The sequence below is a fragment of the Cimex lectularius genome, unplaced genomic scaffold (genome assembly GCF_000648675.2).
Source record: "Cimex lectularius strain Harlan isolate CLEC.00 unplaced genomic scaffold, Clec_2.1 scaffold183, whole genome shotgun sequence".
Classification (NCBI taxonomy): Eukaryota; Metazoa; Arthropoda; class Insecta; order Hemiptera; family Cimicidae; genus Cimex; species Cimex lectularius.
This window is the reverse complement of record NW_019392802.1, coordinates 571,699-678,759: the sequence shown is the minus strand read 5'-3', so window position 1 is coordinate 678,759 and position 107,061 is coordinate 571,699. Positions and strand designations below refer to the sequence as shown.

At 36.6% G+C, this 107,061-nt stretch overlaps 7 protein-coding genes across 11 annotated transcripts; 3 read left to right on the top strand and 4 right to left on the bottom strand.

The window, feature by feature from the left end:
* Positions 1 to 7,977: 7,977 nt before the first annotated feature.
* Positions 7,978 to 9,355, top strand: LOC112127325 (proline-rich protein 2-like). Its single transcript, XM_024228080.1, has 2 exons — positions 7,978 to 8,106; positions 8,597 to 9,355. Exons 1-2 carry the CDS (start codon positions 8,104 to 8,106, stop codon positions 9,353 to 9,355), a joined length of 762 nt encoding a protein of 253 aa, XP_024083848.1. The 5' UTR covers positions 7,978 to 8,103.
* Positions 9,329 to 17,289, bottom strand: LOC106669063 (cytochrome P450 302a1, mitochondrial). Its single transcript, XM_014398321.2, has 8 exons — positions 17,074 to 17,289; positions 11,170 to 11,407; positions 10,930 to 11,111; positions 10,662 to 10,866; positions 10,436 to 10,601; positions 10,120 to 10,362; positions 9,848 to 10,054; positions 9,329 to 9,795 (listed from the first exon to the last, which is right to left on the bottom strand). The coding sequence occupies exons 1-8, from the start codon at positions 17,207 to 17,209 to the stop codon at positions 9,676 to 9,678; spliced, it is 1,497 nt and encodes a 498-aa protein (XP_014253807.1). The 5' UTR covers positions 17,210 to 17,289; the 3' UTR covers positions 9,329 to 9,675.
* Positions 17,290 to 17,362: 73 nt separating this feature from the next.
* LOC106669062 (protein MMS22-like) lies at positions 17,363 to 41,628 on the bottom strand. Its single transcript, XM_014398317.2, has 20 exons — positions 41,412 to 41,628; positions 36,738 to 36,975; positions 36,353 to 36,505; positions 36,137 to 36,287; positions 35,867 to 36,079; positions 35,696 to 35,809; positions 32,480 to 32,614; positions 32,191 to 32,420; positions 31,873 to 32,137; positions 31,551 to 31,815; positions 31,371 to 31,487; positions 30,747 to 30,948; positions 30,609 to 30,693; positions 30,376 to 30,555; positions 30,150 to 30,320; positions 28,872 to 29,019; positions 21,542 to 21,762; positions 21,284 to 21,483; positions 21,033 to 21,224; positions 17,363 to 17,935 (listed from the first exon to the last, which is right to left on the bottom strand). Exons 1-20 carry the CDS (start codon positions 41,482 to 41,484, stop codon positions 17,878 to 17,880), a joined length of 3,411 nt encoding a protein of 1,136 aa, XP_014253803.1. The 5' UTR covers positions 41,485 to 41,628; the 3' UTR covers positions 17,363 to 17,877.
* Positions 41,629 to 41,815: 187 nt separating this feature from the next.
* LOC106669072 (actin-related protein 2/3 complex subunit 3) lies at positions 41,816 to 46,067 on the top strand. 2 transcript variants are annotated; one of them, XM_014398332.2, is made up of 2 exons: positions 41,816 to 41,952; positions 45,517 to 46,067. In XM_014398332.2, the coding sequence occupies exon 2, from the start codon at positions 45,530 to 45,532 to the stop codon at positions 46,052 to 46,054; it is 525 nt and encodes a 174-aa protein (XP_014253818.1). In that variant the 5' UTR covers positions 41,816 to 41,952; positions 45,517 to 45,529; the 3' UTR covers positions 46,055 to 46,067. The 2 variants fall into 2 exon arrangements, with proteins under 2 accessions (XP_014253818.1, XP_024083858.1); XM_024228090.1 differs by lacking the exon at positions 41,816 to 41,952 and adding an exon at positions 45,422 to 45,440.
* A 240-nt stretch (positions 46,068 to 46,307) lies between these two features.
* On the bottom strand, positions 46,308 to 54,543 carry LOC106669073 (serine/threonine-protein phosphatase PGAM5, mitochondrial). 4 transcript variants are annotated; one of them, XM_024228088.1, is made up of 6 exons: positions 54,388 to 54,543; positions 54,145 to 54,308; positions 50,506 to 50,627; positions 50,226 to 50,440; positions 46,580 to 46,713; positions 46,308 to 46,507 (listed from the first exon to the last, which is right to left on the bottom strand). In XM_024228088.1, the coding sequence occupies exons 2-6, from the start codon at positions 54,300 to 54,302 to the stop codon at positions 46,357 to 46,359; spliced, it is 780 nt and encodes a 259-aa protein (XP_024083856.1). In that variant the 5' UTR covers positions 54,303 to 54,308; positions 54,388 to 54,543; the 3' UTR covers positions 46,308 to 46,356. The 4 variants fall into 4 exon arrangements, with proteins under 4 accessions (XP_024083856.1, XP_014253819.1, XP_024083855.1 ...); XM_014398333.2 differs by having other exon boundaries at positions 54,402 to 54,479; XM_024228087.1 differs by having other exon boundaries at positions 54,145 to 54,450.
* A 254-nt stretch (positions 54,544 to 54,797) lies between these two features.
* LOC106669084 (SWI/SNF-related matrix-associated actin-dependent regulator of chromatin subfamily E member 1-like) lies at positions 54,798 to 60,789 on the top strand. The gene is made up of 11 exons (XM_014398350.2): positions 54,798 to 55,058; positions 57,255 to 57,312; positions 57,381 to 57,427; positions 57,490 to 57,771; positions 57,859 to 57,943; positions 59,263 to 59,349; positions 59,733 to 59,905; positions 59,965 to 60,066; positions 60,121 to 60,360; positions 60,460 to 60,523; positions 60,585 to 60,789. Exons 2-11 carry the CDS (start codon positions 57,255 to 57,257, stop codon positions 60,632 to 60,634), a joined length of 1,188 nt encoding a protein of 395 aa, XP_014253836.1. The 5' UTR covers positions 54,798 to 55,058; the 3' UTR covers positions 60,635 to 60,789.
* Positions 60,790 to 75,789: 15,000 nt separating this feature from the next.
* Positions 75,790 to 76,570, bottom strand: LOC106669055. Its single transcript, XM_014398308.2, has 2 exons — positions 76,354 to 76,570; positions 75,790 to 76,293 (listed from the first exon to the last, which is right to left on the bottom strand). Exons 1-2 carry the CDS (start codon positions 76,540 to 76,542, stop codon positions 76,126 to 76,128), a joined length of 357 nt encoding a protein of 118 aa, XP_014253794.2. The 5' UTR covers positions 76,543 to 76,570; the 3' UTR covers positions 75,790 to 76,125.
* Positions 76,571 to 107,061: the final 30,491 nt, after the last annotated feature.

The following is a 107,061-nucleotide window of genomic DNA, read 5'->3' as shown; positions in this document are numbered from 1 at the left end:
TCTCTCTCTCTCTCTCCTCTCTCTCTCTCTCTCTCTCTCTCTCTCACTCACTCACTCACCAACTCAACTCACTCACTCCCTCTCACTCTATCTCTCTAATAACTCTCTTTCTTCCACCCTCCTGTTCTCTTTCTTACTATTTCTTGCTCCCTCTGTCTGTCTCCCATTCTCTCTCTCTCGCTCTCTCTCTCTCTCACACTCTCTCGTTTTCTCTCTCAATACCTTACTCTCTGACACACTCTATCTTTCTTTCTTTCTCTCACTCATTCTCACCCTCTCTCTCACTATCTTACTCTCCTGACTCTCTCTTTCTCTCTCTCTCTCTCTCTCTCTCAATCTCAATCTCTCAATTGGAGAGACCATACTAGTTTTTATACATAATGTTTTGAACTTATCTCCAATTTTGTAGAAATGAAAATAATTGCAACAGCCGTTCCTCAAATGTTTTGTGTAACTATCCACAAACTACGAAATTTCCCGAAACGCAGGCTTCTAAGGAAAACACGCCCTTTTTCTCTCCGGCCAAACAATAAATTGATAAGGAATCTGGAAATTTGTCAGCTTCTAAAATTATTCGGCAATTATTATCCCGATCCGGAGACGGGCGGGCTTGAAAAACCTCAGGTCCGTTTGAGCAAATATCTGACTCAACAGGGGAGGAAATTACAGTGCGGCATTTCCTAAAATAGACTGCGACGGGACAACACGCTGTATTAAAAGTAAATCTGGAAGTGAAAGCTGGCCGATACCGCCCCGGGAGACGTCAAAGGGTGATTGAGATTTTTTCACGCCGATATGGATTTTGACATCCAACCGAAGGTTCAAAACTACCAACTATTTCATAACGTTGGTGTCAATGGAAAAACACATAAAGCGCGTCAACAAGGTCATTGTACTTGTACTTATTGTCATTCAAAGCTGGATGAACAATTTAGATGTTTCATTTTAGTAACATTACTGCCATACTTTTTAACCTGTTTCATTATAACCACGATCTACTAAAATGCTAAGATGCTGTTAAAAAATTTCATTGGGCAATCAATCTCTTTTGCGAAAAAATAAAATAATTACCTCAGTCGTTTGTTAAACATCATCTTGATGTTTTCTCTTGTTAGGATTTCATCTTCAAGGTGTCATCATGCTGATAGCTGATTTGTATTAATTTATGTAGATTTTCAAGATTGGACGGAAATGCTTGACCAAAAACCTAATCATCTCATGGAAAACCACAATGTACCCACTTTACAACTCTTCAAGTTTATCAAATTAAAACAGAATTATCTTCATTCCACATATGGGAAAGCATTTTCGTACATTTTTACATCTAAATGAGAAAACTATACACATTGTGGCAATTAAAAAAAAAAATGTCTGTTCTGTATTATACTTTTTTTTTGGCCAGCAAACTGGGTGACATAAAAATGCAAACAATAATAGAAAATTCGACGGTGATGACTTTTCCCGACGGTCGTTTTTATGAAAGACAAAACATACCTGAGAGAACAATTTGATACCCTGTATAACAAGGGTGTCACTTACAATTAGTTTTACAATATTAATAAATTTGTAAGGAGAAAAAAAATTTTTTTTTATTCATAAACGCCGAAAGCATGTAGTGTGTATGTAATGAGTCACTTTCGGATTATGTTTCTTTATATCGAAATTTTCTGTTTTTACTACACAAATTATTTAGAAAACGACCAAATTATTTATAAAGGCCGAAAGCATGTAGTGTGTTTGCAATGAGTCATTTTTGGATTATGTTTATATCGAAATTTTCTGTTCTTACTACACAAATTGTATAGAAAATGACCAAATGATTTGTAAAGGCCAAAACATGTAGTGTGTATGCAATGAGTCATTTTTGGATTATGTTTCTTTATATAGAAATTTTCTGTTTTTACTACACAAATTATATAGAAAATGACCGAAAGCATGTAGTAATGTACGTAATGAGTCATTTTTGGATTTCTCCATTCTTTATATTGAAATTTTCTGTTTTTACTTCTCAAAGTATATAAAAAATGACCAAATATTGCAATCAGGTACGATGTTGATTAGTACCAGATAGAATTTAACAAGAAAAACTCCCTTTCTTAAACATCAAACAACAGTTAAGCAGAATTAAAAGTTCACTAGAGTGTACTCACTCCATAATTCACTGTATGACATAGTGATTTGCTATTTTTTATATATATTTTATTAACTTCCTGCCCATCTTTGACTAAAGGGTTATTTGAGAACGTAATGTGAAAAAAGGGCTTAATTATCTTTCTCATTTCATAGCGCAGAGGTGGCAAGGTTTTGGTATGTGATACACTATCGCCTATTTTGAATCGTCTTGCGCTTCTTGGTGTTGATAGGGCCAGCATAAATTGTTGCCGGTATGCAAGACCAATACAGCAAATGGTTATTTTTACTGCTCAGAAAAGTCTTTTGGTGGAATTTTGGATGAAACCTATATTGCACTTTTCTTGTAGGTACATTATTCAATATATGACAAACCTTATCGTGGGTGACTTCTCTTAGAAATCTAGACCTATTGACGAATTATTGTGTCTGGTACGAAGGTTAGAAAAGGTAACACCTTTCGTCACACGGATATCGATCTTTAACTTCAATGTATTATCTGGCGTTAGTTTCAACGCCTATCTAAAGTCAGTTTAAGAGAGTAGCAATTAGAATGATCAGGATATAACTTTTCTATGGTACACATACAAGACCAGTTTTGTACCTTTAGGGATGGGTCGGTCATTCATAGAGATGTTGAAGAGTGCTGGTGCATGAGCCTTGAGGTCATGAAAAGAATACAAAGAAGTCAGAGTTATTGGTACACCCCCAAGCTTTTCGGCCTTTTGGTTTAGTGTACTTTTCCTTTGTTCACTTTCTTTTTTATAGGTCATGGCAGAAATGCGGTTTACCAGTTCTTGGTACCATGTCTCTCTTCAGCGGTTGCTTCTTATTTGAAGATAGTAAGATTAAAAAAAATATATGCGGCTGTTATTTCCTCTTCATCGCATACCCTATAATCGGGGTCATCACCATATACTTATGTTGTGAAGGTGATTTCTCAGATGCCAATGATCGGTACGTAGCCCTATTATTCCTTTGGGTATTACCAAGCCTGTGTTCGCAAGTTTTGTTAAGAGTTCTTCAGAGGTTGTGACGGTTATATCTGGCACCTCAAGTGTTCGTCCATTTCTTTAAATTACAGTTTCTGTGCCTGTAGATTGACTTGCAGATCCTCCTCAGGCCAGAGGCTTCAGGTACCTTTGTATGAGCAAACATGATCGGTTAATTGCAACCAATCTATAAAAGAAATTCTGCCAGTTGAAAATGGCTAACATTTTCAGAAAGAGGAAAGTCCTGTCTGTCCATATCGTACACTTTGTAAATATAGAATAAGAGAATTCCTTAACTTTTGTTTAGTTTTAGGTTGGAGTTTATGATCGCATTTATGTTGGAAATTAATTAAAAACAGCAATAGGCAAAAGAACATACATAATTCATTTGGAAATTTTTATCATTCATTTACTCTTCATCCGTATAGTTTACTTTTGTGTGGAAAACAAAATTCTCCGGTATACCTACTACTGTAAAATGTTTATTATGGAATATAAATAGGCTTTTGTGAGGTTATCTTGTCAACATAATCCTGTGTTTCAATTAATTAAGGTTTTTAGTTCCCCTCCTTTTTTGACATTTGACACATGAAAATGGCAAAAAAGGAGGGAAAATTCAAAAGGTGGGGTTGAGATGGGAAGTTGGTGTCCGAGTGGATCGAGGTCACGATAGCTCAAGTGGTAGAGTAGCGCGAATCTAGCCGAAGATCGTGGGTTCGAATTCTGCTCGTGACACTGACTTTTTTATCTCAACTTAAAACCTTAATTAATTGAAAGATATTAATTGGTCAAGCGGACCACGAAAACTAGTGAATTTAATAATCCTGAGTTTTGCCCCATAAATAATTGAATTTTTAAGAAATAAGTCACTTGTGAAAACTTATTTATTTGGGATGAGTGTAATGGTTACGTGCATTCAAATTGTGCTGGTATTTCTGCTTCCGAACTAAAGTATATGACGATAAGCGAGTGCTGAATTTTTTGAGTCAAGACTGTAATGTCGGATTAAACGAATTACTTGTTCTAAAAAAAAATTTAGTAGAATTAAAAAATTATATATCGGCTTAAGGCCTGAATGAAATGAACTCTAGTAACAAAAGAAAAGTTTTAAATTTTATGTGTATTTTTTTTATGTGAAGTTTTGGTGGAAATGAAAAAGCCAGTGTCATGAGCGGGATTCGAACCCACGACCTCCGGCCTTGAAGCTTGACCTATCGTGACAGTGATTAGAGCAGCGGAGTATTAAGCCGAAGGTCGTGGGTTCGAATCCCGCTCGTGACACTGGCTTTTTCATTTCAACCAAAACCTCAAATAAAAAGAATAATTAATTGAAAGAAGTAATTTGGTCAATAGACCACTAAATATAATGGTTTTAAATATACTTAAAGTAATTGGAGAAAATGAATATAATATTGTGACTATTAGAGACTAGGTAAACCTTCTAATTAGACCTTTCAAAATTATTCTTGAGAACAAAATGATAATTTTTAAGGCTTTCAGAAATAAAAATATTGTGATGACCAACGTCAGGATTATGGGGTGGAGACTGGGGTAGAAGTAAACTTACACGGGCAGAGGAAAAATTCAACTTCTGTATTAAGAAATTAATAGCTACAGGAGTGGAGGGCTTACGGGAAACAGGCTCTCCAAACATTACATTCATTCCTATTATATACCCTGGTGGGAGTCTAGGAGGGAATTAGCAATGGTGGGAGTAAAGGGTGTTGGTAATGTCTTATCTTGTGAGTCGGTGCAAGGGGGAAAGCTTTTGAAATAAAATATTTATGAATAATTGGAATAAGGGATATTACAATATGTTAAAACAAGAGGCTTTTTTTCAGCGTGTAATAACTTAAAAAGATTTAACTGTAATGGAACAAGAATTGCTAAACCAACTCAGGAATAAACACAATGAAAAACTCATTAAGGGAAAAGGGACTTTACTATAAAGTACATTAGAGGACATCCTCAAATAGTACTAGTCTTAACTAAGTTACATGTTTTTACCAAAATGTTAATGCAATAAGATCTAAGTTCAGTATCAAAACACTTCTACTGAACCTTTATCACACTGACGCATATGATTCAAACCAACATCGTTCAAAATCGCCAAGGATTGTTTTTGGATTTGGTATTTTTATCTAATAGCGAACTGCCAATTAAACATGCTGTGACTGTTTTTAACACTAAAGGCCCCATTAGAACCCACCATCAGTATTTTGGATAAGACTGAATTAACTCATAAGTTTTGAACAAGACATTTAACTCAAAATCTGCACAAATTGACAAAAGAGTTACTCAGGGATCAATTCTTAGTCTCCTACTTTTTAATTGTTACGTCAAAGACTTCGATCCACTCGGACACTAACTTCCCATAACAAACAATTCACAACTACAAATTAATGATGAACTTAACACGAGTACAGTTTACACACTGGAAAAACTTCATATGAGAAATATGTGCGTATTTTTTTCTTCAAAAGTTCAGAAAAGATGGTAGACCTAACAAAACTGTCGAAATTGATTAATCCTTTCGAATAGACCCTGAACAATCGATTTTTGGGGGAGATATGACATGAAGATGAAAAAATGTTTAGGGATAGTTAGCGATATTGAATTTTAAAATAAATCAAGTTATTTTCATTTAAGCTGTGTGGTCGTATAAAAGAACCATGTTTTGGTGAAAGTTCAACGACTGCATCTTCTGTATTCACTAAACAAAAGTTCTGCTAACTTTGTTACGCGGGTGTTTTGACTTGTTCGTTATGTTTTCCTCTTTCTATCTTGTAATTGAGAGTATTGACAAACTGAATGATAAATAAATAAAAAAATTTTAATAGGTCCTACGAGGCCTTCTCTTCTGGTCATCAGATACCTGTATCGACTAATTTTGTGTCAAATTGCTGAAAATGACATAGTAACCAATGTAATCTGAAACAAAATTTTCAGTATTTTTCAAAGATCTTTAATCTCTATGCATAAATATTTAATTTCTACAGCTAATATGCAGTTAACTGCTTGAATTTATGTAATACCTGCAAACTCGGAAGTTATACCAAATGTCTTTTATTGTTTTGATCATTTATTTTAGTCTTTATCTAGAAAATAATATAATTTTTGCATGTTAGTGTACATATAATTATTTACAGACTATTTGAACTCAAAAACTTCATGTTATTTTTTTACAGGAAAGAACGCTGATACGACAAGCTCCTGGATGATCTGGACTGATTTCAACGCCAAAAATAACAGGTAACATGGTGGAAAAATGTTACAAATTTGAAAAACAACACATTTAAAACACGCCAGAGCTTTTACAAACTAATTAAACCAGGAGGGTGTTTGGACTCAATTAGGCTCAGAAATGTCTGTCATCAATGATAATATCGATGTACAAAAATAGAATGTTTTGCTAGCTCGTGCTACGCAATGGCTTTAACTGATTTTCCACGACGAACTTTTACAATTTCAAGTCCGCAATTTGTTTACACATGGGTCTGTACACAAATGCGTATTACAGACCAAGACAACAGTGAGCTTTCATTTGTCCGGACTATACAATGGGCGAGACATCGTCGAAACAGAAAACCCGGGTCAGAACTCAAAGGTAACAATCAAAACTTTCTAAAGAACTAAAATTGTAACAGGTTTAAAATTAGAACTGAAGATTTGATGAATGGTGGAGTGAGTGCGGTGTTCAACCCTTTTTAAAAAGATAGTTCCTACCTACTCAAAGTAAGTTGTTTTCCAATGATCCGGATTTCGAGCTTTCAGCTCATCATCAGGTTGAAGGAGTTCTACAACCTCGTCTATCGACATGAATTGCCAAAATTAAATAATTGATTTGTAGCAAATGGACCTTCCTAGAAGAAATGTACGAGGTGAAGCGGGCCATAGATGGTCTACTGCTAATATGTCAAACAAACCGACGCTTTAAACCTTACTCAATTAAATTAGTTTTTTACTCGAACTTTCACCCCGAAGTGCTGACCCCTAGGTTCTATACATCAGGGAGTTCACCAACTCCGTTATGTGGCAGAGTCGCTGGTCTCTCCCTTAAGCCAGATGCCCAGATGGACAGCTAGGATATTTCAGCCCCAAACCCATGCAAATTATAATCTAGCCTAATACTAATAAAATTAGGTCAGTCGCACAAACAAATACATTCAAGCATTGCACACATTCTGATTAATCAGTGTAGTATGGGATACTCCGCCATCGACCCTAAACAAATACACTGCTGTTCACTCACACTGATAAATACAAGCATTCAAACAAAGCACATACGCTATACCTACATACATTCAAAAAAATATCAAAAACGGAACAGGGGACCCAGAAACCCAGACTGCTGGGCTCGAGAATCATTCATAAATCCGGCGACATGCCTACACGCTCTCTGTACGGAGCCAAGGAGACGACACAACACACGACTCAATTATGTGTGACTTTTTTGTATTCATTTAATTTTTACCATATCTATCTTCTATTATCTTTGTTTTTTCTGAGAATAATTTATGTTGTAGTTGGGGTTTATTTTATGCCTTATATCATCTTCCTCATGTTTTTATAAATATTTTTCATGACAATTAGTGTATTACACTAACTTATTATTAAAATCAAAGCACATGGTTAATATTTTACTAAATATGCCAAAAGATCAGGTAGAAATCTTTACCAATTTCAATAAAAATCAATTTTAAAAGGTTAATTAGGCGTTCAAATTTAAATGCTATTGTTATCTATTAATAATACATATTATTAATATAATACTCGACTGCAATTCATATGAGCTCTTCCTTGAGGCCCTCAGGATATGGCTAGGCCAATTCTTGCGGGTGGCGGTTGTTTACTTCTTCGGTAGACAAATAATATACCCTGGAGGAAATTTCAAATTCCATCGGGGGATGTTCGCGTTATGGGGGGTATATAAGAGCTGGCACGTGTCCACTCTTCAGCAGTTTCACACACATCAACGAGAATGGTAAGATGAAAAAAAACTGTAGAACTTTTAGGAAATCAATTGCACTATAGTTTTCAGTGATTTTTGGAGTTTTTATTTAGCCTAATTACCCTTATCTGTTTATCCCAGTCAGCAGGCATTACGGTTGGGCAGCAAACGCTGAAAAAATCTTATACATAACACAATTTAGCTTGTGACAAATTACTAGAATAGAAAAAGCGGATCTTAAATTATTTTTTAATTTCACTATGATCGGAGATAGGCAAACAGAGGAGAACAGCACCGTATGCCGCTCGTCTGTTATGCAATTCAATCTATTAAACAATACTTTACCCTCGACTGATTTCATTCTAGTCCCACCCAACTAAATGAAAAACAGTTAATAGAAGTTAGACTCCAAGGGTACAAAACCAAGTGTTATATGTATTGTCTTATTTAGTGCGATATTGACCATCATCCTAATTATCGAAGGAATATGATTTTTTATTTGAAATTATTAATTTTTTTGCAGAGGTGGATCGTGATGTGGGCCTGTCTGGCCCTTTGTGGAATAAAAGCTGAGCCTCGTTTTTATAGACAGTCCAAACGTGAAGTTCCAATGTCGCAAGAGCCCGATGAAGGATATGTAGGGGAAGGAGGTCCGTACCCGCCGGCTTTAGGACCGTATCCTCCTCCAGTGGTACCCGAGGTACAAAATTCGCCACCACCGTCTGAGGATGATTTTGAGCCGCAGTCGGAACCAGATGCTGGGCCATACCCGCCAGCGGCTCCTCCTCCACCGCCACCACCGCCGCCAGCACCTGCTCCAGAATATGGGCCACCAGCTCCATATCCACCGGCTCCTCCACCACCTCCTCCACCACCGCCGCCACCAGCACCTGCTCCAGAATATGGACCACNCCGCCACCACCACCACCAGCCCCAGCTCCAGAGTATGGACTACCAGCACCACCACCACCACCGCCACCTCCCCCTCCTCCGCCACCACCACCACCACCAGCCCCAGCTCCAGAATATGGACTACCAGCACCTCCACCTCCTCCACCACCACCAGCCCCAGCTCCAGAATATGGACTACCAGCACCTCCACCACCTCCACCTCCCCCTCCTCCTCCACCACCAGCCCCAGCTCCAGAATATGGCCTCCCTCCAGTCAAATTTGAAACAGCACCTCCAAAACCTGCTACTGTATATGGATTTCCTGGAGGGTTATAAATTATTAATAAAGAATTTAGGCCAACTGTCTACTGTGCAAACTTTTATTACATAAAATCTGTACAAAGTTCTCATTTTGGTATTTTAATCTATATTTTATAAATAAAAGAATTTTTAATTTTTTAATTCACTCTTTTTTAACCTTGAATCCCAATTCATTTACATATCATTTTAATAAACGATTAATTACTTGTTTGTCAGTATTGATAAAAATGTAAACATTAAAAAATCCACACTGATTTAATGGAAGTATTAAAATAATTTTTGAAATTCAAGGTGAAAGAATTAATTTTTTAAAAATCTAAACATAGGTAATAATAATAAATATTTTCTATTATAAGATCATTTAAATCAATTGGGTCTCTTATTTCCTGGTTATGATTGTCCATTTTTCGTTGTAAATAATACTTGTACAGGGCTGTCAGGCTTGCAAATAAGTGGTGTCACAACTCCAAGCTTTGCACCCAGCCATTTTAAGTTATATTTATTACCAATCTAAAATTAGTAAATTATAGATTTATTTTTTAACAATTCAGTAAAGACATACCTTTAGTATAAATGTCAGTAAGTTCTGTTCTGCGAGTCTTCTAGCGATGCATGTCCTGGTTCCATGGCTGAACGGTAAAATGAGGAATGGTGACACAAATGTGTACTCCTCAGATCCTTTTACCCAACGTTCAGGAATAAAAGAATTTGCATTTTTAAAATGTTTTTCCTGCCGGCACGCAACCCAATTCTGTGTAAAAACTACTGTCTGTTAGAGAAAAGAAAAAAAAATTTATAAATGTATCAACATTTTAATTGTAACATATTGTTAACCTCTCTTGGAACCAAGAACCCTCCGAGAATTGTATCATTGTCAAGGATTCTACTGATACCAATTGCAATCGGATTGAGCCTCAGACTTTCCTTAAGGACAGCACGTGCATAGTTAGCCTCATTTAAAATTTCTGATGTGATTGGAGAATTATTACATAGCCTAGAAGCTTCTTCGTTTAACCTCCTTTGTGCTCTTTCGTTATTGGCTAGATGGTAAACAATAAAGCTGGATGTATATGAAGTCTGCAATGTTTAATAAAACAGAAATGAAATATTACAAATTAATGTTCTTCCTTATACCAAAAATAATAGTTACAGTGTCAACTCCGCCAAGAATTAAATCAACTACCATCCCGAAAACATCTTTAAAGTCAATAGCAGGGTTTTCAAAATATTGTTCAATTAAACATTTTTCCTCATTTACATCACATTTTTTATTCATAACACGATCATGAGTTTTCTTCAATTGAGGATAAATTGTCCTGTAATCTATTTCATGTAAATCTTTCTATAAAACAACTATAAATTATCTTTATAAATACTTTTCAATAAAATCAAAAGCCTCCTCCATTTGCTTGTAAGGTTTTGTTTTAACTATTTTCCAAAAAGTTTCAGTACTGTCTGTTGCAATAATGATATGGTTTACTAGTTCAGCTTTTGACATTAAACGAGAAGGAATTGAGTCTGGATGCAAATTTTTGTCCTCAAAAGCACCAAGTCGTTCCCCAAACAACAGCATCCACGTTACTATAATAAAATGTTATTATATTTAATAATATAATCACTTAAATAAAACAATGTAATGATTACATTCAATATTGAGACGAGATATTTCGCTGAGAAAATTGTTATTAGGTACTCCAGGCTTTACAAACTTATCGAAAAATTCATCAAAAATCTCTTCATTTTTGGGTATTAATGCTCTGACTGCTTTGATTTTGCTCAAGGATTTTTGGAAGTTGCTCCTTATCCTCCACCACTCACTGCCATTCCTAAAAAAATAAAACTTTGCGAAATAAAATAATCATAAAAGGTTATTATAAAACTCACACAGGGAGCAAGCCGCCCGTATTGTATAAGTGAGGCCTGGCTTCCCTATAGTGCTGCAAGGCAAGGTGACTTCGTCTCGATGGAAACTTTCCTTCATTTTTGTACACCATTTCAATGTCTTCGGGTTCGAAAACGTTAACGATGAAAATTCCTGAGCCGAACTCTTCACGTACAACACTACCGTATTGTTTGAGTTTCATAAATCCAACATCAGTCAACTTGTTAAAGTCATAATCCCCTGTTGGCACACCATAAATTAACATTATTTCTTGTCTGACCCAAATATTCAGGCCTCTTAGATAGTTGTTTGCCACAAGCTCAAAATTCTAAGTAATTTCTATGATCTCAACATTAATCAAACCTTCACCTTCTACCAGAGACTTTCATGGGATCAACAACTAAACAAATTCACAAAGAGCAAAGATTGCTATTGGCAGATGCAAACACCGATGTGGGAAAAGGTGGGGACTCAACCTAAAGGTGTTCCTATGGCTTTACACAGCGGTTGTTAGACCCATGATACCCTAGGGATCAGTGGTTTGGTGGACTAAGACATTAGAGCTAAGGGCAGTTCAGATCCAGTATTGTTCAGAGACTGGAGTGTCTGAGCAGCACTTGGGCAATGAGAACACTTTGCCAACATCTGCCCTGGAAGTCCTTCTGAGTCTACCGACACTACACATCTTTATCCAGGAAGAGGCCAGACAATTCAATGGCTATTGCAAGGACAGGCTCCAATAGCTTACTCACATAACAAGGAGCAACTCTAGGGGAGCTTCAGCTAGTCAGAACTTTGGGGATGCCTATTGCCTACTAATGCCATGTCCCCTAAATTGTTTTGAGAAATTTTTTTTATCAAAATACTTTGTAGAGCAGACTGGTAGAAAAGGATCCCAGTTAATGCTGACAGTATCTGGTTTACAAACCGAATATAGATCAGGAGCTGGCATGTATGGACATAAAGTAAGCACTATAATTCATATAAGCCTTGGACAATAGCCACTGTTTTTCAAGCGGACTCGGATAGCCAGGCGGCGCTGAAGGCAATTGTTGCATCAGCAGTAAAGTCTAGAATCGATTGGGCCTGCCCTGTCAGACATTGTAGAAAATAACAAAATTACCCTTGTCTGCGTGCCAGGGCAGAGGGACAACAGAAAGGCTGATAAATTGGCCAAGGAGTTCAATGACACCTATTGGCCCTGAACCCTTTTGTGGCTTACCAAACTGCAAAAACGTATATCCATTAGACAATGGATTACAAATAAATCCTCCATTCAATTGTAATGTAGTCTGGTACAAAGGCATACAGAGAAGTTTATCAAAGCACCATCTCAGAAACTAACAATAGAACTACTAAATCTAGGAAGTGCTAGGACTGGAATATTAGTTACATTGCTGACTGCACACTGCAGACTCCAGAAGCATATGTACAGACTCAGAGTGGCAAAAATAAGCCAGTGTGGATAAAAAAATGGAGATGCACAATAGACCAATACTGGTCATGGTGTAGCCTAGTACACACTGAGATTCTTTGAATCGATTCATGTTGCAGGGCAGAGTCAGGGCTGCGTAGATTCATTGTTGCGATGCAGTTCCGACTCTTTTATCGGAGAGTCCTTCAATGTCACCCTATTTATGGATAAGAATTACTAGTGCATGCCTTATCACAGCAGGGAAGACGCCCTTGGAACGGATAAGTTGAACAAATAGGTGAGGTGTTTATATTATACAATCAATTCTGCTCTTTATGAGCAAAGTAGTGCTGTTATTGTTAACCTGACTGATAAAATTTTCTTTACAGTTACATGCATGAAATAGAAATATTCAACTTGAATTCTAATAGTTTAAAGTAAAATGACAAGTCAAGGATTGCTCGTTAAAGCGATTGATGAACAATTCTGCATGTCTATATTGTTTTTGATGGAGTTAATCATGTTATTCTTTATTGAATTACTATATTCATATTAATATCAGTGCTGTTTCTTTCTGCAAATTCATATAATTTTGAGATAAGCAAATTGTTGAACTTAAAAGTTTGCCGTGTTTATTGAGAGTAGGCAGACCTCAAGCTCAAACTGCATGTATGATTAATTTTTATTTTGAATTGTAGAGAACAGATGAAAAATTGTAACTCCAGAGTGTTTAAAATACATTTATAATACTTAAAACTGTGACATGCATTTTGAATGCTTACTACAATGTTATATTTTTGCCAGATTAATCTATAATAGTTTATTTTATTTTATAATACTTTTTTATCTCAACTAAAAACATTAATTAATTGAAAGATATTAATTGGCCAAGCGGACTACGAAACTAGCGTTTTTTTAAATTTTGGTGTTTATTACCTGGCGTTGAAAATCAAATTATCTCAGGTTTCATTATTTTATGGAGTTTTTCTAGCCAAAACTACAGAAATAATGAGAAATGAGAAATTTAATTTTTCATGTTTTGGGAAGTAACACATCCTCTCATCAGAACAATTACACAAACATAATAAAAAGTACAATTTAATATCAAGATCAATATATTTTTTGAATTTCAATTAATTAAGGTTTTTAGTTGAGATAAAAAAAGTCAGTGTCAAGAGTGGGATTTGAACCCATGACCTTTGGCTAGATACGCCGCTATTCTACCACTTGAGCTATCTTGACTTCAATCCACTTGAAGAAAAATGGTGAAAAGAAGGGAAAATTGAAAAGGTGGGGTTGAGATGGGAGATTAGTGTCCGAGTGGATCGAAGCCACGACAGCTCAAGTGGTAGAGTAACGGCGTATCTAGCCGAAGGTCGTGGGTTTGAATCCCGCTCGTGACACTGACTTTTTTATCTCAACTAAAAACATTAATTAATTGAAAGATATTAATTGGCCAAGCGGACTACGAAACTAGCGAATATTTTTTGAATATTAATTTAACAATTTAATTTTTATAGGATTTTGTTTTAGAGGATATATCAAACTATTGTGATAAATGGAAAAGTGGAGATAAACCCTTCAAAGTGCAAAGCAAAAATCTTTACCTTGCGACCGACCAACCTTACAAATCGAATCCTGGAAGAAGGTGACTGAAGGGTATGCTCGTCTGGGTATAACTATATTCTATTGTAAACAGTAAATCCAAGATAAAGCCCAAACTTGCTTTGCTAATTTATTATCTTATTATTTTTTTTAATTATCTTCATCCAAAATAAAGCAACTGCGAATATTCAAAAATAAAATAGCACAAATGGCAATAAATTGTAATGGTGGTGAGGAACAACCAGATACGCAAAGAACAATTCCCGACAAGATGGCCATTCACAAGCGATTCGACAAGTGCTATTCCGGATTTAGTAAAGTCAAAGGTGCACTTCAAACTAGGAGGAAAAAAGTTATCTGATGAGAGAAATGTGTTTAATAACGGATGGTGTTAGGGTTGAGTTGTAGTTGTTGATTATGTGTTTAGGGTAGTGATTGTTATTGAGGATCTGTTTATCTTTATGTTCTTGTGGTGAAATGATTCATGGCTTAGGGTAATATTATTGTATGAAGAGGATGGTGAGATGTAAAGTTGAGGTAGCGATCTGTGTTTCTTGGTTTTTGATACCAATCTGTGATTAATGTGCCATCTGGTTGTTTTATTATGAGTGTATCTAAAAATAGTATTTTTTTGTTGTTTTCGATTTCATGTGTAAATTGTAGGCGTATTAAATATATCTAATGTAGTTTGAATTTAATCTGTGTGAGCTGTTGTCTGTATATCATCTATGTATTTAGTGAGGAAGGGTAATGTGAAAGGAAATTGTGGCATGTGTTTAATAGATGTGTCATAATTAAGTCTGCAAGTAACGAGCCTAGGTTGCTACCCATGGCTATGGCGAAATGGTTGTTTGTAAAATTGATTGTTGAAAATAATATCCTTTAGTACAGCAGTGTCAAATCATTGTTATGAATGTGTTCTTTGATAGACTTGTGTGTGGTGTTATGTTTAATGTTTTTTTTTTTTTTTTTTTTTTTTTTGCCTTATGATCTTTGCATATTAGCCACTGTTAATGTTCACTGTTATGTCTATTGGAAGGGACATGAGAGAGTAGTGTGAGGGGATGTGAATATTATTAATTTTTTACAATTAATTAAGGTTTTTAGTTGAGATGAAAAAAAGTTTTTTTCATGGCACGAGAGGGATTTGAACCCACGACCTTCGGCTAGATACGCCGCTGCTCTACCACCTGAGCTATCGTGACCTAGATCCACTCGGACATCAACTCTCCATCTCAACCCCACCTTATGAGTTTTCCCTCCTTTTGCCATTTTTCAATTATTAATTAATTGTAAAGTATTAATTGGTCAAGTGGACCACGAAATTAGTGAATTTAAGGAATTACTAATCTTGTTAATGAAATGAATCTTTTACGTTATATGTGTTATCTGTGATGTTGAGTATGTTTGTTAGGTATTTTGTCATGTTATACATAGGGGAATTTACAAATGAAATATGGGTCTTAGAGGGTGTTCAGGTTTATGTGTTTTTACAGATCCGTATAGTTTCGGGAGCATTGGTGAGTTGTTTTGAAGTGATTTGTAGATGTCTATGTTGATGTTTTCTTATATTTCGACCTCAACAGTTAAACTTATGATTTTTCCTTCTTGAAGGTGGGATAATAGGTCATCTCAAAAAAACCACAACCAGTTTTTATCCACATTTAACGCCTGTACACAGAACATGTTCTGTTAACTCACCTGAGGAAGGATTAAAATAAATCCGAAAAGTTGTGGATAAAAACTGGTTGAGGTTTTTTTGAGATGACCTATTATCCTACATTCAAGAAGGAAAAATCATAAGGTGTCTATAGCCGAAGGTCATGGGTTCGAATCCCGCTCTTGACACTGACTTTTTTTATCTTAACTAAAAACCTTAATTAATTGAAAAAGTTTCGATTTTTATTGAAATCATCTTCAGGGCTCAAAGTGTTTTCTGTGTAGATGTGTCATTCTCGTGTTTTTTTGTTTAAGCGTTTCTTGCAGAATTTCGTTCGTCTGTTTGATGAGAGAAGGGGTAGGGTCTGTTTTAATTGTGCTGTATGTGTTTGTGTCATTGATAAGTTTGTTAATTTTTTCCCTGTACTCTTTTTTGCTGATTGCTACTGTTTGTTTTGTTTTATCAGCACAAAGAATGAGTAGGTCAGGATTATTTTTGAGAAAATTTTTGGTTTTGGTGTGTGTTTGTTGAGATATGTTGTGTTGATTTGTAGTGAGGTGTTGAAAGTGATTTGTTATTATGTTAATGCATTTTGATTGTGCCTTTTTCTTCTTCTGATTTTGTGGACTTTTGGATTGCATACTCTATAAAAATTTTTTTTTGCATTGTATAAGTTCACTTTTTTTCACATCCTATATGTATTTGTTAAGTTTAAACAATGTTTGTAAATCCCAGGCCCTGAAGATGATCTCAATAAATGTCGAAACGTTGGCACGATAAAGAAAATGTTTTTCTGAAATCTACGTCACACCAGATTGCAGCTCACGATTTCAAATAATCAATTAAAATTACAATTTCTCTCCTAGTAAACACTATGATAAATACAAGTTGCCAATCTGATGTTTCAAATTGCTAAATGTTTAATATTTCTTACATGCACTAATATAAAACTCTTTGTTTGTAATTGGGTTAGAGAGTTTAATTTAAAAATAATAGTAATAATTGTTTTGTTATAAAAACAAAAAAATTACACATTTTTTAATACTGGTCAAATTTGTCTGATGAGAGGAACTGTTACTTTGTGAAAAGTGTAAAATTAAATTAAAAAAATACTGTAACAGATGTAAGTTATTGTTCTTTTTACTTTATTGGCTGGAAAAACTTCATAAAATAGTGAAGCCAGAAATAATTTTATTATGTAGAATCTAATGTAGTAATATTACTTACCTATATAAGGAAAATATTTCCATAATGTTCCTAACAAAGGCACCCTTTTAGGGCCTGGCATTTGATCAAACGGTTTAACTGCCGTAGAGGAAAAACGCCTCAAAATAGAAAACCGGATCATTCTAATGAATGACATCTTGTTTGTACAGTGGTCGAGATAACAATAGCCGGTCTTGCAAACCACTTCGATTATGTAAACTGATACAGCAGCTTAAAGAGCCGACCAATGGGATCTGGTAATTTCTCTCATAAATAAACATGAGCTCAAGGTTTGATCAAAACGAATAAATACATATCACAGCACTGTATTTAACCAAGTGATGCATTACAATAACAAATTATATTTACAATACATGGATTGAAAAAACATAACAGAAATTGGAAACAATTCAGAGACTGTAGAAAACAAATGGGTCACAGTAGGTTGACCTTGTACCCACATTCACTTTGGAGAAGAATGGAGATCAATACTGAGTATGAAATCTCAATCAAAATTGAAATAAAAAATAATTTAATATATTTGCAAAAAATGTATGTAAACTTTACAATTGGAAAATAAATTTGTGGCATTTCATAATTGTGATGTGACAATTTTTCAGGAACAAATGTACAATCTGAACAGTTTAATTGCAAGCCTTGCCAAAAACTCATTCCTTACAGTTAAGAAAATATATTCAATTTGTATGTATATAGATTTTAAGTTAAATTATTTACACAGAAACTTAAAAAAATTAAATCCTCAATTGTAAACTAATGCAACTCTCCATACTTCACTTTTTATCTGAGAATTTAAAACCACAGTTGTCAAGTTTCTTCGTTTTTAATCGCTCTTAAACGAGATTCAATCCTTTCAAACCCAAGTCTGAAAAAAGGTTAAAATTAAATTATCTAAAAGAAGTTAAGACAGAATTAAGTAAAAAAGAAAGACACACTGAAGATAGAAAATGCGTCTGACAGGCTAATCAAGCGAGAATGGGCTTAATTAAGTACTGTGAAAATTAATGCAAAATAAAACTTCTTCTTAAGTAAGCTTTTTTATCAAAAGACTGTATTTCAAAAGCAAAAACTAAATAGTTAATTTTCATTGTACAAGAAAGTGATCAACGATGTTGACATTGCCACGTACCTTGTTCATTTTCATAAAAAATTAATTTTAATGCTTGTTTTTTATGTGAAAATGTAAAAGATAAAATAAAATTTAAAAAAAGGCCCAAAACCCAAAGATGGATTGCATTGGATCATAAAGTCTGTAGCATTTTTTTTATGGTAAATTAAACGATTTAAGGAATATGTGAACTAATTTAAACCAAATATACAAACTTTTATGTTCCGCCGATTCAAACTGTTAATCCAACTATCTAAATAGTAGAACTAATCAATAGTTATAATTTGCCCAACAAAGATTTACTTTCCACTCCGAAAGTGACAGGCGTGTGTGTAATTTAGAGCTAGAATCATAATTAATTTGAATTATTACTGCTTGATCCTTATTGATTATAAAATTCCGTTTATAAATCCTAATTTTAACAAAAAGTAACCCACTACCAGCTCCTATATAACTGCATCTTGACCTGACATTTTTCTTATAAAAAAAGTAGAGAAATAGTCTAATTAATACAACCATCGAAAGAAGTATACAAACAATAAAATAAGTAAAATTTCTCGTGGATGATCGATTAAAGAGCAGGTTTCTCTGGTAAGATTAAACTACCACTAAATCCTTTTAATTTCAAGATTATATAACTAATAAGGTAAGCTTAAGTTACAAAAAACCTTATTTACTAAAATCTTAATTATAATTGAAATTTCATCCAATGAATTATAATCATAGACTCAATCTTTTAAATAAATTCAATTAATTAAGGTTTTTTAGTTGAGATAAAAAAGTTAGTGTCACAAGCGGGATTCGAACCCACGACCTTAGGCTTGTTACGTCGATACTTACCACTTGAGCTATCGTGACTTCGATCCACTCGGGCACTAACCTTCCATCTCAACCCCACCTTTTTTAATTTTCCCTCCTTTTTGCCATTTGAAATGATGGCTTTTAAATAAAATTATTACCAAAATAATTAACTAGGCCTTAACGAAGAACCGCAACTGCTGGCACAAAACTGGTCAGACCTAATTAATTAAATCTTATTTTTGTAAAAGTTTGATTATAAAAATTGCGATTAAATAATAGCCACTTTTTTTTTTTTTAGAGAAAGTTCAGAACAAGCTAAAGCAACGGTTTTCGAACTTTTTTTGTTTCTAGCCTGCTTAATATATCAAAATTATTCCGTAGCGCTCAAGTCAAAACAATAATCTATCTCAGTGTGAACTTGGGGAAATAGTAGTAGTAATTCATTTCCAATTCAGAAAAGCTAACTCTTAATCTTAAAAATCTAAATTTCTTATTTTGTCTGCAATTTTATTTAATAAATAACTCTTGACTTTCTTGTGAAATTGAAAAACTTGCCTTTTGAAAAGCGATTCCGCACTTAATAGCAAAAATATAAAAGTGAATACTTTTTTTTTTGACAATAATAGAAAATACACAATTGCAGCTGTCTCGCTAATATCCATATTGAGATTGGATGGCCATCAGTGTCTCAGTTTTCAGGGTTTTATAAAGGGGGGTTTAGTTTATAAGGTTTTTTTTATCAATATGAAAATAATATTTTTTATAGGAAATTTTCACAGCGTCCTTGTGGCACAGCTGTGGCTGGCGGAGCACAATTTGCCAATCACTGAGCTAAAGCATATATGTATAATTATTCTTTTTACATAAGGTTTTGGTTGAAATGAAAAAGTTAGTGCACGAGCAGGATTCAAACCCATGAAAGTTAAAATGAAGTATACTTCACTAAAGCTCTCGTGCGATTTAAATTGTTGTCAAGAATCAAATAAATTAAACGACATTTGAAAAATGGCAAAAAGGAGAGAAAATTCAAAAGGTGGTGTTGAAATGATTTGAAACTTCTTTCAAGTATGCGATTAGCTCACTCCACAGTTTTTCAACAAACATTATCATCTCATGTTCTGAAATAAATAAGTATATATTTGCTGAAAAATGTAGTTAAGTTTACAAATTACTTTTCAATTAATTACGGTTTGGTTGAGATAAAAAAGTCAGTGTCACAAGCGGGATTTGAACCCACGACCTTCGGCTAAATACGCCGTTGCTCTACCACTTGAGCTATCGTGTCTTCGATCCACTCGGACAAATAGATTACACGACATTTGAAAAATGGCAAAAAAGAGGAAAATTCAAGAGGTGGGGTTGAGATGGGAAGTTAGTGCCTGAGTGGATTGAAGTTACGATAGCTCAAGTGGTAGAGTAGCAGCATATCTAGCCAAAGGTCGTGGGCTCGAATCCCGCTCGTGACTTGACTTTTTTATTTCAACTAAAAACCTGATTTAATTGAAAGATATTAATTGGTTAATCGGACCATGAAAACTAGTGAATTGAATAAGTTAAAATGAAGTATATCTTCACTATAGCTCTCTGTGGCCATTTCATTTGTCGCTGAGAATCAAATACACATTTGAAAAATGGCAAAAAGGAGAGAAAATTCAAAACGTGGGTTGGGATGGGAAGTTAATGTCCGAGTGGATTGAAGTCACAATAGTCAAGTGGTAGAGCAGCGGCGTATTTAGCCAAAGGTCGTGGGTTCGAATCCCGCTTGTGACATTGACTTTTTTATCTCACCTAAAAACCTTATTTAATTGAAAGATATTAATTGGTCAATCGGACTATGAAAACTAGTGAATTGAATACTTCATTTGTTTAACAATTTAAATTTTATTGTGTGTTATTCCTTGATTCTGTAATAATTATCCATTATAATATTAATTTACATTTTGTTTTCAGAAATAAAACATTATATTTGAAAATGAACATGTGTGCCCTGGTTTGGGATCATTTCAGCCCAGACTTGCTCGGTTTGGCCTGCAGTGCTTAAATATTCTCTTACCTTAAAGTTTTATCATAGCCAACACCTCGTTTCTTTTCTACTTCTTTTATAATTTCAAGGAGATGAGGAAGGAAGCGGGACGTGAGATCAGGGGCTTCTGAGGAGAGGAAAACGACGAGTTCAAATAGTTGACGAGACGACCAGGCAAGGTGTTCATTCGCCAATGAAGTGAGAAGCCGGACGATGTCATCCCTGTGAAAATCCACCAATTATTCAAGGATATTGTGAAAATGTTTTGTTTCAATACATACATCAAAAAGTTTCCTTTTCTGATTGAACTGCTGTTTAAAAACAGCCTTAGGATATCCTTGGCGGCAGAGTGCACCTGGCTTTTATCATCACAGAACATAAATATATCACACATACGGTCGAAAGTCAAGCGTAGAACGTTTTTTACAATTTCAGGCGAGTTGGTAAATGCTGTGAACAATTCCTCTAAAAACTTCAATGCCTGGGGAAAAATAAAAATTATCAAACAAATCTTAACATGAGAAAAACTAGTCTCTTACATATAACGCCTGGTTGTGAGGATTTCGAGATTTTTTCCTTAGAAAATTACCACACACAGTTTCCAAAATAAAACACTGGGACCTTTCTTCAAAATCGCCGAACTGGGAGATAAGAGAGAAATCGGTGAAATTAAACATTTGGTGGATTTGCACACACCTGGGTATATAAATTGTTAGAAGCTCTTTGATCGTCCTCATAATATAATGATCCTGATCTGGAACTGAACATTTAAAAATATAATTAGCATTTATTATCTTAATTTTTTTTTCAGGATGAACAGAGATGCTCATCAACTCTGATGATCCAGATCTGCCTTTTATTGCTGGGTTTGTCTGTCAAGCGCAATCAATTAGAAATTTAAAGTGGATTTAAACTGCAATCTACAGGGTGTCCCATAGATAGTGCGAAAATTTTTAAAATATTTTTTTTAAATAATTGTTTATAATTTTTTTATTATATATAATAATTTTTTGTAGACCCTACAATTCCAACATATAGTCCCTATCTATGTATTTACCTATCTTCAATCTATGATGTTAACAATTGTTAGTTTTTCCATTGATGTTACATTACTTGAGAAAAACACAAATCTCATGGCTATTAAATTAGATTTATACTATTTTCATCTGAAGTAATTTTCAATTAAGGACCTTAATAAATGTTCAAATTTGAAAAATACTACAAAGTTTGGTTTTTAAGAAATAATGTATAAATAGGTATGCCCTAATATTTAATTAGTTATCTGTTTATTATTAATTTTATTTCTAATTTTTATGCAAAGACGGTTGAAAAGAAAAATTAGTGACACGAGCCGGAGTCGAACCCACGACCTTCGGCTCAATTCGCTGGTGCTGTCAATACTTTTAAATAATTAAGTTTGACCCTAGAAATTGTCAATCTTCACGAAAAGTTTATTATTTAATACACTTTCAAATGGTATAAGAACATCCATAACCCCTCCTTATTAAAGTAGACTAGTTGTGTATCAATTGTTGAAGGGGTTCAAAGACCAACCCCGCTTCCAAGTAGTGAACCCCGGGAAACGTTCGTCGCCGTTCTGACGGGGGGATTCATATTGATCCCCACGGCATGGTACGGTGCGAAAAGGCTAAAGGGGCTCTGGTGTCCTATCCCCAAGTGAGGTACTCACTTTCCTAACCACTCCTCACTAAATAGACTCCTATCACCAACCCCTCTCCCTCTATCCTATCAGTCCCCTAAGAAGAGTCTTGGGCTTGACAGAAAACAGCATCCGCCCCAATCAAAGGTGTCATGCGTTCCGTGCCGAGTGATTCACTGGCAGCCGGGGTTAATGTGGCTGTCTTGAACGGAGCCTCTCTGACACCGGGCGACATCAGAGAGTATTTAGCCTTACTCCATCATGCGGGGCTCTGATGGAGTGGACCTTATAGTTCCCTAGCTACTCGTGGGATTTCAATGAGCAAAGTAAACGAAAAACATAACCCAGAGCAGGATTCCACTGCTCCAAACCCAATTAGTAATCTGGGAACCAACCCCCAGATGGACACTCAGTCCTCAGAAGCAAAGGAGAGACCACCTCTCCCTTCCAAAAATAAATTTCAGTCGCTACGTGGGAAATTAAACACCACTCAAACGAAAGGTTCACTACCTTCAAGTAGCGACACTAGAAGATACAGACCTCCTCTTGGGAAACCAAAAGGTAAGAAAAAAGCCTCCGCCGAACTACCAAAGCTGGGAGAACCAGGCGGAAAAGACGACCCTCTCAGGAAAGGTCTTAGCGGAGCTATGACCAAATGGTACCTGAGGGCTATAAAATCGGGGAAAACACCCGAAGAAGCAAGGAAATTAGCCGACGAAAGGAAGGCTAAAATCCAACAAGAGAAACTGGAGACACAACCATCCAGTAAGAGGGCAAGAGAGCAATCTCTTACCCCCAAGGAACTGAGAAAGGACAAGAAAGCTAAGCCCTCCACTCCTCAGGCACTGTCTAAAGCCAGAGAGGCTGCTCCTAGCGTTAGTTACGCTGGAGCAGCAAAGATCATAAGAGTGGCTTTGCTACCAGAGGAATACCCTCTGGTAACTTTAACAACGGAAGAGTTGACCCATCTAGAGGAAACCCTCATAGAAGAAATTCTAAAAGGATGGGAAGCTAAAATACAGTTTGAAGGCATACACTTCAGGCCAGGAATGATGGTCCTAGACTGTCAAGATGGCAAAACTGTACAATGGCTACAGGAAATAGCTCCCAAACTGGAGCTAAACAAAGAAAAGAAACTAACAGTGAGGGTTGGGGAGGATGTTCCCAAACCTCACTCGATAGCAGTGTTCTTCCCTAGGACAAAACTAGGAGAAGAACAGAGAACCTTAGCGCTGGTGAAAGCGCAGAATGATGGAATCTGCGCTGAGGAATGGAAAGTCCACTCAGTGAAAGCGGAGGGGCCTGGGATTGTCATGATCCTGGGCATCGACGACATCTCAGCAAAAACGATAATGTCAAGAGGACATACCCTCAACTTTCGTTTCGGAAGGATCCCTGTTAGGGGCCTGAAAAAGGGAGGGGGGGAGGAGGATACAAAACGAGAGAAATCTCACACCTCCACCCCAATCACCCCCCCATCCATTCAAACGGAGCAGGCCCCTACAGCGTCGCCTCCACCCACGGAGATTACCTCCGAAAATACTGCTGAGATGGAGGTAGACCAGATCATCACAGAGACCGGGACTCCTCCTCCTCTACAGATGGAGCCAAGAGTGCTCACTGAGGAGGAGCTATTGGGAGAGGAGACACCTCCTCCTCCCCCAAAAGAATAACCAACATGGAAGAAATGAGAATGGCCCAGGTGAACATCCACCACGCTAAAGCTGCTTCGGCAGTAATAGCTAGGATGTTCACTGCACAACATCTATGGGCAGTTCTCATCCAGGAACCCTGGCAGTGGAAAGGACAAATCAAAGGTTTGTCCTGTAAAGACGGTAAGACTGTATGGGATTCCAGACAGGAAAATCCCCGTGCATGTATATTGATTAGGAAAAACACTAATTATCTCTGTCTTTCAGAATTCATGACTGGAGATTTAGTTCCCATCAAGGTAGAAATACCAATCGATGGGAAGAGACAAGAAACAGTAGTAGCATCGGCATACTTCCCAGGAGAAGAGGAACACCCTCCCCCTGACGAGCTACGGAGGCTAGCCAGCTACTGCAGCGAGAAGAATCTCCCCTTGCTGGTGGGATGTGATGCCAACGCACACCATCAAACTTGGGGAAGCACCAACAACAATAAAAGAGGTGAGGCACTCATAGAATTTTTGGTGAAGGAAAAATTAGATATACTTAATATAGGATCTACCCCTACCTTTGTCACCAAAGCGAGACAAGAAGTACTGGACGTAACCACTTGCAGCCAAGCCCTATACAAAGTTATAAAAAACTGGAGGGTTTCAGGTGAAGAGTCGATGTCGGATCATAGAATAATAAGGTTCGACATCGAATCAGATAGGATAGACCCTACACCGTTCAGAAACCCCCGGAACACAAACTGGGCAAGGTTCACTGAGATGGTAACACACAGCTTTAACCATACAACAGTGAAAAGAGTACCAAAAACCTGCAATGAATTAGAACTTGCAGTTAGAGAACTTACAGGAAATATAATTGATGCATATGAAACAAGCTGCCCTGTAAAGGTCCCAAAAAGTAGACAAGAACCACCTTGGTGGAATGCAGAACTGGGCATATTGAGAAAAGAAACCAGGAAAGCGTTTAACAAGGCCAGACTAGGAAGTAACTGGGGAGAATATAAAAGGTTACTCACTTCATATAACCATGCCATCCGCAAAGCGAAAAGAGAGAATTTTCGCAAATTCTGCGGAGAAATCTCCACAGTATCCACAGCAGCTAGATTGCACAAGATACTAGCAAAGGACAGATCAGATATAAACACTGCCCTAAGAAACACAGAAGGCAAATACACAGAAGATATGCAACAAAAAGCAATGCTCCTTCTAAGTACACATTTTCCAGGCAGTACCTACAACATCTCCTCAGAAAATGTGAGAATAGACAATCCCAAGAAAGAAAATTGGAAGAAAGCAGCTGAAATAATCACAGAGAAGAAAATCCTCTGGGCAATTAACAATTTCAGCCCGTACAAAGCGCCAGGAACGGATGGAATCTTTCCCATCCTGTTACAAAAAGGAATGGATATAATTACTCCAACACTGCTACGAATATACAGAAGCAGTTTAGCACTAGGTTATATACCACAGACATGGCGTAGGGCAAGGGTGGTGTTTATACCAAAAGTGGGGAAAAGAGACCCCACATCCCCCAAATCCTACAGACCAATCAGCTTAACATCCTTTTTATTAAAGACCCTTGAAAAGCTGATAGACAACCATATAAGAACGACAGCACTGGTAAACAAGCCTCTCCATTACTGTCAAAATGCATACAGAACAGGAAGATCAACAGAAACTGCACTGTACGAACTAACCAGTGATCTAAAAGAAACACTGGAAACAAAAGAAATAGCAATCTGCGCGTTCCTCGACATTGAGGGAGCTTTCGACAACGCATCTCATGCATCAATGGAAGCCTCCCTGAGGAAAAAACACGTAGACCAAACCACATCTAGATGGATTGGAGAACTTCTAAGAACTAGAATAGCTGAAACAAATATAGGAATAAACACTATAGAAGTTAGAACAACAAAAGGATGTCCTCAAGGAGGGATATTATCACCTCTCTTATGGAGCCTAATAGTTGATGAACTGCTCGAAACCCTGAACCGTTCAGGAATAAAATGTCAGGGATATGCAGATGACATAGTCCTGACAGCCAGGGGAAAATTCGAAGAAATCCTCTGTGATATAATCCAAGAGGGACTGAAAATCACAGAAGAATGGTGTAAAAGTGCAGGCTTGGGAATCAACCCAAACAAAACAACTATAGTCACTTTTACACGGAAAAGAAAGCTAGATCACATGAAAGTAATCAAACTAAACAACACTGTGATAGAAATCAAAAATGAAGTCAAATATCTGGGCATCACACTAGATAAAACACTAACGTTTAAGAAACATATCAGCTCTATCATTACAAAGGCGACACGAGCTCTGATGGTGTGCAGAAGAATGGCAGGAAGAAACTGGGGATGTAGACCAGAAACCCTGTTATGGATGTACACCATGATAGTAAGACCTTTACTTACATACGGAGCTATAGCATGGGCTGATAAAGCGGAACAAACAACCAAAAGGAAAGAACTCTCAAAAATACAGAGACTTGCATGCATCTGCATAACGGGAGCAATGAGAACATGTCCTACAATTAGCATGGAAAAGATATTGGGACTAATCCCCCTATACCACATGATAGAAAGGACAGCACAGAAAACTATAATTAACATCACTAGAGAGAAACCTCCAACAGGAATAAAACTGAAATGGAGAGACAGAAACAAACTGTGGAAAAACCATCCTTCACTCATGGCTCCAAGAGACGACATGAACAGGAGGTTTGAATTTAACCATAAATTCCGAATACATCTGGGCACCAAAAAGGAATGGGAAAAAGAGGGAAATAACTCCCTCAAAAATGGCACCATCCTTTGGTACACAGATGGATCTAAAACACAGGAAGGTACGGGGGCAGGAGTTTTCGGACCCGGAACCAAATACTCAGAACCCATGGGAAAGCACACCAGTATCTTCCAAGCAGAAATTCATGCAATTGAAAGATGTATCCAATTCAACCTAAATAAAGGATACAAAAACAAGAATATAGCTATCATGTCAGATAGCCAAGCAGCCATCAAAGCACTAAGCTCAAATACCATTAGTTCAAAGATGGTGCTGAACTGCAAAACCAAATTAAATACATTAGGCTCGCAGAATAAAGTCAGCCTCTGCTGGGTCCCAGGACACATGGGAGTAGAAGGTAATGAGGAAGCGGACACCCTGGCAAGAAAAGGGGCTGCCACACCGCTAATAGGACCTGAACCCTTCTGTGGAATAGGAACACACACTATCAACGAATACCTCAGACAGAAGGATAAAAAGAGAATGAGCGAACTTTGGAACTCACTTATTGGACACAGACAATCCAAGAATTTTCTAACCAACTTTGGCAAGAAAGAAATCACAGAATGTGTCAAAGGAAGCAGGAACAGACTGCGAATCCTAACAGGATTCCTGACAGGACACTGTAGATTAAATGGACATTTAAAGAAAATTGGAATAATCCAAGATGGCACATGTAGATTCTGCAAAGAAGCAGAAGAGACACCAACACACTTACTAACAAACTGCGGAGCTACACTAGCCCGCAGGAGGAAGTGTTTTGGGATGTACAATGTGACCATAAAAGAACTACAACCACTGAAACCGGGCCTATTAATCAAGTTTCTTGATGAAATAGGACTCACCGATGTGCTTTAAGCAGAGCACAGGGGATACAATAGCTCTTAAAGGGCGCAGTATACCATACCCTGAATTATTACATCTATCTATCTATCAATTGTTGAAAAACTTGAGATCAATGATCACGCCTCAGGTGTGGTGATAAATAGAACTGTTTGGTTTTCAAATGTTATAATATTAACCACAATAAATTATTAAAGGATTTGCAAGCATTAGACATTACAAATTCTTTTCAAAATAATGACTACAATGTCTGACATACAACTTTGTGGTATTTTTTCAACTTTTAGTATTTACACTGTTCCTAATTGACTATTATTTCAGATAAAAATAATATAAAGGAAATTTAATGCTGAATACAAAATTTTAGTAGTCCTGATGATAAATATTTGTGGTTTTTCAAGTAACGTAATATTTCTATACAATAACTAATAAAAATTGAAACTCTTCAGGGATTGAAGATATGTATAGGGACTATACATTGGAAGTTGTTGCAAATTTTTTTTTGTTCTATCTCTGGGACACCCTGTAGTTCACAGTAATATAAGTGAGTCTAACAGGAAAAACAAGAGAAGAAGAATAGACAAACCAGAATAATTGGACTCAAACCTAATAAAAATTAATTTTAAGAATAATACAACTAACTAATTAAGGTTTTTTAGTTGAGATAAAAAATCAATGGCACGAGCGGGATTCGAACACACGATCTTCGGCTAGATACGCCACTGCTATACCACTTGAGCTATCGCGGCCTCAATCCACTTGGACACTAACTTCTCATCTCAACCTCACTCAAAAGATCGTGGGTTCGAATCCCGCTCGTGCCATTGACTTTTTTATCTCAACTAAAAAACCTTAATTAGTTGTAATATATTAATTGGTCAAGCGGACCATGAAATTAGCGAATTTAAGAATAATAACTTACTCAGTTTGAAAAGGCCTAAAATAAATAGGTGTAATGATGTTTTCACACATTGTACTATGTTATGGGGTAATTTTGATTCTGGATTCCTCACGCTGACAGGTAAAAGGGTTAAATCCAATAACTGCTGGAGTGGTGTATTTGGTTTAGACTAAAAAAAAAAAAAAAGAACAATAATACATTCACTTTCAATGCAAAACATCAAAACTTTAATTAAACCAAAAGTAAAAATTAAAAACTCTTCCAATTAATTAAGGTTTTGAGTTGGATAAAAAGTCAGTGTCACGAGTGGGATTCAAACCCACGACCTTCGCTAGATACGCCGCTACTCTACCACCTGAGCTATCGTGATCCACTCGGACACTAACTTCCCATGTCAACCCCACCTTTTGAATTTTCCCTCCTTTTTGCCATTTTTCAAATGTCATGCAATCTATTGATTCTCGGCGACAAATGAAATAGAAAAACAATAAAATGACCACGGAGAGCTCAGTGAAGTATACTTCATTTTAATTCACTATTTTTATTCTCAGGGAAAAATGGCAATTTTTCAAAAACCTAAGATGAGAGGTTAGTGCCCGAGTGGATCGAGGATAGCTCAAGTGGTAGATTAGTGGCGTGTCAAGCCGAAGGTCTTGGGTTTGAATCCCGCTCGTGACACTGATTTTTTTTTATCTCAACTAAAAACCTTATTAATTGAATGATATTAATTGGTCAAACGGACCACGAAAAATTGTGAATTAACAACTCTCTTAAGTTCCACAAGCACTATGGAGGCTACAGATGTGGAATAACCAATATCAATGACTTTTTGACGATACTGGGCCAGAAAATATTACAAACATGTCCAAGAGTTCTTGTCATTGGGCTCCACAGAGAAGCATAGAAAATATTTCTTTCCTTAATGTACTTGACGTAATTTGTTTTAAATTCAGTTTTCTGCCTTTGTTGTGTGTGTATTTCAAAGTTCAATATCAGTTGATTTTTTATTATTTTTGGATATGGATTTTGGATTTTCACAAAATAATTTGGTAGGCAGCTTTGTGGTTATTGGCTTGTTGAGGCAATAAGGATTAACTTGTTGGTAACAGGATTGTTGGAAAAAAAAATGAGCATGATTATACAAATAATATATTATCCCTTAGAAGAAAAAAGAATTGCAAACAAATAGCAGACTTCAATATTTATATTTGACAACAAACAAATAGATAGTACTCATGCAACCCATATTTAATCAATTTTTTGAAAGTTAAATGTCAATACAAATATTAAAAAACTTACTTTAACGTAAAGAAGAGGAGATATCATTCTTATAATATTTCCCAATGATTGATAAACATTATTGACCTGATCATAATCTCTCGGTGATGAAATGACCGGTTTCAACCATCGATCAATTCCTTCAAAATAAATGCTTACTTTTTCCCTTAGCGACTGCCTTTCATAAATATCCTACAAGAAAAAATAATAAGGAAAATGTTATCGTTTTCAAACAAAACTCACTCACGTTTGAGGTGTATTTCTCTTGCAGGCAGGACAAAAATAGATAGAGCGGTTCAGCACAGTCCATCAAATGGTCAGGGTTCACGATAGATTTTATTTCAGCGATTTTTGAAATGTAGCAAGTCAGCTCGTGCATTTCTTTGTGGTTTGAATCTGGACACATAATACAACACCGGACCCAGGCCTAGAAAACATACTTACAATTGGGTACAAAATATATTAAAATTACGAGTATACCTTTACAATAGAGTTGTTGTAACTATGGAGAATGTTAACAACAGACGTTGATTCTATTAAGCAATTCAGAAATTTTCTGACAGCCCTGAAAATTAAATTTATAAATGTCAGGAATAGTTAATAAAACTTAAAATCTACCTTATATCATTAGTATCATTTGAGATGAATAAATCAAAAAGCTCTTTGAAACGATCGAGCTTTCCTGTGATCACTGATAAAGAAGCTAAAGAAGCCGCAAGGACAGAAACTTGTTGAGACGTGTTGAAATGATTTGAAACTCCTTTCAAGTACGCAATTAGCTCACTCCACAGTTTTTCAACAAACATTATCATCTCATGTTCTGAAATAAATAAGTATATATTTGCTGAAAAATGTAGTTAAGTTTACAAATTATTTTTCAATTAATTAAAGTTTAGTTGAGATAAAAAAATCAGTGTCACAAGCGGGATTTGAACCCACGACCTTCGGCTACCACTTGAGCTATCGGGACTTCGATCCACTCGGACAAATAAATTACACGACATTTGAAAAATGACAAAAAGGAGGGAAAATTCAAAAGGTCCCCACCTTTTGAGAAAGTTGGTGTCCGAGTGGATCAAAGTCACAATAGCTCAAGTGGTAGAGCAGCGGCGTATTAGCCGAAGATCGTGAGTTCGAATAACGCTCGTGCCATTGACTTTTTTATCTCAACTAAAAACCTTAATTATTTAAAAAGAATTTATTTGGTCAAGCGGACCACGCCTAATAAAATTTACAAATTACCTGGATTCCCATGGCACATGTTAATTTTGAGACGGTTTAATACGGTCAAAATTGTTTCAAGCAATCGTCCGGAATCTGACAATGATGATGAAAATAGATATCTTGAAAGCCACTCACCTTAAATATAAAATCCTCCAGTTAGAATTTTACCTTTGAGCAGAATAGCAGTGTAAAACTTACTAATGAATAAATGCTGGCCTAAATTTAATGAAGAATATGTTTTCAAGATAAATTCCATTTCTTCCACATACATTTTAATCATGTCATAACTTTCAAGCGGGGATAAAGAATTTACATAATCAACCAAAGGCTGGACGAGTTTTCCAATGTGTTCATTACTCTCAAGTTTTAATATAACAAAAGCAAATAAACCTTTAATAAGCTCATTCGAAACTAAACCTTTTGCATCTTTTATCACATTAAATAGTTCGATCATTTTACCATCCTAAAAACAGAACATTATAGCAAAATAATTTGAAATAAGTATAGTTAATAATTGTACCACTTGTGATACACCATTAGATGTATCAAGCATGAGAAACAGCAGGACCAAATGGTATTCTCCGGCCTGAGACAAGGAGCAAAGCTTCGGGTGAGAAAGTTTGGAAAAAATCCTTCCCTTTATGACATTCCAGTGTCTCGGTGAACCCTTCGACCTTTGCAAGTGGAGTCCGATAAGCCTGAGAAAGTGCTGAAAACTGTCCAAGACTGAACTACGATTCTCAACGTACGATTTCACCTGTTGGACCATCCCACTAGCCGTTTTGCTGAAAACTGAGACGTCAGATGAATGAATTACAAGGTCAATGATAAGACCGACCTCATCACAGCAGCAGTCATCGGCGAAGCACCGACCAAATAAAAATTGCTATTCAGCTTTTTGTAAAAATAATCCCACAAAGTGATTAAGGGCTCAACCTTTGGCTCCCAGGTTTTTATACAGATGAACTCAATGAACGTCAGACAAGTTCTCATTTCTGATTCATTTATTTCTTCCAAAACAATAGTTTTTACTAATGATTCCAAAACAGGATAGTTGCTAGCTAAAGCCTGTTTTAAATCAAGATTAGAATAAAATTAATAATAAATTATATAATAGCTATGCATACTCTATCTTCAACTTTGTAAAGTTTGGCGACATTGCTTAATAGCCAGAATGAAAAAATGGCTCTGGAAACTGGAGTGAAATTGTATTCATCTGAATTCAAACTGCCGACACATTCGTTGTAATATTCCCAAAAATTCTAAAATACAAAATATAAATAAAAATTAAATACAGAATGTCGTCTGTGACCAAATGTCAGTACTGTGATCCTGCATGTCAAATTAGACTAAAAAGTCCCTTTTGTTCAAGTCTGATTCTCAATTGAATGAATAATGAAACAACTGTATACTGGAGAATGGAAATTAGTTTTAAAAATAAACAGAACTAAAATTATTCTATAATAGAAATAAAATAAAATTGTTCTATTATACAAAAATAAAAAAGTCTCGATTCATTATAAATAGTCAAAAAGAGAGAGCTTTTTTTTTTAAATTTCAATTAATTAAGGTTTTTAGTTGAGATAAAAAAGTCAGTGACACGAGCAGGATTCGAACGCACGACCTTCGGCTAGATACGCCACTTCTCTACCACTTGAGCTATCGTGACTTCAATCGCCTCGGACACTAACTTCCCATCTCAACTCCACCTTTTGAATTTTCCCTCCTTTTTGCCATTTTTCAAATGTTGTAATCTATTTGATTCTCGGCGACAAATGAAATGGCCACGGAGAGCTTTAGTGAAAATATACATCATTTTAACTTATTAAATTCACTAATTTTTGTGGTCCACTTGACCAATTAATACCTTTCAATTAATTAAGGTTTTTAGTTGAGATAAAAAAGTCAGTGTCACGAGCGGGATTCGAACCCATGACCTTCGGCTAGATACGTCGCTACTTTACCAATTGAGCTATCATGACTTCGATCGAAGAGACTAAGCCAAAAGTTGAGAAAATTCAAAAGGTGAGGTTGAGATGGGAAGTTAGTGTCCGAGTGGATTGAAGTCACGATAGCTTAAGTCGTAGAGTAGCGGTGTATCTAGCCGAAGATCGTGGGCTCGAATCCTGCTCGTGACACTGACTTTTTTATCTCAACTAAAAACCTTAATTAATTGAAAGATATTAATTGGTCAAGTGGACCACAAAAACTAGTGAATACTTTTTTTTAATTACAATTAATTAAGATTTTTAGTTGAGATAAAAAAGTCAATGTCACGAGCGGGATTCGAACCCACGATCTTTGGCTAGATACGCCGCTGGTCTACCACTTGAGCTATCGTGACCTCGATCCACTCGGACATCAACTTCCCATCTCAACCCCACCTTTTGAATTTTCTCTCCTTTTTGCCATTTTTCAACTACAAACCTAAATTAATTGCAATATATTAATTGGTCAAGCGGACCATGGAATTAGTGAATTTAACTTTTTTTTAAATGTTTAATCATTGAAATAAAGAACTATTTCTACCCTGTAGTTCTAGACATACTCAAAATTTAAACAATAGGAGTTATTTAAAGAGGAAATTATGTTCTTTTGTGGATGGGTCAAAATTTAGCATTCAGAATTCTGCTAAAAATTAGGACGATTCAGTGTGGAGATTTTTTGTAGATATGGGAGGTGTGTGAAATTAGACTAAATTGATATAAGTTGTATAAAGAACAGGTCGAAACTGTTAACTCTTGTGGGGTGTAAATAAAGTAAAGACAATTCTAACCTTCATAAACACGATTTTCAAAAACGTAGGGAACTAAAATTCTCTGATATATTAATGATGGATGGACCAATATTGAGAACTTTATGCAGTTAAAAGTTAAGTGAGGGGAAAGGATATTGTGAAACAATTGAGAATGCAAGAACGACCATTTTTTAAAATTGTTCAGGGAAAAATTGGCATTGAGCTGAAATTCATTCCATAAATAGGGGCCATGATATTGTGAATCTAATAATCTCTGCAGTTTTCAGGACGATTTAGTGTAGACATTTTTTGTAGATGTAGGAGGTGTGTAAATTTAGGTCAACTGAAGTCCATATAGTTAGGAATGAAAGAAATGACTTTACCGTTAAAATAGTGTGCAGGGATTCAATTAAATTATAGCTTTGAATGCCCCAAGCCTCATTCAAAATAGTAAATAAATAGACCAAATTGAATCTATCACATAGTTAGCAGTGTGAAACTTCCATTTGAGATGGGCACTGGAAGAAAGTTTAGGTGTTAAATTCCCAAATATTTCAATGCAAGAAGGCTTAAAATTATGGTTCTTATATATATATTGAATTGAAATATTGAATTTTGCATTGAAATATTTGGGAATTTAACTATATATAAGTTACGCCTGCACGAAACCACTAATGCAGCAACAAACGATTCTTCCCATATACAAATTCCGAGAATAGATTATAAGCATAAAATGTAGATTGTATTGTATGACCCCTTTCTTTCGCAGATCCTCTCGGGACTCCGAACAGTACAGACACTTTAAATTAGAATCCTTGTGTAAAGTTGTAGTTTATATTGAATAAACCTTATTTTTAAAAAATTAGTTTCTTACATCGAAACCATAACTTATATATATCTTATACTTCTTAGGTTGATTGAATTATTCCAATTATTACATTAGGTCTCTAAGGCTTATTTTGGATCTTCATGGTCCAAGCACCTCAATTTTTAGAAGCATTTTGTTTTTTATTATGTTTAAATTTTATATAATAGTCATTTTGTGTACAATTTTCATTATTTGTTAACAGAACCATACTAACCATTTTTTAAATCAAAATATAAAATTTTTAGCTGATAAACTTTAATTTTACACTTGTGATAATTGACCTTTCAGAAATTAAGTAAATATGTTTATAGTTAATTAGTAGGGGCAACTCTTTAAACAAATCTTACTTAGTTAAAATAAAAACTGTGGAAACCATAAAAGTTTATGTTCTAACTGACTTTACATTTTGTTTCATAAAAGTTACAATAAAAAATTAACCTCATAGGATTTGTAATGCCCTTTCTGTTGATATAATCTAATGTATAGAAGGATTAAAGTTTTATGAGATACTGAGACTAAACTTGTAAAATGTAGAAGTAACACGGATAAAATTGAGAATCATTTGGATAATAGGAACTTTTTAGTAACCTGAAGTATCGGTGTCTTCTTGCAGGACACCCTGTCTATTAAAAAAAAAAAAAAAAAAAAAAAAAAAAAAAAAAAAAAAAAAAAAAAAAAAAAAAAAAAAAAAAAAAAAAAAAAAAAAAAAAAAAAGTTAGAGATTAGTGAAAACTTTACTTTTTCAATGTTGTTTGTGTAAAGGGTGTCAGCGACGAGTTGTAGCATGATCCACATTTCCTGAATACACGTGCAACTGAACGGCGATTTTCTACACAATTCTGAACATGATGTCTGCAATAATAAAAATTATCAACTGATTTATAATTATTTATTGACTAAAAAACTTACTTTTTCATATCTTTTCACAGACAGTTCTAAAAGTTCCCTTATTAAGTTTTTAATTTCAGTACTGACTTCGTTCGTAAGTTCAGGCTGTTCATAGAATTGTGAGTCTCTGTTCTCTATATTCCTCTTGGCATATTGGACTTTGAGAATCAAATTAAGGTACAACCACCTGAGGTCTAGGTGCATGTGCAACAGGTGATATGCTGGTTGGCTGCTCTATAAGAAAAAAAAAATGTTCAAAACCGTCATAAATTTTTTTTCCATCACCATTACTTTATTTCCAGAAGAATGACAGCCGTGCAAATAGACATACTCAGGCAGCTCTGTCAGCTTGCCAAGCTGGCGACGGAAGTTTATGAGCTTTTTACTCAGTTCGGGTAAAAAATCATTAAGAATCCAGTAATAATCAGGATGGCTGCAAACACTAATAAATCATGCCTAATTAACTTCTGTAAACATTTTGCTAAAGTGGAAAAATAAAGGTTATACCTGTCTACAAAATTTCTAATAAATATAAACAACTCTACGCAGTACTTTCTCGATAAAAAATAACTATTCTGGGAAGAATAACTCCAATTTATGTTCAGGCCGAGTGCATTTGCATTTAGTTTTGCAGCGCTATTAACCACCATTAACTCCTTGCTGAAATTCGAATTTGCAATAAATAAATAAAAATAAATAAAAAATACAAGAAAATTATTGTAACAACTTGAAATTTGTAGCTCCAATCATCCTGTTCTGCCCACCGAAGATAGCAAAATGCCAAATAATGTCTGACAGAAAAACCAGCAACCGGACAGAGCAGGATCATCGCTTCATCAAATTTAACAATTTAAAAATTGTCATAATTCCAAATGATTGTTTTGAAGTGTACCTCGCCATTTTGAAGAGGGCTCCTAACCGTTTGAGAAGTACAGAACCTTTGTCCCAAGTAAGGCCAAACAGATTTATGTCCTCGCACTCACCGCACACCTGGAGCTTTTCTGGAATTGAGCACGCCCAATTTTCACCTGATTTGAGAAACCCGTTCGGGTTGACTTCGCTGTATTTGACGTTCGGTTCGCCCGAGCAGTCAAAACAAGTGAAAAAGACTTTCTTGCTCTTTTTACATTCTGAAATCAAATATGTAAAAAAGAAACAGTTTAGAACAGACTAATGTAGTAAACTGGTTTGTAGAGAGAAAAAAGTGGTAATTTCTATGTGCCTGAAAGTCTGCCTTTTACAGACTTTAAATAGGCCTGAACAAACAGGTTGATACAAGATGTTAAATATTAATGATAAACATTTACTTGATAGTCTTGCTTATTCTGAAAATTGACCAAGACACTGTCTCCAAACTACTGGTAACATTCAATTAATTAAGGTTGCTTGATACGCTGCTTCTCTACCACTTGAGCTATCATGACTTCGATCCATTTTATCTGAACTAAAAACCTTAATTAATTGAAAGATTTAATTGGTCAAGCGGACCACGAAAACTAGTGAATTTAATAAGTTAAAATGAAGTATTCTTCACTAAAGCTCTCTGTGGCCATTTCACTTGTTGCTGAGAATCAAATAGATTACACATTTGAAAAATGGCAAAAAGGAGGGAAAATTCAAAAAGGTGGGGTTGAGATTAGAGGTTAGTGCCCGAGTGGATCGAAGTCATGATAGCTCAAGTGGTAGAGCAACGGCGTATCTAGCCGAAGGTCGTGGGTTCAAATCCGCTTGTGACACTGACTTTTTTTATCTCAACTAAAAACCTTAATTAATTGAAAGATATTAATTGGTCAAGCAGACCATGAAAACTAGTGAATTTAACTACTGGTAACAATTTAACTCGCATCCCAATTATTGAAAAAAGGGATTGTATTTCAGTTATACCAACTTGAAATAAATGGGCATGAATAAAAACAAAATTGAGGAAACAGTTTTTTATTTATTTAGCTTTTCCTACAATGACTTACTGTCTTCAGCCATATTAATAATTATTTTATTGGTTATTTATAGGAGTTAGAAATAACAACCAGATCATTTAATAAAATTGATCATAGCCTGATAAACATTGAAATTTTCTGTACACGTTAAAAATTTATAATTATCTGGCTTTGCGATTTTGCATTGGTCTATGGCAGTGCTTCCTAAACGTTTTAGTCAATGGACCCCTTTCTCAAAACAAAATCCAGGGTGAACCCTTTTCACTATATATTCAGTATATAGTAAATTAAAGTTTTATAAATTAGCCAATCCATTCCTAATTAGGTGATAAGAGGGGCATATCACTATGAAAATAAACATTTGTTTGAAATACTTAACATTATATACAAAAATCAAATTGGGCAGACGGAATCAATAGTTATGTAAAACTTGAGCCAATTTGAAAAGTAATACCTTGAACATGAATTAATTGGAATTCATGTTTAATATTTCATTGAACATTCTTACACAAGTAAGAAGATGGAAGTAGCACAACAGTATTTGAGAGAAAGCGCCCGTTTCCCAATTTTATAACAACGGATAAACCCCCACTTTTATTTACTGGGTTTCCTCCTTTTTTGCTTCTCTTTTTGCAGAGCAAGCACAAGAAGTGCTCGTGCTTCCTCAGGTTCTAACATGTACTGAACTCCCATTGGGAAGAGAGGTTGATTCCACAAGTTGCCTGGTGTGAAACCGAGTATTCACTGGTTGAGAGTCAACCGGGCAACTTAGCTGAACCACCAAACCGCCTCGTCTGAAAGAGGCCTTATTCTATATGTTTTTGTAAATATTAATTTTTCTCAAACTTCGCCAAAGAACCCCCTAGTCAGGGCTGGTGCACCGCCAAGGGGTCTGCGGACCACAGTTTGGGAAGCCCCGGGGGCTATGGTATGAAAAGGAGTCTTTCTTTCTCAAATTTTTTTCAGTACTGTATGATACGTTCCGCATTTTCAACTTGCTGATTACGGAACTCAAGTAGTCTTTCTGTCCAATCATGTGCACATATGCTTTACAACTACCATGGTTTGGACGCAGCCTGCCTATTGTGACAGTGCTATACCGTACATATGTTTTTCATATGAACCAAGGCCAGCACCGACCTTAGGGAAGATAGATTTATACCAATGTCCAGTGCGTTCTGCCTTGCTTCCATTTTTTTAAAAAATAGCATTGATGGCATTGTAATGGAATTTTTTTTAGGCTGCCTTGGCCTCATTGGCTTTGATCCACCAAACCTGGCCTAACTGCTATTTTCACAGACGGTTCCAAGTTGGATGGGAAGTTGGGTGGTGCATACTATGACAGTATATGCATGCTTGTATCACATTTCACATTGTTCCCCTATTTAGATTTCCTCCTTTACTTGCGAAACATATGCAGAATCTATCGATGTCAATCAGATGTTGATTTGCTCTGACTAACAGTTTGTTAATGAACATTACAGCTTCGATCTTACAGCACAGAATTAACAATTAAAATTATAAACAAATTAAACGATATCAGGGATAAAGGTAACAAATTATGAGCTCACAGGAACAAAGATCATAATTATTGCATTCGAGCCAAATTGCATAAAACCCATCAAAACAATTTATTGTCAATAAACATTCTGATCCAAGAATTTAAACAATAATGTCTAAGTTGAAGAAGAAGAAAAATAACTTTATTCTGGAACTGGTGTCCCCTAAGAATAATATACACGACATAAATAAAAAAAAGTCCCTTCTATGAAATTAAAAGTAAAATGAGATAGAAATCTTGGCACAATGTATACCAGTAAGGCAGACCAGAAGAGAAAATTACAAGAATATTCAACAAAAATATCAAATATTAACGTAAGGTCTCTGCTTAAAGGGAGAGGAGGTGATTATACAGGTGGGATTTAAAGGAGGAAAAGGAGGCAGCATGACGAATAGAAAGGGGAAGGGAGTTCCAGAGTTTAGGGGCTCGGGTCAGAAAGGAACTTTCGAAGGTATGGGTTGTATGTTGCGGAATGATAAGGTCGATTGGGGATGAGCGAGTGTTACGAGTGTGATGTGAGGAGTTGAATTGGAGGGATTGGGTGATGTAAGGAGTACTGGAAAAGAAAGCAACCTAGGAAATACTGTGCATGGAAGGAGAGGAAGAGCCAGGAAAGTGGGAATACAACATCGACACCCGGGATTCCCGTGGGGTGCCGAACACGAATCTTACGCAACAATTCATAATACGCTTCAATTGCGCGTTACCCCTACAAGAGATTACCGTATGCCACACAGCTATAATCGAAGAAGGGAAACATAAGGGAAGATACAAGGAGTTTGTGGGTGGAGAAAGGTAAGAGAAGCCAGGACCGACAAACCAGGCTGTGGGAGGCAATACAATGGTGGGAAATTTGGGAAATGTGAGGATGCCAAGAAAGGTTTGGGTCAAAGACTACTCCTAGGTTTTTAACCGACGAGCAAAAGGGAATGGGATGGTTATTTAGCATGAGATGCTGGGGAGGGAATTGAGGAGTTGCCTGGACCCGATAATTATGGCGGTGGATTTTGACGGATTGAGGACTAGGGAATTTTTAATGCCCCTTCGTTGATGGAGTTTAAGTCTTTTTGGATCTTAAGAATGGCCGAGTGAAGATCGGAAGGGTGGAACGATATATTTGGGAGTCATCGGCACACAGGTGATAGTTACAGGACTGGGTGGTCTCAGGCAGGTCGTTGATATAAATGGAAAAAAGGATAGGAGAAATGCTAGAGCCTTGGGGCACCCCAGATTTGAGTGGGAGGAAGGAGGAGGTAAGACCGTTGGGAAGGTAGACAGCTTGGTGGCTGGTAAGGTAGGAGTGGAACCAACGGATGGTGCTGGCAGAGAAAGAAAAAGATTCTAGTTTAGAGAGGAGAGAAGAGTGAGGGACAGAATCGAAGGCTTTGGAAAATCAAGAAGGACAAGAATAACTTATACAGGTGGGATTTAAGGGAGGAAAAGGAGGCAGCGTGACAAATAGAAAGGGGAAGGAGTTCCAGAGTTTAGGGGCTTGGATCAGAAAGGAACTTTTGAAGGTATGGGTGTATGTTGTGGAATGATAAGGTCGATTGGGGATGTGAGGAGAGAAGAGTGAGGGACAGAATTGAAGGCTTTGGAAAAATCAAGGACAAGTATCTTTCCGTTGCTACATTGCTAACTGGGTGGAATAGCTAGGAAGTTGAGTGTAATTTATTAAAAAACGTGTCCAAAAGGAGTGCAGCCTATGCCATGGTATACTGAAGACAACAGTTCAACTTTAATCCTAATTTGTTGTAACTTTTGTCAGTGAAATTAATTAGTAAAGATTGATGAAACAACTGAAGTAGTAAAAGTCATAAAAATATGACCAAACAATTCGCGACATTTAAACAGTTCATCCTCTAGGAACCAGTGGATATGCAGCAGTAGTCATACTTCAGAATTAAGATGATCTTCATACATAAAATCATAAGACTATTTTAGAAACAAAAGATCATATATTTGGAATCTGTTTAAAAACCAAACTCTGTTTTGTCACCAAGGCACATCAGTACAACATTCCAGTAGCATAAAAAAAACAATGACATAAATTGCGCATCAAAATTACCTTGTAATTCGGTCTCGGGCTTTGTGCCGCCGCATATCTTATGGACACCCTGGCGTTCGACCCCGGCCGACATCCTTGTATTCAGTATGCTGTCCTTAACGCCATGCCAGCATAAAGGATGGGGAGCAGCATACTCGACAATATAACCACAAATTGATTAACTATGATAAACAAATACAAAGTTTGGCGGTCATGCGTCCAAAATCCACAACCACGCAGATCGACCTGTACATACACAACTAGTAAAAAAATCATACACGCCTTCCACTTATTTTTAACAAACTTTAAAATATTTGTTTATAATTTTATTATTAAACGTTTAAAGGTTAAATTCATTTTTAAAAAATTCGATTTTTTTGTAAACCCCCTGGGTGTAACTCAATTGACTCACTCAGAAGAGTGGGCAACGTTAGTCATATCAAAGAAAGGGTGGAGGAACTCTGCAGGTTCTTTTATAATGTAACTGTTATTATTTTATGATTTGTTAATTAATTTATATCAACGTCAAAAAATTCTCAGAGACGGCGTGGTTATTTAAATTGTAAGTGTTTATGCTAATGTTTTTTTTTTAAACTTATTTTGTTAACCAAATTGACCGGGCGGCTTGAAAGTGTTTCACCTTTTAAGTACCAAATTCAAAAACGTTATGAAATTTATGTTTAATGTTACATTCAATTTGGCCCGGCCTTTCTGCACTCTTCAGACACGCATTTATTAAATAAAAAAAGGACAGGTTTTTCATGAAATTTGGTTGTTGATACTGGTCAAGAAAGGTTTTTTTTCCAACCCTGGCAGAAGGGAAACTCATTTTCCCTATTCATTATCCCTCAATAATTTCTAGATGAGATTTCAACATAGATTTATTTACAAAAAAAAAAAAAAATTGACGTTTTCGTCCTGGTCCTTCTATAATATATAAGTGGCCCACCTACAAGTGGTTCAACATGTCCACCCTTAATTCTTAAACAAATACTTCTAATCGCTATTTCTTTTTTCTGTATCTAGATTTATTATTTAATGGCTGTATCATTGTATTTTAAAAGGATTCAAATGTAGACAGAAAGGTTTTCATACTCTTCGGTGTCCAATATCATTTCATTTTATTATATTCACTAGTTTTCATGGTCCACTTGACCAATTAATAGCTTTCAATTAATTAAGGTTTTTAGTTGAGATAAAAAAGTCAATGGCACGAGCGGGATTCGAACCCACGATCTTCGGCTAGATACGCCGCTGCTCTACCACTTGAGCTATCGTGACCACGATCCACTCGGATACTAACTTCCCATCTCAACCCCACCTTTTGAATTTTCCCTCCTTTTTGCCATTTTTTTCAATATTTTATCATTTTACTATATTGACAACTTCCAGGGGAGTTTTATAGGTTGGCCAATCCAAGCTTAGGAATGAGAACCCATTGGATTTTTATAACTGTAATAGAAAATGGACGGATTATGAAGATAGAGTCAGTTTGGGCATTTCTTGAGATATTTGTGGCCCGAAAGCCTACAGATTTATCAGAACGCAAGATTGAAAATCTGTCTTATTTTTGTTTAGTGCTAAATTTAAGCAGAAATCTGGTGGTCTGGAGCATAAGAATGATTCATAATACGTAGAAACAAATGTTTATGACCAGGTGCGGTCTCATCACAATGGCGGTATGACTCATGTAATGTGAGGCTTCCATGCTGCACAGTTTTGATCATTTAAGAGTGAGCGCATTATATTAAAAACATACACTGGGATTTATATACTCATAAAAAAATGACACATTTTTCATAATAACTATGTGTAAAGATTAATAGTTGACTTAAAAAGTAAACACAACATGAATAACTTGTCGTTAACCTTTATAGAGTGCTATTAATCATTTTACACCTTTTAGATTAGAAATAAAAAAAAATCGGTTCAATTTCGACCTTTCTGGAACCAATTTGTCTAATGAGTTTGTTGTTTTTAAATTGTTTTCTTTGATGAAACAAATTTGAGTAAAAAAATAGATTATTAATTGTGGTTTTTCGTTGAGAAGATTCGTCTCACCCAGGCAGTTGCTTTCGCCAACAATGGACCGTTCTTGGTGTGCCACGTGCTACCATCCATGATGGTATACAATGGTTTAGGGCCACTGGAAGTCTCGATCAAAGAAAAGGTCGACTGCCATATGATAGCAAGAAATGATTATTTTCCTGCTTTTTCCACACTAGGGAACCGTCATATAACGGCTTCCTTAACTCCAAATGGTCTGTAATGGTGAGCTCTTAAACATTCATCAGGACGCTTTGTGAGAATAGCTTAGTCTCTGACATTCAGCATCAGGTTCTCTATTGCTGGAGAAGCATAGAGTAGAAAGGCTATTCTCTTAACGTATGAGTTGCTTTGCTTCAAGCCTCAGTCACACTTTCCAAAGACAGTCAGGAATGGTATGTGGTAGAATCAAGTCCATACGCATACCGAACTGATTCTCATACAGAAGGTACTTTTGACTGCATAACGTACATAGTTCTTCTGGATGCTATGGTTCCATTCGCTCCATTTATTGGCAGCTTTGTGTTAATGCATAAAATGCTGCAACCGCATGTACCTTGAGCAGACACCCATTGGAGAATGTAGGGATTACCACAATGAATTGACCAGCACTTTCTCCTCACATGAATAGAACATTATGGGACATAATAAAGGTGGCGGGTTAGACATTTTTCACTGTTTCCAGCAAACTTTGAACAGCTTCAAACCGTTCTTGTTGAAAAATGTGATTCTTTTCACAAAAAGAAATCTGGTCGTTTATTTACTCAATGCCTAGATTTTAGGCCTTCCCTGAGGCCAGAACATGTAATATGCATTATTAAGAGTAAAACTAGGATTTACAGAAATATCTTTTTTAAAAAGGATTAAACTAGGATTTTTCCCCCTGATCTGCAACAAGGTGGTATTTATCTGAAGTTGCTCACTTGATGTAGAATTTCTCAAAATGGTATGCAAATTCTGTGCATTTTTCTACATCACATGTAATGTTTTTTCCCATTACTTGTAGATTGGGAATATTAGAGGGTTTTCGAGATTCTCAGGAGTTGCTTTCCAAAGGAAATTGTCAGTAGTATTAATTTCTTTTAAAACTTAATTATTAATTAACTTAATTATTTTATTAATTAATTTATTTGAAAACTCTTATATATATGCTTTTCTACTGATATAGTCACATTTCTTTGGAGAAAGTTCACTTAACTCTGTTGTTGCCATTGTCTTTGTGATTTTTTTAAAAATGGTTTTATAGGCATTATATTAACAATCTAGTGTGGAATTGAGTCCCAGGGGTTTTGAATCTATTTGGTGTGTGTCGCCAGTTGTGCTTGTTTTCTTCTGCATTTTGGAAAATATTGTTCAGGCCTGCAATTTCCTCATCTAGTTCTTCCCGTCCATAAAATATTGATATTTCCACTGGTCGAATTACGTTACAAGATCCAGTTGACTTCCTGTTATAGGCGACCATAATTTCGTTCAGCCTAATCTGTTGACTGGTGCATAATTAAATCTTCTGTAATTTGGTCTTGACTGATTCTTTTGGCTTGCCTATCGTCACTGGGTTGGTCTGTCCTATTTCAGAATTTTGCCATTTTCAGTTCAGGCACACTGACAAAATTCTGAAATAGGACAGACCAACCCATCAAGGATTGGCTAACCACAATAAGCAGTAATGTCATCCTCACAATGGTATTTTGTTTACCTTGGCTCTCTCAACTAACACTACATACAAGGACTAAGGAGCCTGAACAAAAAAATTTTTTCATCATAAGTTTGGTTTTTATAATATAATTGACTTAATTTCTTTCTTTGGTGTAGGTGAGATTATATTCTGTTTGCATGTACTTCTATAAATAGATAATAAAGTATCTAGGCCATGTCCATTTTACTGTTGATCGTACTCACTCATTTCCTTATTGGTTAGTCTGATTATAATTTATCAGTTATAACCATGAAACTATTTTTAAACTGACGGCCTTATTTGTCACTGCCTTATCTTAAGTTGAAAATGTCAGTCATAAGTAAAATAGTTTTTTATAATTTATATAAAAGTAGTATAAGTTAATAATAGATATAATTTTTTCAGGGTCTAGTCCAAAATGCCGGCTTATCACTCAAATATATTAAATTATAGTCAATGCCTTGGTAACATGGCCGTTCTGCCGATCAATACAGCGCACCGTGGCCCTGCGCCGACCACATCGAAGGAGGACATAATAGACGAAGCCATTTATTATTTTAAAGCCAACGTGTTTTTTAGAACTTACGAAATCAAAAGCGAAGCTGATAGGGTGCTCATTTATATAACGCTGTACATAACCGAGTGTCTGAAAAGGATTCAGAAGGTGAGGTCGCAAAACGAGGCCATGAAAGAGACATACATGCTCGCTGTGTCGAAGTTTGCGATACCCGGGGAAGACGGGTTTCCATTGAATTCAGTGTACGCTAAACCATCATCGCCCACAGAGGCGGATCAGATGAGGCAATATCTTTTACAATTGCGCCAAGAGACCGGAACGAGGCTTTGCAAAACTATATACGGAGGTGACCTGCCTATTAAATGGTGGTTGTGCTTTGCCAAAAAGAAGTTCATGGATAAATCATTGTCTGCTCCTGGCGAATAAAATTTAAAAATAATTATTGTTTTTTAAATTATATAAGTTTTCATTATTACTGAATAAATTTATATATGTAATCCTCTTTCTACGAATAATATTAAATAAATATGCACTTTACACAGTTCATCTTGTATGTTTTATACTTTCAAACATAAATCACTTGACCATATCTAACAAGTTAAAAAATAATAATAAATTTAATTGTCTTGGGAAATCATTTAATATAACTGCAGGGAAAGAAGGAAAATGAAATACCATGGTGTTTTAGAAATTTATATTACATAACAAAAATTAAACACAATGTTATACTATGATGTTGTAATTGTATGAGGTGGCATATAACCAGCGTCACCGAAACTCCTTAAAGATACTTTTCCACCGTCATAAATTATAATACTCGTCATACTCGCATGCCTGAGAGAAAAGCGTAGCCACGCTTCAGGTGGTATTTGCAAAGCTCTAAAAATATAAACAGATTCGATGTTGATACATTTACAAAATTATTTCAATATTTTTGTTTATCCTTTTTACCTGCAGACAAAATATCTAATAACGTTTGCATGGCAGACTATTATTTCGTAGGTATCTTTTTCTTGGTGTGGACTAGCTCTGTGGAAATATTTTCTGAAAGCGGCTTCAATCCTAGCGCCATCCTGATGATACTGCTGGAAAGTGTGATTATTACGATCAACAAAATAAAACTGACAAATTTACAGTGGAATTCACCTCCAATCTTCCTGATCTGCTTATTACAGCTGTAATATTTACAAACCAGTGAATAATGACAAGAAGTATCGGATAAAGAATAAGAAACCAAGATGATCAGAGATGATCACGCTACATGAATTATTTGTGTTTATTGTATTGTTTAAAAAAATAGATAAATAAAAATAGAACCATGATGCAATTTAAAAATGGAAAGGTTTAATGGTGTCTACGAATGGATAAATCCGAATTTAACGAGAACATTGTTCTATCTTGAAATCTCGAGGAAAAGGAACATCAATCCAGGCATTTTTTTTGTAATGTCAGACAGTTTCATTAATCCTGAACAGCTTCTAAATTAAATTTATGCATTATTACTTGTACCAAAATTATGTTTAAAAACAAGGAAAGAACACAAAATAGAACCACGATGCAATTTAAAAATTAAAAAGTTCACAAAATTCAGAATGGTTTCTATGAATGGATAAATCCCAATATAATGAGATGGTTAAAAAAAAATCAAAAAATGGTTCGAGGTGTATTTTATTCAGGAGCACTGTTGGGAAAAAGTGTTCTTTCTTGAGAAAAAAGTACATAAATCTAGGTAATTTTTTGTAATGCATTCTCAGAGTTGTATTAATCCTGAACAACTAAAATAACTTTCTGCATTATAACTTATACCAAAATTATGTTTTAAAAAAAAGGGAAACAACAAAAAATAGAACCATGATGCAATTTAAAAAAATTAAAAGGTTTACAAAGATCAGAATGGTTTCTATGAATGGATAAATCCCAATATAACGAGATTTAAAAAAAAAAAAAAAAAAAAAAAAAAAAAAAAAAAAAAAAAAAAAAAAAAAAAAAATGGTACAAGGGGTCTTGTATAAGAGCACTTTGGGGGGGGGGGAGTGTTCTTTCTTGAGTTCTTAAGAAAAAACTACATCAATCTAGGCAATTTTTTTGTAATGGATTTTCAGACAGTTTTGTTAATCCTGAACAACTTCTAAATTAAATTTATGCATTATACTTTATACCAAAATTATGTTTAAAAACAAGGAAACAACAAAAAATAGAACCATGATGCAATTTAAAAATTAAAAGTTTCACAAAGATCAGAATGATGTCTACGAATGGATAAATCCCAATATAATGAGATGGTTTAAAAAAATAGTTCGAGATGTATTTTATATAGGAGCACTTGGGAAAAAAGTGTTCTTTCTTAAGAAAAAAGTACATCAATCTAGGCAATTTTTTTTAATGCATTTTCAGACAGTTTTATTAATTACTATTAATTAAGGTTTTTAGATGAGATAAAAAAGACAATGGCACGAGCGGAATTTGAACCCACGATCTTCGGCTTGATACGCCGCTGCTCTACCACTTGAGCTATCGTGACCTCGATCCACTCGGGCACCAGTTCCCATCTCAACCCCACCTTTTGAATTTTCCCTCCTTTTTACCATTTTTCAATTTTATTTTCAGTTTTATTAATCCTGAACAACTTCTAAATTAAATTTATGCATTATATGTTATACCAAAATTATGTTTAAAAAAAAAGGGAAATAACAAAAAGTAGAAACACAATGCAATTTAAAAATTAAAAGGTTTACAAAGATCAGAATAGTGTTACGAATGGATAAATCTCAATATAAGGAGTCCCGGCTATCCGGTGGAAAAAATTTAAACATTGGCAGTATTGTGTGACCCAAATGAAACAATATGCCACAAAAAGGATGCTTAAAATGTCAAAAATCCAGCATAAATAATCAATGGAGAAAAATCATATTTTTGGGCTTTCATGAGACGATTAAAAAAAAAAAAAAAAAAAAAAAAAAGTTTGAGGTGTCCTTTGTATAGGAGTACTGTTTGAACAAAAAAATCTTTACTGAGATCTTGAGAAAAAGGAACATCAATCCAGGCCATTTTTTAAATGCATTTTCAGACAGTTTATTAATCTTGAACAGCTTCTAAAATAACTAAATTCACTAATTTCGTGATTCACTTGACCAATTAATATATTACAATTAATTAAAGTTTTTAGTTGAGATAAAAAAGTCAATGGCACGAGCGGAATTCGAACCCACGATCTTCGGCTAAATACGCCTCTGCTGTACCACTTGAGCTATCGTGACTTCCATCCTCTCGGACACTAACTTCCCATCACAACCCCACCTTTTTGAATTCCGAATCCCGCTCGTGCCATTAACTTTTTTATCTCAACCAAAAACCTTAATTAATTGAAAGATATTAATTGGTCAAGCGAACCACGAAATTAGTGAATTTAATGATTTAAAATGAAGTATACTTCACTAAAGCTCTCCGTGGCCATTTCATTTGTCGTCGAGAATCCAATCCGATAACACGACATTTGAAAAATGGCAAAAAGGAGGGAAAATTCAAAAGGTGTGGTAGAAATGGGAAGTCGGTGTCCAAGTGGATCGAGGTGACAATGGATCAAGTGGTAGAGCAGCGGCGCACCTAGCCGAAGATCGTGGGTTCGAATCCCGCTCGTGCCATTAACTTTTTTATCTCAACTAAAAACATTAATTAAGTCTAAAATAACTTTATGCACAAAAACTTATTCTAAAACATGCACAATTTGAGCCCGGAATTTCATTGTATACTTTTTTTTTTTTAAGCATGCCAGCTTTACAACTTATTGTACTCCTTCATAGTCACATTTTGTGAGCTCTTTAAATTGTGCCAATGTCCTTCCATCGAAGCAATTCGTTTTCAAAAGGGTCTTGATTGAATTCTCTGAGACTTGTTGGTGAGTGCTGTGTGAACTTTCTTTGCGACCTCTGCTCCTCTTATGCGCCCGAAAAATCGAGAGGACGGTGTGAATCAAAACCCACGACCGTGGGATCTACTAAACTGAGAGCCTGATGCATTAACCAGACTTCAGCTACCATGACCCCCTGGACCGTTAGTTCATCAGATATTAAAAGAAGAATGGAGGGATTTGAAAAAAAAAAAAAAAAAATCTGAGATATTGTTGACCCCCTTAAAGAGTTAACACGTATTAGGATAACATACTTCATAATCATATTAACGAGAAAGATGTGGATTAGGGTAAATATCCAGCAGTAAAAAGGTGTTGATCCACAATTTTTTTTTTTTAAACAATTGATGTATCAAAAAAGCCTTTGATTGAAAACCACAATGATGAAGATGATGTGATTTAAATTGGTGGCAATCCCTCCCCCCCCCCCAAAAAAAAATGATGATTTTGACTTATTTCTGAAATATTTAATTTTTTGTTGAAGTTTATCTCTATTTTGTTTAAGTTTAGTGGTAGATAATTAATAATATTGCATTTCTTTGAAAAGGCATCTCACAGATGACATGACTATTACATATCAAAATGTTTATATAAATTAATACATACTAATATACAAATTAATATGTATAAATATACAATATTATATACAAATATTAATACATTTCTAATTAGTTACAAAAATATATTTACATAATGCGGCGGCCTCCAGGTTTTACTCGGAGGCTCGGGTTCAATAGGTGAACCCTCTTCAAGCAGAGGGCACTCTTCCGTCGGTACATCAGGAATGAATTCGTGGATAATTTCAGCCGTTTCTCTTGCCCTTGTCATCGGAGAATGTATCAACTTCGTATAACGGATTCCTAGTTCCTTGAGCCTCTGTCCCGTCATACGTGCTTGCTCTCGACCTGTCAATTATAATTTTTATGCACATTGAACATTATGTTATAAACTTTAAAATGTCATTAATAACCTAATTCTGTCAGCTTCATTTCTGACTCTGTTTTCCCATCTGTATGATACTGCCCGTGCCTTATAAGAATAATAAATCTTTTGGCCAGCTTGGTGTCCTGCCCATTTTCCAATCCTTCACGACTAAAAATTAAAAACAAATAATTTTCTTATCAAATTAGTAAAACATAATAAGTTATGCTGTCATTTAGAACTAGCATTTGTCCTAACATGTAGTTTTATTTTTTTAACGAAACCTAATAGCCACGATGATCGAAATCAATACTTTAATGATTATAAAAATTGTACGATATTGTCACATAGTTTGGTCCTTTTTGGTTTGTCTATTACATTTTGATACGTTCATTGGTGGGTAAGAGCAGTTTTCATTTAGTTAGGATTATTATAAGTACGTGAAAAGGCTGAAGAATTTTGTCATTGGTTATTTCCTCAATGTAAGGTTTTAATTATTGAAATATCACTACAGTTTCATTTTAGCACTTTCAAAGCTCTGGCTGGCTTACCCTTAATAAATAAATTTATATTTCGTACTATTTCAATATTTGCTAACCTACACTGAGGTTGAAATCCGAAGGATCAGAAATCATGAAAATTTCAATACACAGACCACAAAAAAAATCTCCTAATTCAAAAGATTATGAGAAAATAAATTCTGATCCTGGAAAATTTGGCAATATGAAATGAATGTTGAATGTTCAGCAAACTGGATGAAGATTAAAAATTGCCATTTATCATTGGTTAGTATGTGTGATTTGTATTTGCCTTGCTGGTGGTTCTGGAGGTGAGCCACAGCTCATGGAATTTTAATTGTTAGTAATACATAAAAAGTATTGTAAAATGGTTTGCCCCCGACACCCAATGGGTAATTGACACTATACCACTGTAATACAACTCAAAAGATTGGGAGGAAGTATGAGCAGTTTTGAACAAGTTGATACTGTGAAATAAAATTTAATTTTCAACAAACGACTGATTTTATGTTCCGGTAACCAAGTAAGAAAAATGACAAAATTACCCTTGTGTGGGTACCAGGGCAACGATGAGTAGGGAAATTTGATGAGGACACACTTATTTCCCTTAACCTTCTCATGGCATACCAAATTGCCAAAAATGCAGATCCATTAGACAACGGATTAAGAATATGTCCTCCATTCAATGGTAATGTAGTCTGGGACAAAGGCATGTAAAAAAGTTGACAATGAACGTTAGTAAATCTAGATGGGCTAGGACTAGAATAATAGTTGGGCTGCTAACTGGACACTGCAGACCAGGAGGCATATGTATACACTCTGGATGGCAGAAACAAGCCTGTGCAGATATTGCCCAGAAGAAGAAGTGGAACATGTCCTCCGTTGGTGTGAAGGCCTATGTAGACTAAGATTCCTATCCTGGGAGAGGATAAGCCAGAGCCTGAAGGATACTCATGGGAGCCCATGAAAAAGCTATGGAGGTTATTAAAAAGACTTAAGCTTAGTGAGGAGCTCTGCACAACCATAGACCAATACTGGACACAGTGTGTAGGTCGTAAAGAAGAGAAGTAAAGAGGCCAGCTCCTATGTAATCTAATCTAACCCGTGCTAGGTTACTTGCCCAGAAATCTCAATTGTTTACTATTGACTCCTTACTATTTCACCTGAGGCCTAGCCAGCTTCATATACAGCCATTTCATCCAAGGCTCATGGGTCAAGATCACGAACACAGTATCTATGAGGAAATGGGGTCAATGCCTACAAGCTCTTCCCGGCTAAAATTTACAACCCAGCAAAGGCAGGGTATAAGGACTAGCCTGTACTGCAGAATAGTAGAGTAAGTTCTAGTTCTGAGCTCAATGCAGTTCTTCGCACTACTCAGTACCAATCCACTGCCAGTGCAACAACATTCCTCCTCCATATGAAGACTGTATGCTGAGCATTAAGTCTGATACTACGCCATAAGCGCTTAACTGGAATCTGTGCCATTATATTTAACTGAGCAGTTTGAATTTTGAGAGAATTTCAGCGTCGACATTCATCAATGTGATGATTGCAGAACTGCTTGTACAAACAGTGAAAATTGTTGTACCTAATATGGGTTTTTAGTGAAGATGGTGATGAGGATACTACAAAGCGGGGTTTGTGCTCCCCAGGCACTGCTAGTCCTATCACTCCTCTGATTCTGGCCCTCTCCAACTGCAGCAATGGGTTTGCCAGCATTGGGGAGGGTTGTTTTAACCTAAGTTTACTGTGTCTAGTGCTGCTAGAGCTTATCCATTTCTCCTTTTGTTTTCTTTGGATACAATTTATTTGGATTTGTGATGGAGGATTCTGTACTCCTAAGTGCTTTCTTAAGTGGCAATGTCCTGTCAGGAGTCCAACCAAAATCCTGGTTCGTTCCAGTTGCCTTCCAGTAATTCTTTTGTAAGTTTTGCGGATGGCCCTTTTAAGAATCTGGTTTTGGAGTCTTTGAGGATCTATTTTAAGATATATCCTCTTTTGTGACAGGATGCTAAGCCACAGTAGGGTTCAGGACCCCCAAGTCCATGTTGGCTCCTCTTTGGCCAACATGTCCAACTTGTTGCCTCTATGCCCAGTGGCCCATGCCAGGGTTAGGTCATTAGTGTCACTGACTTCCTTCAGGGCCACTATGCAGTTTCAAACACTCTTTGCATGATGCTAGGGCCTTTACTGCTGCCTAGGAAGTTGGCTATCTTTCTGGGAATGTATTCTTAGCCTTTTTATTTCCCTGGCATAGTGTTCAATCACTACAATTTCAGACTGGAAAACTGTAGCAAATTTACCTAGATTTACCATCATTTCGGCCATTGGGTTCATCCTAAAGGCTCCAGCTCCCGAACTCTTGTTGGTTTTGGAACCAACAGTGTACCAGTAGGAGTTTGCCTTTGGCGGTGTTCCTTTGGCCCATTTTTCCCTTTCTGATTTCAGTACCTTGTACTTGTTAGTTAAATTGTATTTTGTAGTGGCATCGATCGGCATACCAAATATGGCATCTGCCTGTCTCTCCTCCCTCAGGTTCCATTGTTTATTTACATGGCCCATTGCAGATGGTTGTCCATTTATGATTATGTGGGCTGCTGCTTTGGGTTCTCCATGGATTAAAATGTGAAGTGGTGGGAGGTTAAACAACACCTCGAGGAGCACAGTTGGCGTTGTGCTCATGGCTCAGAAGCCACTGAGCCAGGCTTGTCTTTGGAAGCCACTCCGATTGCTTTGGCCTGCAGAGTCTAGGTACGTTGGATATTTATGAGACGAGCACACTTCCTGATACACTCCACCATCTTGAAAAGACTCTTCCTGAAGAATAGGCTAACCTCCAGCAAAGAGACATTTCCAGATTGGTAGATAGTATGCCGAGGCATCTTCGAGATGTAATTAAGGAGGAAATACGCGATATTAAAATGTTAATTAAAAACCTAAGGCTAAATTAAAACAAATTTTTAATATTTTTAAATTACTGAACGTTAAAAAACGTGAAACTTTGATTAATATATGAAAATATACCCAAATCAAGTTATAGATGGGCGGACTTTTTTGCATGTCAGTGTATTTAGTTCAAGCTTGATCATTGTTTGCCTTTAGCCTGGATATTATCTACTTAGAAAGAAATAATTAAAAAAATACATTTGTCTACTCTTTTCACTTACAAATCCCAGTTTGAATCCCATTTTCTCTTTTCGGTTGGGAAAGTACGAGGCCTGCTTTCAGCCCTGATTTCCGGCATGTTGAACCTGTCGGAGCAGTAGGCGACGAGGCCCAGGGTGCCGAGCCCCGTCATCTTCGCCAATCTCATGAACCGCGACATTTTCCCCTAAATTGAAATAAAGTCGAAAATACAAAATAAAACCGACAGAAAAGAGAATAGGCGGGTTTGGAACAAAGGGACGCACAGATGTTTACTGACCCCGGCCGCCCGGCCTAAGAGGTTTCCACTTTCGATACAACCGACGTCGATATCGATACTGGCACGTTTTCATGCCAGGGACAGGTACTCAACAACCGACATCGAACCAATAAATACCTTTTTTAAAAATAAACAATAAATATATTTCATTAAAAATTAAATAAAACAAAAACAATTTAATTATCAAAGTTCTGTTTTAACTTTAAACAACCTGCATACTTTTAACTGTACACTTTGTAACGATACCCTTTAACTTAGCCAGATTTAAACTTTAAAAACTATTTAAAAATATTAAAAACAGTAAAATTATTATTTAAATAAATAATAATAAGCAAATTTCAACAGGGTTATTTTGGTGTTGAGACGCTACAGTCCACTCTGGTAGGAAAGCTGTTTAGCTTACCTCCATGTTTTTAGGTTACATTTCTGTTTACCTTTTAACGTCAAAGTCCTAATGGTATTGTCATACATTTCAGACTTGAATATTAATTTATAATAGTAATAAATATCGAGAATAAGCCCAATTGTTTAATTTAAATGAGTTTTATTGTTTTAACCCGAGGGTTTTAAGTTTTTAAAAAGGGTTGAAAGTGTACGTGTAAAGCCGGCGGAATAAGAGTCATTCTGGTTGAAAACTAAAAAACAACACCGAAAAAGGTATGAAACTTTAATAATTTATTGTTTTAATAGACATGCACTAAGTTTAAGAAGTATTTGTACTCGTTCTGCTCAAAATAATACCCGTATTCAACTCGGAAAATACTACCGTACGTCGGTTTTAAGACACCTTCATTCTGCTGTACAGTCAACTTGATGTCCTCTGCTAAGACGATCAGCTGGTGCACTGATGGTCGCAGAAAGGAACTGGAGCAGGAGTGATGCTTTTACATCCAATGATAGGAAATATCTTTTCTCTCTTTCTCCAATGTGCAGCAATTTTTGTGCTGAGCTAGTGGCAATACTAGCTGCCATATAATCTGCCCAACAAGTAAAATGTTATTAATATGTTCCTTCAACAGGAAAAAACTGAAATGGAGAGGCAGTAACTATGGAAAAACCATCCATCACTCACGGCTCCAAGAGATGACATGAACAGGATGTTTGAATTTAACCAAAAATTCCGAATATATCTGTGTACCATAAAAGAAAGGGAAATAACTCCTTTAAAAATGGCACCATCCTCTGGTACACAGATGGATCTAGAACACAAGAAGGTACGGAGGCAGGAGTATTTGGACCCGGAACCAAATACTCAGAACCCATGGGAAAACACCAGTATCTTCCAAGCTGAGATTTATGCAATTGAAAAATGTACCCAATTCAAACTAAGTAAAGGGTACAAAAACAAGAATATAGCTATCATGTCAGATAGCCAAGCACTAAGCTCAAGTATCATTAGTTCAAGGATGGTGCTGAACTGCAAAACCAAATTAAACATATTAGGTGTGCAGAATAAAGTCAGCCTCTGCTGGGTCCCAGGACACATGGGAGTAGAAGGCAAAGAGAAAGCGGACAGCCTTGCAAGGAAAGGGGCTGCCATACCGCTGATAGGATCTGAATCCTTCTGTGGCATAGGAATCCACACTATTAACGAATATCTCAGAAAGAAGGACAAAAAGAAAATGAACAATGGAATTCATTCATTGGACATAAACAATCCAAGAATCTTCTAACCAATTTTGGTAAGAAAGAAATCACAGAATGTGTCAAAGGAAGCAGGAACAGACTGCGAATCCGAACAGGACACTGCAGAATAAATGGACACTTAAAGAAAATTGGAACAATCCAAGGTGGCACATATAGATTCTGCAAGGAGGCAAAAGAGACACCAACACATTTACTAACAAACTGCAGAGCTACATTAGCCCACAGGAGGAAACGTTTTGGGCTGTATCAGATTGCAGCAGCGACATTCAATGGCCTGATACTTCTAAAAAGAATTGAGTCCATTGACTGAACTAAGGAACTAGGAAGGCACAATAAGCCAGAAGGCTGCAGTGCCTGGGGAGAGCAAACCCTGCTTCCTAGTATCCTTTTTCACTATACCATACCATGGGGGGGGCAGGTACTTCTAAGTGTGAATGTCATGTACCAGCTCCTTTTTCATTTAGCTTTATACCAGTTTGTTGGTCTTGGGTTGCTTCTGCTGCAAGGCAATGTGAGTCGAGGATTGCAGTGTCACCCGTGAAGGTCATGATGCAGGTGTTAAGGTTAGAGGATCGGTCCTAGGATACTCCCTTGGGGAACATTGGACATGATGTCAGAAAATTCAGAGCTGATTCTCACCATTGGGTCTGACCATTTTGATATCATTAGTCTCTTGAAATATGTAATAGTATCGGTTGTTACTTGGTAAAATTTTCACAGTTTACCATTCACTTGAGGTTTGAAACATCCAAGTACATTGTGCATCCCCAGACCATTGGTGATCCTCTCTCACAAAAATCTCTTTTGCCTGTTTCTTTCCCTATTCCTCCTGGAATGATTTCAGAAAGCTTTTAACATTTTGTCATTCTAAAGATTTGACATTTCCGATCATCCTGGCCTGTCTATCATCACTGTTTACAAGTTAATCGAAGTTTCTCAGGCCTTCAGTTAAAAGTTGGTTGGTCTATTTGCCAACTATCTGTAAATTATACAGTAAAAACAGGTTTAGATCCCTTATTACCAAATTTTATCTGATTACTGTCCCTTTTTGTCCGAATATGATTTGTGTAGCGAAAGTCACACTAGTATTTAATTTATTTAGATGTATATTTGATCAGATTAGCTGTTTCATTGTCTTATAGACAGAGTTTTACTTAAGGATTTCTCTCATTTTGTCATATTTTATAAATATGTATTTCTTTGTAGATGTCTTTACCAGCTGGATATAAACAAATAGCAGCCATGTCCACTCCACCACCTAATGGTACTGTATCGATTTTTATCTATTAATATTACTGGATTTTTTTCACGATTTATAATTTTTTTTTTCAGCTCGTTTTAGGACAAGTGGTAGTACAGGAGGGACTGGTACTCCGAGTGTAAGTTTGGATAGTTATTTTTTTGTTAATTTACTTACATCTACGTTGGTGTCGTTTTTCAGAAGGACAGTGGCTCATCTCCTTTCATCACCACGCCATCCGGGCATTCGGGATTCGTACCGCAAAAGCTCGGCAAAGCCACCGCGAGTAAGTTGAAAGCGCCGAAACCGCCTGAAAAGCCTCTGATGCCGTATATGAGGTATCAGAGGAAAGTATGGGATCAGGTGAAGAGTCAAAACCCGGAGTTGAAACTGTGGGAAATCGGCAAGATCATCGGACAGATGTGGAGGGACTTGCCCGAAGAAGAAAAGACTGAATATGTGGAGGATTATGAAACAGAAAAAGTATATAATTTTTTTAATTTAACCCTTTTTTCAAATGTAAATTTAAGTGCTTAACATTATTTTATTTTAATTTTAATTTTTTTTCAGTTGGAATATGAAAGAAATTTGAAAGCTTATCACAACTCCCCTGCTTATTTAAGTTACATGGCTGCTAAAGCGAAAGGAACCACAAGTAAATCATTATTTTCATTTTTATAAGCAATTTAAAATTATGCCTCTCCAAAAAAGTCTCCTAAATTACCCTGGGAGCTACCCGTTCTGTATATTCTCCTGGATTTGACATCCCATACTGATGTAATAAGAAAAAAAAACAAAAAAACTTAAATTCACAATAGTAATAGCAGAAAGGACGGACCAAGGTAAATAAAAATGTGGGACATTGGACTTCTTCTTTCCACTTGACAAGACAGGGATTGACAGTTTTGATTGAGTCAACCGTATGCGGCGAAAATCTGAGTGTGCAACATGCAACTCAACGCATTTTGTCCAATCCCCTTGGCGTCAATTTTTCAGTCACGAATTATTTAGAATTTTTGTATTTTAAACTATTTCAAAATCCTATTTTGACTGCCTTTTCTTCACCAAATCGTGAATGAGGACAAATGTTTCTGTTGAACAAAAAAGAAGAAAAAAATACTTTTTTTTCCGATAATAATTGATTTTCTCTAATACTTTCAGTTGTTATTATCCATGTTATTAGTTTTGACAAAATGAATTTGTAAAGAAACAAAAAAATTATTTATAAAACAGCATGGTTACAACAATAAAATTATATATTTACAATTTTTCATTCATTTTAACTGTTAAAATTAAAAATAAATTCACTATTTTTCGTGGTCCGCTTGACCAATTATTATCATTCAGTTAATTAAAGTTTTAAGTTGAGATAAAAAGTCAGTGTCACGAGCGGGATTCGAACCCACGACCTTCGGCTTGACAGCTACTACTCTACCACTTGAGCTATCGTGACTTCGATCCCCTCGGGATTTATCTCAACTTAAAACCTTAATTAATTGAATGTTATTAATTGGTCAAGCGGACCACAAAAATAGTGAATTTAATGAATTAAAATGAAGTATACTTCACTAAAGCTCTCCGTTGCCATTTCACTTGTCACCAAGAATCAAATAGATTACACGACATTTGAAAAATGGCAAAAAGGAGGGAAAATTCAAAAGGTGGGGTTGAGATAGGAAGTTAGTGTCTGAGTGGATCGAGGTCACGATAACTCAAGTGGTAGAGCAGCGGCGTATCTAGCTGAAGATCGTGGGTTCGAATCTTGCTCGTGACACTGACTTTTTTATCTCAACTTAAAACCTTAATTAATTGGATTAAAAATAAAAAGAAAAAGAAAGTTAAAAAAGAATATAAATAACAAATAAAATAAAAAAATATGATTTTTTTTTATTTGACAAAAAAGATGTTTGATGAAATTTATTTGTAATGTTATGAAATAAAATTTATAGTGTTCAAAATTCTATTTGATTTCAGTCCCACAGCCTGGAGAAAGCCGAGAAGAAAGAGCATCAAGTAAACCAGAGAGAAGGATTTTTATTGAGCCTGCAGAAGATGAAGATGGTAATTATTGACTTATTCTTCAGAAAAAAGAAAAAAAAAGTTAGGAGAATGTTTATCACATTGACTGCTTAAGATGCAATGTATGCGACATACTACCTGTCTTTCTGATGGACGCACAGCCTCCTCTTAATAGTTTTTAAGCTCTAGTACTCCCACTTTACCCTCTACACCTTTTTGTTATCAATACCTCAAGCCTTAAATCAACAGTTTAAGTTGTTCTAATTTTGTCAATTTTTTATTATTTTTTATTATTGTATGAAAACCACCAAAATTAGGTTTTCTAATCAGATGTCCATATTGTCTGCCACATTTTTTGATGTCACCTTCTTCAGGGAGATCGGCACTGTGTACTTTGTGTATTATAAACTTTTTATTTTCTGTAGATCATGATGATGGCTATTCTGTAAAAATGGTCGCTTATGCCAGATACTGTAGGAATCAACGTTTAATCAATGAGATATTCTCAGACTCTGCTGTCCCTGATGTTAGGTCTGTTATAACTACTGCCAGAATGCAAATCCTCAACAGACAAGTCGAATCATTGACGATGCATCAAGTAAGTCGGTTTGTTGTATGCAAGACGTTTAGTTTTATTGATGAAACTACTTATTTTAGAAAAAGCTGGAAGTTGAATTGCAACAAACCGAGGAAAAATTTGAAGCGAGGAAAAGGAAATTTGCTGAAGCAAGTGAAGCATTCCAAGAAGAATTGAAGAAGGTTCAGCTTTCTTTAAAAAATAAATAAATTAGTCTAATTTTTACAAACTTATAGCACTGCCAGAAAGTCGTCGATGAAGAAACCTGCAATAAAATGATCGAAAAGCAGTACAACTTGTTAAAAAATGAGAGGAACAGACTTTCAGTCTTAAATTCAGGAGTTTCTGCCGGCCTGACACCAGTACCCCCTGCTGCTGTCGTTACAAGTACGACAAATGGCCTCGAACCGTCTCAAGCAGTTGAAACTGGGCCAACGTTGCCTACGCCTCAACCGAGCACAGACGACCAACAGGACGTAAGGATTTAAAATTTAAATCAAAATCTTGAATAGATTGTTTAAAAGTTGTAAAAACAATTTTCTGGTACTTTAAAAATTAACTCCTATTTTTGACAGGCTGAATCTCAGTCAACGAATGATGAAGTAAGTCAAGAAGGCACAGAAGGAAGTACAACTGGAGGTAAACTAACACAACACGGTAGTGATTTTTGTTAAATTTAATGATATAATTTCAATTTCAGCCGAGGATCCAGAAATGTCCATTGACTCTGCCGATCAGACTACTCAATAATAAATCATAATTTTTTTCATTAAGCAATGTTGTAATTTTGCTGATTTTTTATTTGGTACTGTATAATTACTGTATTTAAAAATACATTTTTTGATTTATATTTTAAATTATCTTTTATTATGTATTCAATTAAATTCTGAAACCATTCATAATTTTAGATGTTGGTTTATTTTGTACCCTTTCTTTTCTTCAACACAATCTGATTTTAAGTATCCATCCCATCCTAACCTCAATGGAGCTAAGACCCATGACCGTCCCTTCCACCCAATGCAGTGCCCTTATAATACCTAGTACATTGCTAATCCTTCATTCCTACCTAACAGAACAATTCTTCTGAATATGTCCACGGGATTATTGTGTAGTACTCTGTGAGCAGGAGTGCCACAAGGCAGGGTGCTTGGACCTTTCCTGTTTTTTATTTATATGTAAAAGGTACAATGTTATGGAGTTAATCTGACAAGCATATACAAACATAATAAAAACCTTAATCTAAATGAGTTATTAGTTGGCAGAAATGTTGGTTGCAACTTAAATACAAAATAGTAAACTAGAATAGAATAGAAAAATTATAAATAATTTATAAAAAGACTGTCTTGAAAAAATATCCTCTACAGAGCGGAGGAATGTGATTATACAATTTAATGCTCACATGCATTTGCTAGTTATTTTTAGTTCACTAATTTCGTTGTCCGCTTGACCAATTAATATTACAATTAATTAAGGTTTTTAGTTGACATAAAAATGACAATGGCACGAGCGGGATTCGAACCCACGATCTTCAGCTAGATACGTCGCTGCTCTACCACTTGAGTCTTGACCTTGATCCACTCGGACACTAACCTTCTATCTCAACCCCACCTTTTGAATTTTCCCTCCTTTTTGCCATTTTTCAAATGTCGTGTAATCGGATTGGATTCTTGATGACAAATGAAATGGCCACGGAGAGCTTTAGTGAAGGATACTTCATTTTAAATCATTAAATTCACTAATTTCGTGGCCCGCTTGATCAATTAATATATTACAATTAATTAAGGTTTTTATCGGGTTGTCCGGAAAATAATGCAGGATTTTAAGTTTTCATTAAAAAAAAAATCTATATAAAATATTCTGTTTACGTTTACAGGATTACTCATTTGTATGAAATCCTCTTCCAAATGATATTGTTTGTTTACCTCTGTAGCATTCCGCTACTTGGAAATAATTCAGTCATCCTTATAATGTCAAAGCGAGAATTTCGTACGATTTTCTTTTACGAGTTTAAACTCGGCCGAAGCGGAGCCCAAACGGCTAGAAACATTAACCAAGTCTGGGGCGAGGGTTGTGTTAATGAGTGCACTGTGCAAAGGTGGTTTAAAAAATTTCGGGAGGGAGATTTCAGCCTTGAAGATGAAGAAGGTCGTGGAAGGCCTTCCTCTCTTAATGATGATGTTCTGCGATCAGTGGTGGAAGAAAACCCCAAAACAACTGTTCGAGAACTTGCAGAGCAACTCAAAGTCAGTAAAACGACCGTCGCTGACCACCTCAAGGCGATTGGAAAAGTGAAAAAACTCGAAAATTGGGTTCCACACTCATTAAACGATCGCCAAAAAAATCAGCGCTTTGATGTTTGTGCATCACTTCTTTGTCGAAACAAAAATGACCCATTTCTGGCCAGAATTGTTACATGTGACGAAAAGTGGATTCTCTACGATAACACTAGACGTTCTGGACAGTGGCTCGACAAAGGAGAAGCTCCAATACATTTTCCAAAGCCCCCAACTCATCAAAAAAAGGTAATGGTTACGGTATGGTGGGCTTCATTTGGTTTAATACACTACAGCTTCTTAAATCCTGGCGAAACCATCAATGCTGAATCATACTGTAACCAAATTAATACCATGCATCAGAAATTGGCAGTAATGAAGCCCTCTTTGGTCAATCGGAAAGGGCCCATTTTGTTGCATGACAACGCTCGACCACATGTGTCACGTGTAACGTCACAAAAATTATTGGAGCTTGGCTATGAAACTTTGCCTCACCCACCCTACTCTCCGGACCTCTCGCCTACTGACTACCATTTTTTTAGACACCTGGACCACTACTTACAACACATAATATTCAAAAATCAAACGGAACTGGAAAATGCATTTATTGACTTTATCAATTCTAAAAATTCTGAATTCTACTCAGACGGAATTAATAAGTTACCAACACGTTGGGAGAAATGTATTGAGAGTATGGGAAATTATTTTGATTAAAGAACATTGCTTTAAAGTAACTAGTTTCTTTTTTTTTTGTTTAATACCAAAATCCTGCATTATTTTCCGGACAACCCAATAGTTGAGATAAATTGAATGTAGTTCGAATCCCGCTCGGGCCATTGACTTTTTTATCTCAACTAAAAACCTTAATTAATTGTTATTTTTAGTCTTCATCCCGGTACAATAAAATTGTTCGCACCACGAATACTGAAATCAGACCAAGTGGATCGAGCTGGGATGCTTGCTTTGTTAGATTTAATAAATTTTAGTAAGCTTAACATGTATAGACAAGGGAGGGGCAAGATGTTGAGTTTGGGAAACCAAGTTCTACAAGAATCCCTAGGAGAAATACCTCCTAGTAACCTTAAGGCCATCTTTTGGATTTTGAAGATGGAAACAGAATGGGGGGGTCATTTCCCCAAAGATATAGGCCATAGGGATAAAAAGGCTTCTGCACCGCGACCTGAATAGATCTATTGTGTTCTCCTGATTTTTATAACTCACTGGCCAGCTTCAGGTTGTTAATCAGCCTCTTTAGCTGACGTAATCCTGGTTCGATTGCAGTTGCCTTCCTTTGTAAGTTTTGCTGATGGCCTTTCTATGAATCTCTGCATGCCTCTTGCCTGTGGTATCATTCCATCAGGTTTTGGTCTCATTAAGGATCCATTTTTCTTTTCTTTTGTGGAAGAATGCTAAGCTACTGTATGGTTCAGGACCCAGAGTCCATGTTGATTTCCCCTTTGGCCAACATGCCAACCGTTTTGTTGCCTCTATGCCCGGAGTGCCCAGGGACCATGCCAAGGTCAGGTGACAGGTCATTAGTCAAGGCTTCCATGCAGTTCCAAACACTTGCAGCAATTAGCCGAGGGGCAGCAGTTAGCGTTAATGGCCAAGTCGGCTTAGACGGCGAGAATCAGGTTAATGCTGCGGGTACTGTTGCACCTCATCGGCTGACGAGTCTCAGGTCGTTGAATATTAGTGATTGGTGAGATTTCGTCGGGTTGACGAGTCTGCTGTCGTTGTTGCCGATGTCTGTTACACCTTCATCTCGCATGAGGGCCTTTAGTGATGCCTGACTGTCAGAGAAGATGTCTATCTTCTGGGAATGTATTCATAGCTTTTTATTTCCCTGGAACAGTGTTCAATTGCTATGATTTCAGACTGGAAAATTGTTGTATATTTAACCTAGGTTTTTATCGTCGGTTCGGTCGTTGGGTTCATCCCGAAGATTCTGCTCCCGTGCCCTTGTCGGTTTTAGAGCCGTCAGTGTACCAGTAGGAGTTTGCCTTTAGTGGTGTTCTTTTGGCTCATTTTTCCTGTTCTGGTATAAATACTTTGTATTTTTTTTTTAAGTTGTATTTTGGAGTAGTGGCATCGATTGATATGTCTAATATGGCATCTGCCTGTATCTCCTCCCGCAGTTTCCATTGTTTATTTACACGGCCTATCCTCGCAGATGTTTGTCCATTTATGAGCCTGTATGCTTCTCCTTGCATTAAAATATGAAGTGCAGTTGGTTGTGCTCTAGGCTTCAGTAATACAGACAGGCTTGACTTTGGATACCACTTAATAGCATGATTGCTTTGGCCTGACGAGTTTTGTCCACCACACCACCAACCCATATGTCAACATTGGTCTTTGATGCAGGTGTGTAGTCATAGGGTCATTTTGGGTTTCATCCCCAGTTTTTGGCGCAGAGCATTCTGCATTTCTCCCAGGCAATTTTGGCTCTCTGGGTGGTTTTAGTTAAATGTGTATTTCATGTGAGCCACTGGTCTAGTGTGATTCCTAGATATTTGGCCTTCTTGGAAAATGGGATCGGGGTCCCGTTTAAACTTGGAGTTTTATGCTTCTTATTGTACTCTTCCTTGTGAATGGAATCTATGGTTTTGTGGGTTTAATAGATAATAGCTCCTCCCTTTTGCACCACCTGTCAACCAATCAGCACTTTCTCCCTCTAAGGATTGAAATAGTCACAAACCTGGTAGCACAATTTCCTTCGGTTATTCACCTCAGTGGCTAAACTTTGTGGGTCTAAACAGTAAATCCATTGATACTGTAGTCTACACCGAACGTTAAAGCAGCTTTCATGGTTTTGTTGGTATACGAGTTTCATTTAACGATGATGCACAAGCGTCCATCGAAGAATTAGTATACTCCATTAAGGATTACTGGTGATCTTTTTAAACAGCCATATTCTAAGCAGAATACAGATCTTCTTAGCCTAGTCAGTCAACTACGTTTAAGTTTAACAATCTTAAACCTAGGCAACAAGAGTACAAATATCTGGCAAAAACCTTCATACATAAAGAATTCCACAGCAGTTTTCCTCTTTCCCTGCGAGCCTCCTTACACAGACCGTACCAACCTTCAGAATCCACAAATTAGCCCAGCTTCATCGATAGAAACCAGTTGAATGGACCGCCATTACTATCAAGAAGCACAAGATCAGGACGCTAAACCCGGTCGTTAGCTGACCTGGCCGCAAAGGACAACCCTACGTCAAGAAGCACGAGGTTTACTTCCTAAGTTGAGTGTGATAAGGAAAAACGGCTGTTTTGTGAATACTCGAGTAAATAAAATATTTGTACGAGTTATTATTGAGCGGTTATTAAAATCACCTAAAACTACACGTTCAGTAAAATGATCTAGAGCTCTAACAATTAAATTAATTATATTGATTCGCATCTGGTTTGTCTGGACCTGAAGTAAATAACGGCTTTACTTAGTTTTGAACTTTTGCCATACCAGCCGTACAATTAGCGACAATGTAGGTTTGTAATATTACGAGTGGTACTGATAGCATTGATACATAAGAAAACTGAGCATTTTTGGATTCCAAGGGGTTTCAAGGCCGTTTGAATATTTCAAAGCTGTCACGACCAGATCCGGACGTTGGACTTTTGAGGCCCACGTGTGTTTGTTAGGAGAGACTGGCCTTCTGCCCACCCTTCGGGGCCAAATCATTTTCTCGAAGGACCAGTATCGCCCTTGGCCCAGGCCCAATGGAACCCCCTAGACGAGAGATCCTGTTTTTAATTACCTCAAATCGTCGGAGAAATTTCATTGAGGGGATGCTACGGTATAAAGCTTGGAATTTATTACACAGTAAATCCCCAAGCTAAGATACTCTTGAGTAAAAATAATCAAGCCTTCATACTCAGAAGTCAGACCGTTAAACAACTATTTTGTTTTTCATTTTCTTCATGATTTCATTCGTTTCATTATTAACTGCATATTTATTTATCAAAACGCTCTCAACACGATACACAAGAATGACACATGTACACAGCAAAAACAAACACTTTGAGCCCTGAAGATGATCTCAATAAAGACCGAAACGTTGGCACGATAAAGAAAATGTTTTTCTAAAACCTACGTCACACCAGACCGCATCTCACGATCTCCGAATAATCATTGACTAACGATCACTAAACACACATGTTTCGACCTTTATTGAGATCATCTTCCATAAATCCCAGGCCCTGAAGATGATCTCAATAAAGACCGAAACGTTGGCACGATGAAGAAAATGTTTTTCTAAAATTTACGTCACACCAAGCCGCATCTCACGATTTCCGAATAATCATTGACTAACGGTCACTAAACACCACATGTTTCGACCTTTATTGAGATCATCTTCCATAAGTCCCAGGCCCTGAAGATGATCTCAATAAACACCGAAACGTTGGCACGATGAAGAAAATGTTTTTCTAAAACCTACGTCACACCAAACCGCACGATTTCCGAATAATCATCGACTAACGGTCACTAAACACTAAACACTTTTACATATCAAAAACAACTTTAACTTCACAAAAGCCACATTAACACAACCAAACGCCAGAATTAGCGACATACATAAGGCCACAATACATTTCTAAAGAAGCATTTTAAACAAAGAAATCACTACCAGCATTAAAAAAATTTAGACATTAACACAAAAAATACACCAATTAAAACTCAGCGCCGCCAACATAATACCTACAGGCATTTAAAAAAAATTCTACAGACATCAAAAAGATGCATACAATTTCCACTTTGACCAAAGTAAAAACATACCATAAAATTAACAACTTAATCAACAAACAAAAACCTGATAAGACAAACAATTGATTAAACCTAACAAAAACTAACATTCCTACAGAAATCCAAACCTTCCTATCACTTGGCTCCAAAGATTCCATTCCTTACATAAAACAGATTTCCCAACAGCTAAATTAATTACTGATGTAGACTATGCAATCCAAAAGTCAACAAAAACAGAAGAAGAAATAGAGATGCATTAACACAATGACAAATCACTTACAACACCTCACTACAAATTAACACAACATATCTCACCACAAACAATACACCAAAAAAAAAATTAAAAATAATTATTCAGAAATCGTGAGATGCGGTCTGGACCGGACCGCATCTCACGATTTCTGAATAATTATCAATTAACGGTCACTAATCACCACACATTAAAAATAATCCTGACGTACTAATTTTTTCTGTTGATAAAACAAAACAAACAGTAGCTGTCAGCAACGAAGAGTACAAAGAAAAAATTAAGAAAATTATCAACGACACAAACATATACAGCACAATCAAATCAGACTTTATCCATTTTCACATTAAACAGACAAACAAATCTTTCAAGAAACACTTAAAAAAAAAAAAAAAACTACAAAGAAAACAGATACTTTGAGCCCTGAAAATGCTGAACATGATCTCAATGAAGTTCGAAACTTTTTCAATTAATTAAGGTTTTTAGTTGAGATAAAAAAGTCAGTGTCACGAGCGGGATTCGAACCCACGACCTTCGGCCAGATACGCCACTGCTCTACCAGTAGAGCTATTGTGACTTCGATCCACTCGGAGACACTAACTTCCCATCTCAACCGCACCTTTTGAATTTTCCCTCAAATGTCGTGTAATCTATTTGATTCTCAGCGACAAATAAATGGCCACGGAGAGCTTTAGTGAAGGTATACGTCATTTAACTTGTTAAATTCATTATTTTTCGTGGTCCGCTTGACCAATTAATATTTTTCAATTAATTAAGGTTTTTAGTTGATATATAAAAGTCAATATCACGACCGCGAGCAAAAAGGAGGGAAAATTCAAAAGGTGGGATTGAGGTGGGAAGTTAGTGTCCGAGTAATTTGTCTAAATTTTCATAAATTGGGTTTGACAGGACGAAGCCGTATAAAAGATGCACCCAGGGTATTGTTTTTCACCAGCTCGGTGTTATTTCCAGATCCTTGTTGGACATTTTAAGCAGTTAAGTGCAGGCCTTCCCTCGATCCCCATGATAACGGAAGCGGGATGGATTTCCTTTTTCTTCTGAGATCGGGGACTCTTATAGATCGAAAGGCACTATTTGCTAGAACCCCTCCCCCCTTTCCCAGTACCCTATAATAGCTGTGCGGAAGTCAGGCCTCATTGACCGCGACCTCCCGAGGACCCTTTATTGCCGGGCTGCATTATTGATTACGCCCTTGAATCTTATCCTCCTTCTCCATCATCCTGACTCATCAACTGATGCATCTTTATTCCTATAGTGACAAATTCATAAAAATTGATCCTGCCCCTAGCTGATTATCATTAGAATGGAGGAAATCATCCATCTAGTTAGTATGTCAGCAGGAATTAATTGTCGCGACCTTAAATAATAATTTTGATAGCAAGTTAAAGAGAAAAGAAAGAAAAATTGATTTTTCCAGAAATGTTAAGACAATTTTTTTTCGCAGGATACCTGAAGGAAGTTTGTGTCTGAATTTTCTACCGTGCCCTGCTTCGTGGCTCCTGCAGAAAAATGCTGTGAAGATCGAAATCTTTGTTATTAGTTAATGATCAAAAGGAGATTCGTGTTAGATGTAGTGTAAGAATAATAATATATTGATTGAATATAAAAATATTTTTTTGCATTGTATAAATTCACTTTTTTCCTACATGTATTTGTAAAATTTAAACAATGTTTGTAAATCCCAGGCACTGAAGATGATCTCAATAAAGATCGAAACGTTGGCACGATAAGGAAAATGTTTTTCTGAAACCTGCATCACACCAGTCCGCATCTCACTATTTCCAAATAATCATCTACTAACGGTCACTAATCACCACACATTATGACATTCATTTATATATTTAGTTTTTTAATATATTATGTTATGATCTAAATATATCTAAATTATGCACGCCACAGATTTCATTAAAGGCCTTTTGAAGTCATTGAACCAAATTTCCTCTAATTAGGCCTATGAAACTAGGTGTAAAACCTGGGTTCCTGACGACGACTGTGAATAGGAGCATGGAAATTTATCCGACTGAGGAGTTGCGGACAGCAGTAATGGCCGTTTATCACCTTCCGCAAGAAACACGTCCTCATCGAAAGAGATCGATCCTGAAGAAATTTTGCAGAGTTTCAACCAGTCGTACTCGTCTTTGTCCCCATTGAAGTCTTAACTTCTAAATTCCATTTTTGATCAATTTTATCTGAACACCTTCAAGTTAATTAATCTTAGAATGAGGGAAACCTGGGAAACCAAACCAAGCTACAATTCTCAAGTCTGCTCAGTACAAATGATGTATTCATTTTGGGAACCCTAAGCTTCTATTACTCTTAGCCAGAACTAAACTAACATGAGGAGAAAAAGAACACGCAGAGTGAAAGTCAGGAGTCTCAGAGACTCCGATCAATTGACATCCGAGTAATAGATGTTTCATCCTATAAAAAGAGATGAACTTACATTTGTCAAGATTAAGGAAAAGTTAATTTCTCAGATATCAAGAGGCAAACCCATTTAAATCCTTCTGCAGACGCACATTTTCCTCAACATTATTTACAACAGAAAAACTTTTATGTCATCTGCCAATAGTAAAAATCTGAAACAGGAGGACACATCGTTAATGAACAAAACAATCCTTTCGAAATTGAATGAGATGGGGGATTGGTGTCCGAGTGGATCGAAGTCACGATAGCTCAAGTGGTAGAGCCGAAGGTCATGGGTTCGAATCCCGCTCGTAACACCAACCTTTTTATTTCAACTAATTCCTTACTTAAAGACTAAATAAGTGAAAGAAGTTATTTGGTCGATCGGACCACGAAATATAATGGATTAAAAAGAAAGTGAGACCCAAGTGAGATCCTTGGGATATAGAAAAGATCGCTCTGTTTTAATTGATCTTCAAATCTTTTTCTCGGCGTTAACGATATTGGGTAGTTAGCTTAATTTCTTTATACAGAGTTCCGGAGTTGAAAACTGCTGGTTTCATCAAAGATCCAATTGTGTCCACTTGCAATTTTTCCTATTATCTTTTTTCAATTAATTAATCTTTATGAAAGGTATTGGTTGAGATAAAAAGGCCAGTGTCACGAGCGGGATCTGAACCCACGACCTTCGGCTAAATACGCCGCTGCTCTAACCACTTGAGCTATCGTGACCTCGATCCACTCGGACACCAACTTCACATCTCAACCTCACCTTTCATAAAGATTAATTAATTGAAAAAAGTTATTTGGTCTATCGGATCACGACATCTAATGGATTTAATAAGTAAAATGAAGTATATCTTAACGAAAGCTCTTCGTGGCCATTTCATGTTTCGCCGAGAATCGAATAGAATACACGACATTTGAAAAATGGCAAAAAGTGACGTGTTGTTAATAAAGAACTGCCTTCTAAAAATTATCTACGATCAAATTACGTTTTAGTGGTCACTTGTTAAAATAAAAAAGTCAGTATCACGAGCGGGAATCGAACTCACGGCCTTCGGCTACCACTTGAGCTATCGTGACTTCCATCCACTCGGACACCAACTCCCTATCTCAACCTACCTTTCGAATTTTCCCTCCTTTTTGCCAATGTAGCCGAGAATCGAATCCGATTACACGACATTTGAAAAATGGCAAAAGGAGGGAAAATTTGAATGGTGGGTTGAGATGGGAAGCTAGTGTCCGAGTGGATCGAAATCACGATAGCTCAAATGGTAGGGCAGCTGCGTATCTAGCGGAAGGTCGTGGGTTCGAATCCCGCTTGTGACACTGCCTTTTATATCTTAACCAATACCTTACATAGAAATTACTTAATTGAAAAAAGTTAGTTGGTCAATCGGACCACGACATCTGATGGGTTTTTCTATTATATTCTTTCAAAATCTCTTACTTCAAGATATTGGTAGTATATTACATCCTGTTTAAACTTGCTATGAAAAATAAAAACTGTAAAAGCCAGTATTTACGTCCACTTTATAAAGATCATTACTTTTAACATAATAACATAACAATAAAGTAATAAAATGGTGAGATTTCTCCATTGGTCTGCGGATTTACTTGTAATTTGTTCGTTAAAAATCATTTTCGTACTTTCCTCGATGTTCTGACTTGAGAGACGCATTTCGGTCTCACGCCATCTTCAATAGTGGGTCAGTACTTTATTTTACCGGATTCGTATTATAATTTTATAAAGGGCGAAAGGAGTCAGTCGATGTTATCATTGTGGCCAACACTAAAAATGACGAAATGCCCAACGGATCTTACAAATTTTGGGCAGATCTGCATGAATGTGAAGAAAATAATCTGCAGTAATAAAATATTGTACAAAATAATGTATTGTTAGCCTTGTCTCTTTATAATATCCACCATTACCCATATGCAGAAAGGGTTTTCACTTGAATATATCAATAAATGAATAAACCCCATGCGCTATTCTTTCTTTCGTTTCTTTGCCAAAAATAAATGTATTATAAGATGAAATATTTCGAAGGAATCGAAGGATCAAAGGAAGAATCGCAGCATTGTAGTCTTATACTTTTCTTTTCTTCATATTGAATAAAGAATTACGCCCCTTGGATAAAACTGGGCCTAAAGAAAGATAGAGCGAAAAGCTGAGGATGACAGGAGTGAGTCATGTGTGCTTAGAGCCACCCTCGAAGCCACCCTAGGAAAGCAGAAAATCGCCTAATGAAGGCGAGAATTTCATCGCTTCATTTAACAGAAACCAAGTTCGCTGAGGGTCGAAAAGTGAATTTTTACCCTCACACTATATCCACTTAAACACTACTATATTAATTGAATATATAATTATCGATCGATTTTATAGTAATAGGCAAAAAGTGATATAGATGGTTGAACAGGAGCAAAATTGAAAAATTTTGCTCTTGGTTGCAACATCACTTTTCTGTAAAAAATGCTGGAAAGTGCAGAAAACCATGGATATAAATCAGATGATGATTAAAGAAGACTTGGAAGTGGAGCCTTCTAGCTCATACTGCTTTCCTGGTCACTAAGTTCAGTCTGTAGATTCCTTTTACCTGGTTTTCTTTGTATCCAAATAATTAAGGTTTTTAGTTGAGATAAAAAAGTCAGTGTCACGAGCGGTATTCGAACCCACGATCTTCTGCCAGATACGCCGCTACTCTACCACTTGAGCTATCGTGAACCACTAGAACATTAACTTCCCATCTCAGCCCCACCTTTTGAATTTTCCCTTTTTGGCAAATTCCTTCAAGAAACTCTTAAAAAAACAAAAACAAAAAATACAAGAATGACACGTCTACACATAAAACAAAAACTTTGAGCCTTGAAGATGATCTCAATAAAGATCGAAACTTTTTCAATTAATTAAGGATTTTAGTTGAGATAAAAAAAGTCAACGTCACGAGCGGGAGCAAAAAGGAGGGAATATTCAAAAGGTGGAGTTGAGATGGGAAGTTAGTGTCCGAGTGGATCGAAGTCACGATAGCTCAAGTGGTAGAGCAGGGGTCTCTAGCTGAAGGTCGTGGGTTCGAACCCCGCTCGTGACACTGACTTTTTTATCTCAACTAAAAACTTTAATTAATTGAAAGATATTAATTGGTCAAGCGGACCACGAAAACTGGTGAATTTGTATCCAAGGTTATTTAAATGTTGAGCACGTGCTTCACATTTCTTCTTCCTCACCTCCTCACCTCCAAATCTACAATTTGGATCATCATCATATCCTCAAACCTGATGCTTCGGCCGCCATTTCTTCCTATGAAAAACCGACTTTTTGGTTTCGTTTCAGTACAATTTTGTTGTACTTTTTCAGTTTATGTTAAGGTCCGCGCTTTAGAAGTGACAAGAATGCTACAATTACCCAAAAAAATACAGGTATCCAATTGGCCACACCATGGATGAGGATGTTGAATACTCATTCTGAACATAGATTTGTTGAATCATGTTTCTCTTTTTCAATTCATATTAAGTTCTGTTAACGAGTCCTACTGTTGTATCTGTGTTTTTATATTTTTTTATTATTTATGATGAGAGTGCTACAGACGAGGTCATATCAGACCGGTGACGGTGTTTTTGAAAAAAAAATTAAGTATACAGGTTCGATGGATTCGAACCGAGGACATTTACCTAACAGTGATGACCTAAACCGTAGCGTCCACATACGCCTTTTTTTGCTTCGTTTTGTACAAAAAGGATGGTAGTGAATGCGTCTACTTGTAAACGAATTAAGGACTACGGAAAAGTTCTTCCATTTTTTGTCATGAATCATATATTATGAATTAGGAATCAGAATAATAATTATTATTATGTTTGAACACAATGCTGCAATTAATTTTTTTTGTATTGCTAATAATTTTGTGTTTTATATTCATCGTACCATTTCCTCTTTATTTTCTAATACCAAAGTGTTTGTACCCCAGTTGCATAGTGTTGCCATTTTGGCAACATAGCCTAGATCTTTTAGTATTAGGGCTTAGAGGAAGTTATAATTTTTAAAAAATTATTTTCCACTTTTTCTGGTTGACTAGATATTACAGAAAAAATAATTTCTCAAAATTCTAAAAATTCATGCAGTGTAGGGTTAAGTTTAACCCTTTCTAACTGAAGCAATGAATTTTCAAGCCTTCGTGAGGGTTTTTTTAAGGAGGTAGGTTTAGCAGCATTTCTATTGCATATGTAGGGATTGTTCTCATTGTTTCTGTGATAAATAGATTGCTAGATTTTGATGCTGCCTAATGTTTGGGTAGCTGGTGCAGGTACGAGTTACAGATTATTTTTTTATCAAAGATTTTAGGTATTTCACCTATAAACCGTAAAGGGTCCAGGGTGAGAGATATTTTTAGTAAACCGTTGAGAGCAACTGTAACGTTAAAAAGAACAAGGTTGGTTCTTGGGCGAGTTTGCAAAGGTAAAGTCGAGATTTTAAAAGTTAAGGCGGGCGCAAAAGTTTCTTTGACCTTCTTTCAAAATAAGAGTGACTTGTTTTTTAAATGTCCTCCTTTCTATATTTCAAGCAGAGTTTATTTTGTAATGTGTGGTCATTAGTGACCGTTAGTCGATGATTATTCGGAAAATCGTGAGATGCGGTCTGGTGTGATTCATGTTTCAGAAAAACATTTTCTTTATCGTGCCAACGTTTCGATCTTTATTGAGATCATCTTCAGAGCCTGGGATTTACAAGCATTGTTTAAATTGAACAAATACATGTAGGATGTGAAAAATGTGAATTTGTACAATGCAAAAAAATATTTTTTAATTTACAATTAATTAAGGTTTTTAGTTGAGATGAAAAAAAGTTAATGGCACGAGAGGGATTCGAACCTACGACTTAGGCTAGATACGCCACTGCTCGACCACCTGAGCTATCGTGACCTCGATCCACTCGGACATCAACGCCCCATCTCAACCCCACCTTATGAGTTTTCCCTCCTTTTGTCATTTTTCTAATGTCGTGTAATCGATTTGGATTCGGATTGGAAGGGTGGTAGAGCAGCGGCGTATCTAGCCGAAGGTCGTGGGTTCGAATCCCTCTCGTGCCATTAACTTTTTTTCATCTCAACTAAAAACTTTAATTAATTGTAAATTATTAATTGGTCAAGCGGACCACGAAATTAGTGAATTTAATGAATTAAAAAATGAAGTACACTTCACTAAAGCTCTCCGTCGCCATTTCAATTGTCGTCGAGAATCCAAATCGATTACACGACATTTGAAAAATGACAAAAGGAGGGAAAACTCATAAGGTGGGATTGAGATGGGGAGTTGATGTCCGAGTGGATCGAGGTCACGATAGCTCAGGTGGTAGAGCAGCGGCGTATCTAGCCGAAGGTCGTGGGTTCGAATCCCTCTCGTGCCATTAACTTTTTTTCATCTCAACTAAAAACCTTAATTAATTGTAAATTAATAATTGGTCAAGCGGACCACGAAATTAGTGAATTTAATGAATATTTTTTAATATTCAATCAAAGTATTTCTACTCACTCAAAGTGTTTGTTTTTTGCGTAATTGTGTCATGTTGAGAGTCACTAGCACAACACGCAAGAATGGCAAAATTACCCAGAAAACAAACACCTTGAGCCCTGAAGATGATCTCAATAAAGACCGAAACGTTGGCACGATAAAGAAAATGTTTTTCTGAAACCTACATCACACCAGACCGCATCTCACGATTTCCGAATAATAATTTTATTTAATATTTATTTATATATTTTTTAATAGACTAGAATATCGTTCTTTTACTTGTGCTCACATACATGAAGTAATGTTTAGTAGAAAAATAAAATGCCAGGCAGTGCTCGGGCAATTTACTTTCTGATTGGACCATTGTTTTTGCTTCAGCCGAGACTGACGTTCCGGGGAAGGTTTGCAATGTTGATGAGCGACCAAGGGCTAGGGGCACCATAAGCGAGGATTAAACTTGTAAATAATTAAGATGCCCACACCTGGCGCAGGTACTACTACCTTCCATTATTGCCTTCCGCAGAATTGCTCCTGAACCCCTTTTCTCCGACTCAATTATTCCTGGGGCGTCACTTACCTCTTTCCACGTCCCCTCCCGATGTCATCTGATATATTTCTCACGCCGGTAATTTACGAAAATCAGGTTAAAATTGTTAAAAACTTTGAAATTCATTTTGCAATTGATCATTTTTTCGACCAATTTCTTTTATTAAATATAACAATAACAATCACAATTTTATATTCGTATAAGAATCAAAGAAAATTTACCATGTAGAACTGTATTTTTTGATATATTATTAAAATGCCATTAACAGAAATTATTCGAAAACGAACAACCATCAACATAACAATCTGGAATCAACAGACTAATATTTTTTAAAATTGAAGCTCTAAATTTCGTATTGTGATATAATGGTTTAAAAGAAGTTTGTTTTCTTCAAAACTTACATGAAACTGACGCGCCTTTTGTATAACCGAGCATACACATTTTCTGGTAAAATATAAAGATGAAAACGTATTGATTTTGACCTCCATCTGTGAAACTATTGTATAGGATTTTGTGTTGTCACTCCTAAGGTCTGCAGGATCTGCTGTATCATCGGAATGTGATTCCTATGGGCTGGGCTGACCATGCAGGCGTTACCTCCAGATCCAACCGGCTGGCAGATCATGACGGGATTCAAGCAACACTGCTTCCCAGTCGGGGTGCACTAGAACAGACAAATAGTTCAAAATTCACCGTTAAGACAAATTCAATTTAAACAAATTACGGGATTGCCGTTTGCGACGCAGTTGGTGACGACGAGCTGTGACGGGTTGATGTTCTCCATGGCGAGGAAGCTCTGTATACCTTGGGGCGTGCTCAGGTTGAAGTTCCCGGCCCCCATCCCCATCCCCATCCCTTGCATCTGTCCCTCGACGACAACCGCCGCCACGATAAGAATCAGTATTTTTTGCATTGTTCGGAATCACGTTTAGCCACGTTATGCCTGCCTTGTCTACATCGGGAGAATATATACTTTTGACGGAATGTTATCGTCAAGGGGGAGAAATCAATGCAAATTTTGACCTTAGAGAGCTAGTAAACCTTGTAGATTAAAAAAATAAAACACTAATTTTTTTTGTCAAAATAAATTACTGAGCTTCATACCAATATTTTTCTATATCAAAAATGTCAAATTCGAAAACGTACCGATTGCTAATAACCACCTCGTAACTTTCAGGCACATGGCACTGTAATGACTCGCTATATTTTAATGGAAAAAACATCCATATCCTTCCGGCACAAATGCACGAAGAGCATCGAGGTCCTGCCCGATTCATTAATAAACTTGTGCGAAGCATTAAAACTAATAAAAACAATAAAAATACGAAAATTTCCCTTTACTGTGCGTCATGGTAAGACCCAACTTTTTTGACTGCGTAAGGCCCAAAAATTTTGCATTTTGTTGAAAAACTGGTGTCGATGAAGGGAGGCACGTTTAATGTTTCCAGGAAATCCGTCTGGCTCTTCAGTTTCGTTTTAGTTCTAATGTTCAATTCAATCAGCTGACAATGTGCTCAGATTGGTGATTTAAACTATGTCCTTGTTTCCTAATGCACATCTTGATGATATGCATTTCACTTACGGTTACTGCAACGGTAATGCTACTCGTTCCAGCAGATCGCACCTTCCAACGACTTCATCAGAGGCTGAGGGAAACTGGTTCTTTCACTCGAAGAAAGAACAACCAGACAACAAGACAACCAGTGAATTGATGTAATTTTGCATTCCGGTAATCATAATCCGAAACCAGTACACGTGCGTTATCTTTGGTCTTTCACAATGGAGAGAGTGGCATACCTAACGTCGGAAAGAATTGTACCCTTACAATTTTACGAGGGTGATTGAAGTAGATGTTGCAAAAATCAACTCACTGCTGATGGTCATTTCGTTCCAAACTTTGCACCTTCGTAAAAGAGTGAAAGAACCAGTCAGTGAATGCATCCAAAATCTCCAAAACCTGGGGAAACACAACAATCTGATGATATCTTGGGTGCCAGGGCTCAGTGGAATTTTGGGTTACGAGAAAACAGACAGTCTGGTGAGAGGAGGATCTGCAAGACCATACATAGGCCCCGAACCTATTTTTGGGATAACAAGAACAAATATAGAATCCTCCATCGCAGAATAGATCCAAATAAAACAAAAGGAGCCAAGGAGTGGATAAACTCTAGCGGTGCTAGACGTAGTAAACTTGTGATGAAACAACCGTCACCGACACTGGCAAAGGCACGGCCGCAATTGGAGTGGGCCAAATACAGAGGAGTGGTAGGACTAGTAACTGGTCACTGGCATCTGAGAAAACATCTACACAACATGGGTATATACAGCGATGATCCCATTTGCAGATTATGTAAAAGGAGGAGTAAACAGCCACTCATATCATCTTCGAATGCGAAGCAACAGCTCAATGGAGATTTAACCTAACGTACGGAAAAAAACTTAAGGAATCAAATTGCAGCAGCGACAATCAATGACCTGCTACTTCTAAGGATAAGAATTGAGTCAATTGCACTGAACTAAGGAACTAGGAAGGTACAATAAGCCAGAAGGCTGCAGTGCCTGGGGAGCGCAAACCCTGCTTCCTAGTATTCTTTTTTACCATACCATACCATGGGTGTGCAGGTACTTCTAAGTGTGAATGTCATGTACCAGCTCGTTTTTCATTTAGCTTTATACCAGTTTGGTGGTCTTGGGTTGCTTCTGCTGCAAGGCGTTGTGAGTCGAGGATTGCGGTGTCCCAAAGGAGAGGAAGAACACAGGAAAGCATCAGATACAATGCTATGGTATACAGAAGGCTCCAAAACAAACGAAATAGTAGTGGTACACTTCGGTCTTTCAAGCAAAAATATATGTCATCAATGCTTGTGCCCTGGAAAATCTTAAAGAGGTTACATTGGCAAAAAAAGTTATCATAAGATATATTAGCCAAGCAGCTATTAAAGCATTAGCATGTAAAAGAATCACATCAAAATTAGTCAGTGAATGCTTCCAAAATCTCCAAAATCTGGGGAAACACAACAACCTGATGATATCTTGGGTGCCAGGGCACATGGGAATTTTAGGTAACGACAAAGCAGACTGTCTGGCCAGAGGAGGATTTGCAAGACCATACATAGGCCCTGAATCTATACTTGGGATAACAAAAACAAATATAGAATCCTCCATCACAGAATGGATCCAAACAAAGCAAAAGGAGAAGTGGATAAACTCTAGCTAGACATAGTAAACTTATGATGAAATAACCCTCACTAAGACTGGCAAAAGCACTGCTGCAATTGGAGAGGGCCAAACTGAGAGGAGTGGTAGGACTACTAACCGGTCACTGGCATCTGAGAAAAAATCTACACAACATGGGTATATACAGCGATGATCCTATTTGCAGATTATGTAAGAGGAGGAGTAAACAGCCACTCATATCATCTTCGAATGCGAAGCAACAGCTCAATGGAGGTTTAACCTAACGTACGGGAAAAAACTTAGGGAATCAAATTGCAGCAGCGACAGACAATGACCTGATATTTCTAAGAAGAAGGATTGAGTCTATTGACTGAACTAAGGAACTAGGAAGGTACAATAAGCCAGAAGGCTGCAGTGCCTGGGGAGCGCAAACCCCGCTTCCTAGTATCTTTTTCTATCATACCATACCATACCATTCCCTCAGCCTCTGATGAAGTCGTTAAAAGGTGCGATCTGTTGGAACGTCTCAATGTGGAAAACTAGCTTGGTATTCTCCCCTTGTAGCAGTAGCATTACAGTGTTTATTGTTGCAGTAACTGAAAATGAAGTGCATCTCAGCAAAATGCGCATTAGGAAACAAGGACATAATTTAAATCACCAAGCTGATAACATAAAGTAAACTGATTGAATTGAACATTAAAGAACTGAAAATAAACTTATGAACCAAACGATTTCTTGGAAAAATTGAACGTGCCCCCCTTCATCGACAACAGTTGTTTTGAAGAAAATGCAAAATTTTTGGGCTTTACAGAAGTGCAATCCAAAATGTTGGGTATACCGCTGGAAAATTATTGAACGAAGAAATTTTGAGGTAATTTGGAAAGCTCCAGGAGTTTGTATTTATTAACAGTTACCAATACATTAAAAAAAATCCCATTTTCAGCATTTTTGTTTTTCTGAATTTTTCCTGCAGACGTTTTTCATCAATTCTAGAATGTAAATAGGTTTGCTTACGGGAAATTTAACGTTATTTCAGTTGACACAAACCAGATTTTTCTACAGTCGGGAATTCTGACGTTTATAAACAATTTAGTGGACCTAAGTTGAAAAATTAAAAAACACCCAAAACCTGAAATTACTTCTTTACCGTTGATATTTAAACAGGGGTTTATAGGAAGTTTTTATTGCATATGGTGAGTAGAAACACCTCCTGAAATTTTCGACACTTAAAGCCAGTCACCCTGTATATATGCGGTATAACTTATATAATGCCAATCTGGCATCCACATAAAAGGTTGTTAGAATTTTCTATGTGGGCATCAGATTTCTTTTTTCTCTCTCTCTTCCTCTTTATCTCGTTTTCTTTCCCATCTATCTGTCTTTCCCCCTTTTCAATCAAACAATATATTTATCTCCAACGCTTTTTTTCTCTTTGTACCTCCATCAATCAATACATTTATTTCTCACTCTTTTTTCTCTCTATCTCCATCAATCAATATATTTATTTCTTACACTCTTTCTCTATAAGTCACATATGCCTTTTTACATATGCCAATATTGGGGCCATTCGGGTTTTCTTCTTTTGCCCTACAACATCAAGAAACAGCGGCTTGCATTTCATAAAATATTTTTGCAGCATCAGATGGCTTCTATTAATTAATCACTCTTTTTCTCTCTCTCACTCTTCTCTCTCTCTCTCTCTCTCTCTCCCATATCCATCCTTTTTAAAAACGACAGGTATAATCAACGTTCATGCCCGTATCGAACCGATTTCATAGAGGATGTTCGACTGCATTAAGGTATATTGAGGAAATTCTTCTGGAGCGGTGATCTCATTCGCTTCATTTATTGTGGACAACTTCGAGTTAATGCTCGACCTTGTCTCCCATTACTTGGGGGGTATAGGAATTACTGCACTTTCTCACAACATAAATCCCATAGAAACTTATGGGATATGATAAAGAGAAGGACTATAAATTTTTCACCTCCTCCAACGAATGTTGAAGTGCTTCAAAGCGCCCTTGTTTAAGAATTAGACTGTGTTTCACAAGACGAAATCCGATAGGTTAAATAAATAAGCGACAATAAGTAAATACTCCGCATAGGTGATTTGAAATAGAGTAAATGGTGAGTTTGTTAGTAATGATTAAGTTACATCTATGGTACGTAGTTTAAGGGGTAATTTGTAAGATCGGTTAGTTTCCTGCCTCTTCAGTTGTAAAGATTCTGCGTTAGTCTTTTTTCAATGTAAGTTTTTTTTTTTTTTTTTTTTTTTTTTTTTTTTTTTTGGCGTTATGAACTATGCATATTAGCCATGTGACAAATTCGTATATGTGTGTTCAAATTTGGGGGGTTATTGGGAAAAAAGGGCCAGGGGCAACGGTGGGAATCGAACCCACGACCGCGGCGTGAGAGTCTCTCATGCTAACCACTCGGCTACCGCGGTCCCCCTTCAATGTAAGTTCAAAGTAATTTAAAGTTATAATAGAATTTCACCGTTTTGGTAGGAAATCTTTTGACTTTGGCCCAAAATTAAGCCTGATTCAACCTCACATGGTCTATTCTTAATCGGGCGAGGATAACCCTTCTTCTACGAGTCAGGTACTCCGAAAAAGAGCCTATCGACAGCGCTGTTTATACAATTTATGTGGGTTGGTTATGTGCGGTGGTTGGGTCACCTCGTCCACTTGTGTCCCACAACTACCATCGTTTCGCAGAGACGTTCCAGCTTGAGGTATCCCTACGACAAAAACAAAGAGAGAACCTTTCTCGGACAGCAGTAATCGCGCTCATGGAGTCGGTGCAGATCTGGTAGACAGAGCCTCGATCGTCACGAATCAACCGCGTGCCATTCGCGTATAATTTTGCCTTGTAAACGCTACAGTACGGTTGACCATGAAATTGGCTTCACCCTCTTAATATACACCTTGGTTGGATTTAGATCTATCTGTGAATAAGAGGCTAAAACGGGCACTCCACGATCTAAGTTCCAAGAGCTTGGTATGGCGGAGTAGAGCTATCTAACACGGCAAAATAGTCCCGGATATTGTACGCCGATATGGTCCCAAACCTAATTTTTAACATACAATTTGTTGGTTGTACTAGGATTTTAAACAGTTTAGTGATCATCATCACTGCGTTACACGGCGTTCAACTTTCTAACCTCAAGCCCGTGGCATGAACTTAGTTTAAACTGATGCCAGTTCAGTACCAAACCGAATTCAACTGTATTAATCCAACAATATAATATGCACCGTAACATTAATTTACCGTGGTTGAAATAATTAATGAGGTTTTACTATCGTTAAATTGAATTTGATATCGAACAGTGTGGGACTTTATTATTCGGTTTAGATGTATATGTAATATTCGGGGTGTAATATACTGCACCCTTTAAGAGCTATTTTTTCCCCGTTTTCATCCTAAAGCACATCGGTGAATCCTATTTCATCAAGAAACTTGATTAGTATGCCCGGTTTCAGTGGTTGAAGCTCTTCTATGGTCACATTGTACATCCCACAACACTTGTCACTACTGGTCATACTGAAGCACTTTTTGTTAGTAGATGTGTTATGTCTACTCTGCCTCTTTGTCACAGAATCTGCATGTGTCGTCTTGGATTATTCCAACCTTCTTTAAGTGTCCATTTAGCTTGCAGTTTTCTGTTAAGAATCCTATTAGGATTCGCAGTTTATTCTTGCTTCCTTTGCCACATTCTGTAATTTCTTTTCTTCCGAAATTGGTTAAGAGATTCTTGGATTGCCTATGTCCAATATGTGAATTCCATTGTTCCTTTATTGTCCTTCTGTCTGAGGTACTAATTGATAGTGTAGGTTCCTATGCCACATAAGGGTTTGGTTCCTATCAGCGGTGTAGCAGCCCCTTTCTCGTTGCCTTCTACTCCCATGTGTCCTGGGCTGACTTGGTTCTGCGTGCTTAATATGTTTAATTTGGTTTTGCAGTTCAACACCATCTTTGAACTAATGATATTTGAGCTTAGTGCTGGCTGCTTAGCTACTTGACATGATACTATGTACTTGTTTTTGTAACCTTTATTCAGGTTGAGTTGAGTACATCTCGATTGCGTGAATCTCAGCTTGGGAGATACAGATGTATTTTCCCATGGGTTCTGAGTATTTGGTTCCAGGGTCGAATACTCCTGCTCCCGTACCTTCTTGTGTTCTAGATCGATCTGTGTACCAAACGATGGTGCCATTCTTAAAGGAGGTGTTTCCCTCTCGTTCCCATTCTTTTTTGGTACCTAGATTTACTTGGAAGTTTTGATTAAATTCAAACATCCTGTTCATGTCGCCTCTTGGAGCCATGATTATTGGATGGTCTTTGTTTTTGGATTTTGTTGATATCTCTCCATTTTTGTTAAATTGAATTTGGTATCGAACGGTGTGGGACTTTATTATTCGCTTTAATCTGTCGTCATAGTTTTATTATCATTAATACTCGGAATTGGGGGGGGGGGCTTCGGTGGCCGCAACGGTTTGGGCGTTGACACAGCGCTCATCACTGTAAGGAAAAGGTCCGGGGTTCGAATCTAGCTGCTCTGTATTCGAACCCGACATACTTACAAATGCGCTTTTTTTCAAAAACACCGTCACCCTGAGGGTTGATATAACCTCTACTGTTGCGAACTCTCGTTAAAAAAAAAACTCGGAATGGTAGAGAACTCAGAGATGTTTGCCCTCTCTTCTGAATTTCTTTTATATATTATGTAATTCGTAGATTCCAAAGTAAATAATACTTATGATAAAATTCTATAAGTTTTAGCACAATTTTTCATTGAAGTTAGCATAAATGTTACAAAGACGTTACATAGCATTGCCAAGTAATCGGAGACAAAACACAAATGCCTTAATTTCTTAAGTACATTTTTGTAAAGTTTGTGTTAAAAAAAACTCGAAAAACTAGTTGAAATCAATTTGAACAATAAAAGTTAAATGTCAGACCGCGCCTTTACTACATACGCTTATAATTACACTGTAATCCACTCATTCTGCAACTCTCCTCAAGCAATAATCCTTGTTGTTTGAAAATTGCGGCAAAATAAATAAAATAAAAATAATTATTTTAGAGTCGTAAAAGGCATTTACACCAATCTATCCAAAAACTGTATGCACTGAAATATTAACTTACATTACTTAATTTGCTATGAGGCCTTTATATCTTTAAATTGAATTTGATATCAAATTATTGCGGCACTTTTTTTAATCGTTTTAGTCTGAAGTTGCAGTTTTGTTATCATCAATACTCGGAATGGCCGCGACGTTCGATTTTAAGTTCGTTTTGAATTATTTCTGAACTTCGGAGTGATTAGGAATTTCTTGTATTGACGGTATAACTTTCCGTTAAGTCAACAAACGAGGGTTTGTCTACGGCGTCGAGTCTTTTCAACTGCAAGGCATCATTAATGAAAAAGGCAAATAAACTCTACAATAATTAGTTATGTACATATATTTGTGGTTTATCCAAACATAAACAGAAACATTGGTACAGTTTATATGAATATAGATCATCTACACTAGAAAGTTTTCGTTAGTCTATTTCCCGAATAGAGGCATCATGTTCTTCGGAGGCATACCGAAGAGGTTCGGCATTGACATGTTCATCCCTGGCATCCCGGGTAAAAACGCTGACACTGTTGAAAGAATAAGCATGGCGACGAACAGAACTAACAGAACTCGGAACATTTTCAGTTTTTAGTGACTAGGAATCTACTGGCTTTTATGCTACCCGGCTATCAACCTGCTTTGAATTATTTTAAATTTTCCTTATCTTCTAAGATAATAGACTCGTTTTACTTTCATGAATCGCGTTATCACTCGTGATTGCAGAAAACTCTATGCATATGCAATGCCTCTGATTGATAATTATTTATTATCAAATCATTATTTCTGCAGAACCCAGGGTTAAACGAAATTGAACAAAATTTTGATAATAACATTTGGCAATATATGCTTGATTGTTTTTATAACATTTTTATACTATAAGCAAGAAGAGTTTCTTTACAGAGTGTATCAACTTCTGTAGTACATCCATTTATTTACCCAAAATTAACATAATTAACTCGTGGTGGAAACAAAAATTTCTCATCTTGCTAGAAATGCCACTAACTTTGTTATTTTAAATAAGAATCTCATATTTTTATTGTGCATTTCGATTCTAGAGTTTATTTTATGTCAATTTTCCTGAATGGAAAATTTAGATAGGATGGACCATTTTTGAGTTATGCCCTTGGGTGTATGCTTTTTGTAATGTGTAGAGATTAGTGACCGTTAATCGATAGTTATTCAGATATCGTGAGATGCGGTCGGGTGTGATGTAGGTTTCAGAAAAACATTTTCTTTATCGTGCCAACGTTTCGATCTTTTATTGAGATCATCTTCGGGGTTCAAAGTGTTTGTTTTCTGCATAATTTTATCATTCTTGAGTGCCATGTCCTCACACAAGAATGAACGACCACAAGAATGACACAATTACGCAGAAAACAAACACTTTGAGCTCTGAAGATGATCTCAATAAAGATCGAAACGTTGGCACGATAAAGAAAATGTCATTCTAAAACTACGTCACACCAGACCGCATCTCACGATTTCTGAATAACTAGCTTTTTGTAATATTTTTATACTGTGCTTTTTTGTGCAGGGAGCATATTTGAGCATTTATTATAAACATAAATTGTAATAAATGATCAAATCTGCAACAATACATACTAAGAGTTGAGTCATTTTAAAAATAACTCGTTGATGATAAAAAACAACCTTTTTTTGTTTGTCAAAAGAGTTGTTTTTTCAAAAATTATTATAAGCTAAGCGTACAAGCAACCCAATGATCACCCTATAGACATGATGAATGTTGGAGTGAGTGCGGTGTTTAATCCTTTTTTTTTAATTTTTTACTGTTTTGAAAACTCAAAACTTACTTTTTTTTTAAAAGGAATGAAAACACTATTCTGAGAGAGAACATAACCTAGCCAAAAGTAACTTGTGGTTTGTATAAGACTATTATTTGCTAAAGTTAATAGTTTATGAATTAAATGGGTGGACTATAGAAGTATGATAACCGTTGTTTCCGTGTTTCCCTAAACAATGAAACTTCCAGACCTTTGCCAATTGCCGCCCGAGTTCCCCAAGGTTCAATCCTAGGGCCATGCTTGTTCCTCCTTTTTATAAATCCACTCCCCTCACTGAGAAATTGCAAAATTGCGCTTTATGCGGGTGACATTGCTGTCTATTGTTCATCCTGGAGGCCTAAGACAATTGTGAAAAGATTAAATGACAGCATCACCAGGATTTGCAGGTTTTGTCACGGCTGGAAACTCAGAATTAATTTCCCGAATACTGAGGCCATATTTTTTACAAAACGACGCCCAATATTCAAGGAAACCATTTCCATTCACGGACACAAAATAGAATCGCGTGAGGGGGTAAAGTACTTGGGTCTAACTCTGGACCGAAAACTTAACTTCTCTCGGCATATAAACAATATAGTAACGAAAGGTAAAATAGCTATAAAAGCCTTATTTCCGCTGATGGCCCGTGAGAGTGGAATGAGCTTTGAAAATAAACTAATTATATATAAAGCAGCTATTAAACCTATGCTGCTGTATGTTTGCCCAGCATGGAGTTACACGTGCGAATCGAACATCAAAAAACTGCAAGTGGTCCAAAATAAATTTTTAAGGTTTATAACCTCACTACCTCGATACACCAGAATTGGCCTCCTCCATGAGAAAGCGGGAGTGGAGTATATTAATTCCGAATTAAAACGTCTGTCCAGGAATTTCTTTATGGGTCTTTCGTCCAGCAAGAATACTTGTTGTAGGGATATAGGAGTGTATGATGTAAACTTTCCATGTAAACATAGAAGGATTAGGCACAATACATAAATTTAGGATCTGTGATATATTTATTGTTTCCTCTAGAGCTGTGATACTGTAAGACAATTTGTGATAATTCAATTACCCGTGTAGCATTGCTCTTGTTATTCTCATTTATTTATTTATATTTTTGTTAACACATTTTTGTTAATTCATTTGTTAATTGTTATCCTATTTGATACCTAGTGGGTTTTTTAAGAAGATTTTTCCCAGTATTTTCTTGTTTGATTAATTAAACGTGTGGTGCGTTGATAGGAAAAAGTTTTGAAATAGGACGTAAAAGTGCCCCGCCACTTCCCCTGCTTAATGAATGTTATGTAACACAATCTATAAGTATTTTGTTAATAAATGTTTATTCATTAAAAAAAAAGAAGTATAATACCATATGAATCACTGATTGCAGAAAGGGGCCATGTCCATTTTTTTTTGGGGGGGGGGTTTGACTTTTTCCAGCTATCTTCTAAACTACCATTAGAGCTATGTTCGGTGCTAAAATGAGACGTTTCACTTGATTGGTTATGGAAGACAAAAGGTCTTCAAATCTGCCTTGGGCGCAAAAACTTTAAACAAAACTACATCCTTGGAAACACGAAGACTACCTGCAAAAGTTCAAAAGAAATTAATGGTTTCATCATGCCATTTTTTCACATAGCCCGTGTCCTTGAGTTGCGCAAGTCGATTGGATGTACCATTGACGATTCCTCAAATGGTTGAGATGCCATTACTTTGAGGTATCATCCCAGGAACCAGGCACTATCAAAACTAATAGATTCGTTGATGCAGTGGTTGGTGTAGTAGCCCACCATTTCCAGCTGAGGAAGGGAAATACTCCTAATATTGCGCTACCGACTGCAGACTCGTACAAAATGAAGTATTTGAAGAGCCTCAAGCAGCACATCCCACAGACGGCGGTTGACACTTTCAGGAGTTCATTTTTCGCTTGGACTCTAGCTCCATAAAGCAAACTATTGAGTTAATTTTGTTCTTTTAGGTCTCATGTTTTTACTTTAATGGTGTTTGAAACGATTTTTACAATGTATGTTTAATTCATGAAATATTTTCGAAATATTTCCTGCAGAAAACTATCCTTTCCCCCACAACAGAAAAGTATTGAGAGCAGATCAGACAAATGTCCGCACTACAAAAGTGGCTGCCCTGCTTACAGACATTGATGAATTTGAGAAAAACCTCAAAATACATTTATAGAATAGCCTAATTGAAGTCCTGTAATTTATTTAAAATTTTAGAACAGAAAATACCTTTTTAAAACAGTTTTTTACCTCTCCTGTAAAATTTAGTTTCTGGGGCATGTCCTCTTTCTCAGTTATTAATTTACAAAGACATCATTGTAACAAAATCAAAATGCAAGACGTTTTAACAGCTTTACACAGACGTCATAGGATAGGGCATAGAAAGAAGCATTACGTGCTTGTAGGGTTTGTAATCTATCAGAACGCTTAGCGGTTCAGTTCAAGTCCATTTGTCCATAGGTTCTAGCAGGGCAGTTTACAGTCTTTTTTGATTGTTAATATAATTTTGGATGGCTCGTCAAATAGTCCTTTTAGCAGTCTGAATCTTGAGTTTAAATTTTCACTTTTTAAGCCGTTTGTAGAGTAGAGTCCAAGGTGTTGTAGTATTGTACGTGGTTTGCAACGGGAATAGGAAGAAAATTGAAATATAAAATAAGGTATTTTTAAGGGTGAAAAAAGTTTCATTAACCCTGATTCTCCATCGGAGGAGCCAGGATTCGAGTGTGTCTAAGTAATTTTGTAAATTACATGCACCTGTTACGAGGTCTTTATTGGAGGTGAGTATTGATGTGTCATCGGCAAAGATCCACCCAGGGATTCGTAGCCCACTTAATGTGGAACTACGACGACGACAGGTGGTAAATGTGGTTGAGGCTCGAGGCCCAAGAAAGGTGTACCTCTCTCACTCCAGATTCCTTCATTGTTTCCTGTGACCTCTCCCAACCCTTGTCTACAAGGGGGTTGTCCGGGCGGAAAATAATGGTGTAGCTCTGAGGGCTTGGCAACCTCTCTAAATCACAAGCTGCACTCGTGTCGACCTCGGGTCGGCATGTGCGGCCGGTGCCTTATCAGAGGCACATGAGGGTACCTGATCGTGTCTGCATACACGGGGGAGTGTGCATAACCATCTCTACTATGGGGTAACAGAAATGTTACAAGGTTCAGCCCCTGTTACAATGGGAATGGACCCGTAGTTGGCCGTGGTGGGTACTTATACTTACTGTCTTCTATCTGTGGTCTTTGTACGAAACTTGCGCATGACCATCGTTATACACCCGGCCTCATGGGATACGGCGGATTGGACGGCAGCGTATAAGCGTTGAGGATGCTAAGTTTATGCTGAAAAGTCCCGCAAATGCGTGAGTAGTGTCGGATGGGAACGGTTAGTGAATCGGTTGCTCCTACTCGAGTATGCTTTGCACGCAGGTGTAGGCTGAGCTCGATTGGAGGCTTTTACCGTAGGCGGTCTCCTCTAGGGGGTGGTTAGCAATTCCATTTTAAACAAAACCGCGGCCGGAGCGGATCCAGTAGTTTCTACGCTAGGGAAGACCCACTATTCTGGGACGTAGAGTGGCCTTCTCTATCTAGGGAGAGTGCGGGATACCAGGCTGGTGTATTTTGGCTTAGATAGCCCTTTGCGCGCGGCATACGGTTCGATGCTAAATGCGGACCCGACCACTCGCAATGGACAAGCGGAGAGCGAGATTGTCTTGGAAGCAATGTCACCGGCAAAGGTTAGGTTGAATGGGGAGATCCGCCGTGTAAATTGGATGGAGGAAGGAGAGAATACGCTACCATGTGGAACTCCAGCGAGAATCAGATAAATGAAGACGAAAGAATTGTTTTGGACTGCTTGGGGTGACGGTCTAAAGTTATGATTTCATAGTGGATCTCGGCGCGGCTAAGGAAGGAGAGAAATATTGACATTGCTGCAAGACTGAACCCTTTCTATAGTGCTCGTCAGACTCTAAAAGGAGTAAAAGGTTTTTTGGTAAGGCCTTTATCAACGATTTATCAAACGATTCGAAATCTTTGTGGGAAGTTGGCCTCACATCATATGCCCCTTTGAGACGCCCCCTGCAACAACAGCCCGCCTACAGCAACTGAGGTGAATATGTGCATTTATTTTTCCCATTGGGGTCGCAATGCCTTAGACGAGGAGGTTCTTTAACGTGCGCACCTGGCACATAGGTCTTTTCACACATTTAGTTTCTCAAGTTTGGAGTGACTCACCTCCGCTCATGGTAGATAGTGTGAACACCGTGATGTTTGGTGCAGAAGCAACCAAATCCACAGACTAATCAAACAGATATGCTGACTTCTTCCGCTTGCCCCGTCCGAAAGGGTGGGTGTAACATTGTGCACTAAACCGTGTGCCGCGGGTCAAGGGAAACCCGAAAGGGCTGAAATATATCAGCCCGTCTCCCAACGCGCTGCCAAGATGGAGTAGTATGGTGCTGAACATGGTGCAGCGAGCGCCCAGAAGAGAACACAAATTAGAATTCTGTTATTTTTTCTGATGAGTAGCGTTTCTGTCTGTATAGTGATAGCAAGCGCCGAAGAGTCTACCGGGAACGGGGATGCACACAATGCCCCAATCCGTGCTCCCTTCAGTGCAGTTTGGAGAAGGCGGTGTAATGGTTCGAGTTGGGATTTACCCTGGAGGACGAACTGGACTCCATATTGTTGAAGGCAACCTAACTGCCGTTCGTTATGTCCAAGAAATTATCGAGTAATACATCCCTCAAACCAAGGCTCTCAATGGCAGCGATTTTTGAATTCTGTATATAATGCCTGAACTCATCAATGTTTAGAAAACCTGGGAATTTCCCATCTGCCCTTCCCCCATTGTCTTCTGACCTCAATCCCATTAAGCACATGTGGGATGTGTTGCAAAAAAGGCTTTTCGATCTCCATCCGCAGTCAGTTGACCTGCAACAACTGAGTGTAGCGTTGTAGCATCTATGGCGTGAAATTCCTTATGAAATTTAGGATAACCTTATTGACAAGTACTCCTAACATGTGCACAGAGGTTTGTGCGCAATATTTTCGACGATCAAGTCGTGCCCAATGAACGGCAGTTTGGATAGTTCACTACTTTTCATGACGATTCGGACGAACTTGAATTCGGACTTTACCAGACTTTTCCTCCTAGTAGTCCGAGAATTTCTTCATAGGTATTTTTCAAGTTGGGTTAATAGGAATACGGGGAAATTAAATTATTCAGTAATTTAATTAAACCGTGGAAAGGACATGGATCGAATTAGAGCGAATTAACAACCTTTTATTCTTATGCAACCTGTTTTATTGTCAAACAAATTATATGAGTAATTTCCAACTGATGAATTGTTAGTGCTACATATTAGGATTTTAAAACGTAGAAGTCATCTTAACATCATACTTGAACCTATATGGTTTTAGAGCATTGAACTGCGGTATTCTAATAAACTTTCAACCTCAATCGAACTTTGCGATCAGGTACTTTAAAGACCCATGGCACGAACTTGGTTTAAACTCAGTCAGTACGGAACCGAATTAAATCTTATTTTCTATCTTCTTTAAATTATCTATCCAACAATAAGTATGCAACGCAACATTAATATATCATGGTTGAAACACTCAATAAGGCTTTATGATCTTTACATCGACAATGATATCGAACAGCGTGGGACGCAACACCAGAGGTCAAATAAACCCTCAGGGTGCCGGTGTTTTTGAAAAAAATCCCATTTGTGTGTTGGGTTCGAATGCAGGGTTGCTGGATTCGAACCCGGGACCTTTACCTTATAGTGATGAGCGCCGTGTCAACGCCTAAAGGCGGGAACACACTTAACCGATGCAACGCTACCCGACGCAAATCCAAAGTCCAATTTTCCATAAGATTGTATTAGCCCCGTGCGCATCTGCCCGATGCTACGCAAAGCTACCCTACTCTACGCTAAGCTTTTCCCACTGTCCAGATTTTCGTCGGGTAGCATCGAATACAGTCGAAGAAAAAAGAACCGAACACTCATATTTTTATACAAACTACATATATTATTGTCGTTATATTAATTACAACATACTTATTTTAATATAAACCAAATTAACCGAGATAAAAAATTCATTAGTTTTTATTAAAAAAAATTAATTTTAATGGTTTGTTAGAAAAGTGAACAAAACACCGGAATAGCATCAATTGATATAATGAATTTAACTAAAAATTTATTATACGGTTTTGCTCGTAAAATTTAACTAACAATTTATTTTATGTTTTTGCTAATAGAATTACACCATTTTCGTCGAGTAGCGTCAGAACACGACACTCATATTTTCTGTAGTTTTTTCAAACTATGTTATACGTAATTTTGTCGTTATATTAATTACAACATTCTTATTTTAATATAAACCAAATTAAACAAGATCAAAAATTCATGAGTTTTTATACAAATTATTTAATTACGATAGTTAGGAACAAAATTGATCAAAACACCGGAATAACTTTATTTAAAACAATTAAGGTTTTCAGTTGAGATAAAAAAGTCAGTGGGACGAGCGGGATTCGAACCCACGATCTTCGGCTTGATACGCCGCTGCTCTACCACTTGAGCTATCGTCACCTCGTTCTACTCGGACACCAACCTCCCATCTCAACCACACCTTTTGAATTTACCCTCCTTTTTGCCATTTTTCAGCTCTCCGTGGCCATTTTATTTGAGAATCAAATTGATTACACGACATTTGAAAAATGGCAAAAAGGACGGAATATCTATATTAGTCATCTGGTTAGGCATATGTGCCCCATTACCCTTCAAGCAACTATCTCTCGCCGATGTGGGGGGAGGGTGCAAATGGCACTAGATTTTCTTCGATTATGTCTTTAAGTACCTCTACGAACTTAGGGATCATTTTCGCACAACCAATTCGGTGCGGGCGTCAAAGAAAATGCCACCCCAAAACATCAATAACCGTCTGTGGAATGCCAACTGAGGAACTATACAGCATGGACTGTACCTTCTACCCTACCAAAACTTGACAAGGCGTCGGGTAGCGTCGCATAGCGTTGCATCGGGTAAATGTGTTCCTCGCTTAAACCGTTGCGGCGACCGACGCCCCCACGGGGACTTTATTATTTACTTTAATCTGTAGTCACAGTTTTATTATCATCAATAATCGAAATGTCAGCGACGTTCGATTTTAACTTTGTTTTTAATAATTTTTATGTAGACCTTGGAGTGATTAGAAATTTCTTATGTATCCGTTAAATCAACAAACGAGAGTGGCATCGAATCTTTCCAACTACATAACATCATTCGTGAAAAAGGCAAATAAACTCTAAAATACTTAATTATGTCCATATATTTGTTGGTTTGTCCAAATATAAACAGAAACATTAGAACAGTTTATGTGAATGTAGATCATGTACGCTAGAAAGTTTTTATTATCCTATTTCCCAAATAGAGGCATCATGTTCATCGGAGGCATACCGAAGAGGTTCGGCATTGACATGTTCATCATCCCTTGCATCCCAGGTAAAAGCGCTGACACCGTTGAAAGAACAAGGAGGGCGACGAAGAGAACTGACAGAAGTCGGAACATTTTTGGTTTTTAGTGACTAGGAATTTACTGCCTTTTATGCTACCGCGGTATCAACCTGCTTTGAATTATTTTAAATTTTCCTACCTTGCAAGATAACAGACTCGTTTTACTTTCATGAATCGCGTTATCACAGTGATTGCAGAATGACTCTATGCATATGCAGTGCCTCTGATTGATAATTATTTATTATCAAATCATTATTTCTGCAGTAGCCAGGGTTAAAGAAATTGGACTTAAAAAAATTATTGAATAGAGAAAAAATCAAATAAAATAAAAATAAAAATGGAAAATGTTAAAAAAAATCTTTTTGTCTTCTTTAAACCGCGTAGTTCCAGCTCTGGCACGAATTAAATCCATTAAACGACTTTCCATTCCAGGTAAATAAATTGACAAAAGATTTCTGGTAAAACACTGAGGAATTCTTTCCCATCCATCAAGAACATAAATTTCCAACTCTTCTATCGTCGTTTAAGTTGGTCCCAAATGTGATCGATTGGGTTCAAATCTGGACTTCGAGCTGACCACACCAAGCACTCAATTCTAACCCCATTCAGTTAGTCATCTGGTTAAGCATATGTGCCCCATGGGGCCTGGCATTACCCTTCAAGCAACTATCTCTCGCCGATGTGGGGGGAGGGTGCCAATGGCACTAGATGTTCTTCGATTATATCTAAGTACCTCTACGTACTTAGAGATCATTTTCGCACAACCAATTCGGTGCGGGCGTCAAAGAAAATGCCACCCCAAAACATCAATAACCGTACGTGGAATGCCAACTGAGGAACTATACAGCATAGGGTGTACCTTCTCCTTAGGTCTTTCCATGTCCAATTCAAATGTTTCTGTGCGAGCTGGATTTTCTTGGTTATGGTACGAAGAGGTCCATAAGATTGGTGCTGAGCCCTGAGTTTATTCTCATTGAGCCCTCTTCTTACAGTCTTGGAGGAAATCATGTTGGAGTTGCCTTATTAACTTTCATATCTCATTTTCTCGTCATACTGAGTTCCGTTGAGTCTGATGGCGGATGAATTTATCGACCCTCTCGTCCGTAGACCTAGATCGACCATGTCCTACCCTTCTTGTGTTAGGCCCTACATCTCTGAAGCACCGAAGAAGACTTCCTATTGTAGAATGAGTCTCCTGGCGACTTCACTACTCAAATGACTGACTGGAGCAATTAAATGAGGTTTAAGAAAAAGAATAATATCAAATGGTGGGGCGTCGGTGGCCGCAACGGTTTAAGTGTTGACACGGTGCTCATCACTGTATGGTAAAGGTCCCAGGTTCGAACCCGACATACCTAAATGGGCGTTTTTTCAAAAACACCGGCACCCTTAGGGTTTATACGACCTCTGCCGTTGCGAACCCTAGGAAAAAAATCAAATGAAATTAACATAGGAAAAAGATTAACTGAAAGCAATTTTCAGCGTAGCACAATAAAACGGAATAATACTACTTTTTTAGTAAATGGGATTAATCAGAACTGCCTGTAACTAATGTAAAAAATAATGGATGTAATTTTATATGAGATAAGTTGAGTGGTACGTTAAATTTGCCCATAAGTGTATATTTTGTTTGGTTTTTTATACAACGCGTAGGGCGTCGGAATAGTATTCCTCATGCTAGCGGCTGTGGTTCGAAACCCAGCACTGTCATTGGACTATTATTTCAGAAAAATTCACAACAATATTGTAAAATGGTTCTTGCCCTCGTTCGCGACACCCAACGCGTTGTTGGACGTTCAGCTCTCTTGTATGAGACTACTTTGATTTGTACGCACCCAATAGTCACAAATTTAAATAATTAAGCCTAAGTAACATCGCTTACTAAAAATAGTAGAACTTGTTTTTAATAACAAAAGTTTATATTTCTTTCTTACTAATTAAAGCCTATTTAAGAATAAAAATGCGTTTAAACAAAAAACAGCTGCTAAATTCATGGCTGCCATGTTGGTTACCTACGCCCTAACGGATAGCAATGTGACTACATTTTCGACCTAACACCTAACATTGGATCTGGCCTGTTGGATTGAGCAATGTTAACCAACCGATTCTTACAAGTCTAAGTCATCATTTTTCTCGATCTAACAGGACCTACCAGAGTTAACAGGGTTAACACAAAGATCGTGAAAATCCTAGTGAGAATACCCCTAATATGTTGAAAAGTTTTAGAGGAAAGTGTATCGAAAGGTGAAAAAATACAACGTTTCAGGTGAATTGATTTTCTGTTCAAATTTATCACCTTTTCCCAATGAGTAGAGGTGAAAGACGAAAATACTTGTTGACACAGAATATGCATGAGTTTTCAAACCGTACAAGACATTGTTCAAGTTCAAGATAAGATATACCAGAACACTCCATCCGCAATGTTTAAAAATTATTTAAAACTTTTGTTAAATCAGAATTTTACATTAGTTTTGACTGTGTAAAAAATGTTTTAATTTAAATTTTGAAAAATCTACCCTTCTTGCTGTAAAAAATAGAACGGTCCGGGTAGAATTTAAGGTAAAAAAAAATCGTTCACTTCCGACATAGAACTACAATTTTAAAGTAGTTCAGACATTATCATTTATATATACCAAACGTTGATTATCTAGAATACTTTAATAATAATTAATAATAATTTAACGTTTAATAACAAGTTATTAAAAAATTCTGCTAACAGAATTAAGTATAATCTAGACTGACTTAGAAAAAATCCTCTTTAATCAAGCCTTAAACTCCTAAAGTGTTTATAAAGCATAAAAGCTAATTGCTAAATGTATTAATTATCTAACGACGAGATTGAAAGCGCCTAAACTATAAGGTAAAAAGGATATTTCATCTACCCCATGATAAATCTGCAGGTAATTTTTTTAATAAACATATTACGTTTCACTGGGGTCTAGCGCATTGATCAAGCCAGTTTGAATTTCGAAAATAAGTTATTTCGTTGAGATGGGAATTGAACTCACTACCTTGTCTAACTCCATATCCGTTCACCCCTCCCAACCCTATCTTGACGATGACGATGAGGGTTAGGCCTGGGAGGAAGGATTTGGTATTAGCCATGCAGCCACTTGGATTATGGTACTTTCCCCTTTTTGTCAGTTCAGTTCAATTGGCTCTATTCTTCTTACGAACAGAGAAGGTCATGAAGTGTTCTTGCTGCAATGTTGTTTCCGGGTCATATTGTTACCTTAGGTTTTGGCTCGATTGAGCGGCTGCTTTTCATTCTAAGATAATATGGGGTGCAGTTTATTCTTCACCATTTCATAACCTACATATTGTAAAGTTTTTTTCAAATGCCACGGACTGGTAAAGAGCACTATCCTTTATTGTTACCCTGCCTAACTGCGGCAATGTTTGCCAGTTTTGTGCGAGGGTTCATTAACCAGGGGTCTGTCTAGCCATTTCCTCTTTTAATTTCATTTTCCATCCATTAATGGAGGAGTCTACCTTTAGCCTTGTTATGTACAGGTTCGAGGCCGATAGATGGTCTTGACTATCCTCCTCATGCTAGTTTGCCTGCACCTCTTGCCCTGGCAAATACGAAATCTCTCGCGTTTTCCCAGGTTTTGGAAATTTTGGATGCATTCATCGACCTTTTTACGTGATAATAATTTTATAGTGGTAACACCGCGTAAAAAATGTAATTTTTGATTTAGAAAGTTCAATATTGTTTATACCAAATCCTGGATGTAAAGAGAATTTTAAAAAAGGTGAATTATTCCTGCTTCTAGCAGCTTTAGAGAGATCTGTGTCACATGCCAAGTGCATATGAAAAATAAAAAACAAATTTTAAAATTATTCAGGATGAATTTCTAGTTTCAAAGAGCTAAATATGGATGTATAATATACAAACATGGATGTAAAAAAAAAAAAATTAAAATCGGAGGAGTATGACTCGAGCCACAAGCAGCTTTAGAAGATCTGTGTCATTGGCCCAAATGCATACTACATGCATATTGCAATATTAAAAACAAATCTCAATGCGTTTCGTAGTGATTTTTAAGTTCAGTATTATCTATTTAAAGAGTTACATGTATCTACCATTTTTTTTACTGACGAATAATCTGGATAATAATACGGTCAAGTGGATGAAAATAATAGAGGTATTCACGATCATTGTGTTAACCCAGTTAAGTCTGTTAGGTCCTGTTAGATCGAGAAAAATGATGACGTAAACTTATAAAAATCGGCTAGTTAACATGGCTCGACCTAACAAGCCAGGGCCAATGTTAGATGTTAGGTCGAAAATGTAGTCACATTGCTATCCGTTAGGGCGTAGGTAACCAACATGGCAGCCATGAATTTAACAGCTGTTTTTTGTTTACATGTATTGTTCTTCTTAAATACGCATTAATTAAATAAAACCAATACATTTCTTTTGATTAGGTATGTCGGCACGAATAGAAGCGTGTTATTTGTTAGTGCTTTTCGAGTGCATATATAGCATTTTGAATGAAAGAGTTGATTAATTTTCCTTTTTTATTCACTTCTGGCACCTTACAATTTAACACACAACAAAACCAAAACAAACAACAACAACCCTTCAAGGACTATTATAGTTTTATTTTTAGTTCTACCAGTCGCCACGTATAGCATTGCGGAAAAATTAACGTTTATGCTAAGAAAAGAAGGGGGCATTCACGATCTTGCTGGACATTTCTCTATTCCAGTTAACATCTTACAAACATCGTGAATACCCCTAATGTCACATTTGTGGAGTTTGTTGAATACTTAAATGGAAGGAACTTTGATTATTTGGTTAAATACTGTAAGAACGCCTGGTTTTCTGTTCAATTCAGTTCCAACTTAGTAATTGAATTTAACTTCTAAAGTGTAACCTATAATTAAATAAGTATTTATTAATGGCTGTTTTATTGAAATGCCTACAGTGCAATTATAGATTAATGTTTTGTGTATTTAGATCTGTATATACATGAAGCGAAATTTAATTTTCTGGCTGTTGTTTCTAATTTTATTGTATTTGCATTTCATTATTATTTTCATTTAACTATATTTTTATCAAAAGGATTGTGTTTATTTTATATTTAAAGACAAGGTCCACAGAGGGCCTCAATGGTTTTGAAGCGTATGGCATAAAGAAATAAATAAATTTGGGTTTGTGCTTGTTAATAAAGAATTATTTTCTTTTTTAAAGGGTATCCGACAATTTGGTCATTTCAGCTCCGAGTGCATGCAAAATATTACAACACACATTCATTTAGCATTCACACAAATAAATACATTCACATGTATGTACATTACATTCAATCTACCTATTTGGTAGATGGAGTACTCAATTCTCCTTCATCGACCTGCACACAATAACAAACTAATTGTGGTCCATGGTGTACTTTTATAAATATTCCGCCACCGACCTAAGTCGCCTCGAGGGGCGATGGGGGTTGCTATTCCACCATCAGCCCCTCCCTATTCACTCTAATAAATATACTCCCTCATACAAAACACAGAAACACAAAACACATACTTTGACGGCTATATAGAATAAAAAATTCCGGATTCTCCTAAATAGCGGAAAGGGGACCCTGACGTGTCCGAGAACCATTCTTAAATTTACACGCTCTCGAATTTTTATTGCTATTATTATAATTTATTTATTTATTTTACGAGGGTTCGCAACAGCAGAGGTCATATCAACTCTCAGGGTGCCGGTGTTTTTGAATAAAAAGCCCATTTGTATGTCGGGTTCGAATGCAGGGCCGCTGGATTCGAACCCGGGACCTTTACCTTACAGTGATGAGGCCGTTCAATGCCTAAACCGTTGTCCCTTACGATGCCCTCCTATTATTATTATTATTATTATATTATAGTTGTAATTGTATTTTGCAACTTTGTAATTGTAATTGTTTTTTGTTTTTGTGTTGATCACGAGTCTAGATAAGGTTCTATTATGTATTTTTGTTGTTCAAGGGGTTTTTAAGCTCCTGAATAAAGTTTATTTTCTTCTTCTTCGTACTTGAAATGGCACAGAATCGCCGAAAAAGTTTTAAAATCGTTCATTTTATTTAAAAACACCTTCACATAATAAGGTCTACAAAAATAAAACCAAATTAATATTTTTATGTAAAACGAGCAGCTTATTTTTGTATTAAGTGATTACAAGAAATTTTCATTTTATTTGGCTAAAGTTCTTTCTCAAATCTCTAATCCTTCAATTTGTAGAAATATAAAAAAAAACTAAACAACATTTATGGAAATAAGGGTCTTATCATTTAAGGATACGTAAAAACTCATATTCAAAGGAAAAAATCAACAATCTTTTACCCGACCTTTAGGATAAGACTTTTTGCCTTGAAATTGTCTTTGAAACTACGCAAGTAAAAAGAACCTTGGATAAAGTTTTCCCGAGAATAAAAACAGCGGGCGCTTTGCCGGGATAGCATTCGCAACTTGCACGACAGACATGAACCAGTTCTTATTAGCAGCGTATACAGTCACGTTGGTGTTGGCAGCCGCCCTTCTCCTACCCGGCATGGAAGGTCTTGCCGCACACATTGCCATGGGGCACGGGTGACGGAACGTCTCAGCTTGTCAAAACTCACAACGGATGGCATCGTTATAAAAACATGCTTCAATAAACATTAAAAAAATTTTACGACTCTTGTTTTTTTTCACCGCAAACCATGATTAAAAGGGGCTTAAGGAGCTTATCAATCAAGTTGGCATTCAAACCGAAGCCTCAATCAATTTCCATTAAGGGACTAGATTAAAACATCGATGGTCGTTATGCTGTTCTGAAATCTCGAATCAGTATTCATTGTGTTACAGAGGATATTTCAATAGGCAATCATATTTTGTCGGCGTCCTCTAGTAATAATGGTTATTAATTTTCGTTTTCTCGCAGAGCGTGAGAGCGTTCCTAATGATCGATTTTTAGCAAAAAACCAATGCGCTTATTCATCATTCAATCCAGACCCTGAAATGTTTTCCTAATAACAATCAACTGATTAGTCAAAATCAAAATAGGTTATAAAAAACAAATTGATTTTTAGTACTCAACACATATATACATAAAAAATTGTCGGTTAAATTGACAATGAAGGTGCCTTCTTTATATATAAACAATGTATACATATATATAAAGTAGGACGTTTAAGGGCCGACAAAGTTTAGAGATTTTCGCGGGCCCTCTGAGCGTATGCCTTCTTTTCTTTTCTTTTGCGCGTATTTTCTTTTAAACTGCAGCCCATTGGAGCGTCTCGATCTGGTTACTGACTCTCTTGACTGTGACTTTAGATGTGCACTATGTCGATATCCTAAAATGTTAGCCACTGGTTTGTACCTCAGGTTGTCAAATACAGAAAGAAATAGAAACAAAACATAAAATACACACACACACACACACAAACATATATACATATATATCACTACAAACATAGATGTCTGGTCACATTCAATCTCCAAGAGTACTCGATATTCCTCGAGGCGAGGTTACAAGCAACCCCTTCCTTTCACGCTAATAAATTACTTTTACTCTCCAGACTTCATACACTCACCCCAGAGTACTCGATATTTCTCGGGGCGGGGATGAACCCCCCTCCATTCTCCCTACTAACTTACTTTTATTCTCCAGACTTCACACACTCACCACAGTGTACTCGATATTTTCTCGAGGGCGGGGATGAACCCCCCTCCATTCTCCCTACTACTTACTTTTACTCTCCAGACTTCACACACTCACCACAGTGTACTCGATATTTTCTCGGTGCGGGGATGAACCCCCCTCCATTCTCCCTAGTAACTTACTTTTGCTCTCCAGACTTCACACACACTCACCCCAGTGTACACGATATTTCTCGGGGGGGGGGGATGAACCCCCCTCCATTCTCCCTAGTAACTTACTTTTACTCTCCAGACTTCACACACTCACCACAGTGTACTCGATATTTTCTCGGGGCGGGGATGAATCCCCCTCCATTCTCCCTACTAACTTACTTTTACTCTCCAGACTTCACACACTCACCACAGTGTACTCGATATTTTCTCGGTGCGGGGATGAACCCCCCTCCATTCTCCCTACTAACTTACTTTTACTCTCCAGACTTCACACACTCACCCCCAGGGTATTCGATATTTCTCGGGGTGGGGTTAAACAGCCGTTTCCTTTTACGCTAATAAACTACATTCGTTCCAATAAATTAACATTAACACAACACCCGATAGAAACATAGAAATTTGGAACGGGATTAAGCAACCCCATCCTTTCACGGTAATAAATTAATTAATTCTAATAAATTAACATAGAAAACAATTAAAATAGAAAATGTACAGAAATACTTCATCAAGAAACTGCTCTGCCTGCCAACTAGTACCCCAGGCTACATCCTATATATTGAGTGCTCGGTCACACCACTCTACGGTCACACTTTGAGCCTGCATTTGAAATATATAAGTAAAATACTGAATCACACACCTGACAGACTGACGCAGTTTTTGGCCGACGTAGTAATAAATAAAGGCATATTATGGCACAAGCAGTTAGGTAAGCTGTACGGTGTAGGAGTAAGTAGAGAAGAACTGAAGTCCTCTAATACCACGGACCTGATAAAAAAAATGGGAGGAGAGCAAAAGGAAAGACCTGGTAACCCGCGCGAGAAACAGCTTACATCACACCTTGTTCGCTAGGCGGGATTTTCACTTAGGGCGAAACTACATAGAGTGATCTGTTATGATAGCCTATGAGGTGTCTCTGGTCTTGAGGGAGAAGGGTGAATTACTTCAGCTGAACTGCCAACCTTGGAGACAGGACCGCGCCATCATTTGCTCGTTATGTAACCTCAACGTCCCGGAGGACACTCCACTTCACGGGAGTGTGCCCCGTTCTGAGAGAGTTCCGCCAAAGGTACTTTGGGAAACTGAAGCTGGATGTAGAAGAAGTCATTGCAATCCTCAACGGAAGGGATAACTGGAGGAAGCTTGTGGTGTACCTCACTCACGCCCTGCGGTACCGAAAATACCTGGATGACGAAATCAATTTTTAAAATCAAAGTTCATTCTAAAGATACAAAAATTGATAAAGCAACTCGACAGACGGCTAAGGCCATTGTCAATTTAGCTTTTTCTTTGGAAATGTTAAGTTAATGTAAATACTTTCTGTAAATAAAGCCTTTATTAATTCATTCATTCAAATTAACATAAATCAACACATTCACTCATCATAAACTCTATACGTTTAGACATTGCTGTAGTCCTGAGCTATCGGACTGTGCTAACTGCGTGCCCCAAGGCAAAAATGAAACAATAATAGAAGAAGAAATAATTTATCGCATAGTTTACAATTGATAATCTTGTTGAAGTCCGATTGTTTACATAGTTAACACAATCTATGTCTTCAACAGACTATATTATAATGTTACAATTTCAAAAAATATATTGGTATTAACTGAAATTAATTTATTGCTAAAAAAACACCAAATTTAACATACATAAAATTAATAATATACACTATACAATAATATACAATATGCTATGTAAAATACAAAACGAAACAACAATCAAAGCTTACTGCACATAATTAATTCTTAAGGAAGGAAAAAAGGAGGGAAAATTAAAAAAAATGCTGGGGTTGAGATGGGAAGTTAGTGTCCGAGTTGCACGATAGCTCAAGTGGTAGAGTAGCGGCGTATCTAGCCGAAGACCGTGGGTTCGAATCCCGTTCGAGACAATGACGTTTTATCTCAACTAAAAACCTTAATTAATTGAAAGATATTACTTGGTCAAGGGACCACGAAAACTAGCGGAATTAATTCTTACGTTGAAAAATAGTATATGTGCTAGTTGTTTTTGTTTATTCATTGATAATAAATGATCGTAGTCTTGACAGTAGTGAAAAGTGAATATCTGTCTGTAAATGGTCTTTAAATTTAATTTGTATTGATAGTTATCACAATCCTGGCTTTGAGTTGATGTATTTAATAGATAGCAAGCTCTCAAGGATATGGCATGGCATCGCAATAAAAAATGTTCCATTGTTTCAGATACTTGTAAGCTGCATACAGTGTTCATTAATGTATCGATGTTGCAGAAATGACCCTTGAATTTCAATCGTAATGTTTTAGCATACTTAATTGCATTATCTTACTTTCCTCGATAAATGGGTTTCTATCCTCTAGATATGTCTCACCAGTGCCTAAGTTACTCCATGTCCCTTATTGGGATTACATTAGTTAATAACAACAGTTAAGTGGCCAGAAGTGATTATTCCATCTCTCCAGGATATCCTTCTTGTTTCTATTTAATAAATTAAATTTGTCAGTTTTCTTTCCGGGAATCCTAGTGTCACAGGTATCAAATCGAGTGACATTCACAATTAATAAATCCATTACAGTTTGTTGTCCGATTGACCAATTAACATTTTTCAATTAATTAATATTTTTATAAAAGGTATTTGTCGAGATAAAAAAGTCAGTGTCACGAGCGGGTTTCGAACCCACGATATTCGGCTAAATACGCCGCTGCTCCACCACTTGAGCGATCGTGACTTCGAACCGCAGGGACACCAACTTCCCATCTCAACCTCACCTCTGGAATTTTCCCTCATTTTTGCCATTTTTCAAATGTCGTGTAATCTATTTGATTCTCGGTGACAGATGAAATGACCAAGGAGAGCTTTAGAGAAGGTATACTTCATTTTAACTTATTCAATTCACTAGTTTTCGTGGTTCGCTTGACCAATTAATATCTTTCAATTAATTAAGGTTTTTAGTTGAGACAAAAAAGTCAGTGTCACGAGCAGGATTCGAACCAACGATCTTCGGCTAGATGCTCTACCACTTGAGCTATCGTGACCTCGATCCATTCGGACACTAACTTCCCATCTCAACCCCACCATTTTTTTAATTTTCCCTCCTTTTTTCCTTGCTTAAGAATTAATTATGTGCAGTAAGCTTTGATTGTTGTTTCGTTTTGTATTTTACATAGCATATTGTATATTATTGTATAGTGTATATTATTAATTTTATGTATGTTAAATTTGGTGTTTTTTTAGCAATAAATTAATTTCAGTTAATACCAATATATTTTTTGAAATTGTAACATTATAATATAGTCTGTTGAAGACATAGATTGTGTTAACTATGTAAACAATCGGACTTCAACAAGATTATCAATTGTAAACTATACGATAAATTATTTCTTCTTCTATTATTGTTTCATTTTTGCCTTGGGGCACGCAGTTAGCACAGTCCGATAGCTCAGGGCTACAGCAATGTTTAAACGTATAGAGTTTATGATGAGTGAATGTGTTGTGTCTGTGTTGTTTTATGTTAATTTGAATGAATCTCAACCCCAACTTTTGAGTTTTCCTTCCTTTTTTCCATTTTTCAAATGTCATTTTATCTCAACTAAAAACCCTAATTAATGGAAAGATATTAATTTGCCAAGCGGACCAGCAGAGGGACATGTTCTCACCCCTCCAGTTTGTAAACGCATTTTTGTGAGTATTCTGTTTTATTATCTGCTTTTACTTTATCGGCCCAGGTTTAATTATTAAATCCATTACAGTTTGTGGTCCGATTGACCAACTAAAATTTTTCAATTTGCTAATATTTTTATGGAACATATTGATCGAGATAAAAATGGCAAAAAGGTGAGGTTGAGATGAAAAGTTAGTGTCCGAGCGGATCGAAGTCACGATAGCTCAAGTGGTAGAGCAGCGGCGTATTTAGCCGAAGATCGTGGGTTCGAATCCCGCTCGTGACACTGACTTGTTTATCTCGACCAATACCAATATAAATATTAATTAACAATTATTTATAATATCTTCTTTCTTTAATAGATCAATTACATTAATAACAGATTAATAAAATTTGTGAATTATGGTTTCTGAAAGAAATGAAAGTACTTTGAACTACTAATTGATTACTTTTGGGAAAGAAATAAATTTGACGCGCTTAGCAGCTAATTCAGTTAGTCAGCTTTATAGTGATTACTTAATTACCCTAAGGCCTAGATCTCACATGCATACAGAGGAGTAGAACTCAAAGAACTATAGTTTCTGTGTTATGTTTGTTTCCTTGATTCTTTAATTTGTCTAAAATTGGGCAGCTGAAATATGGGTTAAAAAAAGAGATAAAAAAATTAACCATGTTCGCTCAGTACGCTTACTTATTGAATAAATGTAAAATACGAAAATTGTATCGGAAATGTTCAATATCATACCGTCAGGTAATCACTATAAACATTCGCGCTTTAGTAAAGGCGCGCACAAAGGGAAGGCGACCATCCCTTCTCTTAATAAACTAATTGGCCGTGAAACGTTCTGCTCGCCTTCTTATTTTTCATTAGACTTAATTATCTTTCTTGACAAAATTTCTTTCATATAATTGAAATTGAATTTTTAATAACTTTTCATTGCATTAATGTTTAAATTTGTATAACGAAGGCCTGTTTCATTTCGCCAGCTGATGTCCTTGCTTTTCTTTAATAGTGTTATGAAAGATGAGGATCTTTTTTTCATTTGTGAGAGTTTTCTGCGTTATGTCATTTTTATATTTTAATCTTTCATCCTATCTTTCTATCGACTGAACAATGAAAGTCTCCATTCAATAAAAAAATACTGACCGTTTTGATCTATAATATGCATTATTATATCGTTTTTATTTTATGCCTTAGAAAAAAATTCAAAGAAAACTGAAACAACAACCAGAAAGGGGAATATGGGAGAGAGAGGGATAGGGTTAGGCAGAAAGAGAAATAAAGATAGATTAATTATTCAAAAATCGTGAGATGCGGTCTGGTGTGATGTAGGTGTCAGAAAAACATTTTCTTTATCGTGCCAACGTTTCGATCGTTATTGAGATCATCTTCAGGGCCTGGGATTTACGAACATTGTTTAAATTTAAAAAATACACGTAGGATGTGGAAAAAAGTGAATTAATACAATGGAAAATATATTTTTTTGTATATTCAATCAAAGTATTTCTACTGACTCAAAGTTTTTATTTTCTGCGTAATTATGCCAAAATCTCAATGGCACTCTCAACACGACACGCAAGAAAGGCACAATCACGATCATCTTCAGGGCCTGGGATTTACAAACATTGTTTACATTTAACAAATACATGTACAATGTAGAAAAAAGTGAATTACATATTGCCTACATCACACTAGACCGCATCTCACGATTTTTGAATAATTATTGATTAACGGTCGCTAACCACCACACAAAAATAAAGATAGATAAAGATAGAGTTAGATATATATAAATAATTCGTAAAGGAAGAAAAAAAGAAAGAAATAGACCGAGAAAGAGAGAGAGAGTGAGAGAGAGAGAGAGAGAGGGAGAGAGAGACAGTGAGAGAGACAGAGAGAGGGGGAGAGAGAGGGAGAGAGAGTGAGAGGGAGAGAGAAATAAAAATAAACAGATAAATAGATAGATAAAGAGAAAAAGAGAGAGCGAGAAATAAATAGAGATACACAGATAAATAGATAGAGAAAGAAGAAGAAGAGAGAAAGAAAAATAGAGAGAGACAGATAAATAGGAGGAGAGAGGCGGAGAGAATGGTGAGAGAGAGAGAGAGAGAGTGAAAGAAAGGAAAGAAAGAAAGATACATATATACAGGGTGAATTGCTACTCGTGCTACAAACTTCTCCAGTAGATTCTTCACCCTAAAATGAACAAAAAAGTTCATATTGTCCATGGTCCGATTCTCAACCATTTCAGAGTAATTTCGCTTTTTATCGATTTTGAAAGATATCACGTCCTGGCGTCGGAAAATCGTGATATCTTTTAATCTAAACATTTCTCT

What these genes read in the sequence shown, in the direction of transcription:
- LOC106669063 (XM_014398321.2), bottom strand. Translation starts at nt 17,209, where the DNA reads ATGTCATTCATTAGAATGATCCGGTTTTCTATTTTGAGGCGTTTTTCC. An exon ending in GCTTTTGATTTTATTGAAAA is followed by an intron (nt 10,602 to 10,661) that starts GTATTTATAAAG and finishes AATAGATTACAG; the next exon opens with GACAATTTATCCTCAATTGA. An exon ending in GGTTCTTGGTTCCAAGAGAG is followed by an intron (nt 10,055 to 10,119) that starts GTTAACAATATG and finishes TTTCTCTAACAG; the next exon opens with ACAGTAGTTTTTACACAGAA.
- LOC106669062 (XM_014398317.2), bottom strand. Translation starts at nt 41,484, where the DNA reads ATGTCGGCCGGGGTCGAACGCCAGGGTGTCCATAAGATATGCGGCGGC. An exon ending in GCCCTCTTCAAAATGGCGAG is followed by an intron (nt 36,506 to 36,737) that starts GTACACTTCAAA and finishes TTCGAATTTCAG; the next exon opens with CAAGGAGTTAATGGTGGTTA. An exon ending in AATGATACTAATGATATAAG is followed by an intron (nt 30,694 to 30,746) that starts GTAGATTTTAAG and finishes TTTAATTTTCAG; the next exon opens with GGCTGTCAGAAAATTTCTGA.
- LOC106669072 (XM_014398332.2), top strand. Translation starts at nt 45,530, where the DNA reads ATGCCGGCTTATCACTCAAATATATTAAATTATAGTCAATGCCTTGGT.
- LOC106669073 (XM_024228088.1), bottom strand. Translation starts at nt 54,302, where the DNA reads ATGTCGCGGTTCATGAGATTGGCGAAGATGACGGGGCTCGGCACCCTG. An exon ending in TGGGATTCAAACTGGGATTT is followed by an intron (nt 50,628 to 54,144) that starts GTAAGTGAAAAG and finishes TTTAATTTTTAG; the next exon opens with TCGTGAAGGATTGGAAAATG. An exon ending in CCTGGAGGCCGCCGCATTAT is followed by an intron (nt 46,714 to 50,225) that starts GTAAATATATTT and finishes CACACTTTCCAG; the next exon opens with CAGTATCATCAGGATGGCGC.
- LOC106669084 (XM_014398350.2), top strand. Translation starts at nt 57,255, where the DNA reads ATGTCTTTACCAGCTGGATATAAACAAATAGCAGCCATGTCCACTCCA. An exon ending in GTCCACTCCACCACCTAATG is followed by an intron (nt 57,313 to 57,380) that starts GTACTGTATCGA and finishes TTTTTTTTTCAG; the next exon opens with CTCGTTTTAGGACAAGTGGT. An exon ending in TCCAAGAAGAATTGAAGAAG is followed by an intron (nt 60,067 to 60,120) that starts GTTCAGCTTTCT and finishes ACAAACTTATAG; the next exon opens with CACTGCCAGAAAGTCGTCGA.
- LOC106669055 (XM_014398308.2), bottom strand. Translation starts at nt 76,542, where the DNA reads ATGCAAAAAATACTGATTCTTATCGTGGCGGCGGTTGTCGTCGAGGGA. An exon ending in GCGTCGCAAACGGCAATCCC is followed by an intron (nt 76,294 to 76,353) that starts GTAATTTGTTTA and finishes TGTCTGTTCTAG; the next exon opens with TGCACCCCGACTGGGAAGCA.